Source organism: Glandiceps talaboti, chromosome 22 (genome assembly GCF_964340395.1).
Source record: "Glandiceps talaboti chromosome 22, keGlaTala1.1, whole genome shotgun sequence".
NCBI lineage: Eukaryota > Metazoa > Hemichordata > Enteropneusta > Spengelidae > Glandiceps > Glandiceps talaboti.
This window is the reverse complement of record NC_135570.1, coordinates 3,657,822-3,787,821: the sequence shown is the minus strand read 5'-3', so window position 1 is coordinate 3,787,821 and position 130,000 is coordinate 3,657,822. Positions and strand designations below refer to the sequence as shown.

General features: G+C 35.6%; 1 protein-coding gene across 1 annotated transcript; it reads left to right on the top strand.

Moving 5' to 3' along the window:
- The first annotated feature begins 42,735 nt into the window (after positions 1-42,735).
- Positions 42,736-108,297, top strand: LOC144452423 (QRFP-like peptide receptor). The gene is made up of 5 exons (XM_078143515.1): positions 42,736-43,036; positions 88,872-89,284; positions 90,932-91,033; positions 107,255-107,491; positions 108,058-108,297. Exons 1-5 carry the CDS (start codon positions 42,736-42,738, stop codon positions 108,295-108,297), a joined length of 1,293 nt encoding a protein of 430 aa, XP_077999641.1.
- The last annotated feature ends 21,703 nt before the right edge of the window (positions 108,298-130,000 follow it).

The following is a 130,000-nucleotide window of genomic DNA, read 5'->3' as shown; positions in this document are numbered from 1 at the left end:
CAGTCATTAAAACAATAAGTTCAGTGGTAGAATCAATCAAACCACAAAAGCTAGATTTTCAGAAATGTTTTTATTGAGAAATAGAAGATAGTAAAATTGGCCTGCGAACGCGCATCTTAACCAGTCCTGAAAGCGTAAGGTGCTGCTATGCTATGAGGTACTTCTAAGCACACCAGGTTAGGTTCGACAAAGTCAGCCACACTGCGGTTTTCTTGTTCTCTGTTTGTGTCACATTTACTAGATCACAATTCATGACCAGCACGTGCGATGTAAACGTGATTTTTATGTTTAAAGGATATGGAACAGATAAAGACAGCTATCAAAATACTTATTTTACCATACAATGGTAATAGGATAGTGGAATTGAAGACAGTCATCAAACAATCCGAGTCCAGGGATTACATAATATTATGGCCTCAAGAGGAGTGAACGATTTGTCTGAAAATCAAAAGTTCGTAAAATCTCTCGAAATCTTGCCATAATGAAAGCTTATACATGGCCATTTTGAAATAAAACGATAAATGAGGTGGTTGTTTTTACCGATTTAAAGGAACTTTATAATCTTTTATTGTTCCATATAGCTAAACTTGTTGAAGTCAATATTCGTTGACCATATTGATAGTGCATTGTAAAACGGCTTGACTATGAAAACAGGATGGAAGGTGGCTGGCTAAGTACCTCCCTGTAAAGGTAAGATCCACAGTATTCTCTTTTTGACTATTATTGTAGTTGGGTATCACTCTTATTTCAATGCATCATTATACCATATAATTTTATATCTCCCACTCAGTGTAGTGAGGGTGACAGAAGGGGTGGCTTCTAGAGTTTCAATTGGCGGAGGAGAGGGTCAGATGAGCTACACAATTTGTCTAACCGTAAACTGTGTACATTTCCTAACTGTAGAATTGATGGAAATCAAACCTATTGCCATACAGACAAGAGATAAAAATGACTGAATAAGTATTATATAAACTCAATGTGATACTTTGATGAAATATGTACAGACATCACTGGGGGAAAAACAGACATGTATGAAGGTTAAGAAGACAAAAGAGTTTCTTATCTTTTTGTTTTAAATGTTCAAAAAATGTTTAGACGGCTTAAACTAGAGACAGTCAGTTTATCGGAAATTCACAAATCAGTACCGTAGCCTGCGGGGGGGGGGGGGGGCGGGGGAGGGGGGGGCAGCTGCCCCCACCCCTCGAGATTTTCTCATGACAAGGGTTGCTATGAGAAAGATTTAAAACTATGGTCTAATAGGAGCTTCAGTAAAGCTATGTTTTGGTTTACTTCGTTTACACAAAATGTACCAAGAAATTACGATCTTAAAGTACAGAATGTGTAGTTTCGTATTAATTTGGATTGTGCGTGGTTGTATCAAACAGAACTAGTAACCAATTACATGTGACGGGCGATATTTTGATTTAAAATAGCCCACTAAGTGACTGGAGGGCTAGCGGGGAATCAGACGCCTACCCACCATCGGCTTCGCGAAATTCTCATTCTTTTAGATTAGCTTAGGTGCATAGGAGTATAACTGTATAGTTATGAGTGCATTAAATGTCCTTGTTATATACCCTTTGATGACCTCTAAATGTTTATATAATACCCAGACTACTCATTGCGACAGAGCTTTGTCATAAAAGTGTATTACTGGGACATTTATTGAACTTTTAGTTTAGAGTTACTACATCCAAGTTAATGTAAAATAAATGACAATCCAGAGAAGCCAGTGCAGGATTTAGAGTGAGTCTAGCTAGGAATATTCTTTGTAGTCATAACATTTATATTTTCCTCTACTTCCCCAACGCTTCCCCTTTCATTTGTCATTGAGTTTTACAAATACTTATTACATTTTCTGTATCTGATGGGGTGGTGTTATAAAACCATAGAATAACACATTTTATACTCGGTAAAAGGTCAAGGACCAACTTGAGACATTACTTTAATGTATATATTAAATAAAGTTACATAAAACTCACCTAGTACATAGGCATGTCGATTTGTACCTTGGAAGGATAATAAATCTTCTTATAGCGTCGCCAGGTTTATACTTTTATACATTTTTAGAATTTGTAAAATCCTGGTGCACCTAAATCAATTGTAGCATCAAATTGTAGGTAGGGTAGATAACTGTAGTTAGCTGATGGCGATATAAACTATGATGTTTCAGTGAGTTATAACACTTTTTAAAACAATATACAACTAAACAACTAAAATCACGAAAACTTGGAACAAACCGTTGTCAGGTTCGACAAAAATCTTACCGTAATAGTGCTACATTTTATCATCTGGCTCAATTAACATCTTACCAACAGTGATACGACAACATGTACTTGTAGCAATGTTAGTAAGATATTTATTGAGCCAGACGATGATGAAGTGTAGCACTGTAATGTGTGTTGAGCGAGGCGATAAAAACTAGCAATGTTGGTGAAATTTTTGTTGAGCCAGACGATAAAAACTAGCACAGTTAGTAAGATTTTGTCGAGGAAAAAGATTTTTGTTTCAGGTGTCATGATTTTAATTGTATAATGGTAACCAGATAAGCTGACACAAATTGTCGTCAAAAAAATTGGCGCGACAGAAATCTTACTAACATTGCCACATTTTTTCATCTGGCTCAACAAAAAAAATCATGATATTTCATATTTCCTCTCCGTTGCACTTGGGGAAATAAATCCAGTGTGCCGTAGACAGTCTTAATTTTTGCGAAAGCCAAACGAAATGTGAAGTACGCCGACGAGAGTCAAGAGAGCTCCCCTTCTTTCATGGCATGGAGATAGAGCACCATTGAACATATTTCCCAACACGTGATTTCAATTCTGAACACGTGTTGTTTACATCCACACCTGCATCTCTTAATCGTATACAAACATGTCAGCCTTGAGTCGTGATATTACATGTCCCTCGACGATTACATTGGCTTGGTGTAATTTCTATCAATCAGCGAATGATGTAGGGAATGCATAGAGTAACAGCTTGTTTGATCGGAATCTTCCTAACTCTTTCTATTGTTAGGTAAGAATTAACCATTTCTATGGGCGGGGATGCATCGATGCGTGGATTAATGAATGCATGAATGAATGAATGAATGATAGAATGAATGAATGAATAAATGAATGAATGAATGAATGAATGAATGAATAAATAAATAATAAATGAATGAATGGATTAATTAAATAATTAATGAAACCATGGTTTTTGGTTGGTGAATGGGTAACTCATTTTTCTTACAATTAATCTAAATCTTGATAAAGGCAATGACATCTCACACGATAAAAAAACATACAGAATATATTTCGCCAATCAGGAGGGACGTAAAGTCGTGAGCTGAAACTGAGACTATTCACCGGTTTGACTGAACTTTGCACATCTTCATGCATTTATCATGAAATGACTTACCTTACCTAAATGGCCAATAGCTGTGCATCTAGTAAAGTTTAGGATTCTTTTACCTCAAACCTTAAAAATACGGTTGACATTTTTATTAAAAGATAATATCAGACTACACCGTGTTGAACAATCACACTAAGACCTGCGTCATAAACTACAAACTATCTGTTTTGTCAACACCCCCCACGTTAAACCTCATATTGCTCCTGCTCAGTTGCCATCGGTTACGCTTTACTGATTGTACCCTTAGAGGCAGGCTAAATATCAGATAATAGCTGACATCTGACTTACACCAAGTCCTTTCCCGGTAGACGGTATTAAAAAGCCCGTGACGAGCGTATTGGTACACATGCGAATTGCATCTTCCATTATTTATTACTTGTGCGAAGAATTACTGAAATTGATCCACAACGTTGAGATAACAGAAATCAGAAGAAAAACCAGGCTACTCGTGAAAATCGGCTTCAGATGATAGCGCGGTGAAACGAACAACAATATGGGAGAGGAAAGTCACGGCATAAGCTTATGTTGACAGTGTTGCATGCGTGCTTATTTCACCAAGATGAAAATGTACTTAGCAATGAATTTGGAAACCAATAAGAAAACTAAATATATACATACAGTGAGATACAGATCAACAGAATACAATATGAGGTAAATTCATGTTAATATATCTACAAGATAAGTGGCTGCTAAAAAATCACAAATTGTTTCAGTCGCATCTAGTGCAGCTTTAAAATGTACACATCGAATATAAAATTCATTCAATTGACGCTACATGTACATAAATAATACGTAGTAACTTGTAGAGTAGTTATAGAGTCATAGTATTCGTATATATAATAGTGCCGCCATGCTTTGGCTCCAATTACCTCCAAATAGAAGACTCATTTCCATTTGATATTTCCCAACAATTCTTTTTCTATATAGTGAATCTTTAACTGTTTTAATGCCTAAAGAGGACACGATGTACACAGTAGCGTTTTTAGTTCAAACAGAGCACTATTTTCACTAAGCAATCTGGGACACCGTACTTTACGTGGGAGTTTAGACAGTCTCCAAACTCCAAACACATTAGCAGATAGTCTGTAAAACAACACGTGTACGTTGTATCACCCTATTGACAAGTACTAAGAGAAGACAAAGTCATATTAGGGCTGAAAGACAGTACGAGTTTTACAGTCTCAGCAACATCAACTCACTTTCAGCGTTAACAATAAAACCAAACTTGTATACTACTTGGTAACATTTCAACTAATAGAAAATACAGTGACCGTTTTCCGATATGTTTAGTCGGCCAATTTCGAATAACAACCAGATTAGATGTAAGATAATAAATCACAAGTACAGACATTTGTTGATTTCTGATACTTCCCAATTGTCAGATATAATCATACATGATGCCAGATTAATACACACAGAGAAAACATCGACATCGACATCGAATCGTAAATTCATATACAACATATATATTCTTTTGAATTAAGTCTATATATATATATATATATATATATATATATATATATATATATATATATATATATATATATATATATATATATATATATATATATATATATATATATAACTCGGTGAATATCAATCTGCTAAGACAGTGCTCTATACCGCAGTGGCAGAGCTATTACTATATATATATATATATATATATATATATATATATATATATATATATATATATATATATATATATATATATATATATATATATATATATATATATATATGTCCACTATCCTATTACCATTGTATGGTAAACTAAGTATTTTGATAGCTGTCTTTATCTGTTCCATACCCTTTAATCATAAAAATCACGTTTACATCGCATGTGCCGGTCATGAATTGTGATCTAGTAAATGTGACACAAACAGAGAACAAGAAAACCGCAGTGTGGCTGACTTTGTCGAACCTAACCTGGTGTGCTTAGAAGCACCTCATAGCATAGCAGCACCTTACGATTTTAGGACTGGTTGAGATGCGCGTTCACAGGCCAATTTTACTATCTTCTATTTCTCAATAAAAACATTTCTGAAAATCTAGCTTGTGTGGTTTTTGATTGATTCTACCAGTGAACTTATTGTTTTAATGACTGTTGGTGACTTTCAAAGCAATCTCTGTCCCTTTTAAACATGCGATTGTTCGTATTTTCACGTTCAACGAGTATAACCCCTTAACTCGATGACAGTGTAAGTTTAGTTAACGTAATCCGTGGTCAATCAACAAATCTTCACTGCCTTGCAAGTCACTAGAACAACAAAGTACATGCATGCGCCCGAAGCATAAATATTTTTCTTGTAATTTATTTAACATTTACAACGCGTCAGAATTCACCTGTTTCTAGACAATAAAAGCAAAGTAAAAAATAGCCATTTGAACCTGCTGCATCACTGGTGATATTTTGTTCGGGAGTGTGGAAATAAATATAGTTTAAATTGATAAAGGTTTTGTGCAAAATATAATTTTTTTTCTAAAAAAAATTGTTTTGAGGCGTTCGGGAGTGTGGCGCAACATATACGATCGTTTGGGATTATAGACTCATTGTTGTCGTCTTGGGAAATATACAAAGAATGGAAAATGAGGTTTTCACTGTGATTCCATTTCAGTAATGAAAGCCACCGCCAATGATTATTTTTAGGCTGTTAAGTAATGTTATACCCCTGTAATATCTGATTTGTCTCCTTTCTTAAAAATTGGTATTATTATGCCTGTGTTCCAGTTTTGGGGGATGTGTCCACTGTATGGGTCTGATTAATATATGTCAGCTTACTTTGATCATTTCATTTTTAATTTTGTCAATTCCATGTGTTTTTTTTGTTTTTTTAGATGATTAATTGCATTATGGATTTCCAATTGTGAAATATATTTGTTAAGATATGATGGATTTGCAGATTTTATGTAGCTATGTTCTTCCTGCATGTTATATATACATATACATATACAATTTGTAAGACATAACCTCACCAATTTAGAACGGGAATGTGACTGTGATCTAACGCTGAGAGATTGCGTTCGCGTACGTTGCCAACATTTTGGAACACTATACTTTCAAACTAAAAACTTGTAGTACTTTCTGTGATCTGCGCACCGAGCAGGTAGATATGTTAATATAATAGGATTAATTATCATAGCTATACTTGTACATGGGATCACTTGGAATTAGCAGAATCTCCACAAGTTTTTCTTCAAAGCTAAGAAAACACAATAAGGACTACAGTTAGCACTTAGCATGTCTACGCTGTCCACTTGTGTACCCTGTACTGCTGTAAGTGCCTATAGCTTCTCTGCCGGTTGATCACGTGTTCTCCCATTTATTGTCATTACGGTCCAGGTATACTGCTTTCTTAACTAGACTGATACCAGCCTCTATGTATGATCCTGAGTTCAGTTTACTGACCCTTGAATCAAAGTAGGGCATAAGGTGTGGCCAAAATATGGAAAGCACTGAAGTTATGAATATGTCATCAGTAATACTTGAGAAGTCAACAAACAAAGTAATTCAATATTTATATTGCATCAGGCGAATTGCCAGATAAATGCGAGTATGAAATATGATATTGTGAATATTTAATGACACATCTATAAATGATGACGCCCCTGAGGTATATTCTTTACAGCTGTGTGAGGAAAAACCGTCATTTATCCCCCCTTGCTGTGCTGGGAATTCCGCTACACCTTTTTCTGTGGGCTAAAAGGGTTTTAGCTTATGCCAAAGATATCATACATGTAGTAAGATTTGCTTTAATATCCAGACTACATCTGGTCAACGTCTCCGTCCTTGGTTAAATCGTGATGTCATCATTTTATAAAAGAAAAAGTTTTAATTAGATTCACGTTGTTACAAAAACGAGTTTCAAAATTCGAGAATTCCCTGTTGAGATGAATAACATTGACGAATCTTAATGCAAATAAACAATAGTAATTACATGTATGACTACTTTGTGACACATCCATTTTTAAACATTTTAAAGCAAACGGTAACAAAGATTTATTAATCGCATAACTATAGTCAAATTGTCAAATACATAGTATATCAATTATTCAGCAATATATAAAGGTTAAAAATTATGATTCTATCGGTACAACGCATGTTTTCCCCGGGTACTCCGGTTTCCTTCTGCACTAACACTGAACCACAAAAAGCATATTAATAGGACTAGCCCCCGTTGGTTATCCAATGAGTAAGTTAGTAAGTAAGTAATAAATGAATAAATAAATAAGCAAATAAATAAATAAATAAATAAATAAATAAATAAATAAGCAAATAAATAAATAAACTATTGGCTGTTATATGCTATGCTCTGGGTTACTTTATTTGACATTTTCTCGAAGTCTGTACAGTTGATATACTTGTAGATCTCTACTAGCACAAAGTTGTCTGACTTCATCTATTGTCAGTTACGATGTCCGCAATCATGCCGTATTCCTGCAGCTGCACGAAAAGTCCCTAATCCTTCCGGGATATTTCGAGGCGAACTCATGTGCATGCATACTCTTTTGAAAATGTGGGCGACTGACAAAACATTGGCATAATTTATTAAAAGGTTCAACCTGTGTTTTGTAAAGGGAGAGGACAATAACATCTGTGTACTGTATTTGATATTAATTTTGTTCATTATATTTACTAAAGAATGATTCAACATGGTCTCGGATCAGAAAGAATCTCTAGGGTGACTTCACGCTGGACCCGACTGTATAATGCCATATATTTATTTCATGTGTAAGTGTCTAGTTCAGGTAGTATTGTTTTCCGTTGTTTTCCATATGGTCTCTGTGTTATTTATTTCTTCCCATCAGATGTACAGCCATTACAGATTGGAAGAACAATGTTCTAATGTTCTATCTACCATTTCTGGCGAGACTTCACAATTTTCGCGATTTTATTATTTTTTCTCGAATATGTAAAAACACGTTTTGGGTCGGCAGTGGAAAACTAGGTGGGGTAAGGTAACCGGAACCACTCAGTTTTATTATTTTTATTAGGCCTTATGATTGTTTGTATTATATAAACACCATTCTTTTGTATAGACCTTTTCATACTTTCACTTTCTGACCTGATACATACATACATACATACATACATACATACATACATACATACATACATACATACATACATACATACACAGACATACATACATACATACATACATACATACATACATACATACATACATACATACATACATACACACACACAGACAGACAGACAGACATACATACATACATACATACATACATACATACATACATACATACATACATACATACGTACATACATACATACATATATATATATATATATATAAATATAATACCTACACGGATGGGAAAATAAGTAAGTTCTTGTCATAAAGAAGCTAAAGATCTAATTTCAATATTGTCAAAACAAATACTCTCATACATCACATCAAAACTAGTCATTGTGATATCGTAATCGCGTATTTGTTGCCCAGAGGGGGTAGGGGGCATCAGCTAACCATTGACAAGTACGATATTTAACATTTAAAATGATTGGAAAGTTTTACTTGAGGCTATGGTTGTTTTTCACTGACAAAAGAAGCTTATAGTTTCAATCACTCTAGCTTAAACACGATTAATCCATACCACTGTTATATATCAGATGACTTGTACTTCTACAGTTAACATCTTTGATCTGAGGGGAAGGCAAGGGGTATTTTCCTAACGCGCCATCAATAAAAGTCTTTCTTTGCCGTCCTCGTGCAGGTTTGTCGGTAGAAAAAAACAAACACATTGCTCAAAATTTCTGCGCAACGGCGTATTTTATACTATTGTAAATGGAAAGACCTTTCAACTTTCTTCAGAATAACTACAATAATTTCTAAATAGCTGTTTAAGACAATCAAACTGTGGACTTTGACATTTATAGTTCACTAGTGTAATAGTTTTAGATACAAAGAAAAAAAGGAATCAACAGAAAAGTGGATTTTACATGATATGCTAGCATTGTGGTTTTTCCCCTGTCTGCGTCTGGTAGGTGTTGAGGAAATTGAAGGACGGCAAACCAAGTATAATAATTGATGTAGCCTAACACGTAATTGTCTCTTTATTTTTCTTCAAAACAAACATAGTAAAAATCGTAATTTCGTGTCCATTGTACTTCAATGACAGAATTTTATTTTGTGCTTAAACCGTTAGAAATTGCCATTTTCGAAGTACAAGTGTAAGAAATTTAGAAAAAAGTAATTATTATGCAGTGAATAAAAGACCATTAGTTCGTTTGTAAAACATAACGAGTAAGTCTCTCAGTAATTCATAAATTAAAATTTTTGAGTCGTTAATGTAAAAGGGGCATGCGCACTTTACACTTTATTGTGTTGGTAAACTGTACTGCATACTCCCTTGCACCCTCGTCGCTGCTTGTTCGCCATGTTCCAGAGAGCAAATGCTGTATAATGTGCTACAGCATTAACGAAAAGACACGTCACGGCTAATAACATGCTTTGTATACTAACTGTATAATCGTTCACCATAGAAATACCCGATACGATTTAGTAAAGTAATGTAATGCAATCATTTCAATCTGTCGTAACACCGGCGAAATCTTCATACCATGGACATGTTTATAGAAGATTATGACTGCAAATTAAAGGTGCACAAGATAAGTTTATACATTTGGGGGAGAGATTTATGCTGTGTATATAAAAATCACTCCTAGTATTCTACTTACTGAAGTATACGTAACTACCACTTGCAATTGATTGAACTCAAACCTGGTATTAAGATATAACATATAAATGATCCGATGATGTAATATTTATACGTACCGAAAATGTCAGGGAATCCATTCAAGGCAGTTCTAACAGTTCTAACAATGCCAGAAGGTAATTGTAATGGCACAGAAGACATGCCTTGACATTAATACACTATCTATAACTTACAGTGTAATTGAGATTTCGTACAACTATGTTCACGGAAACAAAGGGTTTCTAAAGGTAGCTTGTGTCACTCTAATTGTACTATGTCCACGTCACTATAGAAATGTCTATAAAGAAGTATGTCTACTGATGTAAAGTATATGTCACAATATTAGACACAGACTGAAATAAGTTTCAGGAGTTAAATGACAAACGTACACCGGTTCCTTTATAGTATAAATTCAACATCGATTTTTATTTTCCATCAGATTTTTAAAAACGATTTTTAGGAGATGGATGTTAATACTCCAAGATATATCAATTCCTCTTTCTCGAAAATGGATTTGTTTTTATCAGGAACGCTACTACCAAGCCATATAATATTTAAAAAATCTGATTCATTTTCCGATGATAATGATCTGTATTCAATTTGACAGGAAGCTATATGTCAGAGGTAAAACATCACTTTTTTATGCAAGCTGTTACATCCAAACGTTTGTGGTCGTACATGCACGTGCGTGTCTAAATGCCCATAACCTTTCAAGCAAACAAGAACGTATGTCGTCGAAATCACGTCAGTGGCAAGTATCACCACCTTACACTGTAATTAATGCATAAAAGCAGACAAGAAAAAGATAATATCACAGAGAAAATGACGCTACTGGTTTTCAATGCATACAAGACAACCACAATCATGTAGATTTCGTTTCGAAATGATGATTATTCTGAGCGCGGTAGCAGTGCATTCATGGATGGATACGATCAATATTTCTAAGAAGATAAAATGCTAGATAACAACAGACGAATGAAAGCAGTATTGCTAGAAAAAACCGTTCGTACCTTAGCACTGTGGACACTTCAACCTATTTAACTTTAGTTTTCAGTTGAATCGATAAATACAAATTAAACTTACTTCCCATGCTGATAAGTTACAAATTCTACGAAATAATAAAAATTACATTACTGATTTTAATTAACGACATATTGAAAATCTGAATGGAAAGTAATTTTATTGATTGTAAATTACAATAGCATAATTCAAATGTCAGACATTGTTGCGAATTACAAATGACTCTGAGTCATTATCTGTTTGTTCCAAGGAAATTTTGTGTTTGTATGTTCGATGCTAGGCTACTTTACCTCATATAACCTCAAAGAATATTAAAAGATTCCTTTGAATAAATCGATGTGACAGTTAGTATTCATGTCAGCTCAATCCATGGACTATTTGTCACTCTTATGTACATTCTTGATCGATCAAACTTGATGATGTGGAATATGTTGATATAGTATGGGGGGGGGGGGGCAAAAGGCCGGGGGCAACATGACTCGGGGGCAACGAACCGGGGGAGGGGGCAAGGGGCAAGGGGCAAAATGCCGGGGGGGGGAGGTCGGGGGAACGTGCCTGGGGGCAACGGGCCTAGAACCACTGTACAGACTACCTGCAAGTTTTGCAGTTTACTGTCTGTCACGAATCACATACTTTTTTGCACAGAATATAAGCAATGTAAAAATAAGGTGGGAATATTCAGAGCATTAATGATCTCTATAAAGATAATATGACATTTTGAGCTTGGTAGTTGGTAGTTTGGTATGTTTACCACACAATGCATATTTTCATTTGCGAAAAACTGTGAAATGCCAATTATATTGGATTTTATTGAATAGCATACTTGATACTTTTAAAATTGATGCCCCTAGGCAACCTGGTCAAGGACTAGAAACGAATAATCAATAGGGCAGCTGACAGGTGAATACCATAACAACGAACATTACACATATAATTTTAGAAAATAAATGGACAATGAAATGACATGCTATTAAACATGTTGGAATTACTAATTGAAAGAGTTCAAATGCCGCAGGGACTCTCATTTCATTGCATTGTTCTTTACAAATAGAATGGATATAGTTTAGGAAATAAAAAGCTTTCTGTCAATTTGTCTGTTTGTGTCATTGCTCATTTTACCATATCATGCATATACACTCGTGTGGTACCTTCTCATATAAACTGCCGAGGCAACTTCAACAGATGACTAAATAAAGTACGTAGTAAACTCTTTCCATTGTCCACATCAGACAACAACTGTGTATTTCTTTTGCATCTATTTTATATATTTGTATCATATGCATGTTCTTTGAAAGTGTAGCCTATTTTTGTTATCTGGTTAAATAAATGTCATTCATTCATTCATTCATTCATTCATTCATTCATTCATTCATTCATTCATTCATTCATTCATTCATTCATTCATTCACTCATACACTCATTCATTCATTCATTCATTCATTCATTCATTCATTCATACAGAATGTGTGATTGTTTACTTTCTCTGAAATAATACGTCAGTAACTCAATAATTTATATTAAACTCTCGCCGTTATGTAGAGATGCCTCACTGTAGTACAACATTATACCCACAACTGTCTCGGATTTGTATGCTTGTGTGTTACTTACAACTTCCTCTGTAAAGTAACATTACATTTGAAGAAGAGTATGTAACCAAGGTATGCTTAAAAATCGCAAACAAAGTTGCAATAAAATTTACCACCAACTGAATTGAACACGTCAAGTAATCACCAACTTGGGTAGTCAATCTGTATAAAGAATGTTGAAATGTAAAATTTCTTCAATGATGTTATCTTCAGAGAAGCGAATATCTTTGGTTGAGTCATAACATATAAGAATGTTTTGCTTAGGTGCCTTATAATTATTCTGCATGTCTTTCTAAGAAGGTATGTTGATCATTGACATCTGAACCGATGATAATAGGCAAACAGAAACTCATCTAGATCCATTCTACAATTCGAAAATGACAAAAATGTTTTCACAAAAATCCGTACGCTGATGAAATTTATCTGACTTCAAGGAGACACTGTCTAGAGTTCAAATTAGAGGGAGTTGTGGGTAAAGTATTGTACAGTGTGTCTATCGTATGAATTACCGAGACAACGTCAACAGATGTTTTCGTATTACACATAAAAAAAATAAATAAATAAAATACAACATAATGTCGATTTTGTCTGAGTGTGTACTTTCTGAAATAATACCTCAGTAACTCATTTACATCATAACCATTCTCCCTGTGGTTAAGAGATGTCTGTGACAACGTCGTTTTATCAGTGGTTGTATGTACTTATGTATGTGAAACTGTGTCACTATAATAAAATGATATCTATCTATCTATCTATCTATCTATCTATCTATCTATCTATCTATCTATCTATCTATCTATCTATCTATCTATCTATCTATCTATCTATCTATCTATCTATCTATCTATCTATCTTACCGAAACTATCATAATTCGCTCAAGAACACATAGGATAATATAAAAACAGGAGGATACAACATAAATACACTGAACACATGATACTCAGATCTGTAGTGGTAAACATATATTTTCTGACACTGCATCATGCTGTGTGCTTTGGCTAAGTGTACACACATGTAAGAGAATTATTCATACATGTGATACGGAGAAGATTTTCAGGCACCTTCAAAGTCAGTTTTAATTGTCCACCACTGTTCTGATCACAGTCATTTCTGAATAACGGTGTGAATAGTATTTCTAAATACGGGTATATAGAGTTCAGATGGTACGTGATAATGACTAACCATACAGGGAATGTAAATTAGTGTATATGGACATGTATTTGGTGACGTCATACGCTTGTTCTGAACACTTTATAAATGTCATGCGCTGCGACAATTGCATCATATATGATGTTGATAAATGATTCAGTAATGATCTGATAAAGTATTGCTCATGTCTCACAGTTTAAAAAGCGGCAGATGTTAGTTATGTGCCGCTTGTCATGTGACCACTGTTACTGTTGTTTCCCGAAGAGCGCTTTACGAAAGGTAGTTTTGTAATATCTTGTTTAAAACACAAATGTTCATCAAGAATGTACAGGAGCTCTTGGACTTATTCCTTTATCTGTACTGTACACCACACACCACATCACACTACATTACACTGCGCTACGCTGCATTGCAATATAAAGCACTTTACAGCAGTACATTGCAGTGTACCACACTACACCACATTGCACTACACTACACTACACTACACTACACTACACTACACTATACCACACCGCACCGCACCGCACCACACCACACCACACTGTATCATACAAAATTGGGTTGCAATTGTGAAAAGTGATATGTGCGGAAAACAAGGACAGGACGACTATATACTAGCACCCACTAGCAGTACTCGTATTACTGGTGATGAATAGCCCATGATAGTTTTGATGTTGTGCCATTGCACATCAATTCATGCATTCCTCATAAATAATCAATTTGTTGGCTGCTGGCAAGGACGTGGAATCGTCATTTCTCACCGCAAGCACTGTGTTTCTCTGTTATTCCAAACTTAACTGGTGTTTTCAATAAAAGACCTAATACTTAAACAAGAACACACTTTGTTAGTTTGTTAAAGTGTCACAAAGTTCACCTTATTGTCAATTCGCTTGGGCTAAGCTGAGTTATCTCAGCTGGGCATTGGGTCATGGGAGGAGGTAGGAGGGGGTGGGGATGTCTAGGAGCGACTCTACTGTCTTCGATAATAATTCCACTTACATAGGGAATTTCGTCAACGTTAACTCAAGTTGATCGAGTCTACTATAAATCACTGATTTCGAATGAAATCTATTTTGGAACTGTATCGCTAAGGGTTTTTATTTCGCTCTGTCAGAAACCAGAATGAGATTTATGGTTGGGTAAAGTAGTGTAAAATGTGTAATTTTGGCGGTGCTGCATTGCAGAATTCCCACTCTCTTAAAGCTATTGAATGGCCGCTTAACGATACAAATTGAGTCCTGTTTCAGTTTTCGTAAAGGCCACACGGGGGATATAAACAGAATGGCCGCGAACCGACTGGATTGACGAGGTCATCAATGAACCATTTAGGGTTGAGAAATATCGTTAAGAGTCTTAATTTATGATAAAATTCATCGCCTAGAGTCGAACGTCGAAATTTCATGGCAATTAAACTGCAACCTAAGTTGGATCTCGAGAAAGAGATTTCGTGAAATGTGAGAAAACAGGCAATTGGCATATATTGACCTTTAATCACGAGGAATCAAAGAGAAATAAAACAAATTAATATTGAATACTTATTCTCTGAATACAATTGCGATACAGTTGATGAAAACATCAATGTATCCCGGCCTTGACCGGCGATAAACGAGTACTTTTATTGCCCACAATATGCTGAGAAAGCTATTATATTGCCAACCTCCTGAAAACAAGCAAAGCTGTATAATTTGGAGATTGAATTTCACGTATTTTACACACTTGGGCAATCCATAGAGAATTTGAAATGCGCGTAATTACGTTCCAAGATACAATGCCACTCTACAGAAGCAGCCAGTTCACAATGACGGTCAAAACAAGTCAATTCATTTATCTTAACATTTATGACGCGCCTTAAAATGACTGAAATATGATCTCATTTACATAAAGAAATCAGGCAACTCGCCCGCTTTCAAACGTTCTGAATACGTTTTCCAATCCCAGAACACAGGTTTGAATCTGCATTCCAGTAATACCATAGAAATACATTATTCACAGTCCGTACATTCATTTATATACAAGGATGAAATTATTAAACTTATACTTAAAACTGGGACAACCGTCCACACATCAACCGGATTTTGCTCTCAATAAACATGTACATTATACAGTCTAGGGAACATCTTTAATCCAACCATGAGTTTGTTGATATCTACAATTTAAAGTTTGCCTGAGGGTACATTTTTATACCACCATCGCGTTGTGGATCGCAATATCTAGATTGACTATAAAATACCTAAAAGTAATATTAGAATTTATTCCCAGACTTCCAAGTGTTCTGTTTCAATACCAACAACTTCTAGTGACCCCCTCCCTTTTTAAGGTAAATGATTTTGTAATAAGGATTTGTCTAAATTAGCGTGTAATAAAGTACAGTGCAAATACATCAATGTTTATGGCCATTAGTGTAAATGTTTATATAAACCAGCTAATCCATAAATGGACTTTTTTCACAGCCGAGTTTTCTGACGTTCCATGACCTTGTATTCACGGTATATTCGTTTACGTATTTTCACTACGTTAGGATAGAATGGCCCTTTAGCTGTCTCCGTTTTTGATAAAGAGTTATTGCTGGAAACGTTAAGCACACTGAACATATTAGAGAGGACCGTTTTACCTACCTTATGCTACAACTCCTAAGTTAAAGTGGCCATATGATTTGGTTAGATATACTTTATTGTCCATAAAACATGGAATTTCGTCTTGGCACCAGGCAAACATCAAATGTAATAAAGGACAAGACATGTGTACAGACACAGAATACCAAATGATGTGGATTTTCAATTTACAACAACATTTTGTTATTGAAACATTTATTTTCAAACTACATATGCCAAGTCTTTGTTTGTAACTCAATAAATTGTGAAATATTGATATATGTGTAAAATGTTAGCTTTTTTGCAATGTATTGAATTTCAAAATGTTATGTTATATCACATTCATCTTTTAAGTAGGAAGCCATGACAATTTTATAAATTGAAAATCCAAAATAAATACCTAATCCTCATCCATATGGTCACTTTAATACCATATTTATATGATTATATATGACTTCATGGCAACGTGCAATACAAGTTAATCTGTGTTGTTGATTTGTATGGCCTGATTGATGTCACAGTACAAGATTGGGTTCACAATATCTGATAAAATATATTGCTATTAGATGCCAATCATATCATATGTTATCACTTGTTTTCGACAAGTTACAGTTTTGTAGTAAATATTTCATTGTGCAAATTTGTTCTTTTATGATTCGTTTCTGCCTTCCGTAAGGGAAGGAAGGTTATTCTATGCTTTTGTCTGTCTGTATGTCCGTCTGTCTGCGTGACTGTCTGTGAACAGGATATCTAAAAAAAACTACTGCATCAATTCTAATGATCAGAAACTAGCTACACTTTCTTGATAGAAGTGACAAGAACTGATTAAGTTTCGGTAATCAGCCTATTAATATCAGTGACCGATTTTCAGTAATTAGAATGTATTCAAGCAGTTGTAATAGGCTACTATGGTAACCAATTCTCCCTTTTCAAAGTTCAAGTCTTTTGTGACGATGAATAACATGTCACTCTACTTGTTACACAACTGTTAAACCCGCCAGGAACGTTGTGTTCGATCAACATACAAGTGAAGGTTATTGATAGCCATCACGTTCGCATTTGGGTCCCATCGCGGTTTGTCACTTTGAGTTATGGCACCAGAAATATCTCGCCAGACATACACCCCTTGGCACTTCTCCAGAGAGTACTTTGAGAATGCGTATCACTCCAGTCTCGCCACAATCGTGCATCAATACACGCACTAATTACGTTCTTTCTTTTTAAACGAGAAGTTCCCGGAGTGGCAATTAACGACCGCATTCATATTAACTCTTGTGTTGTGGAGAGGGTGGTTATACAAGTCGGTCATAATTTACTCTCTGTTGTCATATGCAATCAATATATTAACGATTAATCATGGGTCCCTAGTACCTATCATTCAATGGTACCGAAGCCTCTTGAAATTCCTGCATTAAACCTTGATTGAATAAGTTAAGCTATTGCAGCATATTACAATTAATGAAGTGACACTCGCACATATTAAAAATACTTCAAATAAACAGAGTAGTCTCATATTTGCCTATAGTTTGGTTTCTCGCAAAGTAAGTGTAGTGAAGCTAGATTTAATCAAATATTGGATTAGGGGTTAATTGGACTGTCCAAATATTGCTTAATAGGGCAATTAATTTTTATTGGTGTCGTCTTTGAATGATGAATTATATATTGATATGTTGGAATGGTACAATATAGTTACTTTGGAACGGTAAATTGGAAACGAATGCGACGTTTCGCTCTGTCTACTACGGACCTTAATCACGCAATGGTTTATTTATTCAGTGTTAATGTCTCTGGCAGAATAATATGTCTGTAACTTGATGGTAGTTGGTAACTTTGGTCCTAGTTCATGATGTTTTCGTTTTTGCTCATGTAGATGGCTTCTTTGACTTTACGCGTTTTAACCAGTTCTGTTCTCTAACAATTTACCGTTCCAAAGTTAACTATATGGTGATGTCCTGTTGACTCTTGGAACCATGAACAATTTATTCTCCATTATTGATATATTCTTTGTTTATTTTCTGTAAATCTTTTAGTGTCCACTTACTGTACGTTTACGCAGTGGCCAAAGTATTGGTATTAAATTATATATATATATATATATATATATATATATATATATATATATATATATATATATATATATATATATATATATATATATATATATATATATATATATATATATATGCTGTTGTTGTATACTCCCAAGGGAGTTGCAGAAATATACAGACCAGTTGTGCCATTATAGGTTCGTGCCAGGGGGTAATAATTGTAAAATACTTGTAGCTCAGCGTGCGGGAAGTGCCATATAGAAATGAACTCAAACGAACACAAATTATACTATTATACAAACTTTCCATAAAAGGTTAATGCCCGAAACATTGAGCATTATTTCGTAGGTTTTAGGAGTTGCAGGTTTCTCTTAAGTATTCCTAGTGGCAGTTTGCCCTCGCCTAATATATACAATAAGGGTGATTAGAATAGCTTTAGATATAGAAACTTAATTAATAACATAGGATAAAGAATACTCACGATGTCATCATTTTATGCTCATTCTAATTATAAATGTGACCTGGGTAATAACACTGCTTTTATATTTTTCCGCACTGAGCGATAAGACTAGATGAGCGCGACTTGAATTCTTGAATGAATGTTACAAGTTGACAGATCTACAAACAAGTCTTTATAGTGTACAAACTACTTGTATGTATAGTTTCTATAGTTATCGACTCCAGTGAAATTTATGGTTTTTGACACTTTGCAAAATGGTTCCGCCATTTAATCACATGGGAACGATAACGAGCAAATACAATTTGAATCGACGTAGCATGTAATTTGGCGAAAAAAGTACACCAATTTGTGATTTTACTGATACAGTGTCTTTGAGAACATTTATGACCACTCGAACAAGGGTATCGATTCGGCTCCATTTAATATTTGAATACAACCATGTAATACGCGTTCTATAACACTGCGTGACATCAAATTTTAAGTCGCATGTTCTTTCCACAGTTAAAGCAAATCACCGAAAAGACTCCAGTGCTACATAGTGCCCTATGGAAAAAGAACACAACAAGTTCCTCGCTCAATGCAAATTGAAGTCACTCCGGGCACCCCACATGACACGATCTAACCCAATCACTAAAGGTTGTATGAAAACGAAGCTTTCTAAATATGAATATAATTTATTATGAAAAAGATGATTTAATATGTAGATGATCACCTTATTGTACATGTATGTTCCCTCAAGAAAAACGTTCATGACTTAAAATTGTGAAGAATGGTTGTCAAACTAGATCTAGGCAATTCCGTATAACTAGTTATTGTCAACATCATTGCAGCAAAGGGACTGTAAAGCCGATCACAGTGGTAATAAAGTGCATGTGATGACGTGGACCCACACATTTGAATATTTAAGGTTAAGAGGAGTTTGGGATTGTTTAACATAGCTATGAGTGTTGTGTTCGAATGGTGTCCAGACTCCTAAATAATGAAACAACCAATACAAGCATTCATTAAAACAAGTAATTGTATTTGTTATATAGTCAGCCTTTACGTGAAATCTCACACTGTACACTATTTAATTGTTTCAGTTTGTACATAAAGATAGAAGAGGTATACGAGTGTCAACAAACAAACAGTAAATCTGGACTGATCGTTCGTACTGAAATGATGGGAGGAAGACACAAGGATTAGTCAGACTGTCTGAGGAACTGAATTGATTACATACCCTTTGTAGATATAGGAATGTCATTTGGTTCGAAATGCATTTGGATACGCAATGTGCTTCTTAATATAAATACAGGTAACTTTTACCTTATCACGTTGTTGTACAGATTCTCTAATATCAGCTTGATTTAAATGTTGACATATAAATGCATCTAATTCCACTCACAACATTAACTCATTTCATTTGATGTAAACTAGTCTTCAAAACATCAATTTCAAAACAGTATCTCCATCTAGGTATGTACTACCGAAATTCCAATGTTTTGACCACAGGGAGCATGTGATCGTGATTTTTTGTGTGGTCCCGATGAAATTTTTTTTTTTTTTTCTATTGGTTACTTCCTTTCCCTGGCTTATTAAATAACACAAGAATACTTCTATTTCTCATCTGACTGGATACTCTCTCTCTTTCTTTCAGTTTTCCATTCATCTACCGCCAAATCCCCTATCTAAATGAAAACATCTCTGTAACCTAGCAGTTCCACTGACACTTTAGCTTGCGTCTTAACTTCTGGGGGAGGGGTGGTGGTATCACATCGAATAAACAGTCAATCGTGTGTTGATTACGTGTATGGGGGTTACCCGACATTGTTTTTAACATGGAAGTTATATTTGCCTCTGTTCGGATATGTACTGTACCAAATAAAATCCCTTACAAATATTATTTGAGAGAAACACATGAACAGATTTTTGTCTTTGTCGCGGTACGTCTTAGACGGTAAAAGAGGATGTGGTTTACGACGATGATTTGTGGAGTCTTCCTAGATTTGTGACATACAAATTACATCCATCGGATTTGACCTTACTTAGTGTTAAACTTTGATAATCGGTGCTTGTACTAAAGTGTATGGCTGTAACATTACTGGGATCTCGAGTGATATATTGCCATTCAATACCTCTATTTACTTTGTCCCTGCCAGCCAACATGATAGGTATGACAACCCAGAATGACAAAATATAAAGAGATGAGAAAAGAGGTAACTCCAATTTTTATAAAATGCACCATTTTCTACATTCTTCTGGTTAGAGTTCTGTAACTGGCGAATTACAGTCGGCAAGGTAGCGTATTCACGGTGGTTGAAAGAGTATGGCTTTCAATAAATGCATCAAAGTCTACTGTTACTTTGCTTAACAAAAAAGAAGCCCATTCTCAGTTGAGATCGAGATAAAAAATGAGAGGGCAATGTGAATTTTTAAAATAGAGGTAAAAAGATATCAAAATTAATATAAAGCCGCCATTTTAGAATACAATATGGCCGCCAAACACTGTCACAATGTGAACTCTTTGGAAAAATAGAAATTGTTGATTTCTTTAAAAATAATATGGTGAATCCCTAAATTGCCTTTATTATGTCATAAGGATCAGAACCAACCTTTCATATGGCCAAGCATGGAGAGATTGTATGAGTTGTGATTTTCAGTACAATTGGTCCAGTGTCCAGTGAGGGGGGGGGGGGGTATTCTACCTAGAATGCTAAACTATGTTATGCATAGTGAAGAATATTTATGAAGGATATAAGCACGTAATGGGAACTGAAGAAAAAGTAGGATATGATATATCAATTTTTGGTTAGTATTTTCTACTTCAGAATAATCTCATAGTAATAAGTCGTCAGTGACTACTCGTAAATTAGACAGTCTTTCTGTGTACATGTCCATGAATAAATATACTATAATAGCTTCTACCTTGTTATCTATGGGGATTCAATTACATTTACTTTCAAACACAACCTGCAACGATTGTGAAAATAATGAGTCAACACTGATTGAGAAATCTCTGATATATATTCACATTGGCCATCAGGAAAAAAATATGTGAAGACTGAGGACTGGGGGGGGGGGGGTGTAGGGACAATTTAAATACTGTGGACGAGGAGGAAAAGGAATGACTGAATGTTGCGATACATCATACCATAGGGTCTATGTATACACGGATCAGGGTTACAGTTCCATCTAGTTTAGAACGAACGTCTAGGTGTAAAAAAAATATGATTGTTTGGCAGGGCTATAGAAAAAGATGGTCCACAACAAAAGAATAATCTCATGTAATCCTTATCAAGATAACACTAATGCGATGACCTGGTGTTAATATTTTTCTTTCACTCTATTGTTGCACACACTTGTCGCGGCAGCTGGTCAAGCTATTACAAAATGAATAGGCTGCTAATCCCAACGACACCATGGCTACTAACAAACAATTTCATATTCATAAATTTCACATCAATATAAATTACTATTTGACACGTTTGTAGAACATTTTCAACCATAAATTATCATAAATCATGATTGTATTTTGTTATCACTCTGTTTAACTCGTTTTATTATTTATTTTATCTCTCTCTCTTTTCTCGCCCAGATACTTTTGGTAGAGTGTCGCAAGCTGATTATCGACATTTCATGATCATGACGTCAACATGGTTCCTGATTCGTAACAGGCTGTCAACAACACACTGACACAAAAATGGAGACGCCCTCAAAATGTTTGCATGTGTACTGAAAGATGGGGTATCATAGTCTATCTGCTAGACCTCGGATGTTCTTCCGATACAATACAACACACAACCGAACATCGCTATCGAGGATGTTCGGGCAAGCCCTCACTGCGAACTTCGTTCGCTTATAGTATCGAAAGAAAGCCCGAACGTCTAGCAGCAAGACTAGGGGTATCATTGAGTACAAACTTGCTGCTCCCTTGTGTTCACTGTATTCTTGAAAACAATTCTAAATCGATTCTACACATTGCGATAGAAATTGAGGTCTGCATTCAAACAGGCACGCACTCTATTTCAAATATTTGACAAGATAATGACCCTGACAACAACTGTTACATGCGATATTTTCCCAACAATGCCAACATCTACCACCGCCATTACCATTTAGATGGGAAAATATTCAAAGTTAGCATTTGTCTATTAAAAAAAGAAGTGTTCATAATAAATGAAAACGACAAGACTGACTCTTGCTGTCTCGACTTGTCAACATCTCTCTCTCTCGACATATTTTGTAGGAAGGGAGTAAAAGGTAGCTGAGAAGAAGATATCGCCTTACCTTTCCCATCCAGCTGTCTCCTATGTACACACTACTGTCAAGTACTTCCAGAAGGTATCCTAATTACAAGCATTCAAAGACTTCTTCCGGCGTATTTCGATTTGACTTTGTCTATTGAATCTTGACATCTTTATTTCAATTGTCCAGGGAGATTATCTCTACCGGTATCTGCAAGATCAGCATCACTACAAACAAGAGAGAGAAATGTTACAATGCAACTGTCTGCTGATTTTCAAGATAATCCATGTTGAGGAATTTTAATATATAAGCAAACTGATTATCTCTCACCTTGTGGTGTTTTTTCTCAAAATGAGCATGTATATAGCAGCATCTCAAAATGAATGAGAAATTAATATGCAATACTAGTTGCAGACTAACTTTCTTGCAAAAAAATGACACAGAAACTTCAGATTTGGAGGATTTCATAAAATAGGTTGGGTTTGTTATGTTTATGTACGTTATGTTAGAGTAAAGTCAGTCAAAGTGAAGTATAGAACTCAGTCAATAATACATTATTAAACGCCTTGGATATCTTGAGAAATGAAATGTCACTTTCCATGCATAATATACGTGCATTTAACTTCTGCGTTGGAGCAATCATCATTTATATTATGTTTTAACTATCATGGTCAAGAAGTCAATTTCTGATAAAAAGTGTTTAAGCGAATTAAGATAAAGTTTGTTTGCATATATTACTGGTTGGAGTTTAAATCTGATTTCGTGCATTAGTGTTATCTTAATAATGAACCCAAGCATGTGGATTACATGGGATTATAGTTTTGTTCTATACCGTCTCCTGCTATAGGATTACAGGCAGCAGTTTTTCACTCTAAGTTTTATCATTATCCGAACTAGATCTTTAAGCATTATGTCGTTTTGTAGGAGAGTTCACATTTGTTAGAGCCCCAAAACCTCCTTTGCAGTTGCTCATTCTGCACAACTAACACTATTTGTTATTTTCTTTCTCATATCAAGAGCTGAATTATCTCAAAATGAAAAGATTGTATGCTGAAAGTAAGAGGATTACATATTGCACTGGTCAAAGCCCTTCCCAATACATCTATTAACCTAGTCTTTATTTTAGAGTAGCTTCGCTGTGTTCACGTCATCACAAGAAAATGGCCCTTCAGGGGGAGTGATTTCAAGGAGGATAAATCTGTGCTAGTGATTATATGGCTCTAAATAAGCCGCTAAGAAAGGACTTATGTAAATACCGTCTTGTTGTTGAGCAATCTCTGAAAGGAGAAATACGAGCATTCGTCATTTCGTTATTGCGCTTCGGTTGGTTAAATATCAGAGCATTTCATCATGAAATAGAAAGTTTTATTAAACTGATCACAATGTATACCTATCAGGTGTCTCCATATAGAGCAAGCAAAGGCGACATGCATACAGACATTTGCATATCTTCATTTCGATGCATGCATCATTTATAGCTGAACTCTATTTTGTCCGTGAAACATAACAGTAAATTTACATCTAATCTAAATGTAGTCTGTATACGGGACAGGTGTGTAATTTGTAAAAAAAAAAAAAGGATGTGTTTTCAGTCATACAAGTACAATCATTATGATATTATGATAAAATCAGACCTGTGACACACCTTTGTATGCATCCATGTACACAGTCACGGACACACGTTACATGTAGAAAAGACAGACCTTATGACATGCCTGTATACACATCAATGTATCAGTAGAGCACCCTCAGCAATATATACAGTAATGTAGTCACACCCCTGTTGACAGGCCTTTTGCTACAGCTATGTTACAACCCTATGTCATTTTCGCTGACACAGATCTGTCTGTACAGGACCCGTTCCAGTGGCGAAATTTTACATGGTGTGTAAACGCAGAAGACTCTCTAGCCTGTTGGCACAACAGAAGGTGACGTATCATGTATTGCTGGACAGCGACCAATTCTGCGATTTTTCAGGTGTTTCGAAAACGTTACAGCAAGTATATCTAACTATTGAACACAATCACAACATTTTCAGACTTTATATAGATAAAAAAGTACATAAAACGTTCGTCTTTTTGTGGTTTACCAAATCAACATGTTTAAAAATACAAAATGTAATTTTCATCTTAGCAAAGTCTCACAGCGAGTCAGCCAATGGGTGTTTTAACAAATTTTCTGAATGTTTTCCGAATTTCTGAAATCGCAAAGCATCTTCTAACAAACATAAAATAAAACAACAACAACAACAACAACAACAACAACAACAACAAACAAACAAACAAACCAAGGAACAAACATTGGCTGAATGAAGACAATATTGGAGAATAACATAATTATACCAGCGCCAGTAATGTCAAAGAAAAAATCGGAGAAAGTAATGACAATATGAAACATTTTGACTCATATTTCGAGCACAACAGAACCAGTGACGTAGACACGTGTTGTCGTGACATAAACGAGCGTTGCCGTGACGTAGAACGACCATAGTATATATTCCATATTGTTTTGTTCAAAATGGCTCGTGCATGGTATAACAATTATAGTATATTCCATTAGCTGGATAACATTTGTTTACATGGAGCCAGACAAAACTGTTATAGTCTACGGCACATGGAATGATAATAAAGAATATTACGAATTGATAACTCCGAGAGATGAAAAAAAATGATAAGGAAATTATAAGTCAAAAAGTAATACTCTCTGTCATATAGACAACTGCTATTACTTAGGGTAAAACTCCTAAACTATTATCAAAATAGATTTCAAAGCGATGACTAGTGGTATAGGTAACCTGTACCCATCTTTAGTCGACCCAGCTAATGTAAAAGTAGAGAAGGCAGAGGAGCGAGAAGGGAATACTTGCTTCATCATAACCTCTAATAATGTATTTTCCATTTCAGCCTCGTTGCTTTACTTAAAAACATGAACCCCAAATTTCTTAAGTTAATTCATATCGCAAATCTAAGGATTTGAGGTTTTTTTTTTAAACACCTAGACAATACTAACACGAAGGCAGTAGGACAACATGTAGGATCATAACTATTCATCATAAATACTTTAGATATTAATCCCTAATATCGTTCTTCGTTCAGTCAAGTAAAACAATCGTGACCTAATGGGCCCTTGTCACTACGAGTTGCTAGACGAGTAGTTTAAAGTTTGAATCACACTGTGCGATAAATTCAATCAATTATGATAATCTCTGTAGCCATGATATTAGTAAATATGAGTTCAAAAGTACTGACGTGGATATTCATGTACACATACAGCTTCTAGTACGAACTAATGTACAGTAGTCGTTGCAGGAGAGGTTCTTTTCGAATATTATTTTCTGTGTAAAACTGACCCTTTTCTCAACTATGACGTGGTTGATCTATTTACATTGCATTAGAAATAGTCACGTTTGTAGTAAGATGTGTGTGTGTGTGTTGTGTGTGTGTGTGTGTGTGTGTGTGTGTGTGTGTGTGTGTGTGTGTGTGCGTGTGCGCGCGCGCGTGAACCTAAATCTAAACCGAATCTAATCTAAACTGAAGAATAATCTGATGATGTATTTTTTCCATACGTATAAACAATGTTGAAGAAATCCCTATAGATAATCAACTGTTCTAGCGATATCAGAAGACAACTGTAATGTCAAAGACAATAACAGAAATCAGAATAACATGTTTTTAAAGCTAGAGGCAATGTATTAATAAAAAAACATTGTATTCACTTACACGGGTAGTGACGTAACGACTTGAACATCTTTTAGTAAATCAGCCAGGTACGGCATTGTTGTTGAAAATGTGTCTCGAGTCGCAATTATAAACCTTAGAAAGTGAACAGACCCTCTACTATCCTTGAAGCTTTCCGGGATGCATATTATGCTACATAAGAGTTTCATGACAATACAGCGTATTAGACAACATTGTGATTATCTATACATCTGACTGATCCAACGTTTGTAATGATTGAATCTGTGATTCTGTCCATCGGTCATAATAAACAAGTGTAGTGGAGTAGACTAGACTAGAATGTGTTCAATTCATAGTGAGTTAAAGTGGCCATATGGATGAGAATTTGGTATTTATTTTGGATTTTTATTTGATAAAACAGCTTCACTATGTTTTTCTACTTGAAAAAATAATGTGAAATAACATATACCAAGTCCATGTTCACATCTCAATAAACGGCAAAACACTAAACAATGTGTAAATTTTTTGTTATTGTACGTACAATAACAAACTTTTTACACTTTTTGCATCTTTTTGCAATGTATTGAGTTATGAACATGGACTTGGTATGTGTTTCTTTCGCTTTATTTTTTCAAGAAGAAAAACATAGTGAAGCTGTTTTATCAAAAAAAAAATCCAAAATAAATACCAAATTCTCATCCATATCGCCACTTTAACATTGTGAGACAGTAATCCATGTGTATATCTAATGCATTCATGACAGACATGTACAGGAACCATATCCATAAAGATTGGGCGCAGGTCGGAGAAATACAATCTTGCCATGTGCAACACCTACCATCTATTTAGGGCTTTATTTATTTATTTTATTAGCAAATGTGATAAATCTTACATCCTAATCTTCGAGTTTCGTTTATCTCTGTCAAAACGTACACTTTACAAGTGAAAATACTGCGGTTTTCGAAATATCAAAAAAAAGTGTAGGAAAGTAAAACCCCGAAACAGATCAGAAGGTGTTTAATAGTGTTTATATTTAATATTGTAGACCATCAAAATGATAGTAAATCAAGGCAAACTCTTGGCCAGACAAGTGGTATAATGAACTCATATCACTTTACACCATATACATTATTTACCTGACCACCGTGAAGTTTAATGTTTCACTTGAGACAGCCGTCTTCATCGATGCCATGTGATGAATAACATGTACCATGACAGTAGATAGTTCTATAATCAACAATCGCAATTTGTAATCACCACTAACAATCTATATACATTATAAATAGTCACTGGTCTGTTGTTAATTGGACTAGATTATGATTATTTTGGATTAACTTTATATCCAGGTTGATTGAAAAAATTAATACTCAGAAATTGGGATAACAATATGCACCCAATTAGTGATAAGATAGAAGACCTTATAATAATATCGTGTACCACATAATTTGCAATGTATTAATAGTGTTTGGTAATTTCGTAGTAACAAGTTTTCGTAAATCACTCTTTAAGACCTATTTTTGGAAGAAATGCAATGCTTCATCCAATTAATAACACCTAATTGCATACTTGCATTATCATTATAGTTGTTCAGGGTATTGGATTATTACAGTAGATTTCATATTAGGTTGCAAATATTATTAAACGATGTATCAAGATCAGAGAGACTGATCATAATGTTTCATGTTGAGATAGACACAATAAAGATAAAACACAAATATCCCTTATAGTGTCTGCTTTGTTACATTTTGTATTTGTTTTTATCCTCATTTACAAAATACAGAGCAGACACTGTGTAAGGGATGTTTGTGTGTTATCTTTATTGTGTCTACCTCAACATGAAACCTTGTGATCAGCCTCACTGATCTTTACACATCGTATAATAACATTTGGAAGCTAAGACGAAATATCCTATAAAGAACTTAGTATTAGTAACAGGCTATAAAATGCTATCTTTCAAATAGAAACATGCAGTGACAGAGTATGACAATATACACAATGCTATCGTACATATGTAGATGGTTTTAGAAATATCCTTCAGTCATCACCGTTGCACACACACTGAGTGAAAGCATGCCTAGAATATATGTTTTTCTCAAAATCCTACTGTTGTGGTCTTTTTAGGCTTATATTCTGTTCGAAATTCACAGTCATTTCGTATTGAAACATGTGCAAATGAAACAGAACATCATCTGACCGGACAAAAATCTACAAATATACAACTATATTTTATCGTCTGTCTTGGCAAAAGCTGTCTGATATTGTTAAATTTCATCATCTGACCCAGCATATAATCGTTGTAATGTTGTTCGTGTTATATAATAACCTTAGCAAAGTGTTACACAGTTTGTGATTCGTTCCTGCATGGGTAAGATCATTAAATGGTTTAGCTTAGTCCATCTACTGAGATAATGAAGAAAAGTCCAGTCAAACTTTTTCTGCCTTTATTACACTTGTAATGATTACTGCTATAAGGCTTCGTATGATTTTGGGTGATAAAATAGCACCTTGATAACTTACACTATTTGAAACCTTGTAAAGTAGCCCTACCACACTCTCTTTTGTGCTGCCATTTTGGGGAATTATGCAAGGAATTGTGGGCATGCCACCCTAGGAAATAGACATTTTCATAATTTATGGGTCCTGGAGAGTTATTTCATCAAGTAGATCTTTTGCTTTTATAGGTTATCTTTGTTATGGGCTATTGCATCATTGGGGTTTGCAGAAATAATACATTCCCATAAATTATGTTATGAAAATGTGTATTTCCTGGAGTGGCGTTCCTCTCTAAGCCTAATCATTCGGAATAATATTTTCCCTAAGTAGAAACTCTAGGGATACAGGAAATGACGTCAATCACTTTGTCTTGACAGCACTTCCTCCGCCTCACTCTGAGTAACATTTTGAAGAGGGACATTCATCAGACCAATATGGCGGAATACAAGGCCAAAAATTAGGATTGCAATATTAATTATGTGCTTGTTGCGAATGTGATTTTTAATAAGATAGCTTTAATTGACCGATAAAAGTTATGATATTGGTTAGCTGGATCTTATCTTTACGTAAAGAATATCCATCAATGTTGGTATGATTTCAGTCTAGCTAGCCAGTAACATTTTGTTTCAGGTGTTAACTGGTTTCCATTACAACACATTTACCTACACCATTACATGTACTACAACAGGGAATCGTCGGGTGCATGTGAAATGAGTGTAGAAGTTATCGTTCAAAGGTTGGTATTCTTCTTCTATAGAGCTATAACCTCTCTCATCATGTTCATAGAGTTGTGACGTTTTCAGGTCAACGGTAACAAATGGCGGCCTTTGTGAAATTTGTGAAGTCACCGCTGCCACGTGTTTTCCTGAAGGAGTAATTAGTTCTCGATGATTAATTATCCATCAGCAAATTAGTATGTTTTCATATTGAAAGAGCACGAAGTCACCTCTGAAGGCCACAGATCATGTGTGCTTTTAAGTCAACAATTCATAAAACTGATGTAATTATATGTCCATTTCGGTTGTTAAGTAAATTGAAAACAACATGTCCAATTTGATTTAGGAATGCAGTAATAGGTTGATGGCTGGAACTTAGATAACATTGGTTTGTCGTTATATTCATAACTACGTGGTGCATACAGAAACATCATTCAACTTGTTAAAAATATGATTTCTTTATTTCTCAAAACAATTACTGTGATCAGGTTTTAGCTACTAGATTATGTCATACGAACTGCCGTCTGCATTTATCATTGACCCATAAAGTATGTATTTTGTGAGATGCAGCTGGTATGAGAAAGGGTCACCAATCGGTATGGATGGTATGACAGCAGCTTGGGTTTGGCAGACTCAACTCGGAGGAACCCCCCCCCCCCCCAGTATCACTTTACACAGAGTTGCCCCACCACATTACACATAAAGATTGGCTGTAGGATTCAACATCCTTCAAATGTAGTGATGACATATCTGGTATCTACGAAGTACATAAACAAAAGAGAGAACAAGTAAACACGGATAATTAAACTGTTTATGGATGGCGATGTTTCAAGATATGGGGAGGCGACACACGCATGCTCAGATTGGATGTGACTTAGTGATTACTTGTTTTTAAACGGGTTTGTTTACTTCTTTATGCAAAATAACACATTTTTAATACTTTAAAGTTTGTTGTTATTGTTGTTGCAATTATTAGGTTACAAACACATATTTGGTTTTGTGTGTCACATATTTTTTCAAGTACCAAAAACACAGTAAAGTTGTTAATGAAAAAATGTAACCGACTCGAAATTCACAACAAAATAGCCAACAGACCAACCAGGCGTATACGTCAATGCAATCTCACGACACGTGTTATAACAAGATTTATGTAGTTGTTTTCATCCGTTGCTTCGCGCATTGAAACCGAAGATGTCAGGGTTGTCGAAATAAAAGGCATCATCTTTACGTGGACAAGAAGTATATCACCCACAGTGGTATGAAGTACAATGGAGGAAACACACTTGTTGTGTGGGAAAAGAGCCAGAAGCTAAAAAGTATAAGTGTATACTAAGCATAGTTTGTCAACGTGTTAAACAACCCTATGCCAGTTAACATTATTTGCCAGCTATACAGCAAGACTTGTAGTTATCGAAAAACGCCAACAGTGTATAACTCAGATTTTGTGCTTTTCAACAAAATCTATTGTTGCCTAAAAAAGCCAGCAACTTTGGAAAATATAGATAACGAAGATACATGTTTTCGGTACACTTTTAAGTAAGGTTTGACCATGAACCTTTTGTTGTCAATAAGGGCCAGAAGCTGTAAAGTGCGTACAAAGCATGGTATCACAATATAGCACGGTTACTTCAAGCTGTACATCTTCACTTCACATTAGAAACTAACATTGCCGCCTAACAATTTCGACATTAGAGTACAGAACATAAAGGTTGTTTTTCTCTTCTTTTTTTTTCTTCTTCTTCTTCTTCTTCTTCTTTTATTTACAATATCTTACTCTCAAGGGCAACCCTAAAGGGAATGCATCTTCAAGGTTATCTCTTTAAGTTGATTTTTCAACAAAGAATATTGAGGCACAGAGCAGGGCAACTAACACAAGTGAGAGTTCGAAACTTACAAATCAAAGATTTCGCTTGGCACAGAAAATATTGACAGATCGTGTCTACGGAACGTACTTTGTGAATTCAGCTTAAACATACATATAGAAACAGGCAGGAAGTAGATGTAAGCGAGAATTCTGAACGAGTCCTGATACTGACTGACTTAAGCTGTCTCGTGATAACCTTTCATGGACTAAAATCTTAAAAGTCCAGAAAAATTCGCAAAACGCAAACATATCAGGTCTACGATATACACATACAAAGTAAAATACATGTATACAAAATATAATGTAGAGTCAGTAGATACTTATCCCTCTTCACAGTGCTCTGAAGGGTAGCTTAGAGTTGACTATGCGTAAAACAGGTACCAAGACTTGCTAGATTAAATGTAGGCGATGAATTGGTGTAGGCAAAAACGTTATAAATGACATTCAGTACACAAACATTTTAATCGCCACAAGGACCGACACGTTACAATTTCGCACGCTGCTCACGTTATGAGTATCTTCGGACTGAATAAAGGAAAATACTGGAGATTAACAAAAATATACACCCATAAACATAGTTTATGAAATGTCTGGACAAAAAATGGTGACTTTCAACGTCTTGACTCATAGTCTGAGCACAGCAGAACCAAAGACGTATAGGCACGTTGTCGTGACGTAGAACGACTAGGGTGTACATTCCGTTTATTTTTTCTTTCAAACGTGTCCAACTTGACTTTTCACGAGGTAATATTTCTTATAGACCGTTTAGCACGTGCTAATAAGTTCCCTATTGTTATTTACAATGAATTATACGTTACGATAAATAAGGCCTCAGATATGTATCCATCAAGTTTCTGCTTTTCATTATTCACTGCTTGAGATGTTAAAAACACAGATGGTAGGATACTGACAATGTACTTTAGATGCAGGGTTGGTTTATTCTACCTTATCAAATTCAACCAAAAAAGTCGCCATGTATGACAAATATAAGATAAGAATTCATAAGACGTACAAAGTCTTGCTTTATCAGCAACAAAAGTCCATTACACATACTGATATAAATCTCTCTCGTTGGTTGATTACAACACGCATACCAAAAACACTAGCCATATGGTATCGGTCTTACTTGGAATATCATTCATGGTTTTGAATAACTGACACACTTGGAAATTCTCGTTCTGAAAATTTGATGATGGTAATGAAGGTAATATTGTGGGTGTATGTTATTCGTATTCAACTCATATTTGAAGCCATTAAGTGAAGTTTAAGATACCACCAGTTCGTCTTTTGTTTGTAATATCTATACAGAGGAACTTACATTTACATTTTCTTTTTTTTCTATGAAATAAGATGCAAGAACATGTAAGTGAGACGTGGCATTGAATACTACATATACTGAGTTTAGTTGACCTTATGTCACTATGCCTGCTGGGCATCTTCTCCGACTATAACAAATTGCCTGTTGGCGATGATAAATTGAATTTGTTCCAACAAACAACCTCCAACAAACAACGACCCAGGAGGCTGATAGTGATAGAGCAATTTTCGCCCGGGTGTACCACCAGTTCGTCATCCATCATATATTTGCCATGCACCACCCGATGACATTCAAATCTGGCACAAATGTTATGCACGTCACCCGTACCCTTTTGTTTGTGTCAAAGTTCACCTTCGTAAATGTTGTAAAAAATAACAGAAACCACATGTATAAGTTTACACAGACACAACCATTTTTATATCCATTAGGTCCTCCCAGAAGTTTACACAAATACCAGTTTCACCGTCTATGGTTGCCAGTAGAAGCTGAGGGAGACAGCACATTAGGGGCTGGTGGCTGTTTTCACATTTTGCATAAAATAAAGTAATTTGGAGTACTATTTTCGTATTATCAAGAGGATATTCAGGAATTACGAATGGGCTTGGTGACCGAGTTTAGGGAGAAAACTGATCCATATTATCAGATGTGACCTTCTTCAATTTGAACTTGACCATCGATGCCAACGTTCAAAATAATGTGTTGTAAAGTCACAATAGTGAACTCCTAAGCTTGTATAAATGTGGTATGTAAAAATGAACATACACAAGGTACTTTCTGTGCTTACACCAAGAGCTGGGCAAATCTAATATTTGTGAATACATACGGTCCCTTGCAGGTTAGTGTTCACAGGATATGTTTGATACAACCACGTGGAAGCCAATAAGAAATTACACATTGCCTGATTATTTTAAATGCATGAGTTTTGTATTGTCCAAGAAATTATCAATAAATACTCATAAATAATTTTGAAAAAACACTCTGTAGTCAAGCTGTCATTTTGCTGACGTTTGTGGCCGCTTGAGGGTTATGAAATGATTTTACCTTGCCCCTGCTCTTCGAGATCAAATATCAAATGTAAATTCAAGTATTTTTAATCAAAGTCATTTTAAAATCGTATCAATATGTCTTTGGGTGCCTTGGAAGCATGCACAGAGGTGGGAGGGCATATGTGTATTATCTTTTGTCTGTATAAATTTCATTTGAACCAAGCAGAATGCTCAACCCTTGTCTTGCATGTTTTAGACTTTTGAAATTATCGTCTTAGTATATATGGACAGATATCTGGTATATCTTATTTTCAACTTCCTCGTTGAGTTTCTTTTTCTCTCGAATTAACATAACATTCAAGTTTATCAACAGATCACTACTATCCAAATGTGTTTAATTTTTGCTGCGGTGTACGAAGCCGTTCTGGAAAATTCCATCTTTTTTATAATATGATTTATTTTGTGGAGAATTTCGACATCTGTTTCGCAAAGTTGAAAGGTTCCAGAAGAATTTACGGCACCATGTTTGACATACCTATCTCAAGAAATAACAGTTGTATCACATATACAGCTGTTGTGACAGTTGCCAATATCCATCACAGTAGAGCTACTATTTTAATGGGTATATGTGACACACAAATTATCAACACTGCCATGTATCACAAATTTGATTTCGCCACTTATCTTGACAAGTTGAGGATGTTTTCTGAATTAAGCTAACATGACTTAAACCCAAAACGTGACCCTACAGAGTAATGAGACATTCCGAGACTACAAGATGTTTTAGAGATTCAATTATACTACATGGTGTGAATGTTGCCAGTTTTGTCGTATATTATCTCGACTATATCGTTTAAATTTTGTTTTACATTTTTAAAAACAATTTGTAACTTTTTGATGAGTTTCCCCAGAAGACGATGAATTCTAAAAACGATATTATCCAGATAGAGTAGGAGAACATCTGTGGTAGTTTTATCATATACATAACTGATAGTTACAGTATGGTTCTGTGTCGATTTAACAGGACGATGGTGCGCCTCGGACAAATTAATTGATATTTACCCCAAAATTGTCCTGTTGAATACACTGAACTAGTGTGAAGACGTACTTTAATAAACTTATGCTGAAAGCGGACAGAATGTTGCTGTTATTGTCGAGCAGCACTTTTAAGAAACTCTTCGTTTTACTCCTTATACGTACTGGCTAAATAAATATCGCTTCATGTATGTATGTATGTATGTATGTATGTATGTATGTATGTATGTATGTATGTGTGTGTGTGTGTGTGTGTGTGTGTGTGTGTGCGTGCGTGCGTGCGTATGTATGTATGCATGCATGCATGCATGCATGCATGCATGCATGCATGTATGTATGTATGTATGTATGTATGTATGTATGTATGTATGTATGCATGTGAAGTTTAACGTCCTCCTTAAGTATCCTAATGTTTTGTATCAAGGAAACATCAAGGTTAATGGTGATAAACAAATGTCTACGGATTATATGAATGGATTGGTTGATAAACATTAGTGTCAAAGGAATGCAATATATAGCATTCGGATGTAAAGAATAAACTATTGGAGCTTGATTCACGATGCGTAGAACTTCTTAAAAGTAATAATTTTCGAAATTTTACATCTCGTATTTAAAAAAAACGGTGATAAGCTTATTTTATCGAAAATTTAGACAGCAATTTTAGTAACTTATTTTTGTGTGATGATGTATCGTTAATTGGGTCCCATGCAACATATAAGATATAACATTTCAAATATCACTATCACTTATATTGACTCTCTTAATTAATTGTTTAGATAGATTGAATTTCGCAAATCATTACAAATATAACGTCATCGAGAAGGTTTCTGATATTGATAGGGTACGACTTGAGTTTTAAAGAGTAAAGGTGATGATATTTCTGATCTCCGTGTAATTCTAGGTTGTCTAGAATCATTTTAATCAATACATTACACTGTCTCGGTTGAACTCATAAACGACTGAATAGGGTTACCAGAGTTTTTTCAGATTTTTAAAATAGGTTGCTAGCTGCCGTGTAATTTTCTTGCCCTTCATTAATTAAAACCCTGATTACAACGTGAGAGTAACTGACGCCAGTGTAGACGCAAGTCTTGATTCACGGTACCCGTACCTGACACGGTCAAGCACTCAACTCTACACATGATAAACTTGAAGCATGTAAGAGAAAAATGTTACACTCACACATACTTTACGCGAGAAATATGCATATTATACGCCTTCGGATTAACAGGCAGAGGTGAAAGAGCAAACTCGGAATTTCGTACTTCTGTATAATTTTCGAGGCCAGAGTACAACACAAACCTACATAATAACTTTGACAACATTAATCTTACTTAAATTGCATATTCGTTAACAAAGTCGTATAAGATGTAGCGCTGGGCAGTTTAATCATTTAAATTTTCATACTGTGTTTTACCTAATTGCCTTACCATACGTAATATCCCTTTTGATAAACAACAGCAACAACAACAACAACAACAACAACGCCACCACCACCACCACCACCACCACCACCACCACCACCAACAACAACAACAACAACAACAACAACAACAAAAACAACACACAAACATACACACATATATGTACAATTTGAAATAGCAATGAATATAATCTGATACAGTGATCTGTACTTATTAATCATTGAGTAGTTATCGATTTACGCAATTTTCAATATCTAATATATCTAAATTTATTATATATTTAAATGTATCGTGTGTCATGTCGATACTATATCCTTTAACGTTTTCTATCTTAAACATATTTTGATCATAAAGACTAAGGACTGTAATGAAAAGTAAACTTAAATTGATATTTTGATCATAAGTTAAAACAGATTATATACATATGCAGCAAAAAGATTTAGTTAGAAGTATTATCAGTTTTAATAACAGGTATGTCAAGGTCACATAATAAAATAAGTGAACTTAATGACATGAAGACTTGCTTGTTGTAAACAAGAAGTGACTGTAGATATTATATACAAAGTGTTAAATGGTTTACAGTGTGTACACACAAAGCAGTTGAGAGGGGAAGCTGAGGGAATATTCTCTCTCTAGTGAGGACATTTTACAACATCAGGATTGTTTAGGGCGCATTTCACGTCAGTTTCAAAATGATAGGTAAACCGAAATTGTCACTTTGTTCTAATCAAAATTAACGGTAGTGATGTTTTCCACAGTAACCCCATCCAACTAACAATGCTATTTTACAAAATGACCCACATCGTCTATTTTGTGTGATGTTAGCGAAAGTACTAACAAAGTCAAGAAACATGAACAAAGCGTCGTCTGGCTTAACAAATATCTTACCAACAGTGCTACATTTTATCATTTCGCTCAACAAAATCTTACCAAAAGTGCTACATTCTATCGTCTGGCTCAACAAAAATCTTACCATCAGTGCTACATTTTATCGTCTGGCTCAACAAAATCTTACCAACAGTGCTACATCTTATCATTCGCTCAACAAAATCTTACCAACAGTGGTACATTTTCTTATCTCGTTCAGCAAAATCTTACCAACAGAGCTACATTTTCTTATCTCATTCAGCAAAATCTTACCAACAGTGCTACATTTTATCATCTCGTTCAACAAAATTTTACCAACAGTGCTACATGAATATAGTCTGACTCAACAAAATCTTACCACCAGTGGTACTGTAACAATTTATCGTCTGGCTCAACAAATTCCTTTACTACATTGTCTCGTCTTGCTCGACAAATATATCTGTTGATTCGATTTTTGTTGAGCCAGACGATAAAATATAGCAGTGTTAGTAAGATTTTTGTTGAGCCAGACGATAAAATGTAGCAGTGTTAGTAAGATTTTTGTCGAGCCAGATGATGTTTAGTTTCAACTGTCGTGATTTTACTTGTAAATCCACCTACACCATATTAAATACAACCCTCCCCATCCACTGTAAACGACTACATCCCTAGTACATATCGGTTAAGCCATTGCGATGGCATCACTTACGCGCCCTAGTCTGTTTCCATGTCTGCAAAACTGAATAAAAATAGACAATCATATTACAGCACATTGGTGGACCGGTATTGAACGCTAGTGAACTTTTATGAACAAAACGTACACTCTATGACGTAGCATTTCAGACATTAGTCGTCTATATTATGATTTGAAATGATATCACATCGATTCATAGCTAAGCATTTGATGAATTCATACGTAAAATAATGCAGCAGATTGGTATATAGAGTTGTTATCGTAAAATGGACCACAGGACGCTGAAAGGAAGACGATAATATGATATCACTGGTTGTCAACACTCTGACCACATCTATATCAAACTCATACACACCCCTATGCTTACGAAGTTACGTGTTGAGCTGCTTGTATACACAACATCTGATATATATATATATATATATATATATATATATATATATATATATATATATATATATATATATATATATATATATATATATATATATATATATATTACATGTAATAATAATATCAATAATATATAGATGTCTTTTCACAAAACACACGCATAAAGTCTGCTAATATTATAACATGTACGTGCTTTGTAAACACGTGTTCATGCAGCACTATAAACGTGTTAATTTGAAACATTAAGAGACATAGTAGTTCCAAACAAATTATCAAGTATCCAGAGAGCTGCATAGTAGCACTATATTTAGTATTATGTCGTTGAACCTGAGCTTTGGAAACCACTCTCTACAACCACTCTTCAAATTGACACAATTGTGATAAAAATCAACTCGTTTATGAATAATATATCTGCCTGTTCTGAAATCACTAAAGATTTGTCTTAGCTCTCCCGAGTGCCATTGTCATCGTTGTTGTCATCGCTACCATTAAATGATCACGTTGTTTCCGTCGCAATGTCGTAATGTAATAAGATACATGTAAATTGTTCCTGTATTAACCGGAGTCACAAAAATCTTGAGTGTTAAATTTCAAAATGATGGAACTTGTATTCCCGGGAAAATGAAAATGGGGGAACAAGAGTGTCATTTCCACCATTCTCGGCCGATATGATGACGTGTTAGATTCTCACTGCATGGCTAACTGTTCCATGGTTATCGTGCACACCACTTCATATTAAGAATAAAAATTAATAAGAGCGAAATACAGAATATCAATGTACATGTGTAACATCATATGTTTTTATCAAAATGTTATATGATAGCTTTTTCATAACACAAATATAGAGCGTTAGGATGAAAGATGGTGAATTGCGGGGAGAGAGAGAGAGAGAGAGAGAGAGAGAGAGAGAGAGAGAGAGAGAGAGAGAGAGAGAGAGAGAGAGAGAGAGAGAGAGAGAGAGAGAGAGAGAGAGAGAGAGAGAGAGAGTTTGACTGACTGACTCTGAGGGGACAGACAGGCTGATACAGAGAGACATAGAGAGAAGGCGAGACATAGACAGGTACAGAGAAATGTATGTATAGGAAGTTATAAATTTATGGCCATGTCAGTAGCAACGGCGGAAAAGCGAATGAAAGGTTGGGGTATTGTATATTGCGTTCTTTCTGACGGCTGTTTCATACTAGTCTAGCAACCAGAGACGGGATAAGTGTTGAATAATACAGACTGTGTCAAAAACCCGTCAGAAAAGTGAGTGGCATATTGATACCATTCATTTTGTCCTGAGCTGTCATTTTTTCATATTACTTAACCTTTGTGACCCATGTTGATAAAAACGAGGTTGTAGTTCACTATGCTCTATGAAATAAAATGATCTACACATACGATACCAGACAAGTGGAACCCAGATAAATAATAAAAAGATAAATTAATAAATAAATATATGTAAAGCGAATGAAATTGTTGGTGCATTGCAGATTCATATTAATTTTCTAACAGCTGTGTCACACTAGACTTGCCTATCTATCTTTCTATCTATCTATCTATCTATCTATCTATCTATCTATCTATCTATCTATCTATCTATCTATCTATCTATCTATCTATCTATCTATCTATCTATCTGTCTGTCTGTCTGTCTGTCTGTCTGTCTATCTGTCTGTCTGTCTGTCTGTCTGTCTGTCTGTCTGTCTGTCTGTCTGTCTGTATGTCTGTCTGTCGTATCATTCGACTGCCTATCTAATGGTCTTTCAGTCCGCCAATCTGTCTCAAATCTATAAGAGTGTACACACATCTATGTTCTCCTGGACGGTCAAAACAGACCCTTTTGATACGGTATTTGTATTTTCTGTGTTATCACTTCTATCATTCAATCGATAAGTCCTTCGCTGTGGACTCCATAACACCATTGCATTTTCGTTAATACTTTAATCTGCCAGAGAGTGATATGTATTATTTAGGAAAACATGTCTGAAAATTGTAGATTGTATCTGTTGCATTGTGCAGCCTCTATGGCTGACTTGCTAGAGAGTCGGAGATGAAAGGACTCGGGCTTTGAAGTGAATATTTATCATTATTCGTCTCACCTCGAGTTCATGAATTTAGCGCCCGGGATATTAATCATTATATATTTGAATTGATGTTTATACACTGTCTTCAGCCTTAGGATAATATGAAAATATACGGAATGGACACGATGTATGAATGGAGAATGGTATTAATGTCATGACTTTTGACAAAAAATTATTGAAACGTTAACCACAGAGGAGATAATTACTGACAGCGAATTAATCCATCGCATAGGAAGTTGAATGAGATATGCTTCGGTGGACAACAACATTTCTCGGTAAAGTTGTAGATATCATAATGATATTAATAACATTCGACATAAACTCTCTGTATCGCTGGTTATTTTTGGCCCCAAATCTAAAATTGTTTACGTACAACATCGTAAAGGTGTACTGCTACTATCTCGGCGACTCTAGGACGCGAACCAGTTCCTTGCAAATATTGTATATGGTGTACACAGTAAATCGATACAAGTAACATTAACAGTACACTGACACAAATTGTAATACTTGACGAGATAGTATTCGATATTGTTACCTTGGACTAACTTGTCTTCGAATAGTCATTATGAGTAAACATGTATGCAACCTTTGACGAGCCTGCATTCGAAGTAGGAGAGGAACAGTATATTAAGTGCAGTTGTAGTCTTAGTACTAAGTGACACGAAACAATAAAACATATCCCTCTAGAAATATATGGTTGTGGTTTTAGAGTGAGCATTTACTGCAGTCTGCAAACCCGATGTATCTATCATAAACCTTAAACCCCACCATGGTAACAAGGCAGTCAAGAAATGCATGTTCTTTCCATCCGAGACTCATAAATTGTTGTACGAAATGAGAACGTTACAGAACAGATTATGACAATTCACATTGGATACGTATCATATACATGTACTATGGTGTATATTGTATTAATATTAGAAATTGCAACATTTGATCAATGCGATAACCTGTGTGTAACGCTTATCAAAAAAGAGTGTGTCGTATTTCTTTCCTGGTCCATGCAAATGCTTTATCTCCCGGGGCTCATGGTATCTGCAATCTCGGCTACTGTGCAATGCAAAAGGCAAGTACTTTCTCGTATCTCGACTACTTCGCATAGAGCACGTATATGCATGTAGTTATCATCGCCCACTACGAACTAACAAGTGCAAATGACGTCAGAAGCGGGAATCGTGAACACATTAACATTTAATACAGGTATTTGAATAATGATATTACTGACGTTATAAATAATGAATATTCATGATGCCGAAGTCAAGCAGTATAGCACCACCCAAGTTTATCATTCATACCCCAACTGGCTATGGTGAGACGATGTGTTCCAGTCCAACAAATTGATATTTCTTTTTTCTCCACATTTGCGTCGCTCACTGAGCAGCGTGTTGAATTCTCGCGATCGGTTGCTGCACAGATACACAGTGGAACAATCGGCAGCCGGCTTCCATCCTTGTGTTCTGCATGAATGTACATTTTATACTAGTTCCGCGTCAAAATATATTTCGGTGCAAAATTGTAATTGCGTTGTTCGCTGTTTTTCCTGTACTGCTTAACGCTCGCTTGCGCTGTTGAACATTCATTCACCTTTAACGCTATGGTGTACTGCCGTTAGCGCCTCCAGGCAAAAAGTCAAGAGAAACCTATATTAGCCGTTCGTCTCCACTGCATTCTCCCAGTGTTGTGGCAGCCATCAGACTTGCAAGAGGGCATTGGCAACTACGTTGACGTGTTCTGTTCTCCGTTTCGCGTTCACCGCTGAGAACTGATTGCCTTCACCAGCGTTGGAAACATCATCTCTTCAAATATTTCTCGGACACTGGGAAGTTACTCGTACAACGCCGAGCTATCGACAATATCAAGCCTACAAGCTAAAGTTTTTTGGGGTTATCCGTTATCATCACCACCACCGCCACCACCACCACTACCACCACTACTACTACTACTACTACTACTACTACTACTTCTACTACTACAACTACTACTACTACTACTACCACCACCACCACCACCATCACCATCATGAATTCATCTGTTAATGATACCTATACACCCCATGAAAGAGGTCCATTAACTATTGTCGTCGTCAAAATTGTATTGGTCGCTCTCTCGAGCGTCGTCACTCTGGTTGGTAATACGATTATCCTTTTGATCATTGCTAGAAACAAGAAGATGTGGAATTCAACTAACTACTATATTGCCAATCTCGCAGTGTGCGATCTGTGTGTAGCTGCGTTCGTAGAATGGACAAGCTTAGTCCATCATTTGAACGGGTACTGGCCCTTCGGTCGATTCTTGTGCACCTTCTGTTTAACTATACAAGGTAAGTTGTGAATCTAGTCATCTCTCCGATCCCCTGCTATTCATTCTTTTGGGGTTTCGGATGAATATAAGTTTTCAGTTAAGCCGTCTCTGTGGAGTGCTTTACAACGTAAAGAAAAAAGATCCGAGGCTTACTATTAAAATGTGATTTAAAGGTACTTTTTTCCCCAGTACCACAGAGTGAACTGCCTCTTGACACATCGTGTAAACAATGTTGATATAAGTTGAACTCATCCTGTTTATAGTTTCTGTCTTTCAGTCGACAGCAGACGTTACATGTACGTATTTCCTGATCGCTTTATTAGCTTTGTGTAAGACCCTATACAGCATACCCGTGTCAGGTGTTACCTACCACTTTAAATCCCATTATAAAAAAGAATATATCGCAGTTCAAATCACGTTGCTGTGATACCAAACTTTGCAATATCTATACCCTATGTTTTTCATTTTGAATTAAACATACCGGTAAGAATAAAACAAAATCAATGACGGAATATAACATATATGCAAAAACCCAGTGACATGGAAAATGTACCTGACTGGAATTAATGATTTAACGCTTAATTATGGCTTTCATATGTGTTATATAACTGCCCTGTTGTTCAGACATTTTGGAGTGCAGTTGTCAGATGGTCATCAAACAACATTCCAGGTTGTCCGATTATTCAGGTATTCTTCTTCTTCTTATCATTTTTATCATTATCTTTACCTTGATTTATTATCAAGAGGTACAACTTTTTTCCCCCAGACATGTTTTACTGTTTTCTTTCTTTTTGATCGCCACTTTTCTGTCTGTAATTGACAAGAAAAGCTTATAAGTACATGTATAATACGATAAAACGAGGTTTATCTCACCGCTTTGAATCTCGGAACGTGCATACTTAAGCTATTGCAACCATATATATGTTGCTTCGATTTTCAGGGTTAGTCAATAGTCTTTTCTTCGAGACTCCATGATTGTCGAGATAAAGCTACACTTATCAACAGCGATTTGTCACTGTTGTCAATGGAACTGAACGAAATACTTACGGCCACAATTAAAAAAACAGTCGTGCATCAGGTAGTAACTACAAACAGAGAGAGGGAGGGAGGGAGGAAAGTGTGTCTGAATCTGTTTCCACTTATTGAGCTGAAAGATGACTATCTTTCGTAGCTGAATCATTGCATCGTGCACCGTGCGACATTAAAGTATAACTTTGCATGAACACGTAGATGACTTGTCCGGCAATTCTGCATTTAAATCAAATTAAAAAAAAATCAAATATTCCAATATAATTTGGTGTAGACTCTTTCGAAAAAGTACTACCGAAATATTACTCACGTGTCCGCAACGTAATTGTTTCCACGTAACATGCTCCAAAACAAGTCACGTAGACAAAGCGCCTAATTTGTGCACACTAGATTGCAAGGTCGAGTTTTCTCACACAGTGCAAATTGAGAATACATTACGTAATATAACGTGTAGTAATTTCTTAGAGTCACGCGAGACATGTAGCACTGACAGTTCGGGGGAAAGAACAACGTTATTGTACTACAGACTATAGGTACATGTTTGATCAAATATGGTTCATTATACATTTAGATTCATTGACACTGTTTTCACAAAACCTTGCACTTCTAATCTATATAAAGCTAATGGGAGAACTAACACGCATAGGAGAATGAACAACAACTACGTTGGTAGAATGGAGTCGATCGGAAATTTCACAAACGCTTCATGAGCGAAAAATTAGTCGGATATTTTCCCGTCGAAAGATTTATGTTGTTGTTGGTTTATCTGTTCCATCGACGAGTATAAATCTCACTCGTTCTCTATGCTACATTATCTTTGTTCAATGGTCAATGGATTTATACCTTCCTGTAAATGAAAACATCGTGTATGTGTTTAAGCGCTGCTAGAACACACTATTTATAGAGGATGACACGCGGTCAGCCAGAAACTTATGATTAAGGCTCATGTAAAAGTTCAGATTCTTGTCCTATTTATTTGACAGGCAAGGAAATAGTTGAGGAAGGTCACCATCGACTGGTACGAATGTCAGGTAAACATTGGTCGATGATGAGATAAACAGTGCGGAGTGTCATACATGTTTGATTCAATTAGAAAGCAAAAGAGGGCGCTCGATCTAACGTCAACACTTGTATCCCATTTGTAAAGGAAAGACTTTCAATAAAATCAAATAAAATTGAACTATTTCGAAACCATTTTAGTGGATGTGAAATGCTCGATAATAATTTCAGATAAACGAAATGAACGTATTCACAGTAAACTTTCACACCACGTATTTTTATGAAGTTGATCCGTTTATAACGGGAAGAAGACGAAATATCCACAATTACAGTGCTACTACGTGCAACAGTATCGTTATCTTTCTATCAAATAACTTTTCACAAGTGTCTGTTGCATCTGCCAAGAAAAGTAAATCAGAAGGAAGCAGACGAAGCGTAAAAAGTTATATTAGCAAGTGAAAATTAATCAGAATTCAGCTGTATCAGTCAAACTGTCCTGTGTTCTCACCCATAATAAACTACTTCACCGATATGCGTATATGAATTTATGTGTAAGGTGCAGTGCTGCACACTTTGTTGTAAGTTGGAATGTTCCGAAGGAGAGTGTTTTTCACTTAATATTGCAGAAGGCAAAGACGGCATCAGGGTTTATACAAAAGAGTGTCGACTCGATAAGACAGGCTTTGTGGCGCAATGACTTAATAGAATATTGTCGTTTTTGAGAGAAGTACCTGTAGATATTACATTCATAATATGTTACTGTATTTTTCATTATCATAGCTTTATGTATGGAATACCAAAATTCTGTGCTATTATGCAATCTTTCTTTCTTTCTGTCTCCTTCCCCCCCCTCTCTCTCTCTCTCACTCACTCACTCACTCACTCACTCACTCACTCACTCACTCACTCACTCACTCACTCACTCACCCCTCTCTCAATCTGTTTATTTATTTATTTATTTATTTATTTATTTATTTATTTATTTATTTATTTGTTTGTTTGTTTGTTTGTTTGTTTGTTTTTGTTTGTCTGCCTGTCTATATATATATATATATATATATATATATATATATATATATATATATATATATATATATATATATATATATATATATATATATATATATATATATCCATCTTCCCAGTATTCTACAATCAACAAAATCCATCACTGTCCTTACTGTTAGATAATAGCTCTATCCACTAGACTTAGTCCGTTTGTTGACGATATCAATATTACTTAGAATCGAACGTAAGACTACGTGTAGTGGTATCAACACATAATCCACCGTTGGTATCCTGAATCAATGAAAGGTTGATAGGTTACCTTTGCAATATTTTGTCGCTGTCTCCTTGAGTGTATCCTATTCTTTTAAATTTATTCTAACAACACAAGCATTGGAATTCAACAGGACGAGCGATGTCATTTTCAATGGAGTCTAATTAAGCTCTAAAGGAGAAAGAAATTAGGCGTATATATTGTTCTCAGCCCTTCCTTCATTAAAAATGTCATTTTGACGAATCTATATATATAGACTTGATTGAAAAGCTTGGTTGCTATCAACCGTCTATGCAGGTCGGGCTTTACTGTTTTATCACACAAACTAGTAATGATTCGTGAGTTTTGTTGAATAAATACTCACAAACTCTTTCCCTCGTCCGTTGCTTCATAGTTTCACTACTATCTCTTGGCCTAAAATTTGCACGTCTCTCCGTGATTTTTTTTTGAGTCAGATTAGTTCATGGTGATTTCAATTTTGTTATATTACAAATAAATATTTGTTTCGGATGCTTTTCCTATGAGTATGCTATGTGTCTTTTGGTAGATATTTGTTTGCAGAGTTTTGCTCAATGCATACTGTACGTATGGTGTTGTCAATCTTTCTTACTCATGCCATATGGCAGGCCATTATTCAATAAAACACATTTTCATTAAAAAAGCGAGCACATTTGTAGTCATAAAATTCATGTTTTCACCAATTTTGTTAATTTATATATTTGTAGTCGTAAGATTAATGGTACTATTCGTGCATGAATTTTTATGTTCCTCAAAGGTATTCATTAAACTTCAATTTGTATTCGTGATTTTCACTATTGCTATTGATGAATAATTTTTATATTCGTAAATCATATTTGCATTTATCAACTTATTTTCATATTGGACAAATGTTATATTTGCTTGTATGTCCACATGCTACGATACTCTTTTTGTTGTACACGATAGCAACTATTGCATGACGTAGGCATGCGTATTGATTCGTAAACCTTCAATTCATATTCGACTTCTACACTTCTTGCATGGGAAACGTATGCGTATTGCCATGAAACATATTTGTATATGGACCTTATTCAACTCCTTGACGTAAATCACGTGGTTTAGTAGCAACAGAATAAATCGAAACTTAGTCACGAGCGGACGGGGGGGGGGGGCGATACTGTGTAACATTGTGTCGTTCACGAAGAGTTCCGACTTACTCTTGCACTACTAAACCATAGGATTAACATCAAGGGCGTTGGATAGTAATGAATGTTTTGCACTATTTTCACTTCTAAAGGGTAAGATTTTGACAGAAATAACCAAAACTTGAAGATTATGATATAAAATTTATCACATTTGCTAAGAAAATGAATACTAAAAATAGACCAGAAGGTGTTTAATGTACCAATATGGTAAAACCTTGTCAGCTTGGTTTAGGTTGAAAAGGTACACCTCTTTATGATATACACGTGTATCTGTCTTATTCTTTATGATGCGCTGTAAGTAGCACATTTTTTCACCTATAGTGTATGGGTTAAGAGCGAACAGAACAACGTCAAAGTTACCTTGTCGACTCAGCAACCGCTGGTTTTAAGCGAAAACTTTCAACCGCTAAAACCCTATATACATAAAATTGACTTGGACTTCATCATTTTAGTGCGATATAAAGAACATTTTACAAAATCGATTAATGGAATGGCTGCAAGCATCTCGTAAGATTTCCCAGGATAATAGATACATCCCTTAACAATAATCAAAGTTGGGGTTTAAAGACCTATTGGCGTGATCGTCGTAACGCAATTTCATAGGAGAGTTTAATCGGACCCGTGAGGTACATTTGAACCAGAGTCATGGAATTTACAGTGTACAATATGGTTACCAGAAAGTGTGGTTATGTTTGATTGTGCTCCGGTGGGTCATTTAACATGTAGCAGTAAAATATACCTTCATGTAGCTATGATGGGGTCTCCGAAGGCAAGCAAGTAAACAGCGTAATTTTCGCAAAATAGTATGAAAAAAAAAGTTGGCGAGAAGACCACAGTTTCTCGATCGAGAGGGTACAATATGTTTCGCTGGACCAGGAAACCTGTTCCACTCAACTCCAGCTCCCCCTCCCTATCTCCATCCGTTCACTCATATATCCATTCACTCATCCATCCATCCGTTCCTCCCTATATACCTCCCTCCCTCCCTCCATCCATCGTCCACCCTTTCATGCATACGTGCACGTATCCCTTAACTTACATCATAGGCGAGTACGTGCTGGTACTGTACTTGATAATAGATCGTTGAATGTTTCGCTGTCTGACTAGCAAACCATAATGACTAACTAAACAAACGAATGGTTTTATAAGTGACATAGATTCGTTAATTAACTAGTTTTATAAATCCATCATTTCCTCTTTGGCAATAAAACGTACAAATGATGAATAAAACTTACAATTTATGAATAAAACTGCTGCATCAAACAATAATACGTGCTCTTTACGGTACAGACACTGCAACGATGTATTGCCCGGATATGGTAATTATTGATAATTTATCACACTAGTATTTGATTGGTGTGTTTGAATATAGCTGGTTTTAAACAACACCTGCCATTCTGATTAACTTTATATAATCGCTGATGACGTTCAAACTGCAATTTGGTGTTCAACATATTTTGACAGCGTGTACAATATACAGAAATTGAGATCTTGACGTTTTGTGGAATAATCAGTTTGTATAGTCGTGTGTCAAAACATGTACTTATACTGTAGAACAGTACATGACTAGCTATGTGACATTTCAAACACAAAGCAACCTAGATGTTTAATTTTTATCCGGTGACGAAATAGTTTTAGGTCCGCTGCTGGTAACTCGACTTATGGTGCGCACCACTGGAAAATATATCAAGCTATTCGAGTCTGCTCAGTGCTGAATACTTCAGCGATCTACAAGCATGAAACATCCACACACAGAATAGTGCGAATACTTTATACATTAGCTTTAATCAAACGGGAACAAATTGTATCAAACATTTCAACTAACGAGTAACGTTTCACTGGCATCGGTAAAAAGCCCATCAAACAAAAAACAATTTGCAAACAAGCTTAGGTTATATCGTATTGTGCTAAAAACAGTTGCTGTTTACGATCGATGTGGCTTTTTTCTTTCCGGCTTCTAGTCGGCGCATTACTTTAAAAGCTAAGGTTGGACTCTGTCGCTTCCTCACAGAATAAAGGTAAATGAAATCAAATAAAAAACTCATTTTGAAAACTCGGCAATTGGCGTTATTCATTCTATTTCAAATGCAGAGTCTATTGACTGGGAAAATGTCCTATATCGTACGCTCGTTTGTAGTAATTAAATCTCCTTCATTCAAGGGCTGAATAAGGACACGGAAAAAAACTAATGTCATTGACTTCATTCTACGAAGCCAGTATTCATTGTATCGTGTGCAATGGCAACACAAGTGTTTATTCTGTAGACAGCATAAGTGTTTGCAATTAAAACAGAGGGAATAGTGCGGATATTAATCCCAATGCCTTCTCAAATACCGTCAAAATTGCTTGCTTTAAAGCTAACCGTGACGGTCGCTCTATAGATTTACCATGTAAATATAGAAATATCTCGCTGTTTGCAAGAAATACATCTTGATCCAGAAACAAACCACAAAATTAATTTTATCTCTTAGAGCTCATGGTCGACGTTTTCAATTTTAGTTCAAAACTGCCATGACCAGTTGACAACTGAAATATACTATTAAATACTCTAACACTCTCACAGCCGGATCCTTTATAACCATGGTAACCATCAAGTGCTCCGGTTGAGAAAGGAAACATATGGTATATTTGAGGGGCTAGCAGTGTCAGGTAACTACATTCCACATGTATGACCACCTGATTGCCAATGTAAGGCAGTTCAGAGTATACAATTCACGTAGCATACAAAAAATCCAAAAGTCTTATGTCAAGCAGACTGTGTATTTCATCATGTCCATCAAATAGGATACACCAGTAATGGCGTAATTCTCTGATTTTGATGTTATTAATGGCCATTCCTCTAGTATTAGGAATCGATGTTAATAACTAATCAAAGGTGAATATCACAAAACATCCTGAGATAATGTACTCTATAGTTTCCATGGTAATGATGTTATAAATCATACATATTAAACAGGAACAGAAATCTATGCTCAAAATTGACAAACGGCAAAGTGGATCTTTCACGTGTAAAACAGATATATCAACGATGACAACATACAACAGTAAGCTAAGATGCTTTCATAATTGTTTTGAGTCCAAATACCCAATTGGATTATAAGAGTGCAATGCGAATGGCTGTGATGCATGAATATGTTCAAAATAACGGTTCAGACACATAATATTCATCACTCTGCAGAAACAAGTAATATGAAACTGGCAAATCAGCCATCTTGAATATGGGAAATGTAAAATCTGTCCACTAATAAACATGAAGTCACTGTTGTAAGAATTCAGACTGTCACATTTTCTGCAGCCGAAATCAATCTAAGCTTGGTACTATCCGCACGATCACTCTAGATTTGGTTTTGCTGCAAATGCAAATTTACTATAGGTAGGTGTCAAAAATTGACAATCGTACCTGGTACTTCTGTAGTTATAGGCAATGAATGGAACTGAATACACAGTTCAAACGTATAGAGTGACCACACTTAGCTCAGAGTACAACAGGGGGGAACAAAACTCCATGTATTGACGGGATATATGATGGCTGAATGATAAGTGGGCAGGCAAAGTACGAAAGTAGAACTCATTGCAAAGGACTATATACAATCATGTATAATGAATCAACAGCTGCAATGAAATCCTAGGCAATATAGTGTTTGTGAGAGAGCCAGCTGGCAATTTCAATCAATTCATAAGTTCACCATTGCTCTTTGTTTCAAAGCGTGGGTAAATAGGCATTTTTTTCAGAATCGGAATCATGCCAATCTGGAAAAAAAGATGCATCTTTAAGCTGTCTGAACCACTTGGACCACCTGTGAACTCAGGGAATGAGTGTTATTTCTATGCATAATTCAAAATAACGTCTCCGTCTATCTAATTTTGCTATTTCCGGTCCAGTCACTTCATGTCATACTTTCTTGAATAATACCTGTAAGTTAGATCACACACGACTAATTTCTACAGCCTGAGGGTCTTCGGTATTACATCTCCAATACAATTGTTGCCATAGGCGATGTCATTTTCGTTTACGGTGATGGACGTGAATAAGGCGTTAATGATCACCGGCGGTACGTTTGGGACCTACTGTTTGCGGTGGGTTGACGTAACATTCTGACCAAAAGTTATAAAACACATGAACCGAGTGCAAATGAGTTTTAAGGAAGCGTACACTATACTCCTGTTTTCATCGGTAATCATACTTGTGCCGCCAAACAAGTAAAAAAAATGTCGACAAGAGCGCATTACGTGATTCACAAAAACAAATAAGTAAAGGTTGACGACAAGCATGAACATCATGATGGAAAACCAAACATGTAAAAGTTAATTGCAAGCATACACATCATGATTCAAAACCCAAAACGCTATATAAAATTTGACGGCAATCTTACATTTCATGGTGCAAACACCTGACAAGTAAACTTTGACTGCAAGGGTGAAAACCATGATACCAAAACATGACTACCATGTTCAGGAAACCCTTTGTTTAACGAATACATTAGTTACACGATTGCATCGACATTGTGTAATATTGCACTGGTTCGGTACAATGTCAGATGTTATAATGTTTGATGCCGTATGAAGATATTACACTGTTATGATGCCGTATGAAGATATTACACTATTATGATGCCGTATCAAGATATTACACGAGTATGATGCCGTATCAAGATATTACATTAGTATGATGCCGTATCAGGATATTACACTGTTATGATGCCGTATCAAGGTATTACACTAGTATGATGCCGTATCAAGGTATTACACTAGTATGATGCCGTATCAAGATATTACACTGTTATGATGCCGTATCAAGGTATTACACTAGTATGATGCCGTATCAAGGTATTACACTAGTATGATGCCGTATCAAGATATTACACTGTCATGATGCCGTATCAAGATATTACACTGTCATGATGCCGTATCAAGGTATTACACTAGTATGATGCCGTATCAAGATATTACACTGTTATGATGCCGTATCAAGATATTACACTGTTATGATGCCGTATCAAGATATTACACTGGTATGATGCCGTATCAAGATATTACACTGTTATGATGCCGTATCAAGATATTACACTGGTATGATGCCGTATCAAGGTATTACACTAGTATGATGCCGTATCAAGGTATTACACTAGTATGATGCCGTATCAAGATATTACACTGTCATGATGCCGTATCAAGATATTACACTGTCATGATGCCGTATCAAGATATTACACTGTCATGATGCCGTATCAAGGTATTACACTAGTATGATGCCGTATCAAGATATTACACTGTTATGATGCCGTATCAAGATATTACACTGTTATGATGCCGTATCAAGATATTACACTGGTATGATGCCGTATCAAGATATTACACTGTTATGATGCCGTATCAAGATATTACACTGGTATGATGCCGTATCAAGATATTACATTGTTATGGTGCCATATCAAGATATTACATTGTTATGGTGCCATATCAAGATATTACATTGTTATGATGCCGTATCAAGATATTACACTGTTATGATGCCGTATCAAGATATTACACTGGTATGATGCCGTATCAAGATATTACATTGTTATGGTGCCATATCAAGATATTACATTGTTATGGTGCCATATCAAGATATTACACTGGTGATGCCATATCAAGATATTATGCTGGTATGACACAATATATAGCACGATGTCGACTATGTAAAAAAAATCGGTAACTACGAATTACATTGGATGGTTTGAATTTTACACTCTTTATTTTAAGGTTTTAAAGTGTTTACGGAAAACAAAAAAGGCTGTTAATATGATTTACGAAAATACCCCTTGAACACTCTCTATCCCATCATGAAGGATTATATTTTATGAGCCAAGCCTACTGTAAAATTGACGTTCGCCAGTTCTTTACAGGAAATTAAATATGTTGTTCAAACTCTCGAAATATGACAGAAAATAACAATCTAAGCAATTTACGACATATACCCAAATTGGATGTAAAATGTGTTATTTCAGATGCACATTTGGTAGGCAAGTATTGGACGAACATGTTCAAGTTATACCCCAGGAAAACGAAGAGAAGAAAATGTGATATTTCGTCGTTACTGCTCAAACAATACACTTTCAGCTTCAAATAAGTGAATATTGAAAATGCTAGCAAGGATTTTATTTTAGCGCAAGCATTGTTCACATTATTCAATAAGCTAACGTACATATACGCATTCATGTACAAATGAACTTGAGAGTTACGGGTATGTTGCCATCTGCCAATATACTCATGAATATGACCCCGGCTTCTATTTTTTTCAAATAATGTTTATCCGATTGGATGCCTACACTTGGCAATAAAATCTACAGAAATTTGCAAAGAATCATGAGGATTGCTTAACGTAGTCCGACAAAATATAACATTTTATTGCCTAATCTCAACTACGGATTTGAACACTGTCCTCATTACAGTATAATGCAGGTGGGCATAAAACATGTTTTTACAAACGAAGTTGGCCATCGTACTTACATCGTGAACATTGTTGTCGATAATACATCTAGGAGCTGTTTCGGAAAGTAAATGGAAAAATGGTTTGGACACTCTCTAAGGATACACCACAAATGATTACGCTTTTGATCAAAAAGATGTTGTTTCAATAAAAAAGTATAAAACACTTCCTCGTATATATCTCTAGGCGTATTAAGTTTGTCTTGTTCAATAATCCCTGCAATAAGATTGGTCAATTGCCTATGTCGTGTAACAGTTGCCAGTGTAATGGCAATTTCCAAAAACAAGAAAGGACTAACTGTTGTCCTACAATCGTAAACATTTAATACTGTTTTTGCTAAAGTTGGGAACCCCTGTAACATAAAGGGGAAAGGGGTAAAAATGTCAATGGTTTCCCATATAGTCTATGGTACTTTTCTTTGGGAACCAAATGAATGTAAAATGATATGGGACCCGATAGATTTTACCTACTTATCGCCCTTAGCAAAAACACTGTTTAATGATATAGTCACAGTTTGAAGTGGAGCTGGTAATAAATTGAAGTTTTATTGATTTAAGCCTTATCTGCAAAATTTATTTTAGACTCTGACTTTCATAACAAGATAATATACTGTAAGCTAGATTCTCTTGAAAGGTGAATTTTGCCCTCAAGCTTAACCCTTGAAGGATTTGGTCTCTAGTAAGTCTGCGTAATTACACCCTAAAATAGAGTGTCGGCGTTTAAAGGTTAAAGTTTGATAAAAGGTAAACAGGATTGCTCTCTACTGTAAATCAAGTTATAATGACACTTATGGGCCATCATATTTTCATTCTTAACTTTTTTATGGTAGATACAAACATCAGGTTTTCTAATAAACCAAATGGGAATATCGGGTATCTGTATGCGTTATTCAAACACGTTTCTTGTGTGCATGCGACTAATGAAGAACATTCAGCAGGGAAGATGACAAAGAGTAATGTACAAAATTTTAATTTACCGATAGAATTTTAATTTCCCATAGCGCAGGGTTATTTGAATATAGAGTAGGGTTTCCATGTTTTTATTGCCCTCTGGTCAATTTCATTTAATAAGCCTAAAACTTATATTTAATATACGTCGACATTAGATTTATTGTCTTGTAAATTTGAGATTATCTGGTTTTTTATCACGTCATAGACATGCCAATCAACTCATTGCCGTCGTCGTGATTGCAAAGAGGGTCCACCTTAGTAGAGGCGTTTTTAGTCCATTTTGAAGTATGTATGTATGTATGTATGTATGTATGTATGTATGTATGTATGTATGTATGTATGTATGTATGCCTGCCTGCCTGCCTGCCTGTCTGTCTGTCTGTCTGTCTGTGCATGTATGCATGCATTCATTCATGCGTGCGTGCGTACATGGATGGATGGATAGATGGATCGATGGATGGATGGACGGACGGACGAACGTGTGGAAGTGTGTGTGCCTGCCTGCCTGTCTGTCTGCCTGCTTGCCTGTGTGCGTACATACGCGTGGGCCTGACAGCTTGCCTGCCTGCCGGCCTGCCTGCCTGCCTGTCTGTCTGTCTGTCTGTCTGTCTGTCTGTCTGTCTGTCTGTCTGTCTGTCTGTCTGTCTGTCTGTCTGTCCGTCTGTCTATTTGAACGAATGGATGCATTGGTTGAAGACAGCATTTACACGTAATTCAATTCCGTAATTCTAACCATATTCAAAATGAATGACAGATACCTTTGACTCTAAAGAACGGTAAGGCCATACCTCGTTATTCACTTCTTATGAAAGTCTTCATATATCGTATTAGGCTTGACATTACAAGAAATGTAAATAGGTACTCCACAAACACATCAATTCAGCTCAGAGAATTGGCGAGTTTTATAATGCTACTCAACTATAATGAAAGCTAGGTTGAATATTCGAGGACATACATTATTTTAAATACATTGATTGCCATACGTTGTATATACAAAAACCAGATGGTCGTTAACATATAGGTTGTGCAGTTTGTACGAATATACATTTTCAAAGACCATTTATTTTGGTAGAAAAATTCAGTTAGTCATGACCTTTCCTCTGCAGCACCATCACTGCATTTCCTCTCCTGTAAACACTAGCACCAGCACCACCCACAGCAGCAACACCAGTATCACCACCAGCATCATCACAACCATCACCACAACCAATATCAGTATGATCACCCCACCACCACACGGGCACAACCAATATCACCTTTTAGTTATCGTTGTTATCACAAAACTACATTCTGTTTAACCAGCACCAACACCACCACAGCCACCACTAGCACCAGCACCACCACCAATTGCAGCAGCAGCAGCAGCAGCACCACTACCACCACCAACACCATGCACCACACCCAATATCACTACCTCCGCCGCCAACACCGCCATAACCAACATCACTACCACCCTACCACAACCAACAATATCACTACCACCCTACCACAACAAGTATCACTTCTACCATCACCACCACACCGGCACATCCGATATCACCTTTACAAATACCGTTGTTATAAAAAAAACTACAACCGTTTAACCACCACCACCACCACCACCACCACCACCACTTTATATTGTATTGCGGTGACCAACAGGCTAAATCGCAGATAAAAGCGAAATAACCTTGGTAGCCTGTCAAACCACTTCACACATATTAATTAGTATTGTATGAATACTGTCTGAAGGTTGAGTGAGCTGTATAATATTTCACGGTATCCTTCATTGTAAATACTGTGTCGTTAAATAAAATGTGTTTGCTTTCTATCACACAGTAATTTTTACTCTGTGTATGTAAGTGTTTGCAACAGCTTAACCGACAATAGAGCAACCGTTCTTTGATATTACCCCGTCGCTTGAGGGGATAAGATCGGTCTTTACACAGTATCCCATCATTCAGAGTTTGTACAAATAGTACTTCCACTAACGGGGGAAAAGAGGTGGCGTGATAACGTGATAACAATCTGCGTTGTCTGACAGCGCTAGTTACTCACACATACCTGAATTCTGTTGTCACGGTTCATCAGAGACAGATTTTTTGAATTTTGTGCTTTTTACAGTCTCTGTGGTGTAAATTAGCATATGTAATAAACTTTAAATGTCAAATGTACAAAAGTACGAGATGCAGGCAGGAAACAAAGTGTCATTCAAACTAACACCTGTACAAATATCCCTGTGAAATGACCAACATGGGAAAGAAGATCCGTTTTAGTGCGTCACGGATGCCTGCAAATTGGTAAAAAAAAAATGGCAAAACATTGACTTCGGTTGTTGTGAATACAAAAGACACTGCAAATAAAATAGTCATTTGATAGGTTGGAAAAACATCAATATAAAAGCAAAACAGGCGTCGTCTCAACTCAAAGTGTAGTCTATCAGCTAGCCCTCGGATGTTCTTCCGATAAAATACGACACACAGCCGAACAACGCTATCGAGGATGGAACATCGGGCAGGCCCTCACATGCGAACTTCGTCCGCTTATAGTTATAGTATCGAAAGAAAGCCCGAACGTCTAGCAGCAAGACTACTCAAAGTAGTGATATTGTTAAAAAATGGGGATAGGATTAATAACGCCACCTTACTATGTTTTCCTACTTCAAACAGATTGTGTTAAACAATAATATAGAACTAGTCTGTGTTTGATAACTCAGTAACTCTGCAAAATACCCCTTAGCAATGTGTGAAACATTCGTTATCGACACAAACTGGGTACAAACCAGTAAACTATAGTAATCAAATTAGGAGACATTTCATTATCTCGGGAATGATGATTATAACCTTGGCGTTATCCAATTTGTTTACAACCCATTTCCTTATAATAAGTACAATAATCAGCTTTTTAAAATCATCCTTAGAATGTTTTGCGGCTATTGAGTTACAAACACGGAGCTATATTGTTTCACATTGATTTCTCAAGTAGAGAAACAAACTAAAGTTGTTGGCAATTCTAATCCACAGGGCCACTTTAACTACCAAAGGAAAAACGATTTTGGTATTACGTCAGACCGTAGTTTTTTAATTATTTCCCGAATAAAATTATCATTTGGCAAGTTTGATGTGATTATTTTGACACGGTCATGGTCATTACTTTAGAATAAATACACTAGTTGATCGATGACGACTATAACTGACCATTTGTAAATAAAGGCATTAAATGCACCATCTACTGTATTCGTGCAAACAGATATTCTTTGATGAATTCATAGACTTTTTACTCGGATGATTATCGGGTTTCCGTCATCGTTGATTGGATGACATCAAGGGCAAATGGAATGTAAACAGATGATGGAGATGTGAGTGGTAATTATGTTACATGACAGGTTGCCTAGGGTATGTATATGCCTCATGTTTGTGGAAATCGATTGGTAAGGTCAAATGACATCACTCACCTTTCAATTTGATGCATAAAGTTGAGTGAATACTATGTCTAAACATTTACAACTAAAACGAAAGGTGCAAACTGACAGGCAGGTACAGAATCATGCTGAACATACACATACAGTGTACATGTATGCATACACACACAAGCATACACGACCTCACGCACATACATGCGCACATACATGCACACATACATACATATATACATACATACATACATACATACATACATACATACATACATGCATGCATGCATGCAAGCATACATACATACATACATACATACATACATACATACATACATACGTACGTACGTACGTACGTACGTACGTACATACATACATACATACATACATACATACATACATACATACATACATACATACATACATACATACATACAAAAAAGTCTGGTTTATGAACATAAACTTTCGTAGCGGAAATATATTAAATATCAAAGAGCAATAATACATGTATTTGCTGTCATCCTACACCCTATTTCCCTGACTCTAATACTAATTGATGGTAGAATAACAAATAGAATTTAACGGCAAATAACTTTTACCACGGATGGTTTACAAGTCTTTGAGATCATATTACTCTTATCTATTATATCAACGGTTGGTGCTGATGGAAAACTCGTACTTTGGCACCGTGACTGTTAAAATGTCATATTTAATAAACAACTTTATTTTGATAAATATGTAATAGTTCAGGATAATCATTAGAAGGAAATATTAAATAATGATCCATTTTTGATAAAACGGAAGGAATTTGGCGGAAATAACCAGTGTACAGTTTCGGTTAATAAATAAACGATATGCACATATACATTGTGCCTGTTATAACATTGACGATATGACGTCTTCGCTAAATTTGTCTACACTAACTTCTAATTCTCCCTCCAAAATTCGTTGATCAGAACTTGTCATTTTCTTTCAATTCGATCGTTTATTTTGGACCGAATCGTCGGAATTGTCATGAATGACAACTATACTGATGTCGCATCACACAAAGAAGAAAATTTGAATATGGCAGTTCCAACAGATGTAGGTCACGAACAACCCGGTGTCCGTTGTCAGAGAACGAAAGCCTATCGACTTGTCCATTTTCTGCACAATGGACATCAATTTTGTATAAAACTTTCCCGATATTGAAGCATTGAATAGGAAATTGTCAACTATAATAGAGTAAAGTCATGCAATAAACCAAAATGAGTAAATGTATAAGTATCGATTGATATCTTCGAAATTTACTGTAGGGCACAAAAAATAATCAGCGTCCATCTTGTCCAAATCTATACATCACGTTGACTTGATTAGGTTTTCACTAATTTGCATGTAAAGAGAACGCTTAAAGCGAATTGTCGGTATTATTGCAGGGTACATCCGTTCGTGACAACATGTATAGTATGAATGGCAAACACACTCCATTTGCAAGATGGATCTTTACTCGGCATTTTACAAAAATTGCGATGTAATTGATCGTTGTCGGGCTTTTTGTTTGAAGACAAACAAACCAGATGTTTGATTAACGACTTCTTTTTTTAACGATGACGACAATGCTAACGTAGGATTGATCTGTTTCGCTCAATTTATTCCATTTATCGACTGGTAACATTCCCAACATCCTCGTTCATGTGACGGAGATAAGAGCTCTCCTTTTCACGAATCTCACCATGTACTAAAAGATACACTCATGTTTTGTAACCCGTGTGTAAAAATGCCATCTGTTAGATGACTTTAATTGTGACTTTAAATGTACAAAGTATAAATGCGAGAAAAAGGTGCGTATAAATATTAATTGTTCAAGGTGAACTTTTCAAACTAGAACTCATGGATATCACAGACACGAACAATTAAATGAAATTACAAAAAAGAAAGATGATAAAAAATATACATTTATAATCAATATTTCTATAATGCTGTATTGAAATCATTTTCTGTATAAAATTGTCGATATCTGTGTTAACTACATTAGTTTTTGTCGCCAAAATTCTCGTTTTGTTAGTCTTTTTCGCACATTCGAACGTATATTTTGGACGAAATCGACGTGTTAGTGATTTTAAGTGAAGACACTGACCATGACTGATCTCACACATGTCGGCAGGCACTAGAGGGTGTATCTTTATATCGTTAACAGATCAACCTAACTTAACTACAAACCACCGATGTCATCACCCTAGCAACAAATAGGGTTAGGAAAGATTAACTTGCGAATTTCTGTTAACAACAGTGCCGCTATACCATTGATTTAAAACTAAACTTTTTGACTATGGTTAGTATGATGAGCTAGAAAACGGGATGATAGCAAGAAATTTAGCAAGAAGAACTGCAAGAACTGCAACACAAAACTGATATGTGTAAAAATAATAATATTCTAAAAATAGACTAATTTCCGGACTACCAAGTCTTAATGAGTGTCATTCATCGTTGATGTTTGTTATGCAAATGAAGTCAAAATAGTTTCTTTTTTTACCTGTCAGGCAAAATATCAATATATACATCTGTACAATGGTAGAACGATGATGACTCATTACTGTGACAATTCATATCATCGAGCAAAAAGGAAATCTATTTTTATCCCCAAACTTTTTGAAAATGTCAAATTGAAAGAAGACCGCCAGATATATGCAGACAGAAATTTTGAAGTGGCCGATGAAGTGTGAAAATAAAGCTACGTTTACATTGCGGCATAAAAGTGAATTCCTTTAAGTAGAATTGCCGTGATACCACACGATTTATCACGTACATAGCCCTAACATACACTGTAGATTTTTAGAAATAATCCACATTGCACACTCTTTATCACGTAACATAAATTTTCTACATTACAGCAGCGGTTTGGCACAGCCCGATAGACAAGACTCTTTCCCGAAGACAAAACTGTGTTTCATTATAATATTTTTTTCATATCACGTTTCAAAGCGTGTGCTATCTTTCTAATGTGTTTGATAGTCGGGATACATTAAAAAGGAGTACTATAATACAGCGGCAAGTCTTGTCGAAATATATTTTTCTCAACGTTTTTACTTCATATAGGTAGTCGTCATCTCACCGTCAGAAAATACAACAACAAAATCGCGTAAAAACGAAACAAAACATCGTCTGGCTCAACTTACCAACACTGCTACATGTTATCGTCTGGCTCAAAAAAAAATCTTACCAACAGCGACATGTGTCGATGTCGGGCGAGAAGATGAAATGTAGGAACGTTAGTAAGATTTTTGTTAAACCAGGCGAAAACATGTAGCTGCACTGTTGTTGCTAAGACTTTTGTTGAGCCAGGCGATAACAATGTATCACTGTTGGCATGGTTATTTTTGAGTAAGACATCGATGAAATGTAGCATTGTTAGTAAGAATTTTGTGGCGACAGACGACGTTTTAAATAAAGATATTTTACCTCATTCGTATGTACTTCAGAGTTGTCAATATTTAAGCTACTGTTTTCACCAACTTATTTCTGAAACTGTGCAAAAAAGTGAAAAAGCGACATTGAAAAGAAATCACACCTAGTAAACAGTCACAAGCCAAATTGATGGTAATTGATAGTTATTACTATGAATGAGTCAATTATATTTTAATGTGGTTATATCGTATGAACTGTTAAACTTTGCCAATACAGTAGAACTTAAGTTTCCAATACATGAACCGAAATCCGCGTTTTCAGCTGTATCTGCTATAAGATAAACAATACTATGAGAGAATCTTACGGCCTCATAATGTATAAGTGATGCGGTACATACTGCGGCCGTAGTTTTATTTTGCCGAGCGATAGCGATAACATGCACGGCCACTTTGGTAATAATGTGCACGTTTTCTTGTTAACATGATAACTGCATTAAATCACGTCCATCTAGATTATTTTAGTACTGCAAAGGAAGCATTCTGAAAAGAATACTTTGCGGCTTGTTTTATTTTGGATCAACTATTTATATAATACCTATACCGAGTGCTACTGTCAACCGCCTGATTTTTCACATGTTGACGGAGCGTGTCATCAGTTCGTATTGCGGCAAATACTTGCGATGTCATGGATGGAACACGTTATCTTTACAGATTTACACTTACACGAGTCTTTAAGTGCACATTATAAGATGACCAGGGACGTTTTACGACCCAGAAACTGACATGTGGTACATCATGCATTCATTCACTATCTGTATGAGGTACAAAGTACGGATATCGTCAAAGTAAAAGATCTACACTATCAAAGCCAGGAATTTTCCTCCTTTGAGTGAAAACTGTTATCTGAACATGCAAAGAGTTATCATATGGTGTTGAAATTGTTTCCAAAAGATTTGTGTAATTAAAAAGACGTCTTCAATGAGACAAATATCATATTTCACACATGTAATTACATGTATGTATGTATGTATGTATGTATGTATGTATGTATGTATGTATGTATGTATGAATGTATGTATGTATGTATGACCTCATGACAATCGTGACTGACAGAATCCTACGTATCAATATGGCATTTGGAACCCCATAGTACATCATTTAGCACATTTATGGATCTTTTATTTAGTTATATGATTCTCAATATACAGTGATATCCCCCCCCCCCTTTTTTTTTTTTTTTACAAAATCAGTCATATCACACAGTTCACCGGCTTCACTGATAAATAGAAACTATAACAGGGTGGGGATTAGGGGTCACTTTTAACAAATCGGTTATGGGGGTTTGCATACCTTAGAAAGTGGGATAAGGGGAGGGTCATAGTTTACTTTGACTCATTATATTGTCTAATTTGTTTTTTTTTGGGGGAGTTTAGCAAATCTAGTGTTTGGGTGTTAATCTTCTGTCCTTCATCTCAGCCAATAAGATCTAAACACAGGTATTGTTTAAATGCAGTGCCAATTGCACACAAATTCACCGTGACTACGGTGGTAGTAGTTGGGAAATAACTAATACCTTTAAAACTTTCAACATAGTGGTAGCGTTTGGATTAAGTTATACACCATTGATGCTGGGAGTAATGTCCTTTTCAGTGTCTGACAGCATTTAAACCATATTTTAAAAATAATATCTTGAGTTATTGCGTGAAATTTCTTTTTTGGTTCATACCTTTAGAGAAAGGAAATTGAGGGACGTCACTTTTTGGCACGACGGAATCGGGGGAGGGTCATGTTTTACGCAATAGCCTGATTTCCGCCGGCCCCCGTAATTACTGATGGCTCCCTAACTCAATATCTAGCAAAACGTTGGTTATTCTAACGCATTATTCGTCCTCTTTCTTCATTTATGTGATCTTGTTTTCAGTTTTAACAGCTCGCTGCACGTTCCCAATATTATATTTACAAAAGGCGTAAAAGTCACGTTTCAAGTTCCCAATTTCTAATCGCACGCAACCCCCAAAAGGATATTTTCACAAGAAATAGAATTGAATGAACTGTGTCATTATCTGTTTTGATTTGGAAGATGTTATTTTTTTGTGAAAATTCATGTATTCTGTGACAGAAATTGAAGGTATGATTAATGACATCTCTGGTAAAGACTTCGTAAGATGGATTTTCATTGGTTACAGTGATTCGTCATACACGTAGACGGTCTTCTTATTAAAATGAAACATAAAGGTTAACGTTCTTCTCACGTATGAGCTAAACAATAATCATTTTTCACGCAATAACTTTTCTTCGTTGGATCGATGTATGAGCCTGCGACTAAAGATAATCAAACTAACGGGTGGTAATCAAAACTTGTATGTTATTTACAGATTTTATCCGTGTAATGGCGAGTTTATGTTTTTTTTTGCATACTTCATCTATACGTTTTAATAATATTCTGAAATAATGACATAAATCACATCATGCCCGATATTGACTTCAGGGCAAGAAACCAAAATATCGTAGCAGGCCATAGTATGTCAAAAAATTGAGAATCTGGCTAATATACCGTCGAGTGTGTGTAAATCCGTACAAAGTTTATCAATGCAGACGAATATGCACATAACCACATCTATGAAAAAAGAAATTAACAAAGACAAACAAAACAAGCGAGCGAGCGAGCGGTCGAATTAGTTTCGCTGTTTTGTATTTTTGTTACATAAATCGTAAGGAGATGGACAAGGTCAAAAGTGAACCTCTAATGTTTTATTAGCTGAGCATAACCACAATGCTACAATGAAGAGTAACCGTAGTCACTGTGGTGAAGTGTTTGTCGTTCTCAGTTATTATCACCTATACACCAGGTCAACAAATTCCCTAAAAATATATCTCCCGTCATACTTAGCTTATGGTTTCAAGAGTATTGAAAGTTGTTCACTACTGTGACTGCGCAAAGAAAAATATTGGACAATAAGAAGCTTATTTTATGAAAAATCAGCAAAAATAATGGCGATTTGAACGTTTTGAGTCATATTTTTAGCAATGCAAAACCAGCGACGTCAACACGCATTGTCATGAGGTGAAAGACAGGGTATGAATACCATATTTTGTTCGAACGCGTTCAACTTCGTTTGTGTGAGGTGTTATCAGAAGTGTAACCTCGTACATTGAGAAGTGTGAATTGTACTCTGGATGGTGTAAATAGAGTAGTTTGGAACATGGGTGTTGGACACAGCCTATGACTTAAAGCTACAGTATCTTACGACGAAAAAGCAACATCAAAGATTATCACGAAGATCGTCGACGAGACAAAGTTTAAAACGCATGAACACACCACTAGCACGAATACTTCGTGCGTACAGAGTAAGTCTGCTCTGTGCAGGGGGATTCGTAGAATTCTTTCTTACAATTTCACGGTCGACGTGGTGGAATTCTGTCGCTCTTTCAGCTTGAGTAACTGTCTCGAACTCAAAATCCCATGTTATTATTTTTTTGACTTATTATCAACCATAATTTGACTTCACAAAATATAGAATTGCCTGAAATGTATGGAAGGAAAGAAATTTGCACAGATGAATGTAGCAAACTCATGAAAACCCACAAGCATTATATCGGTTGATTTGTTATGGACAATGCAATACTATTATTACTACAGGATAGCAGTACATTCAAAAGTACAAACGTATTATCAATAGCAAAACGCAATTGATAAAAAGCATGCAAATTGCATAAACGAGATAATCGATAGCTCCAAGAAATATTTTCCAAGCCACACTTATCTAAAATAAAGTGGCCATTTCCAGTCTACTCAGGGTAAAGTACGTCAGTTTTTGTGATCGAAATATAGAAACGAGAAACAAGTTAAGAGAACAATTTGACGTAAAGGAATTATAAGGGTAGTCGCTAAAACTGATTTATTAAAGGACGCTTTATACTTCGGTTCTATATTGTTCGAAAATGGATCAAAATGGTCAGAATCGCCCATTTTTTATTTTTAAAAAAATTAAGTTTGTGCTGGCATAATTATATTATTTTCCAATTTCAGGATTCGTATCGACTCGTAGTAACAAGGCCCCTGATGACATTCGTAGTATACGCAAAATACTATTACGGAGTATCTAATTATACGTATATTTCTTGGATTTGTAGTTTCAATTGTCAAAATATACTTGGCATTTCTTTCGCCTTTTGATCACATAAAGATCTAACTTAATTTGGATGTTGAAATTACAATACAATGATTAACATCGTGCTATTCAAAATGAGGGAACTGGTTTGACCGAAAAGATGTGACTGCTATATGATTCGTTGAGTGTCGTTTGCTTTAAAAACGTCATTGGCCTTATCAAAATATCACTGTTTATTGCATGATTTATTTGATAACAGAAGCTTTACGTAAGACAGCTAGGACATAGACCAGGTGTTACTGATGCTACCTGCTCTCATCAGGAGTCGAGCTGAGTGCAACGAACGTATATGCAAATTACTAGCTCATGATATATGATTTGACAAAATGTACAACAGCGTCAACGGAAATGGGTTCATCGTCATTGTCTCTTCATTTTCTTCTCCTCATATTTGTTTTTGCACCACAATTATAAGGACCCATAGTTATGGTATGTTTTTTGAAAGACTTCTTTAGGTCACGACGCTAACAATGAATTCTTAGTATACTTAAAATGTCTCATGTATACAGAAGTCCTTATTGATTTTATTGGATCAATTTTAAGTGTTACACTGCATTAAACCTACCTTTCAAAACATTATATAGATAGTCTCTGTAGCCATTTTAACTGTAACCCTACGACATCTGTCAATACTATCAACAGGCGTATTCGTTATCGACTGTGCATAATACAGTGAGATCAATACACATTAGACATCGTCTAACATGGCCACCTGAAAGGTTTCGCCTTCAGCGCCAAATGGAAATAGATTGGAAATTTAGTATTCAGTCAAAATGAATTCTTAGCTGTTCTTCTTGCTTGTACTTTATATTAATATTGGGTAAGATTGGTATGTATGTAAGAATACATTCTGTTAACTACCCCCGGAGAAGCCCACTAGACATATGTGCATTACTGTTCATTTCTTGTTACCCCCTGGACAGCATTGAATAATTGATTCTCATCTGTGTAGGTTCTCAATAAAATGTCACTGTTTCATATACAGGCGAAATCAAGATAGAGGGGAGCCTGAGGGTATACGCCTTCTTGACATAGACCTAATTCCCCCGTGCTTTGCTAAGAAATGAAAAGACCACCATTAGCTTTAGGCGCCCCCGAGAGTTTAATGAGGGACTAACTTCAAATATGCATGTCACCATTTAATCAAATAAGTGTGGGTATTGTCATAATGAAAAGGGTAAGACATAATGATGCTTCAAGTCTATCTCCTATGTGTAGATGGCGTGGCGTAACTTCAATATGAACATGACAAATCTACAAATTTACATTCACTCTGTTTTGGTTTCCGGTAGGAGGCAGGTTAACACATTTTCTAGCTCAGTGGAGCAAGATTACTCAGGGCCATTGGGTATTTGATAAAATAGCTTCAGGTTACCGTTTGGAGTTCAACTCACAATCCAGACTAACCATTCGCCCCATAGAAACCCCAATTCCTCAGAACGTTTCTTATTAAACAGGTATGGACGCGGGCATGTTTGGTGCTATAGTAAAGGTCGAGATCAAGCAATGATTTTCCGTATGACTGATATACCGTGATTCTAATTAAGGATTGGATCTATGGGTGAAATTATACTCTGAAGGTGAATTGTGCACATTCGCTGTCAGAATAAAGACTGAGTCAGCGTCACAAGGCGATTCAATAACTATGCAGAGTAACATGATCAAACTGATAACCATTGCAATGTAATATACACTTGAGTACATATGATGAAACCTTGAGATTCTTACCAGGATATTAGTTTTCTATAGTGTTGGTTGTGGGGCTCCCCAATCCCTTCCTTGTAGGATGCTTCCACAATCCTTAATCCGGTCACACACATTGCTATCAGCTGCTAACTCATTTCACTAGCTTTCAACGTTGTATTTTATCTTTATTTCCTCTTAAAAAACGAGTGTAATTATTCAATTTGTTATTCTATCCTTCGCGGTGTAAAGTTTTAAATGAGGGGTAGTTAATCCAAAGCACGTTTTATAAGCCGTAGCAAACGTCAATTTTTAAAGTCATTGATAAGTAGTTTACTTTCAGATGGGGGTTCAGTAGCAGAATGTAGAGCGTGTTTGAGAGAAAAACACCAACTGCTTAGTACGTGATCAATGTATTGATAACTATTAAGGGTTCTTTTACATTTTGATTCTTTTTATTATTGCAAAGGAAATGCATGTTTTCCTTTTTGGTCTCTTTTATAAACCAGAAACTGTAAGTTAGTGTAACACACATTAACAGTGCCAACTCAACATTTTGTCGACTAAAGATTAAAGGTGAGACTTTCAATTGTTAATGTGTTTCATTACTCACCGAGGTGACTAAATAAGATCTTTGGTAGTGATGGTTGCTATGGCATACGTAGTAGAAGATAGATTCCAGTAATATGAACACTTTATTTGAGATTTTGGTTCTGTCTGCATATTGTGTAGTGTGATTCATACAACGTATTTGCGAAATTCATACACTGGCACAATAAGAAGCTTTCTTGAAAAGATGTTCCGAAATGCTTTCTTTCGTTCATATTGATATTTCATAATGCCAAGCTGTGTGCAAGGGCGTTATAAGTATTGCTAACAGGGTTGAATTCCGTTAGATGGTACATGCTTCGTGTTTACCCCTTGGCAAAGGTGGCTTTACGAAGACGTCTGTATCTGAAAATGAAGCCAATTTATGGGCGAGGCAATAAGTACTATCGTCCCCTGACATTTAAATTATTCCTAGTACAGTGAGAAACATGAATGCAAAAGTAAATAAAGGCAGAACTAACTTAAGTTTCAAATTAAATGAAAAAGAATGAAACTTTTAGCATGAATGTTCAAATTATACTGCGATTCCTATTAAGTGATACAAAAACCATTAAATCATTCTGGGATGCTTAGGGCAAATCATGACGTGACAATCGAACCTTACACTTACAGGCTGAATTTGTGAAATTTGCGAGAATTGATGATAACCATTGCCTACATACTGTTCTCGTGGGACAGGAAATGAGTAACATTGCTTCACTTCGGTCGTAATTACTCGTTCGTATAATCGTTTACATGTAGACGATTGATGTCCTTTAGAATTTACACGGGTCTCTCTGAATGACGACTCTTACGATAAGAAAGCCCATTGGCAAGCTAGAAATCAATGTTGGCCACTCTAAACTGTTCTCTCCGTGAGTAGAATATATTAATCCTTAACCCGTCTGCCTTTCAGAGTTAAAGAAGAACATGTACACACGTTAATGATACTGGAAATGGAATATTTATAGTCAGTCTGTATTGTTTAGTGGACGGCAATTTTTTTTTGCATTCAATGACATTTAGTACATTAAATCTGCAGGTTACTGATGAGGTCAACGCCTGCTGGTTGTGGTACGCTCTTTACAGCAAGGGTATATGGAATGAACCTCACGACGTAAACAAATATATACTTTGTCATGTGCAAATACAGATAGCATGTTGTCCATCATTTGTGTTAATTTCAGTCAGGTGTCTGTCTTTTGTGGCGTTGATTGGTGGGCCTGCTACGATGTTGTTTGTATTGAAAGCTGTTGTTGTGCATGGTATATCCGCGTGAAGTGTTACGGTGTACACAATTAGGCAAATGAGCCATGAAACCATGTCAGATATCACCCAATAAACACAGTCCTGTCGACATCATGCTATTTATCTTATGAGGAAAAGGCGCAAAATTTGAGGACATTGTTTTGTTCTTGATAAGAACCCAAACAATGACCAGGTCGATGTTTGTAATATTAAATCAACGACATATTGTACCAAATTAGTTGTCAGTTGTAAAATTAGACTTGTCGTGAATTCTCGCGAGTTCTCGCAAGTTCTTGCTAATTGCGACGGTATGTAGTTACGTACGTACACAAAATATACATTTCGCGCGAGCAAACTGTCAACTGATTGCAGTTATTTTGATTCGTTGAAGTTGAAGGCGAAAAAGTGATCCAAATGACTAACATACGTAACCCTAGTTTAAATGGAAGGTTATATCATCTTAGGATATGTAGGGGGCCAGTAAGAAGTATTCTACATTTCTTAGCCTATATCGACATCCGAAATATACATATAATAAAATAAAATGGGGAGGGGAGGCGAACTAATACTATTGGTTTACGAAATCTACTCATTGAGGGTTGACTTTCGATACTTCAAAAGAAAGTGTACGGTGCAAAGCATATACTTTCCAATATTACCTCAGTGCTACTTTTTCAATATGCTGTATTACTTCTTTATTAGGGACACATTCCACATGTTTGATTGTAATAATGCCACACTAGCATTTGTATTAATGGGCTTAGATGTGTTTTCTTAGTCATTGCTGATATCAATGAATGTTCGTAACATGAAATGTGTACTTATTGGCATTCACTGTTATATGTTCCTGACAAATAATGATGTTGATTCATACAGGTAGTTTCATTAGGCGGAAGGGTCACACTGTTTGGGCAGAAAGGCAGACTAGTACGCATAATCTAATAACGAGTGTAGATATGTTTATATTGCCGATAGGAAAATGAAAAGATGTGGTGAATAATATATAGTAAGATAGGGATTTAATGGAAATGCTGATGGACAGGGAGTTGCAAAGGCTTCCAGAGAAATCTGCCTGGTAATAAGAAATAGATTTAAAACCACGCTTAGCCGAATTCAACAAGTTACAAAGGTTGCATTTTCATACTATTAAATACCAAATAGAATCAAACTCTGGGAAAATCTAAAAATGTGTCAATCCATATATCCTTGCTGCCATAACCAAAGACGTGAACAAACAAAAGTTTTGTTCAATGAAATTTTGTGTAACAGCTTGAGGGAAATCATTGCAGCTGTGTATTTTGAAAATTAAAAAAGTTTATATTGCAAGCTGTAAGATGATTTACTTTTATTCTGAATTCTAAACACGTCGTGTATTATTGCCTTGTACAATATCCACAAGCATTGTACAATTTCATCGCATGGTAATGTTTTTGTCGACGCCTAAAAGTCGAAATTTCATACAACCGCATGCATTGTGCTGAGTATCATCAGTAACGTGGTACATGGTTGGCATTTTGATGGATTTTGCCGATTTAAAGCTTTATTGGAATACTGCTACTTTGGCTCTAGTTCAAGCTAGGAGTCATGTAAGGTACTAGTAAGGTGTGCAACATTGACGTTATGATTTTTAAGGTGCAAAAGTTACATCGATGGTGACATGTTCTTGTCAAACCATTTCCCGTACAATTTGATACAGAACTAGTTTTTTCGATCTGTATACAGTAATCTATCTAACAAACTTATATAGCACCAAATATCCGAAGTTAAACAATGTTCAGTGGAGCTTATAGTTATGAAAATGCTCTCAGAAAGATGTGAGTTTTTAAGCGTGTTTGACACTGGGAGACGCTTTTACATCCAAAGGCAGCGACTTCCAAAACACAGGAGCTGCTGAAGAGAAGGAGCGGCGACCACAGGAAGCCAGACTCCAATTGGGTGTATGCTGAAGGCATTTATCAGATGAGCTGTAGTAAAATCTACTCCCGTAATATATCTTATCTTATCTTATCTTATCTTATCCTATCAATCAATCAATCAATCAATCAATCAATCAATCAATCACTCAGTCAATCATATTCTTTTTACAAATTACAAAATCTTTAGCAGCAAAGGTTTTATTAATAGACAAGAAGACAAGATATGTGCTCCAAGTATTTTGTGGATAGTTCCGCTTACTTATACATATCGGATTAATTTGCAATAAATTAAGTATCAAACACATGGATACATGCTTCAGATATGTTATCATTCAACCACTGAACCGACCAACTAACTAAGAAGTAAGCAAAAGCAAAGACCTCAACCAATTTAGTCAACACCGCTACCACCAGTACCACCACCACCCACCACCCACCACCACCACGTACCAGTGCACGATGACCATCACGATAATCAACATTAACAATAAACAAACACAATTTCCAAGAAAACAGCAATTTCAAAATGAAATCTGGGCTAGTTATGAATGGTTCATGTGCATTAGATGTACTGCACTGACGCCACAGTAATCACTTAGATACCAAGTGGTATCTTACCTATCAATTATGTCTGTATAAAGGCAAGAAAGGTCAAAGTTACTTGTTCTATGTTCGTAGAGAGTAAACGTTACTCGTTGCAGAGGTGAACTACGTGATTTAAGCAGAGTAATTGGGCCTTTAGGTAATGGCGTCATTATCATCAATACCCTTGCCATACGACTGACCCTAATGTATTATTGGAATGCCAATATTGCCATCTAAGGCCATAAGATGACTGATTATGTACCAGTGATCAAGTTCTGTGAGGGAAAGTTGTTAATACTCAAAGGGTCGTAGTGGTATTAATAACTAGCGGATTAGATTCCTCGGCTTATCAATGTTCTTATATAGAGAACAATTTTCACATATCCTTTAGCGTGACGCGAATCAACTGTTTGGGAAATGAAATGCAGTGCATGTATGCAGATGTTAAATTAAATGGGGATTTAGGGAAACTGTCTTTATGGATTGTGTTTCTGATTGTCGTATTCCCGGTATGATTGTATCACTGTTCTTGATTCACCAAAGTCCCTATTATTATAGACCTTCGTTAACTAACACATCACACACTGACTACATAAGTAGTATCGATATCAACCAATGCATCAGTCATTTCTTGGCAGGTAAAGATATAGATGGTGTATTGTAACTGAACATTTTAGAAAGAAGTGTCTAACTGCAGTATGTGTAAGTCTCTCTCTCATACATACACTCACACACTCACACACGTACGCACGCACGCACACAGACACAGACAGACACGTTGGCATGATCGCACGCACGCACGCACGCACGCACGCACGCAGACACACATATATATATATACACACACACAGATATATATATATATATATATATATATATATATATATATATATATATATATATATATATATATATATATATATATATATATATATATAAGAATAAGTCGCCTGACTATCGCTGAGGAAACGTGAAACTCCGACTTGCTACTAATATTGCATCGAGCACTGTTCTCTCCAGTGAGACACTTATTTGAATAATGGCTATGAACCATCTGGCATCCAAAACTGACTATGTTCTTTATTTAATATTTCATTTATTCTATATTTCTCTTTGATCACAAGACTGTATTTTCCTTTTGTTCGGACATGCGTAGTTGCTAGTAATCGTGTGTTTGTCATAGCTTGCAGATGGTGTGCTAGACACACCGAAACGTCGCTTATTAGTATTTTACTTTGGAAGTAAGGCTGACTTCGTATACTACTACTTGTTCAACAAGTCATATATATATATATATATATATATATATATATATATATATATATATATATATATATATATATATATATATAGTGTTAAGATAATTGAATGAAGGTTGAATGTATGATATTTTGGGTGGACGAGAATCCCGCAATTTTAGAGAGCTGAGTCCACATCAAGTCATCGACGAGTATAAGAGACATTGAGACGCGCGAAGTTAAATAGTAAACAGAAATAATGTATATTTGATGTGAGGTCTGCGATCTTTGATTTTGTAACGTAACCCTGTCTATTATCACAGAGACATCTGTCTGTGTCTCCGTATTTTTATGTTGAATTATGCAGCAAGGTAACACATTTCAATATTCACAGCATTTTACAGCAATTCAAAATTAACAAATCATGGAAGATGTTTGCACATTTTGAATGTAAAATACTGATACACGAAACTTCAACGAAGTAAACATTTAATAAATATTAAAGTATCTGACTGTCGTCGATCAACTAAAATCGAAGATGATGTAGAGTTAGCATGTAGTTAAAGTGAGTTCTATTAGACTATACACTACACTACACTAGACTACACTACACTACACTGCACCGCAATGCACCGCACCACACCACACCACACCACTCGACACTACGCTACACTACACTACACTACACCACACCACACCACACCACACCACTCGACACTACGCTACACTATGTACTACACTACGCTACACTACACTACACTACACTGCACTGCACTGCACTGCACTGCACTACACTACACTACACTACACTACACTACACTACACTACACTACACTACACTATGGTATAAGAAATTGTAGTTTCGTATATTGATCCTTCTGTGTTTTGATAGGATATTATAGTAATTGTTAAGCATATTGTTTTGTACCAATAAAGTGAATTAAATATATATATTTAGGAAAAACATTTCATTTTTAATGTTGACACCTGCTGAGTTAAAGCGCGCCTGTACTGTTCATATGGTCTAGTTTATACTTTATAGGCGTGCAATAAAGTTAGAATTGTTATGAGTTGCCACGTCAACAAAACAGGCCACTGAAATATGAAAGGATACCTAGGGCAGTATGTCTGAGTGATAGTCTACCACTGGGTATAACCATAGTTTTTGTGGAGAAAGCCTTTGCACGACATGTTAACGTATGCAGTCTTTGTACTATGAATATATACCCCTAAAATGCATAATACGTTTACATAATTGTGGCAAACTCCATGATACCAACTTATAGAAAAAAACCGCGAGTATACATAATATGAATATAGCTGTCTTTGAACCCAATAGCTTGACTTGGGAAGACAAACGAGTATAAAACTATATACTTGTCATTGTATACCAACTACCCGTAACCTCAATTTATAATAGCACCCAATTCATTCAACTCACCATCTAGTATTTCATCGTGAAATGTCGCATGTGTCGATGATTGACAAATCTTTTTCCGTCAACATTGTAAAACGGACAAAGAGATACAATATACGGCGACTACTTTATAATCTGCTTTACACTCCGTATGAATGTAATTGAGTCTACATGCTAAGTTTGTGATATAGCATACGGACTAAAACCGATCACTATTTTACATAGTTTAATGCGATTAGAAGTCTCTTCATTGAAATGTTTGAGGCTCGAGGCATGTCGGCCACGTAGCCGATAGGGTTGCCACGTAGTTCGTCACCTTTCATAAGACTTACACCCCGAAATATTTAGAAAACCGTGTTACAGTTCATGTAACGTTTGTACCAACTGACAATGAGAAATAAATATGATCCTATTTCAGTTCATTTGTACCAACCATATGTTTCAAACAGACGTAGAATAAATACGAATGTTGTTGAACTATACACACTGCCCACCTTTGCCACATAAACGTATTCCACAACAACTTTACTACTCTACTCATGGTTTTTCTATTAACATTTTGGCATGTTTTGTAGTGTTAGTTGTATATCTGTTGTTATTAATAACTTATTTCGGTGTAGATTTTTAATCTTTTAACATAGATCCAGACACTCAAACCTCTATTTTATCAAAACAAAACAACTAGGATTTCTCGTAAAGACAGAATCCGAAAACATTGTCAAAAAAAGAGAAATAAGAAGGAATCGTCAATGTTTTCATAGATAATGACGTGAAACAACGGGTTCATCATCAAATATTTACATATCATAGATATATATGTTATGTCAAGGATTTTCAAAACTAGATCAGATAGTATATATTTGAAATGTTATCAACATTTCTATCATTGGCCAGGGTTCACAAATTCTGCATTAAAGTGGGCGTATGAATGCGCATGCGGATTAGATATTTATTTTGGATTTTTACGTATAAAACGATTTTATCATTGTTTCCTACTTGAAAATCAATGTGAAACAAGATAGACAGAGTCTGTGTTTAAAACCCAATCCTACAAAAGTGTGTAAAAGATTTGTTCTCATGCGTACAACACACATTTATTAATCTTTTATAGGTTATTCAGTTACAAACATGGACTTGGCATATGCTGTTTCACATTGAATTTTTCAAGTAGGAAGCCATGATAAAATTGTTTTATGAATTCAAAATTCAAAATAAATACATATGGTCATTTTAAAGTATGATAGAAGCTGCCATCAGAAAAAAAACACGTGTTTGCATAATTGCGGCTGCGGGGGTTGTTGTTCTATAACAGCTATGAGAGACAAACTATGAAGGAAGATCGTCTTCGCCGTGTTTTCAGCTAAAATCGGAAACTTATTTTAACAGGAGCATTGAGAGTGACACATAGTAAGCAATTGCTATGATTAAAATTTTACGATAGACTATCAAATCTCAACAAGAACAACGACAACGACAACAACAACAACAACAACAACAACAACTGTACCAACAACAACAAAACAACAACAACAACAACAACGATGATGATGATGATGACGAAGACGACAACAATGAAATATAATTCGCCAGTTAACTATTGTACGAACTTTGAACTGGTTTTCCATACACATATGTTTAACTATTCTACTATTGATAAATACATTAAAAGCTATTTTCCATGATAATTGTAAAATAACAATTCAATTCTGTCTGAAAATACATTCCTCCTAGCGGTGAGACAATTCTTTTTGCATTATATTTATAGTCGTTAGCGTAGAATCTTTGCCGCAGGTGTGTCACCAAACTCGTTACCTTCTTACATAGCGGTCTTACTTTGCTATTATCTTCCTGAATAACATTAGGAGAGAAAATCTCTTTTACCTAATAACATTTCAACATTTTATGGTAATCTCAATATAATACGGTAGTATATATGTTTCCCTTGGGGTGAAACAGAAAACAAATTAAGGGTTTCAAATTACAACTTACAGAGCAGGTCAGTTTCTAAAGCTATAATTAATTCACAATTGGCACGAATGACGAACTCCCAGTGTCAACTTTTGCATTGCTGGACTAAGTGCAATTAAAGTGGCATGAGTTGCCACTGAACTAGATAACTTTGATTGTGTTCATAGTACTGCAGACATAGACTCCGTAAATTACATCTGACACAAGGTGATAGATACAATGTACTACGTAAACAGTTTACCTGTACCCCAGACCACTAGTTTATTAAAGTGATCTGTACCTATACTAAATCACTTATCAAACATCTACCCCTGCCCCCAAATATCCATACAGGTGTACAAACAGACACATGCAACTAATCCCATATGTATATACATAACTACATACAGAAATTTTTGTTAATTGTACACTTCATATACTTAGAATCTATAGATGTTCACATACACATGTCGTGTTCTTCATCAACAAGAAGTCATCTGAGAGATTAAAGACTCATAAGAGCAGGTTACCGGCTGTTCTGATTAATTCTCAATTACAAAGTTAATGGAGTTGCCAGGGGTCTTACATTAAAATTTTACAATTTGATTAATTTCGATAACAGTTGGACATTCAATCTTTGAAAAGATAGAGCACGATGTATCAACGTAATTTTAATTGAAATTTCAACGTATTCGTGTTGGTGCTGTGCTATCAAATAATTGATGATTGTAATTGTTTTTTTTTCATGGAGATATTTATTTTATGTCCACGGATATGGACACGTGATTAGTCATCGAAGAGCAGACTTCGCGATCGCCCCAATGTTTGAAATCTACGCAATCGTAGGACATGAAGCCTTTATGTCAAACTTTAAATTGTCTTCCCAATTTGCCTTAGTATTAGTGTACTACCTGCAAACAATGTAATACATTTTACTCTATTTTACTATTTTCTTAGTGTCAGAATTTATTTTCTCTCCCTCACAGAGAAAAAGGAAGTTTCTTAAACATTGGAAGAATTTACTAAATGATGTCTTTAAAACTTTAAAAAATCGTTAGCATAAAACAGCTGTGTAAAGTTATCAGGAAACAAACAGTAACGTCGTTAAACAAACGCATAAATATTGCTTTCGCCCTCTCGGGTCTAATTAGCATCTAGCTCATTGCAGTAATTAAATACAATGACTATATATGGCAATTTTCTGAGCTCTAAGTTTGATATATACATGGTAGTGGTTATGTATATTTCAATTCCTTCACGTTGATAAACTCTTTTACCGATGAATGTCGACTATCGTATTTGTCATTAGATATTTTGACATTTTCGAGGTGGCATGTACTTGATTATTTACTCACAGTCTCACTTCTCGGTGTTGAGTTCTAATACATTAACATACCAAACATATCAGGTGTTGCCAGGCGTATGCGTTTTTGGTGTTCAAGTATAAAAAAGCTCTAGAATTGATAATATTTACTCCAGGGGATGTTTTAAAATCCCTGAGATACCATTTCATTTTACATAATACTCTATGCAGACACTCTGTCTCAAACACTTAATATACCAGATAGATCAGGTGAACTGCCGACAAATGTCTCTATTTAATAATATCATGATATTTGATATAATCATGATATTTGAGACGCGTTTATAATAAAGAGACCATTTGGCAACTGAATCAATTACTTGTTCATAACTAGACGTGCCTTTCTATATCATTGTGCTATTTATTCACAATATGTATTGCATAATAATGTTCTCGTTTGATGTCTCGATGTTAAATTTTCTTCGTAACAAATAGAACCTGCGAAAAATACACCAGACTCGTTGGCTTGCATGTGATAAGTAGGACTGAGACAAGTTTTATGCAAAGCCATGCAATGTAATTAGCGTCGGTGACGTATCAAAGAATAAGCACCACATGAGCCAGGGCACCATAACTGAGAATCAATGTAGACGCGTGGTTATGATTACTATTGTTAGTTGTGAAAAACGACGTTGTAATTAATGAGCGCCAGGTTACTTAAACCTGTCTCTTTTACTACAACTGCTATATTGTTCGTGACAAACAATTCTTCTTCGTTAATTATACATGCAGTATCGTCTCATTTTGAAATTGTTATCTCATCTACTTCCTACGACAAATTAGACACATGGCTTGCAATAATTAGGCAGCGTGTATCAGGTATTGATATTCTGATTATGGGAACATACCAGTTGTACCAAGCAGAGTGTTCGCTTACTAATGGCTAGAGAAGGACGTGTATAACCCTTCTAAATATACAGAACCGTTTAAGAGAATATTAGAGAGAAATGAAAACGTATGGATCTAGATAATATCGGTCATTAAGAAGTACCCTGTCATCAAAGTCAATCGGATTTTGACATTTCGAAAAAATTGCATATTTAGATATAAAACATCTTGGGAATTCATAAACGAACAAATCAGGATCACTTACAACATCAAGTAGACATGTAACAGAGTTATCACTCAAGTAGTGTGACTTAAGCTCGGCTTTCTGCGTAAGAACGTTATTATAGTAAACTCGACCCCATCGCCCTAATCGTCTTCAATAAACCGAAGGCAACGAAAACTTCTTTAGCTGAAATGATTAATGTTAAGATAATCATGTATAGACTCCGATAGCGTGTGAGCCGTAAATTGTCTATTTTCATGGCGATCGTGATAGTTTTGCAATATCTTGACTGAAGATGAGACTTGATCTTACAGTCAAATCTCCTAATCTCACCTTTAATTGAGTTCAAAAGACCATGGATACAGAGAAACGAGAAATCGCACTGAAGTGTGCTTTAGGTATGTGAAGCACGCTTTGCAGAGAAAGGTGGAGTATTCATGTTACATGTAGATTATGATTTGTTTCGTGGATTATTACATTTGGTGTAAGTTTCTAGTTTTTTCAATACATGCAGATTAAAAGGCGATCAGCGAGTACATATTGGCGTTCGTAAAACGCTGAATGAATTTTGTTTATCGCATTGAAGCAAAAATATAAGTCTGTTCGAATTACAGTTTGCATATGTACAAGAGATATGCAACCTGCTGTCCAATTGATACATTTAAATTCCTAGGATCTCACATAGACTAAAGTAATTGACTTCTTTAGGCTATAGGTATTTTATAGAGATAAACCTATCGTGACTACTACATGCTGGCATTCTATAAGATGTATATAGTTTTATTTTATGACGGACACATCTCATCCCATTTCTGCTGCCTCCATAATCTGTTTCATTCGACAAATGATCAGAAATTGAACACAGGATCTAGGACAACTGCCCCGGAAATTTTTTCTAAGATAAGTACAGGTAAAGCATATCTAATTCCATAATTATGTTAAGTTTCATATATTTCTCATATTCTTGGTCCTCTATTGAAAAACATTTATTTTGAAAAAACAGAACGTTTAGATTCATCTTTTTCCATGACTGGTCACTTTCAACATGTTGAAGATTTTGCCAGTCAGTGTGCAACAGAAATGGTGATGAAAAACATGAAGTGTGTACTGAAATTAAATATATAAATAATTAATGAATAAGGAAAGAAAGAAAAATAACTAGTTAATGAATATTCAAGAGTTGTCCTAATGAGTTACAAATGTTCAAGTGTGATGCCATTTAAGACTTGAATACATCAAGTGATCCTACAGCTGCAATGTCTGGTGGTAGATTGTTCCATTCTGTAATGGTTCTAGGGAAAAATGAATATTCTCTGTAGTCTGTTTTGAATGTTGGTGTTTGATAACTTTTACTGTGCATGTGTCTAGTATATTTTGATGGAGGTTTAAGATGCTTGTCTTTATTTACGGCAACTGTTCCCGCTGAGATTTTATAGAGCATTGGTAGTCTACCCTCTTTCTTGCGTTGTTCTAGTGAGAACTTATAGCTTGTTATCCTGATGCCCCAATCACGATATGCGTGAGTGCCCCCGAAAGCAAGTCATTGAAACAATAGGACACTGACTGTTATTTCGGCTCTGTATTTTATAATACCTGGTGTTATACAGTCGGTATAAACAGTCTACAGTTAATTTTAAAATTTCGATTTCCGATTTTGATTTAAATGCGACATGTATATGTACAACAGAAAATTCAACATCTATTTATACGAATTTAGACAAGACACGAAGAACTGAGACACATTAAATGTACATTCATTCGTTATGTCCTTTGCACAAACATTTGGGGGAGTCCTGTCTTTTGAGAATTGACACGTTTTCCTTTCACTGTGTATATTTGTGTGTCGAACTCCCTAGCCCTATACTTCTATGCATTCCAAGTTGCGATATCTTTGAGCATTTCTATTCCACTTGCAAGCAGTGGAAATCGAATGCCTATGTGCACTATTGGTCGTAAAACAACTTGCGTACACTTCCACAAAAGGAACTATTTCATTCGTATCAATGGTTCTTTAATTACAATTTACAGATACGGATTACAAAAAGTCAATAGAACGTTTGATATATATCTCGGTACTTTCAATGCTCATAAATAACTATTTATTTAAAGGGAATGCGGTAAAACCAGCGGAGCCGGAGGCAATGTTTCGTCACGCCATTTGTAAAATTCAAAATGGCGTGCAATTAGAGAGGATGAAAAGAGTATTTCGAAGTGTTTCTATGAACATAGTAACTTTTAGATGACCACTAGCCATATTGCATTTAACATATATCACCATAATGTAATCATCTCAAACTAATTTCTTGGTTCTTCACAGTTGTATTTCTTAAATTTCTATTCTACCAAAGGTTATGATGTTGCCCAGCAAAACTCGTATTATCTGAAGCATGAACATACTGTCTTCATTCACTTTTAGCTCACACAACACGCCTAGTATTTTTAGAAAAAAAAATACATTGCACACGCCTGAAACACAAAACGTTCATATTACAAATATTAAATAGTATGGTATTCGTGATGGTACAAAATGTGATTTGACTGAATTGGATGTTGGTGATTACACTCTGAGTTATCGAATTGTTAGCTCAGGGAAATTGGTTCAATTAAAATAGCTAATACACGATTTTTATTCAAGCTAGTGACAAAGTCTAAAGCGTTCGTATCATACACCATCTAACACCCTCCAGTTGATACATAATCGATAACTAATACCCATAGACTTTAAAAACACGGCTTGTTTTTCTCGGTGAAAACAGTGACTCGCCATCCTCACTAGATTGATTTATTTTTTAACGCACCACTTTGGATATATCCTAGTTACCGTGGAGAGATACTTAAAATCGTAGCTTTGACAAGGTTTTAGAGTAACTCATGGTTATTCAAAACGTGGTATTGTATTTCTCTTTCAACATTAGTAACTTTAACCCTGTATACTCTTCCTGGACCTGTCAATATATTACAATGGTCATAACAAATATATAACCTATTTATAGGGCGAGTCGTAGCGGGTGACGTATGTCACTAACCAACCGTCGATAATTATAGTGCTATAAAATGATAAGATGAGGTAATTATTCACGCCATATAACAAAGTTAGCCGGTCACCTGTGTTCATTGATATTGAAATTACATTCAAGATTGAACCACATGCAATTAAGTTATTGTGATTGCTGTACCGCATTCTGACAGTTTTTGTGTAAAACTCTTTCCTGTGTACACAGACTAAATCAAGGACCCCTTGTAAGAATCTTCTTTCAATAAAATGAATAGTGCATATTTAAGTAGCATGTATAATTCATGTATCACAGAATAGCTAATTACAAATATTTGATAATAACGAGGCAACATACCAGATGTACTTTCACACCAATACACACCCTTACACACCCACAAACACCCACAAACACACACATACACACACACACACACACACAAACACACACGCACACACACACACACACACACACACAAACAAACACACAGATAATAGTCTTCACTTTGTATCTGAGAAAGAAGAATCACCTACCTTTTAAATATATTAATCTAGCGTGGTAGAATATATTCATTTTGATATAATATGAATGAGTAATATATATGCAAGACTAACATGGCTGCAGTTCCTTGCATACGAACGTCACATTTTTAGATGAAGAATACTTAAGTTCAAACACGATTCAAACATTATCCAAAGCAGCATCCAGAGTGAGTGTAAATATGTGTATTGGAAATAACTACATAGAAAGAATCCAGTAAAATCTGAGAGCCTACAACTATCCAATTCCCAGGCGAGACTGGTAAACATACGGTTCCAATCACTACAAATAACTCAATATGTCTTTGTGCACTTTCTTATTAATCTTTGTACACATGATGTAAATGCGATGTAACACCGTCTTGGTAAATAGAAAATTTCCATTTTCCATGACCTAAATCGTGAGACTGTAGATTTAATATTTCAATTCTGATTTATGATGCCCGGCTTCCAAATCTTTTAAATGAATTCTTGGTAGGTCTAATGTTTTTAGTATATACGAAGTAGGAACAATTTATAGTAAGTGACCCGAATTTTAATACGTTCATAGCGTTTCTGAATCTAACTCAAGTGTTACACCTACGCAAGTTTCGAAACATCAGGCACTTACTGTAAGTGTGTTTCTTTCACGTATAATGTAACCATTGCAGGTTTCAGTTACCATGTTTGTGAAGAAATGAATGATAGACAGATCTGTTCGTCTAGCCTTTGCACATTTTAGTTGAGTGTAAGTAAGAAAAACCATACTTGAGTTTAAAGCAATTGTCGATTGCATAACACAGACTACACTTCTATGCACTATATGAGGAAACATGTAACATTTGTGTGTGCTGAAAATATACAAAGACTTGACTGTTGTTCAAACATGAAAACTGCGATACAAAAGGTTAAGGGGTTTTGAATGACACGCAACATTTTGCAAAGTAATGACACAATCAAAGGGTTGCACGGATAAAGAGTTCAAAAGAAGACATTCTTTGTATATCTGCAAGCCTTGTTAAGTTCTTTTAATAATTCGATATGGCTGACGAAAACTGTAAGTCTAAGTGAAAATAAAATAATGCATTCTACCTTAACATTGAAACATTGGTTTCAAAGCAGTGATTACTGTATATATTCCCAAACCACCTATGTTCAAATTTGTTTTATTTCATAGTGCTCTTGCATATGTTGAAACAATGTCATCAACAACAACAACAACAACAACAACAACAACAACAACAAGAAGAAGAACAACAATAACAACAACAACAACAACAACAACAACAGCAACAGAGTGAATATTGTGCTTAGAATTATGTCCTGAACATCAAATTGTTTGCAATGGTAAACTGTCTCACTGACATATGCGTTTATGATAACCTAAAAAATATGTTAAGATATAAAGTTCTCAGTCCAAGTTAAAACGATTCACGTTAAACTTTTACAAGAGCTAGCATGGATCCTTGCACTACATACATATGATATTGTCAATGTATGTAACAAGTAAAATGAAATTTGTAGCATGAAGTAAGAGATTGCCTAATTAAAAAACATATTAATAATGTAACGGAGTCACTGAAATTGAAAGATCATCAAACAACATCGAACAGTCGTGCTTTGTTGTCGTCCGTGTATGTATCAAATTATATAAATTTTGAAGCTTGCATTGTTAAGATATTGCTAATTACAAAAAATCATTAATTATTTAAATGATTCATTAGTAAAATAAAACAACATCATCAAGTGATCAATGTATGTAGCTAACTATATGAAATTTGAAGTTTGCACACTAAAGATACTGTCTTATTACCGAAAATGATTAATTATGTAAATGACCTATTAAAACTAAAAGCTGTCCATCAACAAACTTGATTGTACACGTCTGCATATGCTCTTTCATGTGTTTACCAACTTACATTAAATTTAAAGCTGGCATACTTACGATAAAGCTTGATCACCGAAAATAAGTAATTATGCAAATGATTCATTAAAATTAAAAGTTATATCAACAAGCCATATAGGATGCATGCTCCTTATCATAAATGTGTTTACCAAATTACATTGACTTTAAAGCTCGCATTCGCATCGATATATATATATATATATATATATATATATATATATATATATATATATATATATATATATATATATATATATACAGATAGTGTGTGCACAAGATTGACAGGCAGGCAGACAAGCAGATAGACAGACAGACAGACAGACAGACAGACAGACAGACAGACAGACAGACAGGAACATAAAATAACATTTCCTTATGGAAGGTAAAAATTTAATTTAACAAATTTCCTCTAGTGTAACTAAAATTGATAAACGTACTGGCCGAAATGTATAATGGATTAGTACTGCCTGTACGATGCATCCTGATATTTTCACCAATATGTAATTAATAAAAAGTACATACGCAATGGGTGATTGTGTTTGAAATAACGTCTTGTTTTTACCGATTCCATGATATTCTTGCTTTTCAAATTTACATGCATCACGCATGATGTTGTTGTTAAAAGAAGTCATGTAGTGGGAAGACGAACTTTTGTAAGCCTATCGGCAGGAGATTAATTGATTTCTATTTTATCTGAGAGAACACGCCATTAGACCTGATGCCTGAATAACAAGAGAGCTAGATTTGGCTTAAGAAACACTTTGCAAATGAAGATTTCGTGTCAGGGGTTTGAAGTGGGTTTTGTTTCTAGAGTTACTAAGGTCTGTAGATTGATCAAACCTTTGTCAATTACTTTTGGTCGGATTCAGAACTCAATCAAATTTTCGATTGTACATGAAGACTGCATTTCTTTTGCATTTAAATATCATGAATGCTTTAGCTTAAGCCTGTCTTCTTAGGTTAACTGCGAGTCTTTCGAGGTATACTTCGAGTCTTAGATAGAGAACCATCGTTTGTATCTGTGGCAATTCTTGTTTGTGAATAAATAGCAATGCATCATGCCGCCATAATATAAAGTTATTGCCTGGCTATGACCGCACTTCTAGACGGCTATTACCCCGAGGGGTTGTTATGCAGTAGTTATTTCCCGAGGTAAATAATTGCTCAATAACAGTACGAAGGGTATACGTAAGATGACGTCTCTTAATGCCAGAATAATGCCAGGCAGTAAGTGTTTTATAATACATCATAATCAGGCATATGTTGTATCCATAGTCAAAGGCAAGCAAATCACTGCAAGACATCCGCGCTACATAACTATTGTCAGAGAGAAAACATAGCTAGTGCACACTCTATGCAAAATGAGGTCACTATAGGTAAATAGTCCATACCACGAACTCGATCTAAGCCAGTCATTGAAGGCTGTGTCAAATCTAACATGGTTATGTTACTACATGAAATCTTGACCATCCTCTCTAGATGATTACTTGAGAAAATATGTCTTAATCTTAAAACACCATAACAGTTCAGAATCTACATATAAGATTCCGCCTTGCATAGCCCTTTTGGCTTAAAGAATTGTCATTCGTAAAGTCCAGTATAACTGTCTGCCTTAAAACGTATCAATGGCTTTGCGTGTCTTTTACACATACAGAGACAACATGATTGATATTCCGATTGTGTCGGATTTTAATTGTACCATATTGTACTATGTTATACTAGGTCCACTTAAATGCTGTTTATTGAGGCACTATAAAACATACACATAGGTAATAAACGATGTAGTTTATGTCCAGCTGATATCGGAATTTATTGACAAATTGGTCGGTCAATCCTGAACTGGTCATCTTTTTGGAATTGAGAAAAAGGGTACCCTTAACTCTTTGGAAATTACCTTAACTCAGCACCGAGCTGTGATATAGCACCATAACTTTAATTGTAAGTAACTGCCAATTTAGGTAAGATACTAGCCACTGTAATTTGATGTTATCAAACGTTACATTCACCAGTCAGCCTATTACTAAACAACGATTCGCTCTAATGTATATATTAATGAAATCATATGTTTAAACGTCCATTTTCATTTTTTGCGTTCATGACAAAAAATTTAGGAGACCTTGAATAGAACATAAAGCACATGTTATGGGTTATTTTACGATGTTTTATGAATTAAAGTTGGCGGCAGTAAATTTGAAGTATTTGACTATTTTCTCGTTCACGATTCATAACGTAAAATATCAAATTCGGTTCTTTGAAAGAATTTAATTGGTAAATCGGTTCTTTTCATTTCATTCCAAGGTGCAATTCAATTCAATTCAATTCAATTCAATTCAATTCAATTCAATTCAAGACTACACTGTTGACTCAGCTTCCTCTCTATACATCAAAACATCTTAGGTTCGAATTGAGGGTCAATATGTACTCGCCATCCCTTCTTTACAGAGCTAGTTTAAACTACCATTGACCGAAATAACAAAGTGAACTGATACCTACATACATAGACAACTGTCACTCATGTCGTCTACTAACGATAACTTAGCACTTAAAATGTATAGTAATGTGAAACGCTTGTCACGCAAGGACCATCTTATATCTTTGACCTTATCATAGTTACTACATATAGAGTGAACATCCTCTTCTGACCTGCACGACCGTCTACCTGCAGTAATTTAACTGCGATCAATATGCAATGACTTAACTTTCAATATTCATATCTTAATAATGAGTGGAATACCTTTCAAATTAGCACAATCTATATGCATATAGAAAACAACCCTATACAAGAATGATAGACAAGGCATTTCATTTACCATACGCTTGTACACATATGTTTAGTCGGTTTTAATGAAAGGATAACTACGAACCTATATGTATCAGGAATATATGTATACCAACTTTGTTTTTTTAGGTCCATTTAAGGCATCTATAGAAAACATTAAACTTAGTTTACCAGATGCCCTATATTCTGTATGAAGCAAGTAAAACACAAAGTCATTTAAATCTCTTATATTATGAGTTTTATGCGTCGTACATTCTTTAGAAATTTGACAACCCATTGAAAGTATCCCCAACAACACAAAACAAAGAAACTCGCAGAGGAGTGAATTAAGAGCGAGTCAAACATTGCACATCCCGTATAATTTAATAAGCACAACATACTATCAAATTCAATGAATACGATTTTACGCGACGTTACAGTTGGTACAAATCACACAAGTTTTGTAGTAACAAGGGACTCTTGAAAATAGACAAAATCTAGGAACTGTAATGACTTCAGGGATACAATATAATAGTTGTGTCTTTTGCTAGTCCCTTGGAATCATGGTCGTGATACACTAGCCCCTTTACGACAATCAATATATATGGCTTATGTCGTAAAAAGTGAACATTTCTTCCCTTCATTAAATGTAATGTAATTTTCACGCAATCTGTTCCTGGGGTATTTGTTGTATCTTTCACAAGCACTGATTGCACTCGTATATACTAATCCCCTGAACGACTAAGTTGACCTTGGCAACGAGATGTCGAAACTGAGGCGTCTAGCCTCCTATCTCTTTAACCTTAAGATTATGGCAACATTAAAACACATTAATGACATTTCCCTAGTTACTTAAGAGCATTGGAATAGAACTATTAAAACCCACAGTTCCTAACTATAATTCTCCCTGGTATGTTCAATACAAAATGTTCTTTAGAAGTATTATTGCTTTAATGGTAAGCTTTCTACATCGACAAACGGAAATAGTATATTGCTACATATTCATTGTGGCAGTATCAATCAATTAGTTACCAAGAAACAAACATGTTAACATGAAATTATGTGACCAATTATTAATCTACAATATGGGTTATTTGTAAAGTTCAAAAACATTTTATGTTCTGTTAACCACTGAGTAGACCTTTTGGTGTTGTTTACAAATTAAATGACATTGTACTACACAAATACTGGCCTGGTGACAACATAAATTTTACAGTCCCACCTATTGTATGTATATTTAAAACGGCGATGAAGAAGACACACAACGATATATTGTTGAAGACAAGTCTGAAAGAGCCGCTACGTTACGTTGATGACTTATTTATATTTTTTCTACCGAAATGGCTCACTACCAAACCAGAATGACTATAGGTGTTTCAATTAGGAAGCACGATGTTTTATACAAACATCAAGTTTTTTTTGTACCAAATTAATTACATACAACAAAATACAGAGACTGAAAGCGCCAAAGCATATAAAATGACATATTTCATCTCACAGTATATACAAATCAACATCACTATCCGATGGAACAAGAAAGATTGACACACAAAACTGTTCGGTGAGATAAATGTAACATCTCACGTACGCTATGATATTTGTATTTTGTTTGTGTAATTGGAAACAAAAACGTTGTGTGAGATGCAAAAACACCGTGTCGTCTAATTGAAGTTCTGTAGTCTTTCTGGTTTGGTAGTAAAAGAACAGTGTGAATTCTAGCGATTTTGTCTTCCAAACTGTCTATGTAACGAATCTCTAATCATTAATGTATTTCACACTTTCAGGTGTTCTAGTGATATGCAGTATCCTTACACTGACGGTCATTGCTGGGGATCGGTTCTTCGCCATTATTTTTCCTCTCAAGTGGCGAGAGACCAAGGCCAGAACATGCATAATTGCTATAGTAATTGTGTGGGGAGTCAGCGTCTGCATTAATATACCCCTCCTCATTGTAGTGGAATACGAGGAATGGAGGAATGATGACATTAATATTACTTTTGAGATCTGTTGGGAGAACTGGATGCCCATGTCGGCCAGGAACGACTACACAATAGCCTTGTTTGTCTTTACGTACATCCTTCCACTAATCATTATGTTATTTGCATATGGTTCAATTGGAAGAAAGCTGTGGACCAAAAAGAGACCATCGACTAAAAGAAAGGATAGCACCAGTAATATGGATAGAGCCAAAAGAAAGGTATTATTAATAAAACTCGACTTATCACATTATTAGAATTATGTTTTAGATGGTCAGATTCAATATTGTCTTTCAGTTTTCTTGCAAGAGGGTATGTATTATAAAGATATGTAGAATCCATTGGATGACTATGATACAATGTACACTACACCAGACTGCTTGGAATTTTGCAACTCCCAACAGTCCTCTCATTTTTCAAAGAACATAAAAATGGAAGCATTCGAAACTACTTCACAAGATGTGTCTTTGACAGTAACGACTTTTGTCAGTTATTCTGCACAGAGCACAGTGGACATACATGACTCACTTAAATTTTATCAATTATTTGTGAAACTTTGATATTTGATTTATGTGCTCGAACTATTCACCGAGTTGAGACATTGCAATGATGATGGCAAAGGAATGTCATGGTAAATGTTTCCAGAATAACGCAAACGTTTACGAAAAGTGTAAGGAGCAACATCACCGAGCCATTTAACTTGAAACAAAATATCGTCTGACTTAACACAAACTTATGCTACATTTTATCGTCTGGCTCGACAGAAATCTCACTAACGTCTGGAACGATAATTCTGACTAGCACTGAAATCGCTATATTATATCCACTGTCGTGACAAAAATCTTGCTAACAGTGCCTCGTATAATCGTCTGGCGCCACAAATACTAACATTGCTAGATTTTATCGTCTGGCTCGACAAAAATCTCACTAACGTCTGGAGCGATAACTCTGACTAGCACTGAAATTGCTACATTTTATCTACTGGCGTGACAGAAATCTTGCTAACAGTACTAGTGCTTCGTATCATCGGCTAGCGCCACAAATATTAACATTGCTGCATTTTATTATCTGGCTTGACAAAAATATTACCATTAACGATACTTCGTTTCATTGTATGACGTGACAAGACTGAATAACATTGCTCTTGAGTTGCCATTATGCATTGTAATAATTTCATTTAAAGTGTCAGCAGGTCTGCCGACAAAATATAGCAATGCTAATAATATTCTGTCAAGCTAGAAGACGTTTTGCTTCGAGCTAGTTGTTAATAGTAACCACACGTTATCTATTGTCTTCTAGTCAAATTTTGCTTTAATTGTTAGGAGGTTACGATAAAGCATTCCGTGGCAATGTCTCCGGCGAAATTCAGGCAGAGGCATCGAACACTATTCAGTTCAAAAATACAACTGATTTGAATATAACAAGCTGCTGAAAAAAAATAAATAACCGATCACGTTTTCAATAGTGATGATCTTTTGTTACAGCCAGCTCTACACGTTTGTATTATTAGTTCATTTCGTTGCAGCACCATAACCGACATCTAGGGCTATAATGGTATGGAATTTAATTTCAAAAAGGCGTTGACGTAACTAAAATTTAGTAAAAAAAGGCAAGCGACAATATAAATATTGAGAAAGTGAACGAAATCGTCTATGGTCTAAAGAGATTGTACTTATTATATATATATATATATATATATATATATATATATATATATATATATATATATATATATATATATATATATATATATATATATATATATATATATATATATATATCTCCGTCATACATTGTAAAAGATTCTTTTCTTATTCAAAGACTAACTCCAAAATATTTTCCATCTACTCTCTGCTTTTTTCTTCGAGGTCATTAAGATGTTATTGGCAGTTGTGTCGGCGTTTGCTTTCTGCTGGTTCCCATTCCAGTTTTATGTTGTGATTGATGATAATATACCCGAAGAACATAGGGTAAGTTTTTTTTTTCAATTAGTGTATTCCAATGTTCTATTGTTTCTGTGCTCTTCTTTCAAATGTGAGCTCTTAGTTTGCATTCTAGAAGTTTTTTTTATAACTCTCTGTTGGTCAAAGTACTGAATGCGACCGTCTGATATACTTTTATTCTATGGTGTCTTTTTTCTGACTAAGCTTATCAGAATCCAAAACGACGCTAGATGAAGCGACAAGAAAAATCAAAGAGCCGAATCGGGTATTAAAAATACAAGACAAACACAAAACTTTACATTTGATTGCCTAGTTTGTCGAGGAATTGAAGTTATGCAAAAAAATACGACTACTTTGATTGCACTGTTCTAAAAAAACAGTGTTAATATGGAAAACATTGAAACGTGTGAATGAAAATACGTACGTAAATTGCGCTGTAATCCAATTACCTTCAATGGCTAAACTTAACATGTAACATTCAAAACCAAATTATCAATTTAAATACTCGTCATTTTCTTTCAGTTGACGATAAGCTGTGACTATATTCTTTCATGAGAAAATACCAATAGTCACGTTAAAACATTTTGAATATTTAATTCGAAAATTTGGAAATACATTATCAGCAATCTCAATTGTTAAATTGCATGGACATCTCTAAATCAGACTTTGACGATTTCTTGACATTTTGCTCAAATTGCGCACACTAGGGTCACCAGAGGCTAACTGCATGTAGGGTGTGTAATCGTCAAATCGAGATCACAGGAATTTAGTTTGCGTCACCTCTAAATTGTTACAAATTGTGTACATACTTTGATTGGACTGAACTCTCTACAGTTCTGAATAAAGATTTAAAAAAAAAAAGTGTTTTCGAATCTTTACGCTTAGTTTTATCAACGTTCATAGGGCCAATGGCAAGTGGTGATGACCTACTGCAAAGTGAAAGACACGTTCGAATGGCATTCATCACGACCCCTTAATTGCCCAACAACAATATGTTGGAAAGAATCTGCCTTGGGGTTATTGGTTTTTATTTGATAAGCTCAGTAGGGATTATTAATGATGTGTTGTTGTCCACAATTGATGTATTTCTTCTTGAGTAATTGGGGTTATCAGAAATTAAGAAAGGTTGAGACCGAGTGATGAATATTAATTACTAGATGGTGAAGGTACACGTTAATTATGCCATCCTAATCATTCCGCATCACTGCTCATTCCTATCTAGTATCTAACAATTAAACATTGTGAGGTCCTAATTCAAGTCTGATTGTCATTACGACGATTGAAAGTTCAACATCATAGGAGACTGGGATGATTGTTTCTGCGATACCCGATAGTTTCTGCGATACCTGTTTTGATCTTAAATTCAGCAATCGATGTCATTAACATTACCATCCCTACTGTAAATTTTCATTTTAATAGTATTTAGAGTTGGATATCTTATGACAATAATTTACGAAAACAAATACCACACTAAGGGGTCCTACGGAAAGCGCCTACGCACATGGACATAAATGTATAATATATAGTAAGACTGCTTAGTTTACATGCTTTTCATAGCAATTATTTATAATGGCGCTATCTAGTAAAGTTATCATGTTTATCGACCAAGCAATCCTCCAGACAGTATACCATTTTGCCAAGATGTGTAAGATGGCCAAATGATACTGTTTGATTTCTTGAAAGAGTATACTTTGGCAACGTCACAATCACCTTGTCAACATTACAGTGAACCATGTTAGATGGATTAGATTAAACTGTGTTTTGGAAGGAAACTAGTATATACATTATGGAATATTGCATAACATATTAAAAGTATTCTTACTTTGAAATTAATTTTGTATTTGGAGATGGTAACTCGGATTGAATATTTTAATCAACGTAAATATTTTAATTTAAGCAAATCTCGGTAACATAAGAACAAAAATTCAAAGATTGCTAAGTCGATGTATCGGGTTTATTGTTAATAATAGTTTCATTTATGTCGAACATATCAAATGTGATGATTGTAATTAATGTTTTTCATTAGAAAATATTCTGACAAAGGTCAAGAGGTCAAGAAGAATACATATGACTAGCATACTTTGTGATTTGAAGGAGAGTGAACCATATCGCGATCTGTTAGGCAGAAATATAGCAGCCATCTTCGATGTTATGTCTGCTAACACTTGTAAATGTATCAATTTCTCAGCTAGGAATTGAATGAACTCGTCACATTATTTATGCAAAAATGTCATGCCTTGTGATCAATTTTAAGGTTCTGGGCAAAAGTCACCACTTAAGCTTCTTGTATGTATGAAAAGCTGTTAACTCGCATATGTCTGTTTTGCTACTTGTTATTGAAGAGGAAATGCCACCCCAGGAAATAAAAGCATTATCATAAACTAAGGGTTATGGAGAATCAGTTCATAATTTTACATCATCCACATCACGCGCGATTTCAGAGAAACATCAATTGAACTTCTGCCTCATTTGGAGTCATCATATACGCATACGTAATAGGTGAACAATACATATTCATGACTCCTAAGTGCTTATTACCGTCTATGAAAAAACAACAAGTGAGCAACAAAATATATATCTTCATTAGTTTTCGTAATATTGTGTCCTTTCTCACCCCCAACCTCTATTTCACAATGGTAGGCAATCAAGCAATTTCACATATACCTGACAGTAACTCAATGTACCACGATTCACCACCATCAAGAATTCTCACATGCCTGTTTAAAACAGTTTATGGTTGAAATCTAAGGTCTTGTAAAATTTCTTCGAAGTGTGTTGTCATTAAAGGAAGCTCGAGAGGCTATTTCTACAGACTACTCCATTCTCATTTGTTTGACACGCAACTGCCACTGTTACTGATAGTCTGACGATTAATTACCCTTTCCTCTGCGGGAGATAACAGCTTAAATTACATTAACGTCGATATTGCGCTGTCGCTGAGACCTCAAGAAATGATCAATGTTTTGTCCAGTAATACCCTATGTATGTTGCTGAAGAATCTGAGAATAAATTCTGGTTAATTTTCAGTATTGTACATTTTGACAGACTTCTCTGGCCATCACTTCTTTCTAACTATTGTGCAACAAGAAAGGAAGTGTGGGTTAACCTTATCCTGTACTGTTACTTTCAGGAAATACTCACTTTGACCAATTGCATATGCCCACACACATATAATAGCACTATGTCGTGCATCCTAATAACCTAAATTATGTCAAAACAAACATTAACACACACACACACACACACACACACAAACACACGCGCGCGCGCGCGCACATACATGCATACGTACATACATACATACATACATACATACATACACACATACATACATACATACATACATACATACATACATACATACATAGTTACATACATGTATAAAGTTGGCGTCAGATTCAGATTCAGCTAGCGTCATATTGAGCGTCAGATTCAGCGTCAGATAGCGTCAGATCCGAAGATACCCGACAGCCTTTTTTGATGGAAGTTGGAATGTTTCTGCTTGCACAATTTTTATTTGGGAAAAATATGTGAAATAGAGTTGAAATACTTGCATCCGAGACATTGATAGCCCCAAGTTCAACCACTGTATGTTCGTTGGTTGATATGTTTTGCCAATAATGTACATGGTGTCAGTAAAAGCTAAGTTTACATATGTAATATGTTGTCATTTTTAAAAATTTGAATTTAAAATTTAAAAATTGTGCAAGCAGAGACATTCCATCTTCCATCAAAAGGTTGTGAAGCGGAATATTTCCCTGTAGTCTCAACAGTACTATTTCAGGTTTGATTGAGTCCGTCGGGTATCTTCGGATCTGACGCTATCTGACGCTGAATCTGACGCTCAATATGACGCTAGCTGAATCTGAATCTGAATCTGACGCCAACTTTATACTCGTCAACTAGATGGTCCCATATAGTGTGTGTTTGTTTGTTTATGTGTGTGTTCAGATTACTCAGATAACGGGCTGGACAAACTCAACTATTGTTGGGAGGATTGGCGATTGCTAGAATCGAATTCCTCATATCTTTGCATGTAACGGAAATTCGTTCCTGCAAATGGCCAAAATGAATACTGGCTGCCTCCCCGGGCTAATAGAGTGATGTGTTGGCGCCATGCGAAGATAGTATTGAGAACATTGATGAGGAAGCCACATCATATTCTCATAACTAGACGATGCGCTTCTGATCTGAAGACGGTGTGTCTTTTACAACGCTACATGGAATAGGTCCTATAACTTACAAACACCAATCGGCGGCGCCAGAGATAACGATACATTACCTCTCGTCTATCTCGTCTATGCATCTATTCTTCCTTCATATTTAGTTGTGGAACACTACTCAGAAAAGATAAGGTGATCAGACACACCGCCTTGTCACCACTGACAACCAACTTATCGAAACGTTATCTATTATCGGAATCAACCTTCCGTTTCCATTAAAGCTCCAGTTATTGATTACTTACCAGTTTCGAGACACATTTGCCCAGGTAATGCTGACGAAGAAAAAGAATTTGCCAATTGTATACGCGATTTATACAGGTTCATGCATACAGAAGTACTACATAATGTTCTTTCCCTATTCAAAATCACACCCTTTTTTACTTCATTTTGCCGCTTATGTTACCTGAAGAGTCAATTTGAGAAATTGTTGATGTATCACTGACTAAATAAGTAATGGGAGGAAAGTTCTAGTTATGTGCTAGGTTCTTAGAGCTATTGACCATCTGGTGCAATGACATATCCGAAAATACACCAAAGGCAAGGTGTGCATAATTTATACACCCTCACTATAAATGTCACCATGACATTAATACACAATTTGTAATTTGCAAGGTTGACATCACACTGAGTGTGTGAACACGAACATTACGAACATCCAAAGGGTAAATGCACTTTTGACTTTGTTAAAAATTTAACACTTTAAGGAGTTCATAAACAAAGGCAGAAAAAAGTTAAACATTAGAGCACTGAATCGTTTGTCAGACCACAATTTCAGATCATATAACTATTCTTGCAAAGATGTATATAATGGTAGTGTCGAGTACAAGAGGGACACAATTTTGACACCCACGATGCTAGTACTATACAGTGCTAGTGGTCGTTGTTTACATTGCATTTGAAATACTTACAAAATATAAAACAAATATCGTGCTATTTAACCCAAAATAAGATTTATATATCTTGTACGTCAACACTGAATTTTCCAAAGTAACCAACATTTACTCAGATAACTTGAGAAACACATATACAGACAAATATTTCATGGCGATATGCACCCGTGTAAAAAGACTTGATCCATTTCAAAAACGTCCCCTTTACAATTACAAAGCCGTGGTGAATGCTTGTTTGCCAAAGTTTTGTCAAATGTTGTCGTTTTTGTTATGGAGAAGACAAAGTTAAGACAATGACCTTGTTTAGCATCTAGACTAAAAAAATATGTTTAAATTCATGTGTGTTGGTAACTTGAGCCATTGTATCGACTTGAAAATTGAATATGGTATCTTACAACATAAACGCAAACATAGAGCTGAAAACTCTTCGACTGTGTGCCTATCTTAATGTTCGCAATTGTAAACATAGCAAAAGTGAAAACAGATCGTTAATCTTGAAATCAGTGGTTGGCACCAAAGTCTCGAAAGTTAACTTAATGCAAGTGATTCAAGGACGAATTCGAAATAATGAGGCATATTGAAACCATTGGTGTGCCTTTACTCTTAGTCGTAAAAGAAACGATTCTAGTAATTTCAAAGTAGTTTTGTCGTTGCAAAACGGAATAAATGGGATTACATTTAAGCATTCAAATGCCATCTTATCCATCAATCGAGTATGTTAGTCGTAAACGCAATCGGGTATGTTAGTCGTAGACGTACCCAACTCCTACGTCAGAAAACGTTCTTTATTGAGAACAAATTGTTGTAACTATTCCCAGCTGAGACGGTTGAAAGGTAAACCTACTTCATCTCACAAATGACCATAGACCTTCGTATACTGACATACAGGCAAAGCCTTGCCATTGAAACGTTGAGTTCAAAAAAGTAGAAGCGGAACATAAATCTTGCAAATCCTCCCATTAGGGCATGTACGATATCATTGGCGAATGTGGGATAGGGGTCGCTTTGCTCATGGTCATTCATCATTTCACTAATCATCTGTCTATTCGGTTGGCGACGTTGAAACTTCAAACCTTCGTGTATGCTAGCTATGGTCATTTTATCAATAGCTTCTTTCGGTACTTTTAGGGGTTATCCTAAGGAAACTAATCACGAAGAAATGCTCTGTGCATCGCCCGTGACAATTAAATAATTCCTTATGGAATAGTCCCATAGTTGACACCTGTCAATGTTTGTTTTCTTTGGAAGGCTTGCTTGAAGTAATAATTCAAAAAGCTTATATAATAAAGTAAATCTGTGATCGAAGATTTTCCAGGAAATGAGTATCGTATGCTGATTCCTCCAGAGATTTGTTTCTACTTCAACTTTCGTTTTAGATGAGTGTGATGAGTTAGCCTGCAGTTGCAAACTAGACAGGGTGACGAGCTATCTGACAGATCTATCAAATTCCACCACTGCTATCTCATTTCGCCTGTACTTCCCTTTGCTGCAGCTGTAATCTTTAAATCCAGTTGTATTTTTCTCAATTACAAGTATTCCTTTAAAGTAGAGATGTATACTTCGTCAATGGCAAAGAGAAACTAACAAAACATCTATCATAGTCAAGAAAACAGACTCTAATAAAGTCATCAGCATACGAATTCGTCAACTAATTCGTTGTTGTTGGTAATCCGTACTGACCGCGCGTAATGAACTTTTCTAATCTTGATCAATTCTTTGGGTTTATCGCAGACCCCATCTTTTAAACTCAATGAGAAGGTAATGATCAGTAACTTTAGGTCGGTTGAACAGTGTGATTATTATTAAACCCACGATGTAAATGCATATGCTTTGTCGCATCAAGTCTAATGTATATTGTAAAATCAATGCAACACGAAAGTGTTTGACGCAAACACCACTGTATGATACAACATTATACGAAAATAGTGACGGCATTGAAGGGTTTCATTCAATTGTCATGTACCCTTTCTTTGGTTTCCATGATCTGGTTATTTATAACGCATGCGCACTCGCTGCTTTATATGAACTTCAGCAATACCTTATGTATTGGCCGAAACGTAAGCCGATGTTATTTTTTTTGTATTATCATTATTGTATTGTATTATCATTAACCTTTACACATTAAAGCCCACCATTAATATTATCTTTACAACATGACGATCTTACGAATTATTCAATTGGCACAAAATTATATCACGATCTTATTTATTCAGGTGGTTTTAGTCGCAAAGCACATAAAGTAAAATGTTTGATACCACAGTACAAATCATCTTAAATGGGAATGCCACTCGAGGAAATAAAGGTATTTTCATTAATTTTTAGTTCTGGAGAGTCATTTCATGATTTACATTACCTACATTAAGTGCGATTTCAGAAAAACACTAATTTGAACTTGTGTGTTCTATTTTGTTTGTTTTGAATTGTAGGTTTGTAATACCTGAGGTTGTATTCAACATTGTCCTATTTATTTATATCTGGTTGAATAAAGATTCACATTCACATTCACATTCAACTTTACGCCATTGGGCTCTTCATTGATTATTTCAAATGAAATGTTACGTTTCTAGCCATTATTAGTAAACCGTGACTAATTTTGTCCTAGGAGTAGAATAATGAATAATGCACATCAGCTTTTATCATCTGGGACATATATAAACGACTTTCTGAATCACAGTCACTAACGAATGCCCGAAAACCGTTATTCTAAACCTGGTAACATTGAAGTTTGCCTATAGCTAGAAATAGTCGACCTCAGTATACATCCACCCTGCTCGTCATGGCTTTAAAATTCTACTGGGTAGCCAGGTGAGTTCGTACGACAAAGAAAAACTCGAAAACTAATTACTGAAAGTGAATACCGAGGTACAAGACATAACATACTGATAGTATTACGGATCGCATTTTTGTAGGCAAAGGCGACCGGAAGAAAGTACAGATGGTTACAATACGTGCATCACAATATTCAACTTTATTGTTTTTCGTGTACTATCTACATTCGTCAATGGTTCTGTCTTATGTATTGTTAGCTTATTCCACGATAACCAAACAAACATGTGGCTTATTTATACTCTTCGTGAATACACAGATGTCATTTTGCCTCCAGAATCACAATTGAAATATTTTCTCAACTCCTGGATAAATGCTAGAGAAATCAATGTGAGCGTGTCTCAAATGGCTACGACTTAACAGTCTTGAATCATGAATCGTGCCCCTTCTAGAATAAAAGCAGTAGGCCATGAGTATCATGCGACATTCGGTATTTGTGAATTTTCTCTACCCTCTAATCTAGGCCTTGTGAAAGAGTTGTCGGAAATGCATTGTACGTCGGCATAGTTGACGATAAGAAGGTATCAAACTTAGTGAATGCACAAATGTCGTATACGTATCAATATCGTGCCTTCAAACTCAAATTATCATTTCTTTGATTCCAGCGTGAATTATTAACTTTGCAGTCGAAGAATACGATAAGATAAGAAAATCATGGCTACAATAATACGACTACGTGCGCTGCGGTTAAAAAATTATTTCCTGTAATTCAGCCGATCATACCTCAATTTGGTGAATATTTACTTTACTGTTATTTACCAGAGGTGTCAATGCATTTTGGACCATTGCATTGATACCCCAATTTTGTTTTTATTTCACCACAGAACACTCTGTGAACTAACTGTGTTACTTATCTGTGATTTCATCGAGTGTTCTGTGTCGTCAGGAAACGAAGCAACGACATTATTACTGGAGCATTGGAATTGATATTTACGATGAAATAGGTGAAAAAGTTCCGCTGCTGGAATATTTATCTATGCCAAAGAAAATAGAAATTAAGATGTAGGCCGAAAAACTTCGCGGCGAAAGTTAAAATGACACACTACGGACAGCTGCAGTTGATCTTTTCACACATTTATATTCTTACACAAAATTCAACATTAGCAGCATTATGTTGTGATTATTTCAGAACAAATTAACTTATGTGACGATTTCTCAATTTCAAAATGAATATGTATTCAACTTATCGTAGTTATTTATAATCCGTATTTATTTATGCAATTACTAGCTACATTAATTGATGTTCAGTTGTTCATATGTTCCCTTTTGCATTTGTCATAATGAGATGAAACGCCTTGGCCAAATATGTGCTGGGCTAGGCTACCTCTCAAAACAGAAAATGTCGATAATTAGTCCATATAACGTAGAACAATTTATTCCATAGACACAAAAAAAATCAAACACGGTTTGGTGACAAATTGGGCAATAGAGTTTCGCTAATGTATTTTGTAAGAATTCAGATGCTCAGTATACAGGCGTCTATGCCGACAACGTACAAATTAATGTTAAAGAAGCCGGCACGTCTGTTTTATCATCAAAGTTTGAAGGACTAAAGTTGAACTAACAAGACACATTAGTCTCGCAAAGTATCCATAATATGCTGTCCTCATCCAACTTTTATTTCCTCCTGGGAAGCCGAACTCGTTTACTGTTCTAGACAGATTTGATTAAGATTATTGCAAAGCACGCAAAGATTGTCACAGCCTAAGAAATCCATAAAACGATCACAGGTTACTTTTGACTGTAATAAGGGGTTACTTTTGAATTCAACGAGTCTATTCACTTGACGTTTTGGACATCACAAGTAAAAAGTCTTATCTCGAACGAGAAAGGACTTTGAATCTGTTCGTTCGAGAAAGCTATCCAGTGCGATCTTATTGCAGAAAAGAACAACTTATCAGTTTCTTTCAAATCGATCTTTGCCTGTAGACGGCCACAATAAACATTAAGCAGTCACGATACCTCTTAACCTGCGAGCAAATGATTTTAACTTGCACAAAGGGTTAATGGAATGGGGCCATTGTGCAATTTGACAAAGTATACGAGATTCCACCGTGTAAGGTTACTTTTAATGTCAAGCCTGTACTTTGGGTACGAAAGTATCGCCATATTATTGAATGTACATTATTAAAGTTTAGGTAAACCATAGATGCTAAACTATAGTATGTAACATACAACATTCACGCCATGCAATCAGCTTTCACTAGCATCTGTACTACCCTGTGGGTCTGTGCCTGCAAGATCAAAAGATTTAGGTCACAACCTCTGAGTTGGATTTATGATTAGAAGTGCAAACACAGGTTATTATTATGTACATTAAAATCAAATAGGCAGAATATGTTCTGCTTCTGGTTATAAGAACGATTGTTGTTATAGTGATACTAGTCAATTGCGTGTACTTGATAAAATACTAGACTTTGGCCGGAAACTTACATTTACAATTGACGTAACATTAGGTGGTTGGTGTGATAAATTAGCATTGAAAGGCATATTCAATTTAACACATTTTACAGCATAACTATATTTGATTGGCCGCAACAAAATCTTGTTGGACTATGTACGATATTGGACCCTTGGCTGAACAACATGACGTATCCTATAGTCTAATATTAAGCGTATGGATGAACCTAGTAAGGCTTTGAAATTTCATAAGCCTGACAAATTTGTTAACATTAAATTATCTCGACAAATAACCTACAATATGCTTTATGAACGTTCTTCTAATAATGTGTAAACATATTATGATACTATATCTAGAATTTTCAATATCATTTATAATGACATCCAAGGAAAATCATGTTATCTAATGGTTTCGTTATTATGGATGTATGTTTGAAATGTTTTCTATAATGTTGAGCAATCGCTGCTTTATGGTGCTCGAAAGCCGCATGGGAATATTTCATGCAATTAATCACTATTCACCATGGCAACGATTACGAATGATACAAAATGACATTTGCCCAGGCGCCCACTTGTTTAGAAGTCGAGTAATTATTAGACATTGGACATTACAGAATGAAATGGAAGACATACGCCTACTTTAATCTTTAAAATGTGTATGTATGATTACCCAAGTAGTTGTTTATTGAATTATGCTATACTTCCAAGTTTAGATTACAAGGGGGTTAAAATTATCAAAGGCGGAATCATCTTGATTTGTTACATATAAGATCCTATGATGTCATCGTGACCTTTTTATCTAGCATTTCATCTAGGACAGTATATTTCATTTATTCATATTTTCAACTGTTGAATTTTAGCATCTTTAGGTTTGTATTTTAATACATTTCCATTCCTGCAACATTTTAATTACATTTACAGAAAGATGACTTTTTCACGTTGCCCTATTGAATAAAAATATATTTATCGATTTATTTCTCAATCTTGAACATTTCATGTCAAAGTTAGTTCGTGACGTAAATAGGATAACGCACTGAACTACTCCATCCATGATTTACAATTATTCCACACATACGAACATACTGTTACTAAAGGTGTACGTTTCCAAGTGTTTGAAAGGTTGTCTTTCATGTGGTGCTATCGTATCTTGCCATTGTGGCTTGGAAGCCCTTAGGTAATTCTTTTATGTCACCCTGATTTAGAAAGACACAATTTGAATGGTAACGAAATTGCCGAAATGATACATATCAAATTGTCGGCTGGTGACATTTATATATAAAATACCATGGCAACGAAAAACGAATGTCGGTTTAAATGTCACTGGTTGTTTTGTCACATGAAGAGAGGAAATTATTATATTTAAACCTGCACGAATTGCAACTGAGACATTTCTTTCATAAAATAAGTATATGTTATTTGCCAAATACTGTTCCATATCTTGCTGCGAGGTCATTCTTCAGTTATAAAAATGACCTCGAGTAGCAAGATGTGGAACAACATACTTATAAATACGTCACCTGCGACTACAAATTCATTTTTGAATGTCTTAAAATGCTGTTTCATTTCAAAATAAAATCAATTCCGCGTTATACTGTTGAGCGTAGTATCACGCCCCTCTCTGATGACTGCAATGCAGTTGTTTACATCTCAGCTTTAACTTTTCCCCCAATCAGAGTGCGCGTTTGCTCTGCAGTATGACGTTATGTTTACTATTTGCATATCACTCAAAGTCAGATTCAAACTAATAACCTTTAATTAGCTGAAAAATGAGTCCGTCCTTGTTTTTGCACACTGTATTCCGCTAAATGTACAGAAATGTTGATAATATGCTTTGTTGTTATAGTTCATGAAGTCATGTTTACGATCGCGTGTGACGATCGTGCGTTCGTCGTCACTGGACTTTCACCGTTCTGTGTGGAATTTGTGACGATTTCCCCGTGACACGAAACATGCAGTTCAAAAATTTGTTACAAATTATACAACGATGATATTTTGCATGGTTGACAATAAATTTGGCATTGGAAACGTTGGTTATAGCTGGATTTCTAGTTGTCTGCTAGGTTTGTTTACAAGGGGACGTGCATTGATAGCGTGATACAACAAGTAAAAATACGGCTGTTGGTGAAAAATACGCCTGGATATCTGCAGGACTCTCGACCAATCAGAATGCGAGATTGGTGACAAGTGACGTATAACCAAAGATATATTCACTAAACATTGGTCAACTACTTATAAAGAGACATTGTATCTAATAAATAGTGGTCCATATTATCTGTATGTAGTGTATTGGCAAGTGTAAATCTTAAGCGAGATCTCAGTTGAATCTGTCACCAACTGTACTTGTTGTAACTAGAGTATCATTTTTCGATCAAACAATCACAATGTATTCGCTGAAAATTGTTAAAATGCTAATAATTATACTGCACTTATTAATCAGTTGTCGATATTATCCGTAAGCAGTATCACAATAGTTTGAAATCGTGATGGTCTTTGAGGGCGCTGATTTTTGGGTGCGGACCCAATAATCAATTTGATTTGATTAAATTAACCTTGTATACAATTACAGAAAATATATTTACCCACAGGGGATATTCCAAGTTACTCCAGGAGTACAACCTTTTTGTTTTAACATTTATTCATTCATTCATGAGTCATGTATTTATAGGAGTGGGATTAGATTAGCTGCAAGACAACTATTTCCATTCCCCTTATTCCCACATTCCCACATTTATCTTGACTAGTAAATGTATTTGTAATTTGTAATTACTATATATTGTTGGGAATAAATTATTATTCTTATTATCATTAAAATGATCGTACCATTGTAAACATACCCCGTACATAAAGACTTTGTTAACTTTAAAATCCCGGCCCAGCTGTAAGTTTTTTAAAAAAAAAACACAACAACTTAAAGTGGCCATATGGATGAGAATTTGGTATTTATTTTGGATTTTTATTTGATAAAACAGCTTCACCATGTTTTTCTACTTGAACAAATAATGCAAAAGAACATATACCAAGTCCATGTTCATAACTCAATACATTGCAAAAAGATGCACAAAGTGTAAAAAGTGTTGTTATTGTACGTACAATAACAAACAGTTTACACATTGTTTAATGCTTTGCCGTTTATTGAGATGTGAACATGGACTTGGTTTATGTTATTTCACATTATTTTTTCAAGTAGAAAAACATGGTGAAGCTGTTTTATCGAATAAAAATCCAAAATAAATACCAAATTCTCATCCATATGGCCACTTTAAACATCTCTCGGATTATTAGTGTGTCCAGGTATAAAATAGAGGTAGCGCTTGCCGTAAGTTCCACAATTCTTTTGAAAGCTAAAGTGACATTTGATATGTTAAAGTTATATAGATATACGGTATAGCTTTGTTATTAATTTAATCAATTCAGGCTGTAATGAACTTAAATTAATATAAACCATGTTCGTCAGTAAACTAATGCACAGAGATCACATCATCATTCATAGTTGAATGTAATTTACAAAGAATCAAACTCAATTTATACTCACTCATAGTTTCCTAAACTGAGGGTAATGTGACCTTAATTGCTTGATTTATCATGGATTTATCTATTCACATGCGTCATCTAGACGACATTGTCATTAAAGAGGAAGTTCAGAAATGATATAGATCGTTATAGTAGCCGAGCTTAGATGAATATGCCATCAGGCGAAACATATCTAGCGTAATCTCCATGATCGTATACCAATTGCGAAAGGATACAGAATGTATGCTGTATTTTCTAAAATTATAATTCTGAGTAATTCGTCACGGGACTGTATGTCCAGGTATAATTACGTATTTCCCTAGATGTTTCAGTAAAATCCTACTATTACAAAAAAGTAGTCAGTCGAAGGGGTTGCCGAAAAATTGTAATGTAACTGCTAGGCTGACGGACTTACATCACCCCCTTGCTGACAAATTGACTAAATATCCTGAGTATCAAAACTTAACTCCCCAGTATCTCATTATAGATTCAGCAAAGGGCATTTCTAGTTCATTGACATTTATCAATATATGCGTGTATATCAAACTCCGAAATCATTACGAAACTGAGCATGCTACTACACTGAGATAGCAGATAGCAGATAGCAATTTCTTGCTATATTTGATTTATTAATATCATGATTCAAACCATTTAAATGTATCCAAATGTATCCAGTTATCCAAAATGTCACAAGAAACTGTATTCATGCAATCTTGGTACCTCAAAGTGTAGCACAAGCAGTTTCTTATTGGATTCAGCGTGGATGTATCAAATCATGCAAACAGAGCCAGTGAACAGCAACTTGAACCGGACTGTAGCATAATCCATACAATGCGTTCATGACTACACGCTTATCCAGCTGAAGCATACAAACTTTAGAAGACGCGATCTCAGATACCTGTACGTGTTTACTTTACTTTTCTGTCTTAAAAAATTGCTAATAACCCTTCCTAATTAGCTTTACCATTATATGTTAACACAGCATTTGTGATGTCAGGTCATGTTCTTTGTGGTAAAATGACAGCATTCAGCAGCACCATAATATCCTTTCATTTCAAACATGAGTAAGTTCACTGATACAATGTGTGTGTTTAGTTCAGGTAGTTATGTTTTCCGTTGTTTTCCATATGGTCTCTGTGTTATTGGTTTCTTCTTATCAGATATACATCAGCCATTACAGATTCTTGCGAGACTTCACACACAATTTTCGCGATTTTATTATTTTTTCTCGAATACATAAAAACACGTTTAGGATCGGCAGTGAAAAGCTAGGTGGGTTTGGGTAACCAGAACCAAACACTTTTCAAGGCCTAATCATGTTCATTTGAATGTGCCATTAATGTGCCAGTATTAAATACCCATCAGCCCCGGCATTTATTTTCACACGCGCAATTCTCAACGATTTTGATTATGCGTAACACAGCAAGTAAATTGAAAATGTAGGGTGATTGAATAATAATGTTACATTGATTTGCTCGATTGTGACCCCAAAATACATTTTAAAGAGAAAACCATGGCAATCATAGTGATTGATAACGCTGATAAACCATAGGGAGCTCTATTTTACATGTAGGTAGTTTCACCGATATCTTGAATATTCTAATTCGTCGGGAACATTCGTCAGGAGCGTGATAACAGGGGAAAATATTACACCAGTAACGACACAGTTACACATTTACATTTACTGATGGTTCTAAGAAAAAAGTCAACTGAAATGATAATGAATTTGTATCATTTGATTTAGATGTAAAAAAAATATATCGTTGAGTCCTTACCTTGCACAGATGGCCAGCTATGTGATCGATTACTCATGTTACGGTTCACTTCACATTCACTCTATGTTTTAAAAAACAACAACACATTTTACATATGAAATATTACCTTATTGCAAGATTCAATAGATGTGGCCATAAACGTGGCAAGTATATTTGATGATATGATTTCACTCAATGGGGAACAAAGATTAGAATGATTGTATCTTAAGTCCAGTGTGCCGCACGCTTCTTTAAGCCAGATTTGCCAAGTTTTATAACGCAATTGTAAGGTGTTCGCGCGATGCAGGATTGGTGAATGTGGTTTTCTAGGCCACTAAGCATAAATAAATAAATGCATCTTAGATGAGATCACGAAATTTTGTTTCCCTATGATGGATAATTGAGTCATTTTTCATAATCATATAGACTTTGCATATTCACTGTCTGTGTTACCATTATGAAGAATTACAACTAATCTGTATTTCTGACTTGTTTATATACTCTTTCAAATGTCACATTCTTTGTGCAGAGGTCATTATTCTCACTATAGATACATATGATGAGTGAATTACATGATATTATTAATGTAGCACAATTTTTGGAAAACTGCACATTTTAACCTATTGTACACTTTTCCCCATACAGCTAAATCGCGATTATCGAAAGCACGTCAGATTCTTTTTCCTATGGATTGGCTATGCCAACAGTGCTATGAATCCGATCATTTATTGTGGTTTCAACGACAGCTACAGGAAAAACTTTGCTGCGATGTTTACGTTCAGCTGGTGTCCAAAATGGCTTACCGGTAATACTGCCCCCGACGGCAAGGTACAGAGAGGTCCATCCTCGTACACCAATCAAACGGGTGCCACTAAGGAATCGGTACTGTGAAACTTCCACGGCAAATAATCTTCTGTCTTCTGTCTGTTTTATCGTACGTTACATGCTACCGAACTCTATCATTGTCTGGTGGAACTTGTGGTTTGGTGATACGCGGTAAAACATTAATGCATGGCTATATCCTTTCTCCATTCATACATCTCACTCTCCCTGCATGGCTTTAGTTAATCTACGGGCATTAAAAGTGAAATATGTTAGACGTTCAGGTTCATTTTGAAAAAAAATAACTTCTGCAGTTTTGCAATGAATAATTAAACAATGTATACAATAGATGAAGACTGTAAATTAAAAGTAATATTTGTGATGATGGGGTCATAATAAAGATGGCTTTTGGATGATGATGAGGTGGACATTCGAATTTTCGTGAAATAATTGACCTTTAACCCCCTTTTCATCCTGTCGGTAATAGAGGTGGTAGCACAAAATTAATAATTTTAATTGAGTTTTAGATTCTTACAAAGTAGTAAAGTTTCTCAATCCGACTATTTTATGGACTTAGATTTTTAAAGTATGGGATTTGATTACATTTCTTCTTGTTTTTTATGTAGAAAAAGAAGCCAAAGCTAGCACTGGCGGTCAACACGGCGCCGACAAATGGAATCAACAAAGCTGATACCCCACTTCAACAACAGCCGAAAAATACAGAGCAAACAGAGACACTGCTGGAAAATACAGAGCAAACAAAGACACTGCTGGATAATACCCCAAATGTGAACGAACAAAACACTAAGAATGAGCCTAATCATAACATGGAAGAATTTCACAATTTGACAGAGTCTGTTGTGTAGTTCTTACTGATGTCAAACATTCATATGCTGTGTTCTCTTTTTTAACGCGGCAATTGTATATTTAAAGAAACATTAACACATATACTATCATGCTAAGCACTGACGTCAGAATCTAGATAACAAGGTGTCATAGAGTATGACTTGTTATGTTATGTCTCAAGTCTATCCCTGTCACCACGCAAAGTGTCACATTCAAGTACACACGTTTAGATGTTCTTGAAAATATTACTGAATTTTGGGGTTTGACAGTCAAGTGTTTTGGTAAAGGAGATAGCTGTTCGTGTTAACTGAATAAATATATCCGGACTAGTCTAAAGACATGTAACGTTGTGCAAAAAAATCCACTCTCAAACTGCATGCTATTTTAAAATCAGTAAATTTGACTCAAAGTTACATAACTTATGTGTGTATATAACAAAGATATAAAGTATATAGACGAATTTAGTTTTATTTGCAGGTTAGATATGAACATGACCTTTTCGTCATTTGTCCTTCAGTATTACTACTAAATGGGTTAGTTATTTCACTGTGTTGGTAGAATGAGATATTATTTTTGAAGAAGTAGAATGTAGAATAGCAGTATTTGAATCATCTCTTCTCGGTGGTTAAACTAGAAGTTATGGGAACTTACAAATCAGCCATCTTGAATACATTGAGTGTTGCATCATGGGAAATGGAAAACTATTATTCAATCATTATTGGGAACCTTGTGACATTCATTATAACTGCAAATAATCTAGTTTTGGTTATCCAGTCCCTTGCACGAGGGCTTTTCTATTTAGCATTTATAATTTGATATTACAATGTACAGTTACTTTAGATATTCCCCACAATTCCTTCCATCTGGGCAGGCGCAATTCGGATTGCAAGTTCGCTGAACCGAAGTAATATTCAATCTGATCATAACAAGCAACAAACTAATTCACTTGTGAATGAATGAGTGACTGAACAGAGGAGTGCATGAACAAATAAATCAATAAAACAGTCGTGATCAGATACATCCTGTAAATGACTAATCAATGATCGATCATTCGAACTCTCTATTAAAACGAATATTCAGTTAACCTGTCAAATAATTACACCAAAGTAAACACATATTCCCCAAATGAATCGAAATTAATTAGTTATTGGATACTAAGAAAATTCATTAAAAATTCATTAACTGATTGGAGAAATGAAGCGTTGCACAATCAAACATACGATATGAATTGTACATACCGATAACGACTTTATGTTCCTTCAGGGTACTTCTATTTAACAGAATAATAATTGTAAATATCAAATGATATTAGTAACATTTAAATCTGAATGTAATTTAACGCTAATTGTAGAGGCTAGCCCGCAAAAGGTAATACTAATGCATACGAACATTGTTATAAAAGTCAAATATAATTCATTGGTGCTATAGGTAATACCAGTTGATGCGCACAGGATAACTAATTTGTATGTAGTCTGCGCACTTTAACCTTGTCATTCGTATTTAACGTCATTAGACACACCATTGCATGTAAATCTTACCAGGGTGTATAAATGTTTTTTTTTGTTATCAGGAATAAAGAAAAGAACGTAAATCATTAACCGTAGTATAATGTTATGTCGCGTCGTGCATTCTTCTCTTTTATGGGTATGTACTAGTGAGGGTCAAAGGTCGTGAGGTATATTCAGAATAATTTATTGTGGCTTTAAAATATCCATTAAATATCCATTATCATGATGTGATGTTAGTTGGTGTTATTGCAATATAGCATCGTGATAGTAGCAAACGATAGCGTAGCTTATGAACCCATAAAGTATGTATTTCCATTTCACTTACACGCAGTCCTCAGATATGTGGTAGAAATGTTAAAAACAACACCTTATTTTAGTGAGTTCGTGTAATCAACTTTACACAAAAATATTGGCGTTGATGTATATATTGTTATTTTTATGGATTGAATGTAAATTAAACGTGATATACGTGCGAAAAAATGACAACATGTTACAAAATTTTCAGAAGAGATTAAGTCGCACAGGTCATAGCACTGAGTATGTTACAACTTTCTAAAGTTACTCGATATGTATGGACAGTTTTGGAAAATCTGCTGTGTTGTAAGAATTGTGTATCCTTAATAGCTCGGTTTTTTCCAGATTGTTTTCCATTAGTAATTCCAAACAGTTACAAATATAACAGCAGCCGTGTAGTGGTACAGAAATTAGATTGAGTTTGTGCGTTGATATGTAAATAACACTTGCAAGTGAATGATGACGTCTTTCAGGAAAAAACCTAAAAGCTAAAACGGTATACTTTAAAGAAATATATTCAACATTGATGAGATTACAACGATTATTTGGTAGTGAAGGTTCAACATTTTAGAAATGGAGACGAGTAAACAGATGTAATGATTTTGTTGTTGTAAAGTTTGACTTTAGGAATCGGATACCTATTATACTTGCATGCAGTGCAGCATGTTGTGTATGTAAATTAGGGGATTTTGTGTTTTCAGTATTTTGCACGCTTGGTGTAGTTTGAATAAAACATGAGTGTCTTTCAACACCAAATATTCAGTGTCTAACGTATTCATTTATCAACCACTTTACAACAGAAATGCCTCTGTACACAACCGCAACATTTAGAATTACTCGTATACATTAGTATATTTACAAGAGGTCGATGACTTCTGCCAAACGCTGTGTAAAGTATTCATCTCAATGCAAATACACATCATTGTTTCGAAATCCTATAGAAACATAAGCTTAAATGTACTGGCCAGTAATCCGTGCTTTATGAAATTTACGAATGGATAAATTATTAGCAATTGTATTACTATACGAATGAAGATTAAGTACAATATTGGAATCCAAGTAAAAATATCCAACTAAAGCATTTGGATGTATTACATGGCGTTGCAGGCTACTGTTAACTGTTTCCAAATAATGTGAATATCCTACCATACAGTTCAGGTCTAGTCTAAAGACATGTAAGCTACAAATGCAATCAATCAATCAACTTAAGATGATTATCTTTCTTTACATAACTGTTACAGTGTGTCGCAGGTTACCATTCACTGGCTCTGTTTGATACAATCACCACACAGAAAGAAATACGAAACTGCACACTCTACACTTTGAGATAACCAAATCACAATTTCATCCTACATGTAGTCTGAATGATATAAACCACATACAAACGTGCCATAACTAGATGCAGATACGCGGGCACCAATGTGTTGGTGTTTACAGGGTGGCACATTAGCTCCTTTTAATTAGACAAAATGTAGCAAGAATCTGTATTCATTCAATCTTGCTATCTTAAAGTGTAGCATGTGTAGTTTCTTTAATATTGACTTCTGGTCTGTTGTATCAAACTGAGCCAGTGAACACTAACCTGCAATGCGTTTTACCAGTTTACATAAAGAGAAATAATCATCTTAAGTTGACTGATTGATTGCATTTGTGGCTTACATGTGTTCAGATCCGAACTGTATGGTAGGATATACACATTATTTGAAAACGGCTTTCGTTGACTGACCGACAGTGATCACTCTTAATCCAGTCTTGCAAAATGTTCAGCTGGGCTGACCGATTGATTTGGTGAAAACCTATAGACGAAATCATTATTGCTACTTCAGACGGAAGGGATTAGCAGTAATTGAAAATAAATTGAAAGCATAAAACTGCTGCTAATTTCTATCAGTGGATTACCTAATAATTGACTTCGTCTCCAATGTTATGGTACAGTAACACGATCCTGCAAACCTCAGGAAATAGCTTTCACTATATTTCTAGCTACTGCACTTGTCTTGTACTTTAGTATTAGGAATTTTAATGATTAAAACAAGTTTACTATGTTTTCTACTTGACAAGTAGTATGGAAAAACACAGCCCAGCAAGTCCTTGTTTATAACTCAATAAATTGCAAAAAAAACACCTGCAGAAAATGTCGTGTAACAAGATTGCTATTGAAGATATAGGGAGTGATTTCATTTGTAAACAAACGCGGTAAAAGTAAGAAATGACACTACTTCTCAATCTGCACTGCATCTGTCACATTTTTTGAACATCAACATGCATAAATAGTACGAAAACGCAAAGGTCTGATGCAACAGCATATTAACTATTTAAATTAAGTCCAAAACAGTGTGTTTGCTTGAAGTGTGCTGCTCCAGAACCTTAATTCATTCTTTCTCTAATTTCTTGGTTTATAAAGTCCGACTCTATTCCCAGTTTGTTTACAAATCAATACCTTGGATAGAAAAACTTGTTTCTTTTTTAATTTTGTTCTTACATATTGCTTTTTCAGGTAGAAAAGTTGTATCATTAAAATACAAATTAGAGATTCATTTCTCATCCATATAACCACTTTATATAAATAATGTTTGTATTGACTTTATCATACTAGCCATAAAGTCACACATGGCAACAGAATGTCGAAACACTGATAGGGAAGAGAAAATTGAAACACACGTATCAGTATGCATGACGACAAACTGAGCACACAAACCCCCGTTAAATAATCCAACCCTTGAGTGGTCAGCTGAACATGTCAGAAAAACAAATAATGTTATCAATGTGTGTTTTTGATAGCTCTTAATTTACATCCTTAGTTTCACAGTCGACGGCGAAGTGGCTATAGCAATATCGTCACCAATGAACAGCTAGTTCAATATTGATACGATTTATATATAAATTGTCTAACCCTAGACTCATTAAAATCGGGCCTTTCGTTATCATTGCAGAAATGGTTGAGAGAATCTGCACCCAGAGAGCAAATTACTATTGTGCTTATATTGAGTGTCGTTGGACCAGATCAGTAATGTATTATACACTGCTAACGTCATTGAAAGACGATTTAATAAAACAGTTCAGTGGGTGAAAAATGATGTTTCCGTTTAATCATGGCCGCAATGAACCGTTTGAGATTTAACAAGGCTCGTATTCCATCAACTGTCGGCACAACTAAGAAGAACGATTCGCTAGATTTCTTTTTCAATTTTTATTCTAACAAAAATCTGTGAATATTGAATAGATGGAGACATCTATATGATTGAAGGCTGAACCAAGCCAGGAAATTGACATTGAATTTCAGGAAATAGTTTACTAAAATGAAAAACTGGGAAAGTACAGCGTTCTTTGTCATTACTTGTGTTCACACCTTCGATTTATTTCAGTTGCATGCTGAATTAGCCGAAGTATGTATGCTCTTGTAGTGATCAAAACATATCAAGATGATTCAGCAAGTTTTCAATTTGTTGACAGAGTAACCACTTCTGTACCTGATTACAGACTGTTTACATAAGGACATCAAGCTGATAGACCTAGCACCATTAATGATGGATGAACAGGTAATTCTCAGTGAAAGCTCTCCAGAAACACTGACCTTTTCCTTGGTAAAATTTGGTGTATTTCCAACGTGCAAACACGAACAGAAAATAGGAAACATTACTATTGTTAAGGCTTTGAAGAATTAGATAATTATGCATTTTTTTCTGAGCAACGATAAACAATAATAACTCATATCATTCTTTGTCTGTATTATGAATCTGATGTTAGACCCTACACACCATTACATTGCATAACACACTTTTAACTTTTGAAGAAACATGTAAATGGTGTTGTCAACTCTTCCAGCTGATCTCCATGATTGAACTTATTCAAGAAAACGATACAATCCCCGGTGACTGTAATTTGATAAAGAATACGGAGGCTGACTATTTCCTGCTAGATTTAGTGGTGAGAAGGATTTGCGTTAAGTTCATATCTAGCGCAAATAAATTAAAGAAAACTTCTTAGCTCAGAGCTCCAATAAAAAACGCTAACGAACAACTGAAACCCTAAGATGTACTCATCACTTTAACTGTTGTATTAGGCATTTCACAAGTGACTATTTATCTTGATACGTAGAACGGGATACGCTATTGATACACGAGATACGAGTGGTTCCCATGGAAACCTTAGGAAAATATGTCTGTCTTTCAGATACTCTTCAGTGGCAGCATAAGTTCTTCCTTGCCAGAGATAAAAAGGGAATGAACACGCCAAGCTGGGGTTTTGCATCTTATAGCTTAAAGTCTTAGTTGAAGGAGAATGCTGGCAAGACAGTAGCTTGTCTGATGGATGGATGGATGGCACGGCCTCTTTCACGCAACCGTCGTCCAGAGGGAAGTGTAACGGAAGAAATAACAGCTCTGGTTTGCGAAAAATAAAATATGTCGATATTCAGTTTGTGTGGAATTGTTCAATAGTTCCATCCTGAAATTCTGAGTCTATTTCCTTACCCCTTCCTCATACCCATTCTGTTGATTGATTAAGTGGAGAGATGTCTTGTGTTCGTGCCTAATCCTCTTATCTAAATGTAAGCCCCCAAGCTAATCTTGAAATTACTACTGTATCAGTTGGACAACCATTTCATCTTTAACTATCAATGGATAGACTATAACAAAATTAATGGTGAGTTGGGAAGTGGTAATCATGGTACCATTATATCAGTAACCATGTATCACTGGTTGTTTATTTGGTATAGATAATTAATGGTGAGTTGAGAAGTGGTGATCATGGTACTATTATATCAGTAACCATGTATCACAGGTTGTTTATTTGGTATAGATAATTAATGGTGAGTTGAGAAGTGGTAATCATGGTACTATTATATCAGCGACCATGTATCACTGATTGTTTATTTGGTATAGATAATTAATGGTGAGTTGAGAAGTGGTAATCATGGTACTATCATATCAGTAACCATGTATCACTGGTTGTTTATTTGGTATAGATAATTAATGGTGAGTTGAGAAGTGGTGATCATGGTACTATTATATCAGTAACCATGTATCACTGGTTGTTTATTTGGTATAGATAATTAATGGTGAGTTGAGAAGTGGTAATCATGGCACTATCATATCAGTGACCATGTATCACTGGTTGTTTATTTGGTATAGATAATTAATGGTGAGTTGAGAAGTGGTAATCATGGTACTAACCTATCAGTAACCATGTATCACTGGTTGTTTATTTGGTATAGATAATTAATGGTGAGTTGAGAAGTGGTAATCATGGCACTATCATATCAGTGACCATGTATCACTGGTTGTTTATTTGGTATGGATAATTAATGGTGAGTTGAGAAGTGGTGATCATGGTACTATTATATCAGTAACCATGTATCAATGGTTGTTTATTTGGTATAGATAATTAATGGTGAGTTGAGAAGTGGTAATCATGGTACTATCATATCAGTGACCATGTATCACTGGTTGTTTATTTGGTATGGATAATTAATGGTGAGTTGAGAAGTGGTAATCATGGTACTATTATATCAGCGACCATGTATCACTGATTGTTTATTTGGTATAGATAATTCGCTGAAGTTAAAGTGATATATGAGTTCCCTTTTGAGAACCTTGGATTTAATGTTTGGGCCGTTAAGAGTATCACGCAATGCAACTGATAAAGACGGAATTGTAAAATTACACATAGATAGATAGATAGATAGATAGATAGATAGATAGATAGATAGATAGATAGATAGATAGATAGATAGATAGATAGATAGATAGATAGATAGATAGATAGATAGATAGATAGATAGATAGATAGATAGATAGATAGATCGATAGATAGATAGATCGATAGATAGAGACAGACAGACAGACAGACAGACAGAGACATAGACACATAGAGAGAGACAGAGAGAGAGAGACAGAGACAGACAGACAGACAGACAGACAGACAGACAGACAGACAGACAGACACAGGGAGACAGACAGAGAGACAGAGAGAGAGAGACAGAGACACAGGGAGAGAGAGAGAGAGAGAGAGAGAGAGAGAGAGAGAGAGAGAGAGAGAGAGAGAGAGAGAGAGAGAGAGAGAGAGAGAGAGAGAGAGAGAGAGAGAGAGAGAGAGAGACTGATATAGGCAAGAAGCATTGACAGAGAGGACAAAAGAAACCCACACTGTCTTGTATTCAGTCAGAAGTTCTTCAAATTCTACGTGATAACAGTTTCCTGTATTATGCGCTGAAGAATATGGTTACATTTTGTTATGTATAATTAAGCAAAAAATATCATATTACTGTTTCGCTTTTCATTTTGACACGACGCTTTTCTACATAATTACTTAGAAAGCCTCGGAACAGGCTCCAGAATCTTGCCATTTGGAACTCTATATTGACTGATGATGCGTGCAATCTATTAGCAATGGGGTTTTACGCTGCAATATCTCGAATAGATCCATTAGTGCAAGATAATGAAGACAGCCTCATCTTTCCATAGGTCTGTGGTGAGCTACATTATTTATTGACCAGAATATCCGACAACAGAAATTCCTAGACTGAATTTAATATCCAAAACTAGATACATACTTCATGTTCTGAAGAACGGAGTTATGAAGACTACAGCCGCACTTGAACGTGAGGGTCCAAACTGTTACATATTTCTTAATTATAATTTTTTTACGAGGCGAAGACAAATACGATAATGATTCTAGCAGATTTGTATTTCTTTTAAAATAATTTTAAAGATTCCTGAAATAAGACAATTATTTTGCTTCATATTAATATATTATTTGCAAATATGTAACCACACAATGTAACTAAACTGTCTTACAACGATTAGGACTGACAATCAACTAGAGATTTTGTTCTAAAATTTCAGAAGTTCTGAAATTTTCTGGGAATTGTCAGGAAGAAGAATACAATTTAAAAGATGTTAAATATCTGGTGATCTTTTCTCTTATATCACATGGAAAAGGACAAATGATCAATTTTGTTCTCGCGATTTTCCGTTTGTTCTAGCAAGTTACTAATTAATGTAAAGCTGATAAACTCAGATAAGACAGTGATATCAGGTAGGAAATAGAATGAAAAAAAAACAGTGAGAGGAAACAGTGTTTAAAACTTTGTTTGAAATATACAGAAAATAATATTAGAAATCCGGAAAATCGCGAGAACAAAATTGACCATTTGTCTTTTTCCCTGTGCTTATATTACTAATCATAATTGTATCGGCCATGATTTCCCTAGTAGGATGATTTCGACTAACATTATTTCATAGAGGAAGACATAATTTTCAGTTTGATAACACCCGAGGCTTTTTGACCGTTTATTTTCTCTAAAGGGTGGACATAGGCATTTTACAATGTTTTAGACACACATATGGTTATATACTATACATATGGTGTACATCAACTTTGGCCTTTGTCGTTGATATATATGTATCGCTTATCTATTCGTATTGGACACAAGTCTTTTATCGACTCATGAAACGCTTAATGTACTGTACTTAATTAGAATCGATTCGTAATAGATAATTATCAATCTAACGACCTTATGAATTAGCAAGGATGTTACCAACTAGCTTATCTCAAAATGCACTCTCATAGGCTCTGTAAAGTAATGGTGTAGATTGAAAATTATAGCGTTTTAGGAGAAGTATTAGTCGAGGAAAATAAAGTATACTGCACTATTCGAAGTCATTTTCAATAAAAAAAAGGATAAATCACAAAGCCATTCATATACGATAACTGTGAGTAATGCCACATATATTTTTCATGGCTATAAAAGGATTGTATGCGATTAGGTCGAAGCGACAGAACCTACTTAATATTTCATAGTGCTGACAACATAGTACGTCTCTTAAGTTTATCTCTCAATTTCCGTTCATTGTAAAGCCATAAGTTTCCTATGTGTAATTTATTACAGCACTGGAGAGAGTTGGCATGGTTATATGAAATATTGAAATCTCAGAGGCACGTTTAATAGGCTTCTCTACGAGGCCTGGGTCGATAATTTACTTCAAATAGGACGTTGTAATGATATGTTGTGGGCAATCAATCTGTGTCGATCGACAAGAAGAGACAAATAAAGGTAAACGTGAAAGAATGTAATGGGTGACGATTCACTGTATATCCAGAAAGCTAGACATACTCAACAAACAAAAATAAATCAGATATCAAATATGTCAAGAAAATAAATGAACCAACCAACCAACCAACCAACCAACCCAATAACCAGCCAGCCAGCCAGCCAGCCAACTAACCAACCAACCAACCAACCAACCAACCAACCAAACAAACCACCCGTCAACCAACCAACCAACCAACCAACCAACTAACAAGCCAGCCAGCCACGGCAACCAACCAACCAACCGACCCACAAAATGATGCCACAAATGATTAAAATTTTAACAAAAAAAATGAGACTATCATTATTAAAATACCCTATTTAATCTAGACTTTAGAGATGTGTTAAAGTTATACTGAATTCATACTGTCAGTGAATGGAGTGATCTTTACATTGTTAGATGTTTACACTTCTGAGAGAATTGTAACCCTATTAGATATTTAAACAGGTGGGTGGGAGTATGTTTTACAAAAAGGAAATTGAAGGAGGGTCACTTTTTAAGAAAATGTTATGATATTGGGAAGGGTAATTTTTTACGCTACAAACCAGGCTTGACCCCCCCCCCCCCCATCCCAGCTGAAGGCTTCCTTAAGCCACGGGCATTGCAAAATTAGCACAATTTTCACCACGTATGTATGTATGTATGTATGTATGTATGTATGTATGTATGTATGTATGTATGTGTGTGTGTAGTGGGTGTATGTGTGTATGTATGTATGTATGTATGTATGTATGTATGTATGTATGTATGTATGTATGTATGTACGTACGTACGTACGTACGTACGTACGTACGTGTGTGTGTGTGTGTGTGTGTGTATGTGTGTATGTATGTATGTATGTATGTATGTATTTATGTATGTACATTATTGCTTGTATCTGTCCACCACTGTCATTCACGAGCGGTTAGTTCAGTTGTAATGAAATAATGCCATCAAATGAAGAATCGTGACTTTAATCCCAGGCGATATTTTTCAACGTGACTGAATGAAATTAAAGTTGACAAAGGTACAGAACTCTGCTAACTAAATGATATCTTATTAGCTTAATTTTACATCAAAACGTAATGCGTGTAGCAACAACAAAAGATGGACAAAAGTCTACTGTAGTAACCATGACCACGCCCATCGCAACGGGTTGACATGGGCGTATGAGACGAGACTAAGTATGATTACGGATACAATTTAATTTCTAAAACCCTAACAACCAAGATAATGGCAATTGAAACGACAAACTGAGTTAATTGCCTCAATTTTAAATATAGTATTAGCACGGTCTTAAATATAGCATATTTATTATTAATATGAATATAAATCGTTGTGCCCTGTGGTAATATATACCGGCAAACTATGATTTTCAGAAATCCTACTACAAACCGCAAGCTACCCCTCTTATATCTTATGGGTTTCTGTATAGTAAATTGTGCTACAACGCCACTGGTAATCGTTGATGATGCGGATTAAATGAATGATGCAATATTATTATATATTCTGTACTATTCATTTACATCTATTGTTGTATATTTGGTCAGTGCAATGTGTTGAGATGTTAGAGAACAAGACAACTAGAACATGTTCAAGACTCGACTGTAATTACGGGAATTGTATTTTATCTTCTGTGTGCGCGCGTTATTTAAATCACACAGCTAATACATGCTCTTTTAATTGCTAGCAGACGTTAAAAGTTGAAGCTTGATTCATGGTAAACCTACCACACATACAAACAAACATACACATACAAACATTAGCAGTCTTGAGAACTTGTTCACAATACTATTTAAATACAACACATAGAATTAGTTCCCATATATTTAGTTGTATCATATTATAGAAAGGAATACACATTCTTATCAAATATCAAATGTCAACAACAACAACAACGACGACGACGACGACGACGACGACGACAAGGGCAACTATAACAATATGTAAATTCAAGAATTATACATATCTAAGTATGTATGTGTGTGCCTACCTAACTACCAATTTACCGTAAGACAATTCTGTGTCCTTCTTTTACCTCTTCAGACACCTGCATTATACACGTGGGTCATATCGTACATTTTCTTATCAAACAACATTCCATTTCAATTTCAATTTCCCCACCATAACAATATCCTACATAACTCCATTGAGAAAGTTTTAAGTGCTACGATATTAAAATGAGAATTTTCACAATCACAGCTACTGCTGTTGCAATAACTGTAATAATTTGACTACGAAGAAACATGGTTATTGCAGTCGCCTGCTAGCTACACGCGATTGTACAGTTGGTTTGATTGAAAGCTTTATTGTACATCCTCTCAACTCTGGCTGCCAGTCTACGCATGCACATTTTAAGGATTAGAAAAGATAACAAAATAATGAGAACCTCTGTCTGAGATCATTATCCTTAAAATTGTAATGATACGTGTAACTTTTCTCTACGTAAGGAATAGCTGATCGAGTGTACTTTGAATGGCTAAAGTATGTATGTATGTATGTATGTATGTATGTATGTATGCATGTATGCATGTATGCATGTATGTATGTATGTATGTATGTATGTATGTATGTATGTATGTATGTATGTGTGTGTGTGTGTATATGTGACCATATTGACCCCTCATGATGACGTACTTAGGCATGTGCGTAAGCTTGCAATTGTTAACTGTTTTAGAAACATGGTTGCTAATGTGCACAGTGAAAGTTTCTGATTTCTCCTTCTTTCGTGTCTGTGTAAACGGTTTAGAACGTGTGTCGGACTAGCGTTTATACACATGAAAACACATTAAAAATTACATTGATTTTTAGGTGTTTCATTTGAAAATGTCGTCCTATAAACATGCGTGTTTGGTTGCGTGGTTTTTCATAGATAATAAATTCAATTGGCGCCATAGACTTACCGGTAAAAAGGCGATATTAATTTCCTTACTCAAGATACAGAAAGTGACTTTCATTCTAATCTATCACATTACATTGTATGATACAACAGACGCCACGATATCCGTTCAAACACTAAACTACAATCTACTTAATAAATCTTCTAGATTTCTACTCTACGTCTAAATAAAAACACATGTATCAAATATGTGGCAAGTAAAACGCAATTAAAGCGAACCCAAACTCATTTGTTATGTACACGTCATTTAGAAAAGAGCTTTGTGCTGACGCTATCAAAAGATAATTCAAACGTAACTGTAAGCTACTATGAACTGTAAGCAATTAGCGTGTTTCCGATAACTCGACCGACCCTAATTTAAGCCGACAACCCTCAACATTTAAAATAAAAAAATTAGAAATTCTTTGTCTTCTTGACGTTCAGGCACGTCTGTTTTCTTTCCCCAGTGATGTCTGTGCATATTATTTTCATCAAACTATCACAGAAGGGTTATATGAGACCGACATTTCGTTTGGTTTTTGATCGAATAAATGTTGTTCAAAAATAAAAATACTTAAAACAAAAAATTAAAATAAAATAAAATAAAATAAAATAAAATAAAATAAAATAAAATAAAATAAAATAGAATAAAATCCACACCTACCTACCCTATTCTCTAAGGCCATGTACCGGAAACACACGATTGTTTTATTTACATACATACATACATACATACATACAAACTTGACTTTAATGCATGTCAACATACTTTATAAACAATTTTATAAACAATCCTAGCATGTTCACTCTATTGTATTCCCTTTGTATCACTTACATAATATAAGTCCTCCCTATCTCCGAATAAAATCAAATAATCCCATTTGCTAATCTTGTGCAACAATTGAAAACCATCCCTTACGAGAGGCATTCAGTTTGCATCTGGTCTAAAACATGGCCCTCACCTGAGAACCGATTTGTAAAATTTCAATTTTGTCAAATGAATACTAATATCCACACTGTCGGGCTGAAACAAACGCACCGCATAATCACAATGAGTTCTACCTTGGGCCACCAAGCTCGACTAGTTCTAAAGAACTGTTTTTGTGTCCCTAGCCAATAATTTGATTAGCAAAATATAGGTTATCTGTTTTTGGCTCATTTGACTTGCAAAGTTTGGTATTTTGTACATTTGTAGATAGGTTTAGCGTATATTGTAAGCTTATAATTAACGGCAATAAAGGTATTACCTTTAATTTAGCTTCACTCTGAGTTCATATCTGGACCATCGACAATGAAATAAATGAATCAAAGCACTGGAAGTTCTGCTGGGTATCGCGTAATGAAATGTTAAAATTAATTGCCAAATCTGTATGTGTAACCACTCTAAAGTTAGCACGTGATAGGCAGACATGTATGAGGTATGAATGAAGGCAGTCACATTAATATTGCTATTCAGTCAGGGTGGTTATAATATAGGTGGAAAGGGTGATACTGGCTGTGATGGGTAGTAGAACATTTCGAATGGTTCAAAACCAAGGTTGAGGGCCGAACACTAGATATGATGCCAAACATCATGATGTTCTTTTCTATTGCTTGTTGACATACTGCAATTGTGTCCAATGTAATAAGCCAAAAGTTGCCGAAGCTACATCAGTAAGTGACTGAAGTTGAAAGCACAGGAAATGGAGCAAAAAGTTAGCACATAATTTGCAATTTGACGACCTCGACCATACCATTGCGACCAGGCTAGGCCTAGAGTAAGTCCCGAAGCTCGAACAGTTAGTAGGTCGTAATTGATAAGTCTCGACGTATTTAACAGTGTATTAGGTTGTCATTGAGTAGTCATAAATTATCTAGCTGTTTATTAGTAAGTCCTGACAAACGTTTGTTGTCGTTTAGGTGTGAACCATTGACTGGTAATGACTGACATTTTCCCCTACTTGGTAGCAACCCCACCTACACATTTATTTAATAATTGTATGGTCGGGTAACTGACATAAACTGTCATACTCCATTGCCTTTCTTCCCCTGGCGTAAGCACATGCAATGTGCAATGAAAAGTGTTTCTCATGTGACCCCTTCGCGTTGCCAAAAAGTGAACAGAAATCAATAAATTCATACCTTGATTGACGTTACCCACTATTTAAAGAAGAAGTTGAAATAACTGGATTTGAAATGCCTTCTGCAGGGCGATAATGTAGGACAAAGAGGACATAGTGATGTTACTTTCTAACTTGCAACAACACTTTGTAATACTTCGGCGGGTAGAATTAAAAAAGATGGCTGTGGGAAAATTTCAGCTAATGACCAATTTGCACTAGAAAAATGGATATAGCTGAAATGCGATACCAAAAAAAATGATTCCTACAGCACGATTAGTTTTTACAATGATGTAACATTTTGTTTTGGTAAATTCACAAAATGTCATCTCACTCCTTTGTACTTCCCTAGGCTTCTCTTTTCAAACATTTGCATTTTCCATTAGCTTACGAGTCACAAAGAGGGTCAAACCAAGCGTAGTAATGGAAATGAGAAACTTACAGCTGTGCCTCCAGTGTTGTATATCCTTCTCCCAGTACTCCATTTCCTACTTGCGGGTGCCTATTTTTCCATAATGTCAGTGCTACATGAAACGAGGAAACCTTTAAAATGGCTTTAAATTTTTCAGAATTAATGATATCCCGAAGAAACATAGAATTATTAATGATTTCAGAAATTGCTGGCAACACTTCCTTTCTTGCTTTCTATCTGCTAACCATAGCATCGTCGTATATTAAGTAAAGTAATCCTTAAAGCTATCTGTAGTTTCGTATAATTAGTTCATTTATTTGTTTTTCGGAAATCCCTTCTGATTATGATATACGTAATCTTTTTTACACTCAAACCTTTCCGTTTTCATTTAAAATGATGTTGATCTGACATATTTATCAGTTTGGGGAATATTCATGTCACAAAGGGAATGTTGAATTGAAACATATTTTAATTATGATAACCTGTGAAGCTTTTTGATGCCCTTTTTAATATCTCTTCTAGCTAAGCCGCAGATACGGCTGCGACGGTGTATTTTTCATGAATATTCAGCATTACATCATTCTGCAACAACGCTGAGGTTAAGTTTAGGTACAGATGTGGAGCCTAGCTTGTTTTAGAAACTGAACAGACATGTGGCATTGGTTAGGATGTCAGAATACATTGCTTTGTTGATAAATGATTCTCAGAAGATGATATCTAATGTTAAAAACAGAGTTTCTGCTTATAGAGATGTGTCGAAGTTTCGATGTTAACGCTTTGATCGCTAAACTTAAGCATTTCTAATACTTGCAGCACTGTGATAGCGGTTTCTTAAAGGCAGCAACAGTGTTAAATTGTAATACATCTCTATCAACGCTGTTCTTTGTTCAATCTAGTTTCTAAGCGTGTATTCAAATGTTGTCATTCTTTTAATGCTCGGTCATAACTACGCAGATTGTTGTAATTAGTATCATTGTAGAAATGAGAGGTTAGGCAGAGCTTAGGTGAACGAGACGAAAACGACAACGTCACTGCTTTGTGCCGTGCATCATCAAAACTGAACATTCATCTCACAACACGGCTTTTAGCCAGGTAATCATTCTTGCGTTTTAATCCTCTGATCGCTTTCATCTGTAGTAATTTGTTAACGTATTAACCACAGGGAACCGAAATCAAAGTAATGTCTTCAGATTCGCCTCTCAAAAATGGTTCTGATAAAATTCTAACAAATCATGAATTTAGGAAGTTTTCCTAAATCAGTTTGTCATATGAGAACGAGACATTGACGAGAAGTTGTAAGTCGTTGTCGTAGTCGTCGTGTTCTTGTAAGATCTGCTTAATCTCCCTAATGACTAAATTCTGATCATTAAACTTAAGTACCTTCGACGACTTCTGGATCTCACCATTAACCTCACCATTGATGATGAACAAAATTTTGACATCTGCCGTATGTGAAGTGCTGCATTCTTTGTAAACTCAAAGACGTAAATCAACATATTTACCAGCCAGTACAGTGTTGGTGATATTTTACAACCCAAGTAATTTGTATACGTATTTATGTATCATCCCCACACTATAATTAGCTAAAGGGAGCTTTCTGTAATTCCAGGGGGGTTTAGGGGGTGGATCACTTTATATAAATCGATTCTCAGGGAGGGCCACATTTTAGAAAATAAGATTAGGGGAGGGTCACATTTTACTCTGATTGATTGTATTGTCTAATTTTTCATTATTTTGTGATTTTGGTATCCTATCGCTGCCACCGGTTCTGTATCCCACTGCTGGCACATTGATTAGGTTTAGGGTTGGGATTAAAGTTACCATAACATCATACCATATCAATCAATCCCTGCTGACAACCATGTGGTGAACTAAGTGTCAGTTGTGATGTGAGGAGAGGAGTGGGTCTCACAGGAGTAAAACAGGAAGAGTTGAGGAAGATATTGGAGATTGTTGATCTCGGTTTCGGCAATGTTGGGAGTGTGCAGTTTTGAGAGTTCTGGCCTTCAGTTCAGCCAATTAGATCAAACACATGTTTTGATGTATAGTGCCTTCACATACATTCTTTGTGGTGGTAGCAGTGGGAGATAACCATTGCTTTAAAACTAGTGAAGTGATGACAGCAATATATGGGATCATTGATTCTTTGACTCGTCATTTTCAATGTCTGACAGCATTTTACTGATTTTTTTGAAATATTTCAACGGGAGAGGGTCATGTTTTAGAGAGATAAAAATGAGGGATAGCCATTTTGTAGCACAGAGGAGTTGGGGAGGGTCACATTTTATGCAATAGACCGGACCTGATTTCACCCTAACTTTAGTAATTACTGAAGGCTCCCTAAGAAAACAGATACACGAATTAAAACATGCAGTGATTTCGTCTTATTGTAAACACTACCACTAGTTGACACAATGCAATATACAAGGAAAGTGATATGACGACAACCACGATGTTGTTGATGCTACTACTACTACTACTACTACTACTACTGCTGCTACTGCTACTACTACTACTACTACTACTACTACTACTACTACTACTACTACTACTACTACTGCTACTACTACTGCTATTACTACTACTACTACTACTACTACTACTGAGCTATGTAGACGTGTTGTAGTGGCGCTCCCGTGAATCGTAAACAATCTGAGTTCCTGAAAGCCATCCACTGAGTTTTTCACCTCAGATAAATTGTTAAGTACATTGTGGTACTTTCCGTAAGTCGATTTTCTGTTGTTTTGTCACTTTTTCCGATTCTTTCGTAGTTTTTGTTTGTTCGTCGGTCTCCTGCCGACGTGGCCAAGATGGCCGCGCTCGACACAGGCCATGGTCGGAATCCCTTCCAAGGATTGACCAGAAAACATGGTATACGTTGTCAATCTGTTGAAGGCGTAAAGGCACAAGAATATGTCAAACTTGTAGCGGCTATTATTGGGCCAGAAAATGTTCTTGCTGCGTCCAGAGCCAATGGTGCCGTGATGATATTTGTGAATTCTATGACATGGGTTGAACATGTATGTAATATGGGCATTGATATTGATGGAATGTGGGTTCATGCTGAACCACTTGTCAAACCCTCTACAAAAGTTATTTTATCAGGTGTTCCCCCTTTCATACCGAACGAAGTACTTGAAGGGGAAATGACAAGGTATGGTACACCGGTTAGCGCCTTGAAACCGATACCACTAGGGTTTAAAGAAGCAGGGCTAAGACATGTAAAGTCTTTCCGCCGTCAAATGTTTATTTTGCCACACTCTGATATCGACAAAAGAGATCTACAAGGTATGTTTCAGGTTAATTTTGAAGGTAGACAGTACCGTATTTTTCTTTCAACTGACGAGCCCAAATGCTTCAAATGTAACATAACTGGACATTTCCAACGACAATGTCCAAATAACACACCTGAGAATGATACACAACGTAACAACCCTGTAAACAATGACACACAACCTGACAATAACAATGAAAAGAATGCTAAAGACAACCGTACGACACCGACAGGTGAAAGCGAAAATCAAAAGGCTGACGCCCAGAGACAGATAAATCATGAAGACAACGATACTATAACCGACAACCCTAACCCAGTTCTTAACGATAATCAAACTAACACTAATGATACAAATGACAACACTGTACAAATGGAAACTATTGACGAACAAGAAGTCAACACTGTTAGAAACGACAACACAACACAACTAAACAACATTGAAACAACCCAAACCAACGACGATGACGAAAACAAACACATTGAACACGAAAATACAGTCGAAGAGAGGGTACGAACCCCTCCTTCAACCTTCTCTCTCTCTCTCCTCCCTCCATTCCTTCTGATCTTGACTCCCCTGATTCCAGCGACACTCCACCAATATCTTTCGAGCTATCGGGGAGTGCACTTCTACAAGACACATCACAAAATAATCAAGACAAACAATCACAAGACCTATTTGTGATACCAGAAACACAAATGACAACTTACAATGACGATGAATACCACGACGCATACGAAAATACAAAAGAAGACGATACGGAATCTCTGGCATCTGAAATGTCAGATATCTCTCAAATTAACGAAAATGACCACATTGGACCAACTACTGAGCAACTAAAAGAATTCTTACAGGATACTATGCACTCAAAGAAAATAATAGACAGGTGTAGAGACTTCTACCCAAATCTGAGAGTCTTAGCTAACCGTCTGAAACACTTCCGATCAACACAAAAACTTACCTCAGCACAGAAATCACGCATTTACAAAATTAGAACAAAGGTTTTAGCACACATCAAAACGACCAGTTACCGTGATGCACTTTTAAACGATAAATAAATCCTTCTTTCCTCCATTCATGTTACCTATTAAACTTTATTTTTTTCTCATAGTCATGGCAGCAGGCCTACAGTGTGATACACTAAATGTCAGAGGCTGTCGTGACTCCCTGAAACGTTACCAAGTCTTCGAATACCTGAAAAACAACACCCGTGCAGATTTTCATTTAATCCAAGAAACACATACTACTCCACAAGACGAAAATACCTGGCAAGTCACCTGGCGAGGCAGAGCTCTCTTTTCTCACTGTGAAGGTACTGTAAACCAAGGAGGCGTAGCCATTTTATTTTCACCAAAATCAAAAATTGATGTTTTAACTAAACGTGCATTGATACCAGGACACCTTCTATATGCTTACGTTACCGTAAATGACGTTAAGATCCACATAATTAACGTGTATGCCCCTACGAATGGTAAAGAACGTATGGAATGCTTCACAACTCTTAAACGTCACCTTAGTTCTATTAAGGACGACGATCCAATTTACATAGGAGGTGATTTTAACTGTACCACTGACCCATCACACGACCGTAATGGTGGTACAGAACCCGACTACAGAACTTCAAATCTTTTATCCAACATTCTTCGTCGTTTCAAACTCATTGACGCCTGGAGAAACCAAAATCCTCACGCTTCAAACTACACCTGGCACCGTGAAAATACTCATGCACGTTTAGATAAAATATACATTAGCAAGCACTCTTCAAATCACATAAAAAACTGTTCTATCCTCAATTCATCTTTAGCCTTTTCCGACCACTCGCTTGTAACGCTCACTGTATCCCAACAAAATGTTAATAACCGTAACCCTGTATGGTGTCTTAATACCGACATTCTAGAGGAGGAGGTGTACCAAAATATCATTACACAACTTTGGTACAAATGGGTCAAACAGAAAACTAATTACCCCAGAATTCAAACTTGGTGGGACATCGGTAAACTAAAGATAAAACAACTTACACAACAATATTGTTACCATAGACATCACCGTAATAAAATGGAAAAAATGAATCTTGAAACAGAAGTGTCCCATCTCGAAAGTCAACTCGCCGATAACCCTACACTTGAAACCACGTATAACGAAAAAAAGAATTTACTCTCTCAAATCACTGACCAGGAAAGCAAAGGTGCAGCAATACGTAGCAGACACTCTTTCCTCAATAACTCAACAGCTCCCGGTGACTTTCTCTTCAACCTTGAAAAACAAAATGGACGTCGAAAATCCATTATCCATCTCGAAAATGAAAACAATCTTCTGACTGAAAACCCTAAGGAAATTCGTAATCTTGTTAATTCTTTCTACAAAGATCTTTATAGCCCTGAACCAATTGATATAGATTCTATCAATATTCTCCATGAAAACTTACCCAAACTCGAACATTCTGACCGCGAATTTCTCGAGACAGACATCACTTTTGAAGAATTCACCAACGCTCTTAATACTCTCAATTCTGGTCGTTCCCCAGGAATTGACGGTCTTCCAGTCGAATTTTATAAAACGTTCTGGTCTATTCTAGGCCAAAATCTACATGAAGTCATGCTTAATTCTATCAATGAAGGAATCTTACCAGTTTCATGTCGCCGTGCCGTTACAACTTTAATTCCAAAAACCGGAAATCCCAACTTACTGAAAAACTGGCGCCCTATCAGCTTGCTTTGTAGTGACTACAAAATTTTAACTAAGACACTCTCTCTCCGCCTAAAAACCGTTCTGAATTCCATTATTCACTGTGACCAAACCTGTAGTGTTCCTGGCCGTCAGATCCACGATAATATTTCATTTCTGCGTGACAGCATCAGCTTTGCAAACGAAAACAACATTCCACTTGGCATAGTCGCTCTTGACCAAGAGAAAGCATTCGACCGCGTCCATCATGAATATATGTACAGTACTTTAAAGTCATTCGGTTTTGGGGACAAGTTTGTTGACTATATTCGTTTAATTTATAATGAAGCCCAGTGTTTAATCCGCGTCAATGATAATCTCACTTCACCCATACCTTTTGCAAGAGGCATTCGCCAAGGTTGCTCCCTGTCAGGCCAATTGTACATTCTAGTCATTGAACCTTTACTAAATCATATCAGAACTAAAGCCGCTATCACAGGTCTTAACATCCCTAATTCTAACAA

What these genes read in the sequence shown, in the direction of transcription:
- LOC144452423 (XM_078143515.1), top strand. Translation starts at nt 42,736, where the DNA reads ATGAATTCATCTGTTAATGATACCTATACACCCCATGAAAGAGGTCCA. An exon ending in CTTCTGTTTAACTATACAAG is followed by an intron (nt 43,037 to 88,871) that starts GTAAGTTGTGAA and finishes TCACACTTTCAG; the next exon opens with GTGTTCTAGTGATATGCAGT. An exon ending in ATATACCCGAAGAACATAGG is followed by an intron (nt 91,034 to 107,254) that starts GTAAGTTTTTTT and finishes TTCCCCATACAG; the next exon opens with CTAAATCGCGATTATCGAAA.